At 43.7% G+C, this 143,314-nt stretch overlaps 3 protein-coding genes across 5 annotated transcripts; 1 reads left to right on the top strand and 2 right to left on the bottom strand.

Moving 5' to 3' along the window:
* Positions 1–19,180: 19,180 nt before the first annotated feature.
* On the top strand, positions 19,181–81,383 carry ZNRF2 (zinc and ring finger 2). Its single transcript, XM_075418920.1, has 5 exons — positions 19,181–19,836; positions 53,309–53,404; positions 73,431–73,536; positions 74,308–74,385; positions 75,571–81,383. Exons 1-4 carry the CDS (start codon positions 19,371–19,373, stop codon positions 74,363–74,365), a joined length of 726 nt encoding a protein of 241 aa, XP_075275035.1. The 5' UTR covers positions 19,181–19,370; the 3' UTR covers positions 74,366–74,385; positions 75,571–81,383.
* A 6,224-nt stretch (positions 81,384–87,607) lies between these two features.
* On the bottom strand, positions 87,608–118,642 carry NOD1 (nucleotide binding oligomerization domain containing 1). Of its 3 annotated transcripts, XM_075418917.1 has the most exons (12): positions 118,602–118,642; positions 110,754–111,092; positions 108,692–108,866; positions 105,628–107,431; positions 103,516–103,599; positions 102,379–102,462; positions 100,789–100,872; positions 98,660–98,743; positions 96,448–96,531; positions 95,747–95,830; positions 90,766–90,849; positions 87,608–89,329 (listed from the first exon to the last, which is right to left on the bottom strand). In XM_075418917.1, exons 2-12 carry the CDS (start codon positions 110,967–110,969, stop codon positions 89,257–89,259), a joined length of 2,856 nt encoding a protein of 951 aa, XP_075275032.1. In that variant the 5' UTR covers positions 110,970–111,092; positions 118,602–118,642; the 3' UTR covers positions 87,608–89,256. The 3 variants fall into 3 exon arrangements, with proteins under 3 accessions (XP_075275032.1, XP_075275033.1, XP_075275034.1); XM_075418918.1 differs by lacking the exon at positions 102,379–102,462; XM_075418919.1 differs by lacking the exon at positions 98,660–98,743.
* Positions 118,643–119,379: 737 nt separating this feature from the next.
* GGCT (gamma-glutamylcyclotransferase) lies at positions 119,380–128,904 on the bottom strand. Its single transcript, XM_075418921.1, has 4 exons — positions 128,735–128,904; positions 126,136–126,281; positions 122,850–122,985; positions 119,380–120,822 (listed from the first exon to the last, which is right to left on the bottom strand). The coding sequence occupies exons 1-4, from the start codon at positions 128,870–128,872 to the stop codon at positions 120,673–120,675; spliced, it is 570 nt and encodes a 189-aa protein (XP_075275036.1). The 5' UTR covers positions 128,873–128,904; the 3' UTR covers positions 119,380–120,672.
* Between the last annotated feature and the right edge of the window lie 14,410 nt (positions 128,905–143,314).

A 143,314-nucleotide genomic window follows, 5' to 3' on the forward strand; every position in this document is an offset into this window, starting at 1 on the left:
TGACAAAATATGCCTGAGACCTCTACTAAAATGAAAGTATGATGCATAGCAAACAGCTTGGAGAAAGAGTAGCAATCAATGCATTGAAGACAAGAAATTGAAGACAGGGCTGTAAATTTAAGCATACCTAATGACACAACACTTCTGAAGCAAGTTTGACAGAACTCTTGTGCTTTTGTGGATACAGCAAAGTCATGCCTGAGATTTTCAAAACCCCCACTGAAGCTGCAGTTCAGCGTCTAAGCTGACCTAGGCTGCTGTTACCTCTGGACTACCTGCTCTCCCTCACACTGGAAAAAACATACCTAATCCTGCATTGAGTTGGTTTGGAGAGCTAAACTGGAAGAAAATGCTTCCCCCTCACCCCCCCCCCCCCCCCAAATGAGTTGCTAGTTTCTTTCCCTCAGCTGGCTCACTGTATGATCAGACAAATGTTAGTGAAGAGAAGAATGGAGAATGCTTCTAACGAAAGCTGGAGGGCAACTCCACCTTAGATGCGACTAAACTGCTGTGGAATTGCAGCTTTAAGCACACAACCCCACTCCCAATCATGCATGTGTGCGTATGTGGATGTTTTGAAAGACCTACACATTCACTTTACTGCAGTTGCATATGTGCACTTCGATATAAGATTCTTGAAACACTGGATCTCCTTGCTTCAGGAGTTAACCACATGGAACCACCATACTCTTTGGCATTTAATCTTCCTTTAAAGAGCAAAAAATGCTCCTATCCATCATGGTTGTTCAGGAAATCTTCCTAGTAGGACCCAGCTGTGCAGTGTTTCCTTTCCCAAGTCTGAAAATAGTCCGAAACAATACAGATGAGAGAGGTAAACACTGCCTGAACTGCTTGTTTCCATTCAGGCTTTGACTCAAAACCTTATTGACATAATTATAAATGTCAACATTTGATACATAATACATTAATACATTTTAGCAGATGGACAGGAATGGAAATGAAGCCAAGATGCAGCTGAGGCTGGGTTTGGAATTGCTGGAAGGAGGAGGACGAAGAAAGGAGAGATGCCAAGAAGGAAGTAGAGCAGAAACAGAGAAAGGAAGATGGGAAGCAAGGGAAGAGAAATCACTCCTACTGAGTTCTGCTGAATAAAGCACTAACAGAGCGAAAGAACAATAAACAGTGCACTACCTTCTGCAGCAAAAGATGACTCTGTGAAGCTCCCTCTGAGATGAGCAGGAGTTGTGCCGTGGACAGAAGGCAATATGCTCACCTATATTCATACCATAGCCCATGCTCCATACCCAGGCATGGAGTTTGGTCTGCTCCGCAGGATGAATAGGATACCCCCTCAGTCAGAGACAGCTTAACTAAAACAGCCTGTTAACCACCTATTTTAGATTAACAAGAGTAACCCACTGCCTAAAACCAATAGCTATATCAATGCTACAAATTGCAGCAAACTTCCAAAAGGGTTTTGTCATAGCTAAAAATTATGATCATTCTAAATTAAACAGATATGGGATGCTACAATTCATCACTCAGGCTGTAAGGAAATTGATTTTTTTTAAAAAGCTCATTGCTATGCAGCAGAAACACAAGCAATAGGGGTGGACAGTCTGCAAAACAGTCCTTCGAATCTGCCGATGATAACTATACTTTTAGGGCCTAATAAAAAGATGTCAGAGGACAAGATGAGAAAAAATATGCACAGAAAGGTAAAACTTAAGATTTTACACTCTGGGGACCAGGTTACCAAGAATTATTATCATTAGCCTTGAATCAAATGAGCACAGAATGTGATTTTCAGAAATCCCTGCACATTTTCTAAAAAGGAGCTTCTATGAATCTTGTCCTTTCTTCTTCTTCCTATGTTGTTTATGTGCTGAGTATTCACACTTCTTTTCTTAGAAACACAGTTAATTTCTCCTGAAGTCTCTGCATTTGAAATATAAGTGTATTAATTAACGATATTCACTATTCTCATGCTTTTCTTTCTCAAAATATAAAAGAATGACCACAATTCAATACTGGGAGCAAATTTCCATAGGAAATCAAGGGACTTTTTTCTATTTCAGATCCTTGGTACCTCCTTTTTCATAGAGTGGATTGGCTTGTCTGCTTTTGGTCTCAGAATTGCTTATCTAGCCTTCAGCGAGTGCTATGCACAAGCAGAAGTCTGACAAACTTGATTTATGTTAAGAAATAATTTTTCTGTTGTCATAGAAACCACTGCAAGATGATCCAGGCATGAGTATAAAGTAACAACGATAAGCGGGCTGCTGGTTTCACCAGTGAAATTCCCCACGTTGTTGATGTCCCACCAGTAATTTCCTTGCCCCCTAGGGCAAAAAGGGCAAAAAGATGGTATCTGGAAGGATGGTGGAAAGGAAAAATTTGCCTAGAGCATGGCGCCAGTGCCAGAAGGCAGTCCAGAAGAGGCTGTGCAGCCAGTACAGCTTCTCCTGCAAGGCTGCAGCACGGGGAGCAAACTAAATGTTTCTTTCAAATAGGGAGCGAAACCGGACTAGAAATCTCCCAAGCCTGGTATAGGGACCTCCATGCCACGCTGGAGAGAGATGGAAGAATTGGCTTCTCTTATGCCAGCAGCTTCCATCAGCAGGAATGAATCACACCCACATTTTAATGTTTGCACAGCTCTTGCCGCTGCGCTATGTGTGAACAATTTCTGCTTCAGTAAAAGGAAGCATCCACCTAGACAGTAACAAGTATAAGGGAGCAGAAGAATCAATGAACACTGATCATCATGACATGTTCATGGAGAAGCGACTTCACCCACGCCAGCACTGCCTGCCCACGAGCTCCCTGTCGCAGCGTAGGCGATTACACTCTGCCTGATATAAATGATCGTTCAATGCCATTTTTATGCAATGAGAGCACAGGAAAATATACTGTGTACTACAACACTTGCACTCTACTCAGTCTCCACGATCAGTCATTGACATTTTAGGGATGTTTATCCCCAAGATTTACAAGGGCAATGAACATTGCTAGCACTTGCCACTACAGCTGTCAGACTGACTTGACATTCTTTCCCAAGGGAAATCTGTTTCTACATCTGCTGCTGTTGGTTCAGCTTACAACAAGCTTTCAGCTAAAGGGCTGTGGATCTGCGGCCTTGCAAAAAGGCAAAAGGGCAAAAGTGATACCGCAAAAAAGTCAGAAAACCTGTAACATTTTGTGCAGGCTTGAAGTTCTTCTAAGCAGGGAGTGGAAAAGCTAGAGGATTCCGGTCTGGAACCATCCTCTGCTGCAATCAGTACTGGGAACAGTCCGAAAAGAGGACATGGATAGATTACAGCTTCTTGTTGCCTCTAATGCTGATTAGTTGCAATATGTCAATAATTAAAAGAGAGTTTAGTGAACAAATATTGCCTCTTTTTCTGCTGGTGCACTGTCCAGACAGTTTTATTTCATACCTATTTTTTATCATTTGAACATAATTGCCAGACAATCTCTCAATGTCTGTTCTGATCTGAAGCTTACTGGTGTTAATTTTGCAAGTGTAAGAAGCAGAGGCAGGTCTTGCATCGCTTCTGATTCCTGATAAGGTGAAAGCAGCCTTTAGCACTGGGTGTGCCATGGATCGTGGAAAGTGAACTCCAAAAAGATATTTTCCAATATTCTCTGTAAAATGCATTCTTGCAGGCTTTCCATGAACCTTCCTCTTTGTTAATGAAGAAAAAGAAATGCAGAATACAAGAGGCAGGAGGACAGATGAAGTAAACCTGCCCAATGATTTAAGTAGATATTAGTGGACATTTTTGACAGTGTTCACTGGAGTCTAGCTACGAGAAACTGAACAGAAAGCCTGGTTATTTGTTTCTTTTCTCCAAATACACAAAGGTGCAAGGAGGATGGTAAATGAAAACAGAACTTAATTATTGTCATGATTATTGTTGCTAGATTATAAGAAAGTGTCTATCTGCCACTTCTTCCCTGTGTGCACATGTACACATCTCTTTTTATATTCACTGCCTGTCCACAGCTTGTCTTATACATGCATCTCGTTATGTCTCATTATCACATTTCATTCCCATGCTCTTTATAGTGTAAAACAAGGTGTGTATTTGGTTATGAAAATGCTGGAGAGAGTGAAGGCGTTTTTGCATGGGAGATGCTGTATTACCATGTCAATCATTGCTCCTTCTCTTTCTTAGCCTTTGCAGATTAATCCTGGGTGAGCCTCAGCTGGGATGCTGCTGGCACTGGGGAAACTGAGATTTAGACAGCAAATTCTCAGCCCAGGTCCACTGGCAAGTGATTCACACACTGCTAACAAACTTGCACTGAGGGGCCCAAAGCTTTCCTCACACCATGCTGAAAATCTGGTTTAGAGCTAAGCATAATTTATGGCTTACTGGGGGAAGATTGTCTTTCCCAGTTGAACTCTTTCACTCTGGGCTTACATATATTCCCCCCTACCCTTTTTTACTTTTTTTCCAGAGGAAGGGCTGTTGTCTGTTAACCAACTTAGCTACTGCAAAAGAGTAGGGAAAGGAGACTGCAGGCTTCTTCTCCAGCATTTTAGTACCCACTGATGCTGGCAGTCATGCATTCTACATTCTACATGTCCTGCAGGCACCTGCTGCAGTTTGTCGCCCGTGAGTGTGAGTGCTGAAGAGCTTTCTGCTGTTGTACCCTGCTGCTGAGATGGTTCTCGCTTTCTGTTTCGAGGCGAGCTGTGAGTTCTGACCGATGTTCAGCAGGAGATACCACTAAACATTGGAACTCGAAGGCTGCCAGGGTCTCTTGGAGGAAAGTTTCTTTCCTTGGAGGCAGCGGCGCTTGCGGAGGGCCTATAGTGGGAAAGACCTAGGCGCCTTCCCCACAAGAGAAGAGTAAGAATGGGTGGAAGCAGAGGAATTGCAAAAGCAGCATGGCAGCATGCCTGCTCAGAAACAGTATAAGCAAACACATTCAGCTGGAATAGCGATGGCTGCTCAGCTGGAATAGCGATGGCTGCTGAGCACCGGTCGTTGCTGTGACCTGAGCTGTAGGCATCGTCTGTTGAACCACATAACCCACCCTTCCAAATAGGCAGCAATCCCTGAAAACCAGCGCTCAGAGAGCACTGCCTTGACTGCTGCGTCCTGGGGCAGCTGCTGTCTTGGTTTCGGCTGCCGCCAGCAACAAAAGCGCCACGCGGCCGCCCCTCCCCCCGCTGGGGTGCGGAGGAGAATGAAAAGAAAGAGGCAGAAACCGGTGGGTCGGGATAAGGGCAGTTTAACAGAACAGCAAACAGAGGGAACAGGAACAACAACGATACAGATACGGAGAAAACACGACAAAAACAGACCCGCTCTCTCGGACCACACCGGCGCCGCATGCTCCCGAGCCACGAGTGAGTTCCCGCCGCGCCGCCCCCCCCACCGGAACCCAGCTTGATGTCCCATGGTATGGAATACCTGGCTCTGTTTGGCCAGGTGGGGTCAGCCCCCACCCCCCAGCTGTGCCCCTTCCTGGAGTCCGGTGAAAATTAACCCTGTCCTGGCCAAACCCAGGACAGTTGCAGATCCAGCACATCCACCAGCTGTTGGTAGAGGCTCTGTTGCGGAGAGGTGGCCCAGAAGAAAGGCTGCAGCATTAGGAGCAGAGTCGCAGCAGCAGGCAGGTCTGTGGGAGGGAAGGGCTGTTGCATTTGCTGGGATATGAATATAAACCGTGCTGCTGCCAAATCAAACGGTTCCCCTTGTTTGTTTCCTTTTCTTACACATAACCAGTGACTTAAAGACAGAAAAAGAGAATAGTATGCCCTCCTTTATATTGCAGAGCGTCACCCTTCTCCCTGCTGTTTGGCACCTTGCCCACTGGCAGCAGGCACTTTCAGATGCAGATTTCTCCCTCAGTAGGTATGGCGGGGCTCTTTGTCCTCAGCTTCCCCTACCTTCGCTAGCTAACAGCTCTGCTGCTGGGGGCCTTGCTCAGCTATCAGAGGGAGCAGGACCAGGTAAGGAGCAGAGCAGAAGAGGCCCCCTGAATACTGGTTCATTACCATACAAACGGAGGAACACTCCAGCTATGCAGAGAGCGTTATCTTCATAAAGCATGCGCAAGTACCACACAAAAGAATGATTACACAGAGCTTATGCACCAGTTAAAATCCATCCTGGACAGGCTGGATAACACGTATCCATATATGCTAAAATGGATTCGCTTAGGATCTGCAAACGGTTTATAGATGTCTCCTGAGATAGGGGCATTGCCTGCGGCGTGGTGGACATATCTGCGCAGTAATGTGTCGGCAAGCCGTGACAAGAAGACAGATTAGGACAGGCAACTCGAGATGATCCCCCATTTGCCTGTGTCGGTGTGGCTCGAAGGCCAGCTGTCGCTGAGGATTCGCTCGGGGTCTTAGCTGGGTGCTGTGCCCACATCCCTGATGTGTCCATGAATATGGACTGGCTCATCTGAGCGTTTCTTTTGCACTGCGCTAGGCTGGGTTATAACCCTAAATCCTTGTGCTGTTGACAGTCACGCCGGCAAGCTGGGGGGGACACACAGTTTGCAGGAAAACCATTTTGATAACTCTAAGTCTAGTTATGGCCTGTGGTCCATGGGAAACAAATGACAGAGCAGCTTGGATTAGTATAACGCTGGAGGTTAGGGGATATACCCACAGCAGCTCTGAAATCAAACACAAATGACGACCAAAGTGGTTGTACAGTTCTTCCACCTCCGTTCGCTCATTCTCCACTCCCTGAGGAAGGGGGACAAGGATGGAGGTGGGTGATGGCACTTGAATGCAGCCCTGCAGCACAGCTGCGTGTGCTCTCGCTGGGTCTGCTGCTCGCTTGAGTTAAACCTACAGCAGAGACAGATCCTAAAGGGCTAAACCTGAGCAACTGGGCCTAACAAAACTCGGTTAACCAATGCCAACTTTTCTTGCCACCATGGAAATGTTTTCTGGAAGCACTATATAATAGCCACACAGCATGCTGGATTCACCACCATATAATTACACCTTCCAAAAGAATATGTTGTAGCCCTCTAAACACCTGAACAGGTAGGTGACAAATACTTTGATGAGAAGTACTCTGGAAGGACTTCAAAAGCAGTGCCTGCTGTGGAGAAGAAGAGGAACTAATCACCCTTTCTAGATCCTCTTTGATCTGTGTGTGGGGGAAAATCTCCACGTTTCTTTGCAAATCAGCATAAGGCACTACAGTCTACAGAAACCTCCTTTCTGCCCATTCAGGTTCTCACTTTTCAGACACATCCATTTGCTGGTATATAAAATACATGTAAGCCTCCCAATAACAACTATGGTTTCAGACATTTATTAACCAGTAGAACTGGGAGACTGGCATATCCCAGGTCTGGAAGAGGAGGATGGGGAAGAGATCTCATGAGCTCTGTGAGAACCAAAATTTGGAATAAAATTCAGGATTTTTTGCAAAATTTGACCAATTGACCTGCCCATTGGATATGTGCCAGGCTGTAGCCTCATTAAGACATTCCAGATTAATCACTCGCCTCTTAGAAAGGCATCTTAGCGAGATTTTTCTGCAAAGACTATTGACGTGGTTCCAGTTATGTTGGAGTCCAGTAAATACAATGGCAGGATTTTTAGCATGTGTGTTACAGAAAGAGGTGAAAAGATATGTCAGGCTAGTTTAACCACAGTTTCAGCACCAGTCTGGCTAAATATTTCTAAATCAATCTAGTTCTGCTACCTGCATGACCAAACCAAGCACAGAAAGGCCTTAAGAACTGAAATGGTAAAACCCCAAGGAACAGCAGTTTATAATAAAAACAACAGGGCTGATAATTAAACTTCTACCAATAGTCTGAGTTGGCAGTCAGCTTAGTTAGCAAACAGTAATAGAGAGACAGTCCAAATTCTTTACTGTCTGTGGGACTGATCAGCTTTGACAATGTCTCACCCTACCTCTCTAAAATGGGGTGAAAGGCCCTATTCCGGCAACAGGCAAAGCTGTTTCCATCTGGCATATTCCTCCTTTCTCGTGAGTTTCCCCCTACTGATTACTGAGGAGATGTTATATGCAAACCTCCCCACCCCATTTGCCTCTGGAGTCCCAGCTCATTCTTGTCTCATTACTTCAGTTTTGATGCCCACAAGACATTTTAAGAAGAATTAATTTCCTACCTCAGAAAGCCCTAATCTGTACCGCCCAGTGATGTTAACGAAAACCAGTAGGTGCTGTAGCATCTGATTCCTGGAGTTTTGTGATTAATTGTGACAGCAGCATTAACAGTAAATACATTTCTTTGATGTCAGCTGCTGATTGACAAAATAGTTATCTGTTTTCTTCCAGTATAGGTCACATCTATAAATGCCCAGCTGAATTCAAAAGTGGCTCCTCTAGCCACTACAACCTCTACAAGATAAAGTATCCCTGTGACTCATTTTGTAAGATATATCCTGCTATATGTGAATTTACAGAGTATTTTTGCAGAATATTTATTGCATGTTCTGTTCTTCATGGCTCTGCTTAGCAGGCTAGTGTTAGTGGCACCTTTTTTTTGTGACTGGCTTTTGCATAACTCGGATACCGTGACTTCTGTAAAAGTTCTGTATTTCCAAAGCTCTTCTTATCATGGGGATCTAGTATAAAATCTATTGACTTTCTGTGCTTATTAATGTCCTTTTACTTACTGTTTGAGCTTCTTGCAATTTGTAACATGTTTTATCCTGACAAAATGACAAAGAAGCAGAGAGTAGAAAGGGAGGACCCGAATCAACAAGAGACAAAGTGACTTATAAGTTGCCCATTTAATGAAGCCAGATAGCTGAAAAACAAGTATAATTTTTCTCCTGACCTTCGCTGCTCCTCTCTACGCATTGTACCCTCTTTCCAGTTTCTTCCACTGGGAAAGAATTTTTCTTGTAAATAATTTTGGATTTAACGATACATTTTTAATAGTTTTTAGCATCCTTATTGAGATTTACTTTTTCTCTTCCCCTTGCAAAATGCCCTTCATAAAAATGGAAGTGCATGAAGATTTCTCTTTCAGTCTCCAACAGAGACATGAACCAAAGACCTGGTCTGAGTGCTATTGGTAGAGGCAGATCACATCAGGTGAGTTACAGCTGATGAAAACTGCATTGACATTTTGTCAGACAGAGCAAACTATCAGATCATCAAATGCAATTTTAAATGAAGTATGAAGTCTGAAAGGATTCTGGAAAAAACTGTTTTCAGACAAAGGTGAAGAGAATTACTGAAAATACAAGGAGGGAGCTGCAAAAAAAAGGCTCTTCAGTTTCTTTAGTTCAAGGGGTTTTATGTATTTGTAAATTTTCTAAGGCATTTTTTTCCTCCACTGTCATTGTCTAAAACACTGCACTCCATAACTGTCATCGTGCATTTGCATTTTTCTTTGTCGCTGAGAACAGCCAGCTTGAATCAGAAGCTGTTCGTAGCCAGATTCTGATGTCTCAGGATATTAACTGGGATGTGGCAACAGATTAAAGCAGGGCTGCTCCACCTCCTCCCCTGGCCTCGCAAAGGAGGTGGCTGGCGGGCCACGCAGCATCTCCTGAATGGCCACTGTTCCCGACCGACATAATTTTTGCTTTACTCTAACACATCAAGCTGTCCATATCCCTCCGCCAGCTCCGGGCAAGGATGCCAGCCTCCAAGATAAGGGCAGCGTGATGGGGCAAGGTTGGTAGTCGTGTCAGCCACCCCAGCTTAGTCCGCTGCTGCGTGGGTCTGTGCACTGCCAAAACTCTTGGCATTCCTGTCTCACGGGTAGCAACCGTCTGTAAAACCTGTCTACAGTAGCACTGGCTGCTTTACAAAAGCTATCCCCTCACCCCGACTTGAGGATCTGTGAAAGCTCTGAGTCGCTGAGTCACTAAAAGGCCCCGTAGAGACTCTCCGACTCGAGCTGTGATCCCGCAGCCCTTGCTGATGAGTAGCCCTGACTCACACCGTTGGCATGAACAGGAGTCTTCCCTTCACCAAACCGCACTTCCAAACACAAGGCAAACGGGCCGGTGGGGAATTTAATACCAAGCGCAGAACGCTAAATTATTGCCATTCAACCTAGATTACTGCTCCACAAAATATATTTGAAATATCATTAAAATGGATCATGTTCTGCGCAAAGCAAGTCAGTGCTCTTAGTTGGGATTACATCCATTATTGCCTGGTACCGTGCTGAAAAAAAACATTGATTGCAATACACACTGCTATGTTCATAAAGGCTTAGGAACTAATGTCAGCTGAATATATTCGTACTAGGTGTTCAATCAGTGCACCAAATATGCTCCGCAAACCAGTCACCATTACAATGTCAGTGGCACCTTCTTCAGTGATTTGCTACCACCAGACTGCAGGTCCTTTGGGTCCTCTTGAAAGTTGAAAAGGAAAGGCTGGACAACAACAGGATATGATGACACTGATGCTGAAGTGATTTAGTTCAATATTATTACCTTACATGTGGAAATTTTTTCCCATGTTTTCAAATTTCTTCAGGAATTTTCCTACATTCCTTCATTCTTTTTCTTGTCTTTCATTTTATTTTCCTTCTCCTTCGCTCTTTCTTTTAGCTTCTCCTTCTACTTTTTCTTTTTCTTGTTTTTCTATTCTACGCTAGTCTGTTCCACATTTTGGGTTTTTACTATTCTGTTACTTTTTATTTCAAGGAAATTTTAGAGACGTGATACAGTTTTGCATGCTTTTGCTCCTAATAATAATTATGGGCCAAATTTTTCACCCCATAAATCTGGGTGGATAAATTTAGTGTAATTCCACCGATATTAATGGAATTTAAACTGACACTAGACTCTAACCCCACCTTTTAATGATTGATTTGCATGGTCTCAGCTGTGAGACAATTTGTCTTAAGCCCCCATTAAATCAGAAAATGAGTGAGTATGCCAATCATTCTAGCTTATCTAGTGAGAGATGCCACATGCTTTCTCCTTCTCTAGCCTTATTTTTTGACAGCTACTTATGCTACTTATTGTCTAATTGGGCCTGCCAATCCTCCCTGTACATCCCAATCTGTCCAGCCCAGAGACAAGGGTCTGAAACATTTTAAAAATCTTCGTACGGTTGTTGATTACAAGAGCTGGGGAAGAAAAAATACAGCTTAGATGTGACAACATGCTTACATCTATAGGGTTCTTTTTCAGAAAAACAAAGAATTGCAAAAATTAAAACAAGAAATTACATCTGAGTGCTTGAGCTTTCTGACTAGAGGGTGAAAACTGCATTTTCATCTGAGGCTTTCACACTCACAAGGGGGTAAGGGCAAAATCCTGCCATTTGCTGCTTGCTGTGCTGTGTAAGAGGAGGAGGTAAGAGCTGTTCCCAGGTAGCACCAAATGGTAGGAGATACAGCTTGCTGGTGTGCCTCCTTGCACAGCGTAGTGTTTCTGGAGGCAGAGGGTGTCCTCACATGTAGCAATGGCTGGTAGGTTAGGACAGGCTTTGCCTCCATGCAGAGAAACGAGAAGCCCCCTGTGCTGGGTCCTGCTCTGAAATCCTGCTTGACAACACCAGGATTCCCTCTGTGGACAATACATCTGCCAGCCTCTGCTTAACCTTACGGCTGGGACTTGCTGAACGGCGCGCCAGCATTTGGACTACAGTTTCTCAGTGGGGCTGGCAGAGCTCTGACATCCGCTGGGACCTGATCCAAAGCTCCTGGGATTCATTGGGAAAAAAGAAGTCCATTGATCTTGGTGGCTTTGGGTCTGTTCTTTTCCTCTTCTCCTTTGATGATTTATACAACACACTGACATGCATATCTCACTTCTGAAGCACACAGAGCACATGGTTTTAATCTCGCCATTTCCCTGGTGACATGGAAGGAAGTGTGCTGGCAGCTAATGCACCGAAAAACACTCATTATTCTGTACATTATTATTACTTTTTACTTCCCCACGGAAGGCAGAAATTACAATGAAAAATCACAGATATTTTGTTTTACAGTCTTTGCTTGCCCTTAAAGACACAGTAAAAGATTAGAAACTGCAAATTTTGGTGTGTGTGGGAAAAGAGATGAGAACATTTTTTATCGAAATGGGAGGTGAGGGAACATTAACAACTAAAAGCCACTGCTAAACAAATGGCTCCTTTCCCTAGCAAAAGCTTAAAGAGGGAATCTTCCCAATGTACCAGGGGATTTTCTTCTCAGATTGGAAGGTGAGAACATTTCCTCCTTGTGAGGTCTTTGTCTGTAAAATCACGATTACTGGGCCATTGGCAGCAGTGCTCTACTAGTTATGCTGCTCCAGACCAAGTCCTACAGTAACGGTGGCTACAAACCAAACTTAAAATAAGTCACAACTCAAGATTCCTCGTGTCCTGAAGTGCAATTTTCAGGGGCAGCCAGGGGTTGCTACGCTGTCTGGCTATCAGACCTAGAGCCCCAGGCAGTTCTCCAAGGGATGGCCCCACAGCACCCAAGTTCATGGAGCCAGCGCACCTCCTGCCCACTGGAGAGATCCACAAATTGCCACTTGCTTTCGTAAAGCAGTAGGGATGCTTTGCTGTATTTTTAGGTTTTTCCATTCCATTCCAGTCCAACACCTTTTTCTGTCTTTGTTTCCTCACTGGCTAGTGCAATTTATTCAGCACTAGATGTCAGTGTGGACTTGCAATACCAGGTTGCTCTGTATTTTCCCTTTAACAAGAGGGGAAGAATTGCCATCCAGAATGAATCCAATTCTCTCCAGCCTCCTGATGTGTTTCCTACAAAAGAGGTCTTTTCTTTACTGTTTGAACTCCACGTGGAAAGCATAGAACTTCATTCTGTCCTTGATTGTGATTAATATGGCTGTAAAAGGGCCCTGTCCATTTTGTGATTGTATCAAACCTAAGTTAAAGAGGAGCTACCGTGACATTGGAGGAAAAGCTTTGTTTAGAAAATAGTAGAGAAAAAGAAACTGTTCTGAATTATCTTGTCAAGTCGTGACCCTGCTAGGTAGTGTTGCACAGGTGCCCCACAGGGATGGTTAATCCTGCAACTAACAGGACTCATTTGAATGAGAACCTACTGACGAGACTGAGTCTTTGCATTCCTATTGTCTAGAAAGACATTGCATCATCTACAAATGTTTTGCTACAGCAGACTGTTACAAGGACTGTTCTGACTTGAACTTGATTTATTATTTTCCTGGCATCTTCTGAATACTGAACTGAAACCAGCCTGGGGCAGAGCAACCAGCCAGGAAGTGTATGCTGGCTTTCTGAAGTGGTGAGGGGACTCGTTTCTGTTACTCTTTGGAAGTCATTTTTTTTCTTTAAGAACTGTAAACCTCCCAGTCTAAACTGTGAGTGGTCCCTGTGCTGTTATGGGAGGGCTCAGGAAGTTCCACAAAGCACCCCGACTCCCCTCATTTTGCAAGCAGCAATCTAGACCAAGACTCTGCTCCTCCTGCTCCTGGAGAAGTACGAAATGGGGAAGGGCAGAGCGAGGAGAGGAGGAAGCGGCTTCACAATTCCGATTTCTCATCTCTTACTTTCATGGGTTCCAGCTTCTGTCAAGTGGATCTGAGCCAACACGACAGACGGAGCCTTTTACACCACCTTCGTGCTTGGTTTACACCAGGCGTGATGCACAGAAGCCGAGGCAGAAAATGCTTCTGGCAGAGAACATGAAGCGGAGCTCTCTGACATTCCTCCCGACTCGGTACAGCAGTCGCTGCCATCTAGGCCTTCAGAAAAATCCAGTTATGTGCTTTTGTATTCTTCACTATGCACTACTTCATAAAGTATTACCCCGATACATACACTAGTACACCTTGCTTTTATTATACTTTAAGGTTCTAACTGTCCCTTTGACTTCTGTTGCACAAAGTCGCTGCAACGCATACGTGACTGCCCAAGCAGCCGTGCTTAAAAGCCCTATGAGTAACCACCCAGTGTGTTTTTGTTTCTCATTATTAGGCTTAGCAGCAGCAGACTGTAAGTAGGAGGCTACAGAATATTAAAAGAATAGTGCTTAGAAGTCTCAATCGAAAATATTAGCAAATACTGTGTAAAAATAAGGACAAAGGTATTTTTTCTCCTGGATTCTGAGAAATTAAGGTAATACTTGGCAGATAACACAGAATTTGAGAAAATACAAATTGTACGTGGTAAATGTAATGTCACATGGCTCTACCACCTATTGTCATTCATACATATGTCACTTTGTTATTCTTTCTATAATACTGTTTTCCATTTACTCACCTCTTTTTATAGACGTCTAGCATTCAAGCAATTAGTCCTGCTAATGAAAGATGTATGCTGTAAAACAGCTTGTCTGCAACCAGCTGCTGAAAACTCATTTCCCTGTGTAATATTCACTGTGTCAAGACTTGAAGTGCCTTCTTTATTAACTCTCACGAATTGTTCAGATAAGGCTCTCTGTAAAGCCAGCTGCCTCTCCAGGTGCAGAAGGGTTTTGTGGTCTCGCACCTTACACTGCAAGGCAAAACAATGTAATTCAGGAATCTACCTTGAAATACTATCATTATTTCCCTCTGCAAAAGTAAAGGGATCTGAGGCGATCAACAGACACCCCCAGCTCCAGAGTCCACATTCAGCTGGCATTGCTGGGTGCTGACACACGAGAGATGAAAACAAGAGAGAGTAAACATACTTCCCATCTGTTAGTTTGTCCTCCGCCCGCTCTTCTTAGAAATCACAGAAACAGAAAAATTATCTGGATGGGACCTTTACATGTCAACTCATCCACCCTGGACTCCCATATCCACAGATCTGTGTGTCACACCTTGCCCGGATAAACACGTATTGATGCCACTTCATTTATGAATTGGTGCATACTCCTTTAGCGTTGATATGGGCATGGTCTAAGCAACTATTTGTCTCCCGTTATTCCTTGAGCATACAATAAAAATGGTCTGTGTGGTAGCTTCTGAGGAAAGATAGCCTTGGGGGGGCTATATCTTCATGAATGGTCAAGAAGCTACAACAGAGCACAATTCGTGCAAAGCTGATAACAAAAAAACCACCAACAAGTAAAGCTAACACAGCTTGTTGGAGAACCAGTAACAACACTGGCCTGATTACGCATGAAAATGGCAAATTCATATGACTGGCATTTGGTATTGCGTCTGGTTACCTACAAAGGTACTCAGCGGCTATGATAATTCAACTGTGAATGTAGAACAGCTTAGAAATTATTATGGTGAATACTCTTTCCTGTTAAAGTTGTTAGACTGAAGTATATTTCTTACAGTACTACTTTATAGCATGTGGTGATGGAGTGCACAGCACAAATTGCCATTTCTTCAAGTAAGTTATTTCCCAGTATTTCTTCCTGTACAAAATGGTCAATCAATAAGTCCAGTCAAAATGTCAATTTATTTTTAAGACTGTAATCTTTTCTATGAACGTCGTTTTTCTCTGCAGGTAACTCCAGTGTACAAAATACAGCATACTGTATACATTGCGACAGAAACTTCGGAAAAGCATAAACTTCACATAAAAGATAGACAGTTGTAAACAGAATTTTTATAAAGCAAGGATAAACTTTCTTATCCTTCTAAGCATCACCACAGATCTCCAGAATAATTTTAGGACCCAAACCTGAAGCTTTACAAGATGCCTATTTTTTTCATTCCATGAAGACTGATCATAACATGTTGCAGGTCTGTTTCTCATACATCTGTGTAAGCATATGCATAAATCTTCATAGGATTAAAGTCAATATCTACAAAGAACTACTCAATGTAAATAAAAATCTAAGATCCTGGATAATAAGGTATCCTACATCTCTCGAAATACCAGTTACCAGCTGGAGATACACCGATACCAAAATACACCCGAAAAGATGCCTACAACGGGTTTATGTATAATTTGTGGTCACACTGACAGGGATAATATGGGACCTATTTCCCTTAGCTTACAGATGCGAACATAAAACAGTCTCGTCTGCTGGATGGCTTACTCTAGCTGCAGATGTAAGGCACGTGTATTTTACGCATCTTATTTTAGAGGGATAAAATAGTTCTGCTTTGCTTTCTCTATGAGCAACTGAACACTTCAGAAGTCTCCATTTTCAGTACCTGCGAAGAAGCGGTGTGCAGCGCCATGTATTTTAAACAGCTGAAATATACAGTAACATGAAAACTGCACTGATCTCTTTCAACCACAATGTGCACCTCTAGCTTGGTATCTAATCAGAAAATCTAGTTACCTAAACCATATTAGGAGCCCACACTAGCTATTACAGAATTAAGCTGTACGTTATGAGCGTGAGTCGTCGTTTTGTAAACCTTTCTCCTTTAGAACTCAGCACCTGACCAGCTCTGAACAGAACGTCAGCCTCTGGCTGGCTTTATTAGTCCAGAGTCAGATGCTTTGGTTAGAAATGCAACCTCGCTTGAAACCTGGTTTCATCGTTCCTGTAAAAGCCACCAAAGAGGGGGGGCAAGAGGGGAGAGGGAGGATGATCCATCTGCATAGCTCACCGTTGGGCAAAATTCAGATGACTGTTGCATTCTCCAGCATACATTTTCCAAAATGTGCAATATTCTGAATTTACAGCTGATTTTGTATGCTTAGAGCACACTTGCCACCTGCTATTTTCAAGGAAACTGGTCGAGAAACAAGTTCATTATTTTCACTTGCTGATAGACAAGGTAGTGTAACCAGAACTGGAGGTATGCAGCTTATAACAAAGAACAGCGAGTGTATTTGCTTGTCTAAACCAGGTTTTTTTCCACTATCGTGGACAAGGAACAGGGTTAGTTCCTATTTCATGCTTATTTAAGTGCGAATAAGATTCCTTAGATATGTTTCTACAGGAATAATAACTGCATTCAGCCATATATGCCTACAGAAATCAATTTTTATGTATATAACTATCTGCTTTCCACTGAGTCCTTGAGGTCTGTGGAAATATGGTCAGCAGCAAGATGTCCTACTTTCACTTTGCACTGTTTCCTCTTGTCGCTTGTTGTTTTCTATGCTGCGTAGGAAATTGTAATTTTTATGCAAACTACTGCTGGAGTGTATTAATGAACAAATAGGTGGAGGTTACAAGTGTCAGGTACTTGCCTCTAGAAGACTTAATGGCTAGTAGACAGTTATTTATTAGAAGAAATGTTAGCTTGAATACCTAACTGTACTATTGGCTATATTGAGAAAATTTCCATATGTAGAAAAATTTCTATTCAACCGTTTTTTAAGAGGGACCAGGAAGGATGGAGGGGAACAAGCTGGCTTAGAAGCATGTCACGCTGCTTTTCTGAACTGAAGATGCAGTTATTCTTTGAGGTGTGTGTCTAGTTTAGACTCACAAGACTTGATAACAAGAGAGCTGCAAATATTTGCCCTAGATGCAAAACAAAAACTGAAGCCCCGCCAAAACAGAAAAATCACATTGCTCTGGGAACAGCCACACTTTCTGAGAAGGGAACACAAGCTGTACTGTTGTTGTGACTTCTTTTCTGCAAAATATTCTATACTCTTAAAGGTTATTTTCTGATTGTAAGACTGAGTAACTGTCTGGATGTCTTGAGGGCTTTTTTTCCCCCCATAGAACTTCTCATTTAATCCTAAATTGAATAAAAGGTTACTCACAGTCAAATACAATCTGTATTTAATACTTGCTCAACTCTTAGAACGACTGTAAAGAAATTACAGAAAGTACTGTGGTGCTGTGTAGCAATGTACTATTTTCAAAATGCTGTTTATTCTAGCAGCTGACCAGCTCTGCTAGTGCTCAGTAGTGGAAATTTTAAAAAGTCCATAAAACTCTGAGCATGCCGTCCTCTAAACCTGCTCCAATAGGGCTGAGCATGCCACAGGCGTTCTGTGAGCAGCAGAAATTATGAGTCATGTCTGCAACATCCTTTGCCCATGTGGATTCTTGGAATCTGGCAAGATAGGAATTCCTACGGTAGCTTGCCCTTCTGTGGGAACATCAATAGGATCTCCATCTTCTGTGTAGTTATTTTCTACACTGTTGGTGCCTCTTGAGAGATTTGGCTGAAGCTGGCCAAGGGTTTCAAAAGTAACCGGTGGTAGAGCAGACAGCATATTCACACTGCTTTTCTTTCTGGAGGAAACTGAACTGGAGAGTGCTTGTGCCTGATCTACCTTGGGGTATCTACTACGGGCAGCAGAGACGGCAGCTTATAACTCACAGGTGGGGATGGCATAGCTTGGGACGGCAGATTATCGACCCCAGCTGTCTGCCCGGCTCCCAGCACACAAAAGACCAGGCTGTTCGTGAGACAGCTGTGGAATCACCGCCCCTTGCTGAAACCGGCAACGGTTTATCGCAGCGTGTCCTGCGTGGGGTTCAGATTGTTCACGGAGTGCCTCAGCCACCCGGCAAGGCGGTGTGGGAACGAAGAGTCGGGGCCGGCAACCTCCTCCGCCATCCCCAGCTATGGCACCTCTGCTTGCAGACCGCACTGCGAGCGACCGCGTGTGGCTGTGACACAGATGGTGGGAGGGGGGGGAAAGGGAGGCCTTTGCGCCTCTTTGCACCCGAGAGTGAGCATCAAAGATACCGTATGTGTAGTGCACGTGTTACATTTGTACACTACACGTAGCCATGTAGTACATTTGTATGTTACATGTAGCCACGTAGTAACATACACGTAACAATCACATGTACATGTAATATGTGTAGTACAAAACGCTGCATAAAACTTTGTGTATTAGTTAAGATTAAGATTGCATTAGTTAAGAGAACCGGGAGAGGCAGCAAACCGCCCGGGCTGGACGCCCCCGACCCGAGGAAGCTCCCTCCCTGCCGAGGCGGGCGAGCGGCCCCTGCGCCAGCCGCCCCGCCGAACCCAGGCTCGGGGAGCGCAGGGCCGGGCCCTCCGCCCCTCGGCCGGTGCGCGGCCCGGCCGGGCAGGAGCGGCCCTCGCCCGCCGGAGCCCCGCCTCGGGGACTCTCCCTGCCCGCCCCAGCGCGGCACCTGGTGCTGCCCCGCACCTTGCGCGAGGAGAGGGGCGGGGGACGAGAGGCGGTGGCTCCCGCCGCAACCGCTCCGCGCCCGGCCCGCTGGCGCCGCCCCCATGATGGCGACGCGGCGGAGGAGCGGCCGCGCCGGGGTGCCCGCCCCCTCCCGCCCCCCTCGGCAGGGGCACGGCGCGCCGCGGGCGGGCGAGCGGCCTGGGCGGCGCTGCTGCCGCCGTTGCCCCCCGCAGGGCTGAGCGGCGGAGGATGGCGGCGGGCGCGGCGGCGGCGGGCGCGGCGGCGGGGCCGGGCGGCCGCGCCGTGCCGAGCAGCTCGTGGTGGCGCCGCAGACCCGCGAGCAGCGGCCGCGCCGGGGCCGCCAGCTGAGCCGGATCGCGGCGGGGCGGCTCTCCCCTCTCGACACCGACCCACCCAGCGACCCGCTCCCCTCTCCCCCCGCGACCCGCGCCTCGGATCGCCCCCGCCGGGGCCGGACTCCCGCCACCCCCCGGGCGCCGCGGGGAAGGCGGCGGGACCATGGGCGCGAAGCAGAGCAGCCCCACCGCCGCCAATGGCCGCGCCCGGGCGTACTCGGGCGGGGATCTGCCTTCCTCCAGCGGCGGCGGCGGCGCTAACGGGACCGGCGGGCGCCCGGCGGGCGCGGGCGGGCGGTTCGCGCACCTGGCGGCGGCGCCTCCCGGCGCTCCCGGCGGCGCGGCGGCGGCTGGAGGAGGAGCGGCGGCGGCGGCGGGGGGTGCCGGCGCGGGGTCGGCACCCAGGAGCAGATCCCTAGGGGGGGCCGCGGCCTCCGGGGCCCGGGCCGCGCAGTCCGCCTTCAACATCCCCCACAGCAGCGGGCCCTACGGCTCGCAGGACTCGGTCAGCAGCACCCCGGAGGAGGGCGGCCGGGAGCGGACCGCGGGGGGCGGCGGCGGCTCCTCCGGCGGGCCCCGGCTGGTGATCGGCTCGCTGCCCGCCCACCTCTCGCCGCACCTGTTCGGAGGTAAGGGCCGGCTGCTGCGGGGTCGGGCTGGGGGGGGGTTAGGGGGGTTCCTTCCCGGCTCCCCGCCCGGAGGGGCACCGGGCTTTGCGGCCAGCGTCTCCCGCTGTTCGTAAGGAGAGATGGGGGGGGCTAAAACCGAGAGGAGCCCCTCGGGGGAGAGGTCGGGGCGGCGGGGAGGGAGCGGAGCCTCTCCCGCCGGCGGCTCCGGACTCTTAATAGCTGCAATCAGCGCCTGTGTAAATACACTTACATAATTAGAGTTTAATTGGATCATGCGCCTCCGCCGTTCCTTCTAAAATCGGACCAGACCCCTCCTTAGGCACTGATTAATACGGGGCCGGTGCTCCTTCCTCTCGCTGAGTTGTGGGTTCAGAAAGCCGAGTCAGAGAAGCAGGAGTTAGAGCAAGTTTCTGTGTTTATCCCCCCCGCCCGAAGAGCGGAGCGGGGCCGGGCGGGAGAAGCCCCGTTAACCGGGGCGCCCAGGCCCCGCGGGCAGCCAGCCGCCGCGGCTGCTCCTCCTCCCGCCCTGCTGGGGCGAGCGGGGCCGGTGCGGGGCTTGCCTTGGCCCGGACGTTCCAAACCTGCCGGTGAGCTGCTTTCGGGGCTGCTGGCAGCGCTGCTCATTCTAAAGGTCGGTGTTGGTGCAAGCGAAACGTGAAGGTGCGAGGTGACTGCTTTAGTGGATTCGTTCTCTTGATAATCTAACATACACGTATTGTAACCTGTCTAAATACCAACCTCCCCGAGAGCTTTCCTTTGGCAAAGAGACTAACGTAACGCTCCTACGTTTCTGCATTCTAGTCAGTCCCTCAGTGAATGCCGTTTGTAGCAGTCTGGGTTTGCTGCTTCTCTGCGGCGCGACCCGTGCCCAGCCGAGGCAGGGCTCTCTCCAGCCCCAGCCTCCTGTCGCGGGGCCCGCCGCCTGGGTGCTGCCAGCGTCCTGACCCCAAGGTGCCGGAGCTGTTTCTTCCCAGATCTGAAACCGCCTTCTCCCAGCGCAGTGGTTGAACATTAACGGAAAGCTGTCAAACCCTATTACAATAAAGGAATATTTGCCCTCGGGAAAGAAAACAGAGCTATGCTGGTAGCACCACGCTGCTCAGTGGGAGCGCTTTCTTGCGAGGTTGCTCGTTACACCGTCACGGTAGCTTGTGGGGGTAGGAGGGTGCATGCGTCGCTTTCAGTGATGCGAGGGTGCCCGACCACGGAGCGTGGCGCGGCTCGTGCTGAGCGCAAGGGAGACACTAAAACGTCCGTCCAGTTGTTGCTCAAAGGTAAAAACTTTTTTGGTCATTGTCTTGCAACCTGCCGTGCTGCCAGGAGGGAGTGGATTAAATGTAAATGCAGTGGTGAGGATCAATAACCTAGGAAACTGTTTATTCACTTGCAGGAAGGTCTGCTCAGAATAACCCTGAATTTGATCGTGCTTTTCTATGGCACGTAATAACCTGTTAATTGCTGTACTACACCGTACTTTGTCTTTTGCGAATCTCTGAAATTGGCCTATTGAAGAGGATACAGGCTGAAAAGATAGAAAGCTTGTTGCTTTTCCCAGTGCAGGAAAAGCACCAGGAGGGGTACGTTCTCTTCATCTACTGACTAATAAAGAAGGGATGCCGTATGTTAGGAGTTTGAGTTGCACATTTCAAAATATGCTGTCCTTATGTGGTCACAAGGTGGTCGTGAATCTACTTGCTGCTTCTGCTCTAGAAATCTTAGTATTTCTTACCGGGATGAATACCTGTTTAATCATAATACTGCAACATCTGTGAAGAAGGCCTCATCTGAAACATTATCCTTTTTTGCAATTTAAATATTCAGTGATATCAGTGACACGTTACTCCACATCACATTGAATGTTGGCATCCTTATTTAGTTGCATGCTTTGTGTTTCCTTGACTCCTTATAGTAACTAGACGCTTGGAACAAGTAGACCCACTGGAGATCATACACTGGTAGCATCAGCATGGTGAAAAATAACTTGAAGCATTGTTTTTGTCCTGATGGTAACTAGCTCAGGCTTGTCTAGGTGTGGTATCTGGCATTTGTCTTCTGTATCATAGGCCTGCTTGAAGTCCCCTCCCTTGTTTTGTAACTTGCAAATTAGCCAAATTGTTTCTTTTGATCTTGAAAACTGCTGAAATGAATTTTGAGGATTAGCATAGCATTTCTGTAAAAATTAAAATATAAAAGAACAACAAGAACAACTTCCATAAGTTGAACTGAATCTCCAACTATCTATTTTTTTAGGCATACTGCTTGGCTTCATCAATCAGTGACACGTGGGTGTTGCATTTGTTAAATCACTGTAATCAATTTGCCATTAGTGAATTACACTCTATTGTCACTTTTACTGAGCAGCTTTTCATGCTGGAGTAATGTATAAATATTAACTCTCTAATGTAACATACTTAAATCCATACTACACTTGCTAATGCGCCATTTGAATGAGAATATAAAAAGTATTATATTATCATATTGGAAGTGTGATCAGTTAGCTTCTATATTTCTTTAATAGGAACGGTGGTAACATCAGCCTTTCTTAACTCTGAGGGTCTGGTGTTCCTGTCTGACCTCAGGCTCCTTTATGATCAAAGTAGAACAGAGTAAATATTGCTATATAACCTTATGTCTCATCTCAGGGAGAGTTCAGTTCACGGAGTAGTTGGGGCCTTGGTCTCACAAAAAAAAATGCATACGTGTGTAACTTTGTTCCTCTCCAAGAGGAGGCTTGCAGCATTAAGCAGAGCGAGACCCGAATTCCGTAAGACCTTATGGCACTCCCAGATGCAGAAGCCAAACCTGCACGTGACATTGAAGTGCTTTCTTGCAACACGGTGCCAAGTTCCAGCTTCCTTTGAGGCGATAACACTCACCGGGAATTTCGACTGGTGGTTTCCCACTTTGTTCCTCAGTGAACGGGACTTCCCCTCGCTCCCAGCCCCAAAGTAAATATTCTTACCTTCTGTTAAGAACATCGTGTAGAAGAGCTGGCCCCGAGATCCACAGTTAAGTTTTTCCACTGTGTTTTTAGGCAGTAAGTGTTCCTGCTTAGGCTGCTGGCACTGGAGCAAAGCTACTGCTGTAGTTACAATATAGCTTGTTTCCCTCAATGATGCTTGCAGCAATTGGTTCAGCTAAAACTGGAGGGTCTTTCAGGATTTTCTTTGCTTTGGGTGACTGCTGATGTGTTACTTCTGTTACCAAAAATGTTGACAGCTCCTCAGAACCTACTTCATGTTTGCGATCCTCTTTCTGGGTGGTCACAACAGGCAGAATTCTTGGTGAAAACACCTAGTGGAAGTATCCTTCTGGTGTTCAGATTTAAATCTCTGCTTGGGAATTTTGTTATAAGACAACAATAAAGCCTTTAAATATTTTTTTTTTTTTGTATATAAAAGTCTCTTAGGGAAGAATATGTAAAAATTCAGCTGAAGATAGCAGAAATGTTACATATTAAGTCTTCTAAATTTCCACATCAGTTCTTCGTTCAAGTTGATTGAGCAGACACCGTACAAGTATTATACAAAATCTCAGGTTGTGTTGTATACAGTCATATACAATTTTGTGTGACGTATATACAGACAGGCTTTTAAATATATAGTGTTGTCAGATACGACTGTTGACAGCTTTCAGGCCTATGTTAAGACTTGGCGTAATAATTTGGAGACGAAGTTGCGTGTGTTCAACTTTACTAGGAGAAGGAAGCTTGTTACATTCTTCTCAAGGCAAATAAAGATCAGGCTTTTTTATGAAGTACTTTACAGTGCAGGATTTATCACCAGCTACTGAACGTACATAACACAGTATGGCTAGAACCTTACATGTATGTTATAGTAGCATTTGTTTGCAATAATAGCTGGTAGAAGTAATGAATGAGTTCTTCATTCTATAGAAGAAAGTTCACAAAAGCCTCAGGTTATAACCTGAATTGCTTGTTGGGTTGTGGGAAGCAGGTATCGGTAGAAGAATGATGTGAAGTCTTAGAAAAGAAGTTTTTTAGATGTCTCTCAAATTGCATAGAGAGCTGCGTCTTGTTTTGTTTTCCATCTGATCTGTGTAGTTATATGGTATATTTGAATATGTTCTTGAAGTTCTCTTCATCTTTCTCACAGCTTTTTTTGAGCGGGTTATGACTGTCTTTTGGTCACTTCCTTGTCCTTCTCTCCCAGCATCACACAAGTACTATTGCTTTGAGAAATTGTGAAACTCCTAAACACTTCAGACTGCAATGCTGCTCCTGTTTTGCCAGCCAAAGTTGCAGCTCTGAGGTCTTTGCCCCACTGAGTTGGGAGCAGTGTTGGGAAGCATGCTTTGCAGTGAGACTGCTGGGGTGTCCTCTGTGCGCGAGTCAGGCTAGAAGCAGTGAAACTTGCTGTTGCGGTTTCAGCCTTTATGCCTTGGTACCACCTGACATACCTTCTCTTCCTGGCAGGTGGACTTTTGTTTTGACATTTGAGGAAGGTCAGTGAATCTTGGATACAATATATATTCCTCTAAATTGCTTCCTAACCATTCAGAATGAGGAAAGAGTGTAAGGATTTAGTCTAATAAAGGCTATAACTTTTCCATACAAATTCTGCCTTTTTGTAGAGGTATGATAACACTGCTATTTGCTGTTGTGAATACAAAAAGAAATGTGCATTTTCAGATAGTTTTGGTGCTGCAGAACAGTGAAAGGTAAGAGGCTGTCTCTGCTTTGGTGTTTTGATTTGTTTCTGTTCACTTGACCGCACCAGTGAAACACAATCATATCCATGTTTGCCCACTTTGGAAAAATGAGAGCAATAACAATGAGAGGCTGGCTGAACTCCGCTGATTGTAGAAGGAGATTAAAATGGAGACAGTCTGAAAGCTGAGAGAAACACAAACACGTGCGTACGCGTAATTTCACAACAACCACAGACTGGGGGGGGGGAGATGGAGGTGTGCCTCCTTTTCAGCTGCACCAGTGAGCTGACTCCGAAGCGAGAGAGGAGAGTCCCTTTTGCAGTCTCTGAAGATATGGGAGGTTTTAGAAATGTATTGGCATTCCGTTAACCAAAATACAGATTGAAAAATCCGGCATGCTGGGAAAGAAGTCCAAGGAGAAGTCTATTGATAAGGAGTTTCGAAAGAGCCGTTCTGACAGATGGGTCTGAGGCTCCAATCCCTTTTCAGGGTCTCGCTGTCCCTGTGTTTAATGGGCTCTACTGTTGTCCTGCTGGCATACAACGGGCAGAGTATAGCTCCTGGCTTCCAGCAGAGGTGTAAACTCTCCTAAGAAGGGGACAGGAAAAAGTAGCAGAAAGTCCACCACCTACTCCAGCTCAGGAGACTGCTTTTAGTCTCAAATGCTACGTGTTTGGACAAATGTGCTAAAATAAGTGATAGTGCTAATGGAGCCCCTGGGAGCTGTGTTTCGTTCCCTTCAGGTGGAGACAGGTCTCTGTGATGATGGGAGGCTTGGGGCACTGGAGTAAAGACTGGGGTGAATGACAGGATCTTTGAAGGACTGCTTTTTCTTATTCTCCCGCCTGGTAAACAAAAGGGATTAGGAGAAGCCAAATAATACAAATGGCAGCACTGCGCTTAGGGGAGAAATGTATACAGTTAGAGGTCTGGAGAAAAGGAAACAACCTAACTGTAATGGCATAGATAAATATTTCTTTTGGTTATCAAGACAGTGATAATACCTGATTGAGCCTTTGCAGTGCCAGTTCAAACAAAAGCCTTCCTCTTCAATGTCTTCTGAATACTTATCCAACCCTGATATCCTGACAGTGTGCCTCTCCTCATGTTCTCTCACGTAATTTCAGACTAGTCTCCAACAACCTCCAGAGTAATTTCTTTGTCTTACAAAGAAAGCCTTTTGTCACTGCTAGAAATTCAAAACTATTTTTAAAACACGTTGCTTACCCATCTGTTTGGGTAAACTCTCCTCTCCTGTTCTTGCCAGCTGCCCATGGAACACTTCATCATGTAAATGTTCTTGATTTGCTGTCTTAGCCCTGCAGGAAACTTTTTAAGTTTTGAATAATGTTATGAAGATTTTTGGGTAGGTTTTCCCTGCTATTTGCAGATGCAGGAACCAAATTTGTATTATTTTCAAGACCCTTCTGCAGTGTGTCTACCGCTCATTAATGGTTTAACTAGTTCCGGGAGAAACGTATGGTCATTTCAACAGATTGTGTTCACTTACTGTGGTAATGGAACATGTTCTTGCAGGTGTTCAGGCATGAAAAGAAACAGTGAGAAACCTTTGAGTGCTCTGAGTTTCTAATTTGGAATATCTTTAAAGACATGCATCTTATCAATCAAAAGAAAACAATTTGTGTAAAAACCTGTTACCTGAGTAAAACCAGAACAGCACTTCTTAAGATCCAGGAAAGTGTTTTTGCCATCTACTCTCTAGTTAGATATTTCCTAAAGAAGTTCCTATGTTCCCAAGGCCACCTTTCCATTGTAAATGGCCATTGTGACTTTCGTACGGATGTCTTGGTGTGCATCCAGAGCTCTTTGGCATCTGTTGTTTGGCAGGCTTCAAATTCCTGATGCCTGCAAAAATGGGAGGGTGAGCCATAGAAAGAATGAGGCTGGTTCTCGCTTTCACTCAGAACATGCTTCTGTTTTCTGCGTGGAAATTACATAGTATTGACCTGGAGAGATCAGGAGGCATGCAGGAAAATCTCGTAGGGCTCAGGATGTCTGCCTGCCTGCCAAGCAGCATACGAAGAGTTGGGTGGGATTTGACTCCGTTACTCTTCATCAACTTTAGGAACTGACCTACCTGGGTGCTTTCTTCTTCTGTGTCTGCTCTGTCTGAAAATCAGACCACCACAGCCTGTGAATAGTCCCCAAAGGGTGGGTGTGTGCTGCATACCATTGTGGATATTTTTAGTAGATTCTGTTTGCTGACTGACTTAGTGTGCTATAAATACAGAGGTCTCATCTGGCATGCACTTTGCATGTCTTCTAGTAACTTATAATAAATTCACCTGAGAATAATGGCAAGAGAAAAATGAGCTGTTACAATTCATTTGGCTTTCTATATGAAGTGTCATTTATATAAAGCAATTATTTAGCAACATTTTAACTATAAACGGCTTTTAAAACCAGTGCTGTTCCAAAACACTTCCTAGTTGGGCTACCATAAGAAGACACTATGTCAGATTGATTTATACTGCAATTTCATTACAGTTTTAAAAATTGAAGGTGGAGTTTCTAGGTATGAGAGGTTAGTTGAGCATCTGGAGTATTACCAATACTAGACAATTATGTTCTTTGTTATATCAGTACTCACATGTTGTCTGAATAGGCATAAAGGCTATTCTGTGGGGAAAAGGAAGCTTTAGTTATGATTCTCCCAGAAAATTTTTTTTCATAAAGTATAGTTGTATATACATTTGCTTGAGCTGAAATATAGTTAAGACACTTACCACATTTTAAAAATTATTAGGACTCAATGCAAAAAGGGGAGGGGCCCATGTCTTATTAAAATACAGATGCATCTGAGTATTGAATTTGACACCGAATTGAAGGATGGGTTCTTGCTGAATTGTGCTGAGCGTAATCTAAATGCAGTTCTTCTGTACTGCTATAATAAAAACTGTCATGGTGTACTCTAACAGATGTGGCCTTCATGAAGGAAATTTAAAACTGGTGAAGTTTTCCATGTGCCGCAAAAGAAAGGTCTGCTTAGAAGTGCTTTCTGCGGATTGCCTGAACACACAGACAGTATTTTGAGAATCTTAAAATTTATTTTGTAATGAAATCTGGACCAGTCTGGTGATAGTCTTTCAGAAAACTTACAAAATAGACTGTCTCACTGCCAAGAACCCTAAGACAGTTCCATGAAAATCATGTCGCTGTTGAATCCTGACTTCCTGTAGCTATCAGGAGTTTTATTTCTTGTGGACTGAAGAACATCACTTCTCCTTGGTTCTTGAGCATGAATAGGGATTGAAGTTCCAGCATGGGGAATAATCTTGCCTGTCATGAGAAAATGCTGTGGCCCTACGAAACAGAACAGAGCATCATCAATTAAACAAATTTCAGAGAGGTAGTGGTGGATGATCTCCAGAATATGAAGAACAGCGACAATAGTAAAATGCAGTTCTCCATGGTCATTTAACTGCTTTCACCATGAGGCAGTCCTCTTTCTTATCATTGTCTTTGCTGCATCAGCAAGGAGGACTAGAGTAGCTTAAAGCAAGGATGAATGAAGTAGCTAAAGATGGCAGGCTTGAGGATTTGCTGTCCATTTTCTTGGGTGTTTTGCTGTGCTTGGAGAAGAATGAGTTTAAAATCGCACAGCTACATTCTGAATATTGGAAGATTTATTATGCTTGTGCAGCACATAGCTTAGGGTTCCTATAGTCTCTTAAACTGGATAATCATGATTCCTCTTCAGAGGTGATTTTGATGAAGCGTCCTGAAAGTCAGTGTTACTTAGTTCAGGTGTGAAGTGCCCAAATACAGGGTTACCTATGCAACTTTCTTCTAGACCTTTTTAATTTTTCAGTGGTGTGATTTTTCAACCTTAGTGGTCAATTAGGGTTGGTTTGAGTGTTTTGGCTGGGTTTTTTTTCCCCCTTATCCATGTGGGTATAGTTGTTAGAGGTAGTCAGATCAATGTGGACAGATTGGAAATAGTACTGAATATATGACAAGCGGATTGTTTGTTTGAGTTCAGAACAAAACAAACCCCACTTTTTGTTAAAGCTGTATGAATCTATTAACAAATCACAATTGCAAAATAATAAAACATAATTATAAAACTAATTTCATATTTTTAAAGTGCTGCGTAAAGTACCTGCTCCGCCCGTGCCCTAGAGCCAAAAGGCTGTTACTGGCTGAAGAGAAGTGATCTGCTAGAACAGCACGTGAATGAAAACAGCATGAAATTCACAGATGTAAAAGGACTGCATGCTATCAAAGAAACACCCTTTGAATATCTAATTCAGTTGTGCTGACATTTGGATACTAGATGACAAGTGTACAGGCATTGCCACACTTCTGAAGGGCAGAATTGTATTACTCCTCAGTTAGCTTTAATTGTATGTTTGCTTCAGCTCAGCCTTGGATTAGTTTATATCTGAATGTCTCATGTCTGTGAATTTGTGTGTTTTTGTAAATGATAACGTTTTGAAAGACAGATGATACTGGGTTTCTTTGTAACCATGGAAGTGAAAAAACAAAGTGTTTAAAAGACTTTTGAAGTAAAATACAGTACTGAAGTAGCTTCCAGTTTGGAGGAAATACAGATTCCATTGCTAGCATAATGAACTGTGTGCTCAAATAAACTTCGGTTTTCACGCTCTTGGTAAGGCCAAGATCCAGTGACAGCATACAGCTTAGGGAGTCGAGGAAATGTTCCTTGCAAATGTGGGACTAGTGCTGCTGCAAACAAAGAAATAAGCAGGCTAATGTAAATAATGTGTTTTATGTCGTGCGAGTGTGGGGAATGATGTGTTCAGCCCAGGTTATTCTCCTTTGTGTCTCCACCGTGCCTGTTGTAAAGCACACAGTTGCATTTATTTGACGAAATCAAACGGAAATGATGAACACGTTTGGAGCTGGAGGGCAAGAGTGGGCTGGGCTGGTAGATATGACTTCCCTCTACACGTGTGCAGGCAATCAACCTTTTAAATGTATATTGCTTTAAAGCTTTATTCAGAACAAATGTTCGAAAGAGTTTTAGGCTCGGATGATGTAATTTCTTGACGTTGAACAGTTTAATATGTTGGGGAAATCTGCTGATTTGTGAAAAGTGGGCTAGAACTAAGCTTTATGAAGACCACGTGGGCTGACAGCAGTGTTGAGATTGATCCTATCCACACAGAAAAGGCAAGCCTAAGTTGTCATGGAACGTAAGGTTGTGAAGTGGTTGTCAAAACTATTCCAGTTTTTAAGTTCTGGCCAGTAGTGATGCTTGCTTAGGGATTGGCTGGCTGTAATCTCTTTGGTCAAGGTGATTTTGACCACTGGCTAAATAATTTTGTTTAAAACTTGTAAAGTATTTGACTTTATTAAGTGAGAGAGCAAAAAATATCCAGTAGTGCTGCTGCAGTCCTTGCTTTTAGCAGTGCTAGAAAAGTCAGTAGGAATTAATTTCTGTAAATTTTCCTACAGACTTTTCAACTCTTGAAAAAAATTATACTCTGAACAGTCTTTATCAATGCTAAGTATGGCTTGCCTTGTATTTGTCACAACAGACTTGGCAGTCTTTCTCTGCAAAGTACTTGCTGATGTATGGCTGTGGCCTGATTTTTAATAGTGGGTTAATGATATCGACCTCCATTTTAGCTGAATTTTAACTTACTGATGAAAACACTGGCATACAGATTTTATGTTTTATTTTGGTATTTTATTGATGAAAAACATGTACTTAGCAGCAAAGCTAGAAGTAGCCAAAATCATCCAAAAATGAAGTGGATCCCTGTTGAAGTGTACTGGAGAATTGGTTCCTGTACTTTCCTATCCACAGGTTCTTCCTTCCATCTCTGCCATTCCACTAATAGCTCATTAGTTAACTAATGAAAATGGCAGGTGTAGGGTGTATTGTGGTATTGAATGAGGGTGTAGCATGTTATTGAGTGTTGTTGGCTTTTTGAGTCTGAAAAGCTATACAGCCGTGTTGTTGGTTTGGTGGTGCGTGTGGATGGCTATCTGTGCTGAGAAACGGGGTGCTGGGCTAGTGTAGCCACGCTGCCTTTTAATAGTGGAAATTACTCTAGTTACAGCTCTGATACAATGAGCAGAGAATGGGAGACATGAAGGTATTCTGGTCTAGATGAGGTGATATCAGTTTGGGGATTATTCTGGTTTTCCCCTGGCTTTGCTCAAAAAATACCATAGCTTGCAGGGTAAGTGTACAAAAGTGATTTTGTCAAGATGAGGAAGGCTCTTAAATGCTTGTAAATAGTCAAATGTCTCTACTTCTGTTTAGCTGTAATATTTGTAAAATGTTCTGCATTTTTACACAGTGCTGCAAAATACTGATTATAAGATGCACCTCTAGGGACTCTTATTTTTCTGTGTTTTCTCATTGTGGATTTGGACTATTTCTGGGCTGTTTAACACCTGTGTCTGTGGCAGCCTGTTCTTAATTGTAAAATGTTGTTAGCTGTAGCATGAAAGCATTCTTTAAAATATGTTTAAAAACAAATGTTTGTATTCAACATGTGGCTGGCCTGACACTGTCCACACAGATGCAGAATTAAAACGAGTGAAAAACAGAAGCACCCCAGGAAATTTTAATCTTAAAGGAAATCCTCTGAAAAGGATGCCAGACTTGTAGGCAAGAGAGAGGAGGGGGATAAGTCTGTATGGAATGGTGGTGTTTGTGGCATTACTCTTAGAGGGAATCGGGATGCACAGATATGTGTGCTGATAGAGTTGTTTTCCAGTTTCTTAAACTGTGATCCTGTGACGCACTAGAACTGTGTGTGTATAGTTTATGGAGAGCATCTCCTTTTTTCTTCCTTTTCTCTGCCCTCTTGCTGTATTCTATGCGATGAGTCATCTTACTTGCAACACCTGTATGAGTAACTGAAGGTGCTATTGGAAACAAAAATAAATCTGCAGAAATACTGTTTTAGCTGGATTTTTAAATTATTTCTGTTTTTGAACAACATCAGTGTCTTAGTTTAGGACTTTTTTCCCAAGAAAGACATAATTTGGGGTATTATATTTAATTTGGATCTTAATTGAGCTATCCTAGTTTTATCTAGCAATAGTTATATCTGTAGTGTTAATGGAGGAGTAATGCTGAAGAGAAACACACTGAAATAGATAATTAGTTCTATATGAAAAAGAAGAGAGGCCATTTTGATGAAATTTTTTGGTTTTTTCTGACTTGCATTTCCCCAGATTTGAAAATCATGATGTAACTTTTTTCATAAGCAGAATTTTGAAGTGCATGCAAGTTAAAACTGATTAAACTTGCTTCCTCAAAGATCTAACTGGGTAAATGTGCTGTACATATAGCACAAGGTGTTAAAGCCTGGTACTTAAATGTCAACGTACTGAATTCTAATCCTATCAGTTTTCTGTTTCTATCTTACCCATTTGTAAATTTACAGAATTACACACTTGTAATTCAATTTCAGACATCAAACTTCACAATGAAATCGGAAAGAAAGAAAAGCTTCAAGTCAGTACCTTGTTTTTCTTGCATTTTCCCTACTGTAGTTTCTCTCTGACATATTTAGTCTTGTGCTCTTTCTGGCAGTGATGATAAATGTACTAGGTACAATGTTTTGAAGCTCCTGGTACAGCTAAAACACTACAAGGACAGCTTTACTCACAGAATCACAGAATAGTAGGGGTTGGAAGGGACCTCTGTGGGTCATCTAGTCCAACCCCCCCGCCGAAGCAGGGTCACCTACAGTAGGCTGCACAGGACCTTGTCCAGGTGGGTCTTGAATATCTCCAGAGAAGGAGACTCCACAACCTCCCTGGGCAGCCTGTTCCAGTGCTCCGTCACCCTCAGAGAGAAGAAGTTCCTCCTCATGTTCAGACGGAACTTCCTGTGCCTCAGTTTGTGCCCATTGCCCCTTGTCCTGTCACTGGGCACCACTGAAAAGAGCTTGGCCCCATCCTCCTGACACCCACCCTTCAGATATTTGTAGGCATTTATAAGGTCCCCTCTCAGCCTTCTCTTCTTCAGGCTGAACAAGCCCAGTTCCCTCAACCTCTCCTCGTAGTGGAGATGCTCCAGTCCCCTCACCATCCTTGTAGCCCTCCGCTGGACTCTCTGCAGTAGCTCTTCATCCTTCTTGAACTGGGGAGCCCAGAACTGGACACAGTACTCCAGATGAGGCCTCACCAGGGCAGTGTAGAGGGGAAGGAGAACCTCCCTCGTCCTGCTGGCCACACTCTTCTTGATGCACCCCAGGATCCCATTGGCTTTCTTGGCAGCCAGGGCACACTGCTGGCTCATGGTCAACCTGTCGTCCACCAGGACGCCCAGGTCCCTCTCTGCAGAGCTGCTCTCCAGCAGGTCCACCCCAAGCCTGTACTGGTGCATGGGGTTGTTCCTCCCCAGGTGCAGGACCCTGCATTTGGCTTTGTTGAACCTCATCAGGTTCCTCTCTGCCCAGCTTTCCAGCCTATCCAGGTCACGCTGAATGGCAGCACAGCCTTCTGGTGTATCTACCACACCTCCCAGTTTGGTGTCATCAGCAAACTTGCTGAGGGTACATTCTAACTCTTCATCCAGGTCGTTGATGAAGAAGTTAAACAAGACTGGGCCCAGTACTGACCCCTGGGGGACACCACTTGTTACCAGCCTCCAACTAGACTCAGCGCCGCTGATGACAACCCTCTGAGTTCTGCCATTCAGCCAGTTCTCTATCCACTTCACCGACCACTCATCCAGCCCACACTTCCTGAGCTTCCCTAGGAGGATATCATGGGAGACTGTGTTGAAAGCCTTGCTGAAGTCAAGGTAGACAACATCCACGGCTCTCCCTTCGTCTACCCAGCCAGTCATGTCATCGTAGAAAGCTATTAGATTGGTCAGGCATGATTTCCCCTTGGTGAATCCATGCTGACTACTCCTGATAACCTTCTTTTCTTCCACTTGCTTGATGATGGCCTCCAGGATAAGCTGCTCCATCACCTTTCCCGGGATGGAGGTGAGGCTGACCGGCCTGTAGTTCCCTGGGTCCTCCTTCTTGCCCTTTTTGAAGATTGGAGTGACATTGGCCTTTCTCCAGTCCTCGGGCACCTCTCCTGTCCTCCAGGACCTCTCAAAGATGATGGAGAGTGGCTCAGCAATGACATCCGCCAGCTCCCTCAGAACTCGTGGGTGCATTCCATCGGGGCCCATGGATTTGTGGACATCCAGATCACTTAAGCGATCCCTCACACAGTCCTCCTTGACCAAGGGAAAGTCGTGAGTCTCACACATGCAAAACTTTTGGTGTACTCACAAATCTGCCTTGAAGAGCATAATCTCATTTGTCAGGAACTGTCGTATAAAACTGACAAGGATTCCTTCCTCTGAAGAAAAGGAGCTCTTTCTGTAATCTCACTATTCACATCTTTAAATTGTTAAGGAATTTCTGCAGAGAGCTATAAACCTATCTGCAAGCTAATTTTAAGGGTGCTTTCCTAACACTGAAAGTCAATGAATGGTATGACAGTGGAGCCCTGTACCTGAGGATTAGGAATATCACTGCAAGTACTTGTCCACAGAGGGGTAAGTATAGAGGAAAGATACTTTTTCAGCTATTACCGTCAGTTATTGTTATGCAGTACTTAAACATTGCATTTTCCTTTTTCACACAGTGTGTTGGAAAACAATGGGCCTTGCTCTCTACATTATAAATTAATTTTCATGATTGTTTTTAGGTTAGTAGGCATACAATATATTTTCCCCAAAAACTTTACATAAAAGGGGTTACAAGAACAGATTTAATTCTAATGAGTGATGTGCGGGTCAAAGTCTCTTTGTTGATGATCATAGCACTCGAAGGGACCTTGAGGTTAACAGTTCCTTCCTCACACTGGGATGTGGGATCAGCTGGATTTAGCCCATTCCGAGCAGATGATGTTTATCTATTCTTTCTTAATTTCTTAATGGAAAACCATCTATTTCCTTGGGTATTTTATTTTGACAACTAATTTTACCATTGGAAAACTTCCTAATAAGCAAATTACTATTTCACAACTGATTCCCAGTTTTTAGTGCAGAAATTTGCAGTTGATGCATTTTTATTAATGGGCAGTTCTTTCTTCATTACAAGCATGAAGGGCTCTTCTTCCTTTTTAATTGTACTTCAGTCTTTCTAGCTATCAGATACAATTTCAACAATGTATATAGCTTTGAAATGTAACTGAAAGGGCATTTATTGCACTGTTAACCTTTAGTAGCTCTCAATTTTTATATCTGCTAACTTTGAATTAGGCCTGTAGAAAGCTCTTACTCGCTAGATGTGTCTGACAAAAAAGGACCAGGGTGGCAATGTAGCAGTCAACATTTGACAATAACGTAACTGTCTTAAGTTGCTGTTTCTGTCAGTGACTGTCTGCCTGGCCAGGTTCAGGAGGATAGATTAGTAACAGTATTTGTTAACAACAGACTTAGGTAGAGAGTTATCTGGTATTACTATTTGTGTTGGTTAGTAAACTTGGAGCTGCTTCTTCCTGTATAAACAAGAAAGCCAGCTGCAATTATTCTTCCAAACTCAAAGCATCTGATAGCGCTGCGAAAAATCTTTCCAAAGTGCAGGCAGAAGTAGAATTGTTGCTGCGTATACAAATTGGCACTAGTGCTGTAGAAATAGAGGGGAATTTCAGTGGTTTTACATTTATGTGTACCTCATTATCCCTTACACAAACTGAAATTAGTATCTTTGCATCTTTAAGTTGTGAATCTTGCCGAAAGACCAAGAGTAAAAACTGTTAAAAGGGCTTGACTCTGGGCTGGCTGCAGAAGGCAGACCTCATGTATTAATGTATCTATCTGTGTCACTGTTGTGGTATTTGGCTAACTGCACTTAATAACAGGATTAACAAAAGACTGATAATCAAGAATGAGTTGTTCATGGTTGAATGCACGCTCTGTAGAAGCCAAAGAGAGGGAAACCCCAAAGCCCAGGCGAGCCCCTCCCGGGCTGGAGGCCTGTTCAGCACCCGCGGCCTGGACAGCGCAGGCGAAGCCGCAGCCCCCCAGGTGCCCCCGGGGCCGCCGGCCGTCGCCGGGGGTAAGAGCAGGGACCTTTCGGGGATGGTGCGTTTCGTGCTGGCCCAAAGCTCTCTGGCTGGGCTACTGGACCCTGTTTAAAAGACCAAGAGTTTGTGGCAGACTCTGGTTTGCCCCAGCTCCCTGTGGTACAGAAAGCAGCTGTGACAGCCTTGAGGGTAGACCGGATAGCCTTCGCTTGGAAGGCTGTTTGTAACTCTAAGTCTGACCTGTGTACCTACAGTTCCTATGTGTTGGGTTTTTATTTGCTATTTTTAATCTTATTTGGGTTTTGGAAGTTCAGTCTTCATCTATTTGTTTGCTTTTATCCTAGAAAATAGGTTTCTTGTCGCAGCTTTCCCAAACATTGTTAAGCTAGCTTCCTTGTTCTTAGTTTCGTCTCTGTTGTTTGTTTTTCACGTGGCTTAACGACTTTCTGGAGCTATTTCTCATTTTCTGCTAACAGTTTTGTTAGTCTTGTAGTTTCAACTGGACTTCCCTGCTTGGTTCCCTCCAGTAAGTGGAAGTAGAAAAAGCAGGTTATCCAGATCCTTTCTGTTATCACACTGTCTGTTCAGTTTTCTTTGACGCTGTGTGTGACACAACTTTTTTTAAATGATATGGTTAGAATACTTGACCTTAAATGTTTAAAAACCTGGAGAAACTTCTGATATGTTTTGAATTAGTATTAGAGAGATGCCTTGAGCAGTAGGAGGCTCACTGAAAGATTAACCTTTTGAAAGAACATTAGTTTTTCTTGACAAGAGGTTAAAATCTAGAAGGTGGTATTCTGAAATATTTACTTTTGAAAAGGGATAGTTTTGCATCCAGTAATGCTGAGGTAACAAGATAAGATCCATCTTTTGTGTGGAGGGAAAAGAACAAAACATGTAAATATTTAATTTCACTTAATGGCTTTCAAAGCCGAGATGGAAAACACAGTAATACTTTGATTCATGTGTGAAAACAGGGCTTGTAAATACTTCAGTGACCTTTTCCCTTTCTTTTTATGACCCTGCTGCAGAGAGCTATGTGGTTGGAATGGTTTTTTTGCCTATTGTTAAGTGCAGTTTATTTAAGATAGTATGTGCTTTTTTTCCTACTTACTGTTATCTTACAAATGTCTTGCAGGATTTTCCTTAGGGGTGGGAATCCTAAGTAAATATTATTACCTTTTTATGCTGAAGACCTTTCAGTATAATACCTACCATTACACTAGCTTCTGTAAGAACAGTGGCAGCTTTATTCAGTTTACTACTAAACAAATAAAAAAGGAAGCCATGAGCATTTCTCATGCTCCCTCCCTACTGGAAGAAATCAAGTGAATTTCAGCATGAAAAGAAAATGGTTTTGTTGTTTCAGTTGTTAGAATACATGCATTTCAACTTCTAAATGAAAAATGGAAATGCTATCATTAAACAAAATTAGTATTATAGTTTCCTCAATGTTCTGGAAAGGCTGTGTTTCCAACTGTCCCTAACTTATGGGTAACTTTGCTTTGTTTAGGTTGGACCTCTGCCATGTATCTGGGAACTGTGGCAAGCTGTTGGGTATTTCTGGGGTTGTATTCCACTTTTTAATATTTTGGTTTTTTCCCTCCCTTTAAACTTGCTTTATTGGAGAGATGATATATAATATGATTTTATTTATAAGTCAAAGGTTTTTTATTGAAGTGACATTCTAGAAGTTATTTACCTGGTATTCTGATTTCTTAGGTTTGCTATAAGAATGGTTTGTTCCCTGAGTAGTTACAGAAACATACGGAGATTGGATAGTGAATAAAACACTTCATATTTGCTTGGATGGGGGGACACGGTTGGGGCTGGAACCCACCATGTACATTTACATTTAAATTAATTTAAAACCTACTTTAGCAGATTAGCCAATGCAAGACAAAAGCTAGTAGTTTTTTAAGAGGTTTTTTTCCTTGCATCACTTTCAATTTATTTCTGTAAAACTGTTCTTGAGGGAATAGGAATTGATAATAAGAGTTGTCATAACTGGTACTTTAGAAGATGTTCCTGTCCACAAGCAATTTATAAAAGCTGCAAGCTGTTTGTCTATTTAAAAAAAAAAAGCTTTGTAGCTGTCCATGTCAATATATTTGAGATCAGAATTTTTGTCTAAATTTGTTTTAAAGACTCAGATTTGTGTATATGTGTTCTTGCCAGAATATTAAGAGACTGGAAGACTGTATTGTCTTTTTAGAACTTTGAATTTATTCCAGAAACCTTGCTGTCGTATTTTACTGGAAGGTACTACCCTCAACTTAGCGAGATACCAGACTAGGTCAAGAGCGACAATGACATGCTGCAGAATTTATAATCCAGCCTATGTTGTACGTCGAGTAACATGCTGAATTGACATAAATGCATCTCAAACATTCATTTTTATTTTTTTTTAAGAGCCTAGATGAACTTTTTTTCCCTTTGAAATGTTGTCGCTGTATGGTTCTAGAGTAGCAAGGTGACAGTGTAACAAGATTAGTGTGTCTGAAGATTCAGTGCAGCTTGTGTGAGTTTTGTTGCAGGTAGATACCTGGTGAATGAGTTGAAATTTTTCTTGTTCTTTCTGGAAGTCATTACGTGGATGTTAAGTGCTGTGAACTCCATTTCTTAACTAAGAGCTTAATTTTCAATGTTGTTTTGAATGTTTGATGTCATTAAAAATTGTCCTACCTACGTAACAGTGAAGAAGGGCAGTTTTCAGGTTTGTGTTGACTTCTACCCGAAAACATATTCTCGTGTGTAAAATATTTATGTTCCCATGTGTATGACACAACCCTTCCAACTGCATCTACTTTTTTTCCTTTTAGGCCAGCTTCTGGACAGTTTTGATAGGGTTTTAGCTAAGGACTGGTTTTACACCAAGGGCAGAATTTCATTCTGCCCTACTGTGTTCTGTGGAAAGTACCAGAGAGACAGCACGTCAGGCTAAAGTCTTCTGTTCACAGAACAAGTTCAGCATTCATTCATTTTTCAGCCCTAGAGCTGGAGGATCTCCCTGAAAGATTAGACAGCTGTTAGTCTTCTGTAGCCTGCCTGCTGCCCTGGGGAGATGTCTTCCAAACCAGAAACTGCTGCTGTAGATTATAGGATTGATAGAATGAATGGTACAGTGTCTACGGAGTGCTGGAAAGCAAAGGCAGAAATTTAGATATGCATTCTCATTGCACAAAGCCAGGAATTGTATTGAGTATTGCTGCTTCTCAAGGAAAACCCAATAGAAGTAGGTTTCTCTTATTGGCACATCTCCCAGTTTACTGATTTCTGATTTCGTACAATAGCTGTAAGGGAGGGGTATGGCAAGACCTCCGCTAGGCAGAGGAGGAGCGTGCTTTTGAGGTGACTGATAGGAATGTCAGGCTTCCTTTGGGAGCTTTTATTAGGTGTTCCTGAAAATGGTAGTTAAAGGCAAACTTTAAACAATTACTTGATAAAACATCAAAGCCTAGAGGCAGAGGCTGTCCTGTACATGCCTGTGGCTTACTTCTCAGTAGTCTTAATATGGAAAGCGTGTACTGTGGAAGAACTGGAACAAGTCTGTCTTATCACCAGAGCTGATGTCTTATGTCTGGCTTAATCTCACTAATTTGTTGGTGGCCACACTGAAATTTGTCACAGTTGCTGTTACTGCACTCACCTGTGTGCAATGGACTTGCCTTCTGAGGGCTTCTCCTAGAACGGAGTGGTTTTAAGCTGGTGTCCATGTGGGAAACAGCTACTTTGACCTCTCCGAAAATCCAGCATAAGAAAGCCTTCTAGAAAATTGGTAACAAGCCTTATGTGCGAGAGAGTTATCCCTCAAGAGCATCATGGAGATTTTTATTTTATGAGACTTTGAAAGTACATCTTCTGTCTACCGAAACAGAAGTGTTTTCGAGGGATGAGTGCTGCTCTTGGATAAAGGAGGAGATTGAATTTGAAACAGAAAAATGCCCATAAATGATGTTAATTCTATGCAGGTCTTAAAACGGGTCAGTGAAAAGTTACAATGTGACACTTCAGTACCCAAATACTTAGCAGTATAAAATCTTTCTTGCTCGGAGAATGGTTTGTTTAACCAAAAGTGCCTTTCAAGATCTATTGTTTCTTTCACAGAAGATTTTTGGAAGTTCTAAGTTATTTTTAACGTATAATTAAAGACTACAATGGGAAAACAGATACAAATCTGTCTCTAATAATTTTGGCATTGGCTTAGTAGTAGTAGTAGTGCTGAGTAGTCTTACCTCAGGACTTTAGATGTCTAAAGTGATGGAAGATTCATAAATTATTTTTTAATAAGTGCCTTAAACTTTAAAAAAGTGAGAATCGGAAACGAATTAAATCCTAGTTGTTTGAGAATGCCTAGGTTTGGGGTTGTTTAATATGCATTGTGGAAGTTCTTTTTCCTTTAAATAAGTTGTTTGCTGCTGAGGTATGTATAAAGTACACATTTGGGGTGATTTCTTCATTAGCTTCTCTGTTGTTCTAGAAGTCCACAGTTTTTTGGTGTGTTTTTTTTTGTTTGAGTTATATCATGGAATGGTTTACTTAAGTTCACCTTACTGGTCTCTGCCTTCTAGCTGCTGTTTTGATCCTATCAGTCTCTGAATTGTCTTACACACTGCTGGCAGGCGGGCTAATACAGCAAGGTGCAGTAGGCTGCTCGAGTGTCCCACTGGGGAAGCTGTGAGTCCTGCTCGCATGGGCTGGTTCCCACGAGCTGACACGCACACGCAGGAACGGGGAGTGAGAGCAGGGGAGAGCGTGCTGCCAAGAGACAGCGGAGGACGGTGAAGGGATGAACACGTGAATGAGCCGAGAGGCTCAAAATCTGACATCCTTTATGCTGCCTTCAAGAACTGTTCGAAAGAACTTTCTTCTTCTTTCAAAAGCAGATTTTTTGTTTGTCTTTTTTTAGCATTTTATTCTTTATATTTTAACTGTTTAGTCACTGGTTTTAGGGATCTGTGGTAGAGCCTTGCTAACTCATTTAGTAAGGCTCTGGTTAAGAAGGCAGCGCTACATGGAAAGGCAGAGCAAATTCATGTCATGATTTACTTTTTCTGTGACTCTTGTCTCAGTGTCATTGTGGGCAAATAGGCATTTTTATATAAGGTGACACCTAGAGACTTATGAGAAGTGTTGACTTCCTGTGTAAACTAGGGCAAGTTTCTGACTGCCTTTCTTAAGTATAGATAAGGAAGATATTGCTCGCATTGTAACCATCGCTTTTTCTTGTCTATTTTAGAGTGAGCTTTTTGGAGGCGGGACTAATATAGGCAAACAAACATGTTTGCAGCACTTGGCACACTATGATCTTGATCTTATAAGGGCATTCCTGAAATAGGAATAATAACTATGATTGCTCTTTAGTCAGTTGTTTAAAAAACAAACAAAAAACATAACAAAAAACCTCCTCAAAAACCCAAACAAAACCCAACACCCCTTTCTTATTCAAATATAATTTATTAGCATGTTGCAGTTTCATGCTGTCTCGCTATTGAAACAAACTCAAGACAGTGTCTCCTTTTTTATGTATAATGCTTACGTGTGTCAATTGACAAATCATGATTTTTGTTTGAAGAGTGAAGAACAAAACAGGCTTCTTAAATAGTTGTAGTTCGTTTTACCTTCAGTAGCACTATGCATGAGTAAAGCAATGAAAGCATCTACTTCTTTAAGTAAATGCTGTAATTGGGTAAGTAACAGCATTTGAGTTACTCTCTCATTTTTCAAACCGCTGAAAAGTCAAAATATCTGTCATTTTAACTAACTTGTTCCAACTGCACATCCCTGTTAAAACTTATTTACAGCCTATGCTCTGTGTGTGTATGCATGCATATGTGCATCTTATTAGCATGATCTGGTTAATGTAAACAAGATGTTTCTCTTCAAAGCCTAGATGTTTTAAATAGGTTACTAATCAAATTTCTCAACAATTTGACTGCTGGACCAATGCAGCAGTTGTAAACGGAGAAAAATAGAAAATACTTAGTAGCATTCTATACAAAGGTCATTTAAAATGTGAGTAATACACAAAATATTTCTTAACAGTTTGTTCAGACAGTGGCATCTTAACCAGGAAAAAGCAAGAATTACATTGCTGACTTAGCTGCTGTGGTAGGAATGATGTGGCACATGATTTGAAAGTTTGGTTGGTTTGCTATTTATGGATGTTCTGTAAGGTTTTGCAGCATATAGTATGGGTGCTATGTACTCTCGTTTAGCAGAGATCAAAGACTGTACATAGAGATGAACCTGTCCTGATTGATAGGTTTAAAGCATGTAAGTCAATAACTTGATTTTCTTCAGCTTTTCCTGCCAATAGTTAAGAAAACTTGGTAGGGAGGTTTATTTCTTTCTGGGTTCAGTTCTAGCTTTTTATGAATCAATTATGCATCTTATTCACCATTCCTCTTATTAGGCTTTTTGCATGCTTTCTTCACTATGGTACATCCCCAAATGTTATTAAAAGATTCTGTCTTATGAAGAGGAGCTTTTGCAAAACTAGTCATTATAATACGTAAATGCTTATCACTCAAACTTAAGAAACTGCTCTCACATTTTATCAGAATTTGTACAGAATTCATGTTAAACACTTAAATTCTGTTAATAATGAAGGATTTAGTGATCCAGTTCCAACGTACACCTTTCTGAAATCATGCGTTTTGTAAAGCTTGATCTTCTCCCCATTTCGTAAGATTCTCTCTGGCTTGTTATGAACCTGCATCCTAGTTTCTGCAGTAGTCCATACACTAAGGTAAATATTTTCCAAGTTGGAAGAATAGAGGGGTCAATGCAGAGTGAACTTCTTTTAGTTGAATTTTCCATTTAAAAACAGAAGGCTGCTTTATGATAAGCAGAGATGTAAGTGCTTTTAAAATTTACTCCTTAAACAAAATTCCTTCGTGCTGAGGATGAACGGTATTTTTCAGCCTGGGCTCTTCTACTGAGCTCAGTCCTTATTCAGAAGCCGTACCTTTACTCTGGGAAAAAGCCCAAACCCAAATAAATAAACAAACACTTACTCTACCCTCACCAATTTCAAGTGAATGAAAGTAAATTAGTCTATAGGTTAGATGTTTCCCTGCAGAATGAATAAATTGGTGCCCTCTGTGGAGGACTGTTATTTTGAGAGTTAAAGAGGGAAAATATAGAGTGTAATAATGCAGGAAAGCCTGCTTTTGTGCTAAAGTAGTAAAAATTCTTGTATATGTGATTAAAAAATGAGATGAAAGGCACAAGAAAGCATGTATGCTTTGAAACAATTGTCCCTGACTTTCTTGAAACTGTACTTATACTGTTATACTGAATGATAAATGTAATTATAACTACTTTTGATATATAATTTAATGTTGCTGTCAAAAAATGAAACATTATTATGTTTAGAATTACTATTTAAACTCTAGAGAACATCCCATGTAATAATTTAACTTATTTACATATATTCTTCCCAGTTGTAATCTTTAATATTTTGTACTCTGACTTTTTTTGTCATTGATTGGTTTTCCCCTTTTTTTCTTTGTCACTGCTACCTCTATTTCTGCAGGAACAAGTAGGTTATTGGTAAGTATTTCAACTAAATCAGACTTTACAAAGTTTTGCCTTAGTGAGGACTTCTTTTTTTACCCTCACTTACTTCGGTAAAAACTTTGTAGACCACAGACCAATTGTCTGTAAATGCTGTGCTTTTCAGGTCTCCATTATCGCCTTGTTTGTGTAGTAGAGTAATAGTTTTCAGGTTCTCCGAGAGACTTTGTCTTCTGCATGCTTTCAAGCAGCATCGCTATCTGCGCTGTCTTCTAAGATGCTGCCTTCTCCTAGGGCTTGCTCCTTTGTTACTGTCTGCTGCATTTCAGTGCAGTGTTTACTTTGTCTCTCCCATTTCTTTTTTTCATAAGACTTCGTATGCGTTTTCGCCAGTATGCTCAGAAGACTTCTCTGCAGCCGACAAGATGCTCTGGTTCACATGTTCGGTTTAGTCATCCTTGTCAACCATTATTCAGCCATTTTCACATCGTACCTCTTCCCTTTTGGCTATCATTAAAAATACTCTGAGCATGGTGTAGCCATCCTCTCCTCTCTTGTTATCATGCTTCATGTAATTTTAATCAGATTTGTTGCATAGTACAGTGCAAGTTTTCAAGATATTGATGTCTGTCCATTTTAAAAAAATAGGACTTCATTCTTTCTTCTGATCTTTGAGCAGCTCTTCCTATACTTCCCTTTAAATTATGTGATTTCTAATGGAAACTTTTTCTTTAATCATAGTAGATTTTTGAAAGTAGTGAATTTAGTCACAGTGCGAAGAAGGGGAGGGGGCTGTAGGCAAACTGGTTCCCTGTATGTAAAAATATGTAGTTGTCTTGCCAAGTTACTCAGTTACTCCGGAAGAGCTTACTTCTGGCAGTAGAATGCTGTTATCCTGTCTGTCTTCACCAGATTTCATTGTGAAGTGGTGAGCAGAAAGACAGTTTTCAGGTGTTTGAGGAAAATACTGCTCCAGGCAATGAGAGAAAATTGAAGGGGTAGGAAAATTAAGGAAAAAAGAAAAAAAAAAAACCTTATAGGTTGAGAAGAGATGGGGAATGAGAGAGAAGAATTCTTCCTCCTTTAACTATAATAGTTAAGAAGAAAATCCCCATGGGAATATGTAGTATCTCCAAAGTAGGAGTTTTAAGGCATTTAATCTGCATAAAGTTTTCAGACCTCCGAGCCGACTTACAGTGAGTTATTTGTCATCATCTAGTAATGCGAAAACTAAGCTTGTTTGACAGGTTAGTCGTGTCTGCCATGTGTAAATAAAACACATTTGTGCCCTAAACCTTTGACCAGGCTTCTGGCTATTTCCATCCTGAATAAGGTAGTTGATTTGGCCCCAAAATATGTCCAGCCTGGCTTAACTGCCAATTTTGTTATCCTCCACACATCTCCACAAGATTTCTCCAAAGTGGTGAGAGTGCTGCTTTGGAAAGGGTGATGGGCTAGTTTCTTCCCATACTACTGGTGTTACTCTGCCAGTACGGTTAGGTGGGGACCTTGCTTTATGTCTGGCCACCGGAGATCTGATGATGAGTAGAGGTGAGAGGTAGGAAAAGTTTCTTTCCTTTGCTGCCCTTGATTCAGAGTTTGGAAGGAAGTCATCACACCTGTATGGAAGAGAGAGAGCACATTCCTTTGGGTTCTCTCCCCTGCCCTCCTCCCTTGGGAAAGATGCTATGAAAATTAATAATATTCTTATAGGGAAAGCGTTGTGGATATGCAGTGGTTTTGGTCCCTAATCTAAAGTATATTTCTCAAACATAGTAAGCCAAAATCTAAAATCATTTGGGTTTAGGGTGTATGTGGAGCCTTTCTTACATGGAAACCAAGGTTTGGTGTTACCTTTAAATTTACCAAATGCAACTCCCAACAGAAGTTTATGTTTACACTTGTCTGTCTCTCTTCAACTGCTTCTCTTCCATTGAGAAACTTATGGTATGGATCTGTGCTAGGGGGTGTGATGTGTCTGAAATGCAGTTAATAAATTAGTAAGTTAAAGAGTGAATTAATAGCTTACCAAGTCACTTTAAAAACTGTTTTTGTTACTATGCTTGTTAGCTTGAAAGCACATAAACTCTTTAGAAGTTTGGGTGAAGGAGACTTGAGCAGTCTCTCATCTACCTTGTCCCTATGTATGATGGGGTGGGGGGGGTAACACCCACCTACAAACAGAGGTGGAGCTAAGAAAGTCTCTCCTCCTCCCTTTGGCTATTTGCATCGGTCTAAAATACCACTCTTGAAAAGCTGTTCCTCTAAAAACAGTTGTTCTCATTTTTGTGTTGAGAGGTGAAATCAGTCTTTCCACCAGTCTTTCCCACCTGCAATTTCATCTTTTGGTTTGCAAGATATTTTAGCATGGGGCTTTTTTTCTCTCTTTTAATGGTTGTATGTATTGTTCTTCAGTTTCTAAAAATGTGCAGCTGTCAATTATAATCATCATCACATGTTTCTTTTACTTTGGTATTAGACACCTGAAGTTGTGCAGTTGATAAAGGCTTTATTTATGACTAAGAAAATGTGCCTGGTTCAGTTTCTCTTCTTCATTCTGTACTGCCTTATTTTTCAGTGATTGCTGCTGAAGATCTCACTTTCCCAGTTACCAAGATGAAGGGAGCTAAAGAAGTTCTGTAGTAAGATTCTGTCTTTCATAAGTTTCTGCTGAGGAGATGAAATATTAGCCAAACATATCTTCTCTAATTATTCCACGGGCTCCTTAACTAAAAAAAGTTTCAGGTTTGTTTTTATTGCCTACTTTATATATCCCTCCCTTTTCCACTGAGTGCTGTGGGAGCTTCAAATCAGAACATGCAGGAGAAAATCCCTTGTTTCTCTCAAGGAATTTACAAGTGTGTGTGTGTCAGTTTTATGGCATGAATTGGGGAAGAAAACCCCTCTAGATTATGGGTGCAAAATCAAGAAGTGCTGAGAAGAAGAAATTATTTCATAGAATCATAGAATGCTTTGGGTTGGAAGGGACCTTTAGAGGTCATCTAGCCCAACCCTCCTGCAGTGAGTTGGGACATGTTCAACTAGACCAGGTTGCTCAGAGCCCCGTCCAACTTGACATTGAATGTTTCCAGGGATGGAGGATTTGTGCTTGTTTGTGCTTATCCATTCTAAAACAGATGGAGTTTAGAATGTTTGTATTGTGTTCCCTATTTCTATATGATTTTCAGTTCTCTCCAAAATTGAGGGAAATGCTTAATTTCTTTTCATCTCCAGAAGTCATTCCAGATGGTGCTGTGTTCTCCCAGCTTACGCTGTTGACAGAATAAGGAAGGATGGAAACTAGAGAATTATATGTATCTTTTCACTGAGACACTTTCTCCCTTAATGAAAAACTTCTGTACATAAAATGGCAAACTTTCTCTGAGAAGCCACTTGTATTGGGAGCTACAGCATCTAGAAATTCTCCTGTAGAGGGTTCCTTGGCAATTGGTAATGCTCTTTTTTAGTTTTACCTTCTAACTTCAAGACATTTTTAAAATGTCAGTTCTCTGTTCTTGAATTTAGTGTGAAATAATCTTCATATTCTCCTTGATGGTAAGGGTAGAGTTGCCTGTTAAGATGTTAGCTGTGTTAAAGCAATATCCTTTCATGTACAAAGCTTCATGGGTTTGAGCTTAAGGAACTACTCATTATGTCTTTCCATTTCAGCTTTTTGAGGAGACGAGGAGAGAGAATTTTGTGGCCACGTAACTCTGATAGACCATGTAGTCTTTACTAGAGCTTTTTATTTATTTATTTTTAAGCTCTATGCATTAGTTTACAGAAGGAGGGGGTAACAGGAGTTTGACTTGACCAGGACTGCTGTTACTTCACTGAGATCCTGTACAGTCTCACTTCATAGTCCTCTGTACGGTTGAACATAAAAGGAAGTACTGGAAGAAGCAGAGGCATTATACTTTGACTTTAATAAAACGTTTACGCTGTTCTGCTTTATATTCTCCTTAGCAAACTTAGAGAATATGGTCTAGGTAAAAAAGTAAGTGGATGCTGAAATAGTTGGGGGAAAACATCCTGTAGCTGTTCTGGGAGAGCAATTCAAATCGAGTGTCACAGCGATCTGCTTTGGGTCTTTTTTAGAGGGTGGGCACTTTATAAAAGGAAATATAATGCCAAACTTGTAAGATCTGAAAGCACTACGGAGGGCAAAGTTGGAGTTCATTGTTGTTTTTAATGTGTTAGAAAAAGTGTTCAAAATTGAGTAAAAAAACGTGAGAATTACTAAATGTGGGGAGAAAGAAAACATACCTCTACAAAATGGGACCTGGCCAGTAACAGTTCTGCTGAAGATTTAGGGATTGTTATGGCTCATGAGAGGAATAAGCCAATTATCTGTTGGTTTGTTTAAAATGTACACGGATGTACCTATATACACACCCATGAAGGTGTCTATGTATAGATAGATCTATATATAGATATTCAACACCTGTTGTAACAGAACAACGTGGTAGGTACTATTAATTTCTGCTTAGGACTTGTGAAGTCTGAGCCTGAAAGCCCTGCCCAGTTCTTGGCAATGCAATATGGTAAGGCTGGCGAGAGTTCATAAGTCAGCAATAGGAATGAAAGGTTTCGGCATCAGGGCCTATGAGGAAAGATTAAAGTAACTTGGTTTTTTTTAGGCTAGAGGAAAAAGGCGAAGGGCACACGTTTTCCAGTGTGAATGTGCTGGGTTTTTTTATACTGAGGACACTCACTGACTGTTTTCCCTGTCTACTGAACACTGAAGAACTGTTCAACTTTTTTTGCAAGTGAAGGCTGCCAGATTAGAGGTAAGGGAAGATTTTTCTAACTCTCTAGGAATAGCTGATCAGCATTGTAGCTTGTTTAGGATGTCTGTAAAACCTTTCACTATTTGATTTTTAAGGGCAGATTAAGTCCTCTAAGTATGTTTAACCCAGTTTCACAGTATGGAGTAGACTTTGTGACCTTTTGAGGTCTTACCTAACACGTTTCTCTGATTATGTGAGGCCTTTTCTGTTTATTGGGGGGAGGGAATTATTTGTGTTGTTTTGTTTTAGCATCATGCAGGCTTTATTTGTGTGACAGTAATCTTGCATACCAGCCTGCATACCACCATCTTTACTGGATGCTGTGCTTCCAGATTGTCTGTACTTCTTTTTCTAAGTACCGAAGAACAAGTGCAAGTATGTAAGTAACATTTGTCAGGTGTTTTATTGTCAAATACATTTTAGAAAATTATGCATATATGAGGATTTCTCTTTTCCTATGACTTCTTAAAATGTAAATTGAGATGGATTTGTCCATCATATTTGGAAACACAAGGATACAAAAACTTAAAATACTAATAAGTTGCATACTTATTTTTAAAAGAACAGCTGATCTCATTATACTTTAGTCTGGTTTTGGCAGTGTTCTAGTTGAGATGTTTTCTGCTGAAAGGTTACTCTGGTCATGCTGAGGCAGTCTTTTGTGCTGGTGCAGGTTTTATTTGTGGTTATTTCTTGCTACAGCTGTTTAATATTGACCAAAAGGATCATCCATTCTTCTGTGCAAGCCTAACACCGCTTTAATGTGTTTCCTTCTTTAATGTGTTTCCTTTATGTGTGGTTCTGTGACACTCTGCACTGTATTGTCTGGAAGCTCTTAGCTCTTTCTTGTTCCCACCACAAAGCAGATATTCCAGGATGAGTGCCAACATGATTTTACAAAAGTTGTAGAGGTCCAGGAGTTTGTTATTTGTTGGAGGGTTTTTGTTTGCTTCACCATGCACTGAACTGCAAGTTAAGCAGTCAGTTTGCAAAGCGAGGCAAACACAGTAAGGCATCAATGAGAGGTTGAGATTGGTACGGACAGAGTGAGTGGCCACCCATCGCCCTGTCCCTGTGGATAGTTTCCAAGCCTGCTGGAGGTGAAAGTTATGAGTTCAGTAGATGGATGTGAGAGAAGATGGGATTTCTTGGCTAACTGGAGATTCATTTGAAAAGATGGTGGAGTCTAAAGAAAGTGATACATTTGAGAGAGAATGAGAGAGAGAATTCGCCTCTAAATATTGAAGTCCTGCTGCTTACGCATGTTTAGTTATTTCAAACTTTCTGTGCCATCTTGGGATTTTCTAGCAGCTTTACTGCAACTTTCTGTTCTGTCTCTTTTCTTGTAATTGTACTTTCTTCCAGGACTGTGGTTTTGTTTTGAGTAATGTGTTACTTTCGATATTGTACTCAGGGTTATGAAACTAGACGATGGGAGCTTGTAAGAATTTGTCTCCCTGCCTCTTAAGCATGCACTTGGACCAGTCAGCTAGAGGCATGTGCTTGCTCAGTTTTGGTGCTCAGTTCTTTCCTGCTGTACAGAAAAGAGTGTGGGGTGAGAAGTGGTTCTGCCCCTCACTTGGGCTGGATCACAGGCAGTGTCCTCTCTACTGTGGGAGAAGGAAGGACAGCTTTGCAGTGACATGCTGACAAACAGTGATGATCCTAATACAAAGGTGAGAGTTTCTCATCCTGGATGAGCATAAGGGATGCTGTGAAACCAACACCTTCGTAAGAGCTGGATTTTTACCTAGAACGGCGTGTTATAGGATTATAGAATAGTTTGGGTTGGAAGGGGCCTTTAAAGGTCATCTAGTCCAACCCCCCTGCAATGAGCAGGGACATCTTCAACTAGATCAGAGCCCTGTCCAACCTGACCTTGAATGTTTCCAGGAGTGGGGCTTCTACCACTTCACGTGCAACCTGTTCCAGTGTTTCACCACCCTTATCGTTATCTCTTGCACTCTCATTGTAAAGAGAGTGAGAAAGTTAACTGAGCTTTATAGTTTTTAGAGGATACTTTACGTGATGCCACCTCATCTGATGACTGCTTCCACTTTGTTGTCCAAAAGTCTGTGAATGCATTGTTTATCTGCAAACCTCAGTAAAACAAGTCATGTAGAGTGTAAGTTATTTTTGAACCTGTTGCTGATTGTTAACTTGAAGAAAGTTTCACATGACTTTTGTCTGAGGAGTTCCTTGAGACTGGTGGTAAAAACAAACATGGGCTATAAATGTTGTTAGCCTGCTGGGCACTGGTACAATAGAGCCTTTGTTCTTATGGAGTACTTAATTGTAAACTGGGTCGTGAAACTATTGCCTTCTGATTTGAGGAAAGGTGGGAAAATACCAGCTTATTTTAAGGACCTTTAACTGGCCTGTGGACAGTGTTGATTGTTCACTTATTCGTATTTTTCAAATACAGTTAAAAATAAAAGTACATGTTCTGTCTACAGTCAAAAAAATTTGTTCTTTGGAGTTACTAAAGGAGTTGGAAATGATAATTTCCTTCACACAAAACCTACACTGTACATCTCTTGGGGAAGATAGCTAAATCCAGGAAATGGTTATTGCAGGAAAGCGTTGTGAAGGAACGAGAAATGGGATTTTGCTTGTGTTTGAAGAAAGTTTCAGCAGGTGTTGCAAGCTCAAGGCATTTTTTTGGCTGTAATGCTAGTCTCTGGCGTGCAGCTGATGCTGGTCACTGGAAAAACATCTTTTCCACAAAAATACGTTTACCACTGGCTGCTATTTTGGTCCATAATGCTTAGGTAAGGGTAGTGTCCTCTGGTACTTAGGTTCTTTAGTGTACTTTTCTGAGTAGAGCTATAGCAGACAGATAACCCAGACTTGCTGTGTCAGGAGGATATTTGTAGTTGCGTAACTATTATCTTCAGATACCCCTTGACACTGGACAAGCCACAAGATACTGTATTGTTAAAATGTGGATTTACTATATTGCTAAAATATGGACTGTTTGCTAGGTTTAGGAGCAGGCATACGGTAGTATAACCACATTCAGCTGAATACTCTAGGTGCATAACCAGAAAGATTTTTCACAGCTATATGTCTTCTAGCATGGTTTTAAGTAAAAGCGTTATTACTATTATTAACCCAAGCTCTGCCTACTGTTTTGTTTGGATTTCAGTATTCCCTCTAAGCGTTCCTGGCATATGTAACTTCTTAATAACACTGTTAACTCTAGCAGTGGTTCTAAAGACCTATTGATGTTTTTCCCTGCCCCATGTCACTCCCAATTAGATGTGCTGATGACCCTGGGGAATAATCTAGAAGGGTTCTGTTCAGAAAGCAGAGGGAACATGTTAATGACTGTCCTGGTGCTTAACTAGCCATGAACATAAATGTCAGCTTGCTGTAATGCATACACTCCCTTCTGGCTCATCAGGACTCAGTCTGCAGTGTATAAGGAAATTACATGCTTTTTCATGTCAAAGTATGTTGTCGATTATGCCTTACAGAGGCATATAAATGAGAATAATGCATGGGTCTTAGTAGGTTTGGACTAGACTTAGGAGTAATCAGCTGCATTAGGCTGATAAAGGTTGAGAGAAGATTTACCCTGGTCAGTTTTTGAAGAAAATGAACAAAACAGTTATGGGGTGTTTGGAGCACTGAGATACTAGTTTTGATTTTAGTCATGTTGAGATGCAGCTGGGGTGAAGGAGACTACACAGTGGCTGGAGGGTCACTTAACAAAGCTTTCTACAAACACAACAAGCTTTCAACTTCCGTTTTTTCCAAAAGATGTGTTTGGCTGTTTTATGCTTGTTAACATGTGGTTTAACTGTTGTTTGTGAAGATGTGAATGGGGGGAGGAGGATTAAAAATAAGGAGGGAAGAGCAATCACAGAATCACAGAATAGTACGGGTTGGAAGGGACCTCTGTGGGTCATCTAGTCCAACCCTCCTGCCAAAGCAGGGTCACCTACAGCAAGCTGCACAGGACCTTGTCCAGGCGGGTCTTGAATATCTCCAGAGAAGGAGACTCCACAACCTCCCTGGGCAGCCTGTTCCAGTGCTGTCATATTTAAACTAACATGTAAGATTAACACCAGAAGAAATAGATATGAACTGCTTATGACTAAAATGGGAAGAATCAGAACTGTACTTAATCTCAGGAAGTGGTTTCCAGTGCATGTTCAGCTGCTGCGAGTTCCTCATGGGTGTTACCGGTTGTCTGCTCTGACTTGCTTCCTAGTAGCTGCACTAAAAATATAAAAACCATTGTCTTCATAAATGAGGTGCATTATTTCTATCAAGTGCTAGTGCTTCAGGTTAGTTGCCTGATCTACGTCTGGGTCATAATTAACAGTAAAGATCAAAATTCTCAGGTGTCAGTAACTTGAAAGTGCAGCATCAAGTCACCTGTCATCATTGACTGACTCGGTTCATTGTGGACTCCCAAGATTAGATGTACAACAGGAAGGGGTGACAAACTAACACGTGGGAGCAGGCTCATATGTGGATGTTGTTGGAAGGTGCAGTGGCCATTTATACATGCCTGCACCATTACTTTCCAACAGCATCAAAGAAGTTGCTCCTTTGCATTGAGCATGGATGTAGATAGTTTTGCCATATGTTGTCCTGTAGGTATACTCCTGCACAGCTGTTACACATTGAGATCCCTGTTGGTGGCTTTTTGTCTCTCACTTACATGTTAATTATTCAGCAGAGCAAAATCAGTCATACTTTTCTCACACTCTTCTGTGGACCGTAAAACTTGTCCAACCAATCTTGTCCTTTGACTGGAAGACTGCTGTCTTTGGTAATGACATGAGTTAAAGTGTTAAGCAGTCTTGTCATGGACTATTATACAGTTGCATCACAATCCAGACTGTCTGAATTATTCTTTACCCCATATTGCCTCAGGCTGTGACCTCAAAAGCTAAGCAAGGTCATGCTTGGCTAGGATGAGGGAAGTCAAACAAATTCACTACTACAGGAAATATTAGTGATTCAGTAGGTGAGACGACACCACTGAGTTATTGTTTTCCCTGTGCCCCAGACTGGTAAAAGATGCTGCAGCTTCTGTGATGAGGCCTAAAACTGAGATCCTTTGTTAAACTTTCAGTGCTATTCCTGGTAAAAATGAAGATGTTAATTCAGGGTTCTTACCCAAGTTCAGATTTTAATGGCTACGTTCTCTACACATTTCTGATTTCTGTTTTAGTAGAATCATATTATCCTCTTGCTCGGTCTTAAACTGTTCTTAGGGTTGTTGGGAAAGTTTGTGTTCCAGAGGTGCTGACATGTTTGCAACTGGCAACAGATCAATTTACAGAAACAATGGTCCATTTTGAGAGCTTTTGAAATCACGGGAATTATATTCATGTAAGAAATGTCACGTCAAAACTGAAAAGCTGCCAGATTTTTTTTTTTTCTTTTAATGTGTGCAAAATAGTTTTTTGGCTTGAATATACGTATTTGCAATGTGGTTGAGTGTACTCACACTTACATATTTTTATTTTCCATAGGATTCAAGTGCCCTGTATGTTCAAAATTTGTATCTTCTGACGAAATGGATTTACATCTTGTGATGTGTTTGACAAAACCAAGGATAACCTACAATGGTAAGAAAGAAGTAAGCTGGTAATTATTTATTCATTTTAAACACTAGAGTGATAATAATTCTTTATTTAATGAGATACTCTGGTAACAAGTTCGGTGGATTCAGAAATGATGCATATTTTTTGCTTGCAGTTTATTTTTTCAAATTAATTCCTAAGAACTTTGTCTTTTTTTGTACTGCATGTCAATATAATTTACGCTGTTGGCTTGTTCTGCAAATATGAAATTATTCTTCTTTAGGTGTATTTATTCTGTTTTATGACCACAAGATCAGATATCGGTCAGTATGTGTTTAGTGTCCACTTGAGAGATGTGTAGCTTAAATGTGCTCTCATCTAATGACCTCAAGTAGTGAGGTAGGTCAATCAAGTCTCCTTCTGTGGACATTATTAAGGACTGTTACTTGACACACTATGCATTTGCATGTTATTCAAGAAAATTACCCTTTCTTGAAGGAGCCAAAGAACTTTCTCCTTCTTCAGCTGATTGTGTATGTGATACATATCCTACCAGTCCTTATGAAGTATGTTTTTATTATTTTAATGAAACTTGCCAGTGTCAAATGAATCACCTGTGGTAGCTCTGTTTTTTCGCTACTACTAAGCTCTCCTTCTAGGCAACCTTTGATGCAACACAAGCAGGATGTGGCATCAAACTTTTCTATCACCGTGGCTTAGGCTGACACTCAGTTCTGTGGCAAGCACACAAAAAGTTTTCAGAAAACTATGAATTGGAAAATCTTACTGAAATCTTAGTGCCTACTTTGGCAGAGCTGCCCTACTATCAGGAAATCTTACAGTGCCTCCTGAATGAGCTTATTGCTCACCACTCACCAGATGTGGAATATGTCAGAGCAGAATGTGATTAGAAAGAAATTGTAGAGAAGAGTGAGTCGGACTCTTTTTGGAGGTGCACAGCAAAAAGTTGAGAGTTGGTGGTCACAAGTTACATTAGGGAAAAGTCTGGTTCAATGTAAGGTGGAAGTGCCACATAATGAGGGTGGTCAAATACAGTGGCAGGCACCTGAAGAGGCTGTGCAGCCTCCATTCTTGGAGATCATAAGAAATTGACTGAACAAGGCCCTGAGCAACTTAGTGTAACTTGGTCCTTCCTTGAGTGAGGGGCTGGACAGAAGACCTCCAGAGGTCCCCTCCAACATCAGTTATTTATTGCATAAATAACCGGTAGTGTTATGGGCCCTTTGACCCTCCTGGCACCTTGCAGTTATGGTATCCTACACTGGATTTTTTTATTGGAGCAGGTCTTGGAGGATGGTTGGGCCCACTTTATTCTTAGTCTGGATAACAATAATGCTGGCCCGTAGTTGCAAAAATAATATGAAATTATGTACTCGAAGTTGTGAAATCCATCTCAAAGCACAGCACTCGGGAAAAGTAAGTATTTTTTTTTCTCCTGGTGCTACCATGCATATATTTAAGAAGGGTCACGTCATCTGATAGAGGAGGCTTTGTTTCTGGTTGTTTTGCCTTTTTTAATTTAGGACTGAGCATTTTCTGAGATAGGTTGATAGAAATCCATGTGCTGTGGGATGTTGAACATTAGGGAGAAGCAGGATAGTCGCCCCAGTCGGGAGGGCACAATGCACTTGGGATCAGTCCGAGTGGAGCAGGAGGAGGCAGGCTGGCAGAGAGCAAGCTCTGGCAGTCATCCAGCTGATGGGGTGTGCACAAGTTAGGAGCTGACTGACTGAAATACTTTGCGGCTGCTGCTTCCTTACACGTGCACAGGAGCGCATTCAGGTGACTGACTCTTTTTTTCAAAGATACAGCAATTACAGAAGGTAACCTCTCAGTATCGTTTGTGATGTTCATCTGTATCACAACGGTGCCATATTCAGGCTCCTTTCCTTCCCCCCCCGGCCCTGCGCTGTTTTCTCAGCTGGCACGCTGGTGGTTGGAGCTCCTTTAGGCCATCTTGTTACCTTGGCGCAGTCTGTTAAGTCAAAAAACTTCCATATAAATGAGCAGAAGTGAAACGTGTCGGTGGCACCGAAGCCTCCCTCTGGATTATCTGCAACGTGACAAAAGCAGCTGTGGACAATGCAATACGAGTTATTACCAGCAACATGTCATTTCTCAGTTTAGGAGTGTGTCTGCTGTATAGGGAGCCTCGGAAACTCATTCTAGGAAATGGTTAGATAAGCTTGAAAGGAGAAAACTACTAAATTATGTAGATTGGTTTGAGAGAGACACTTACTTAGAAGTATGGTCTCATTCTCATAAACACTTAATGGTAAGTGTGCACTGATCCTTGTAGCGCCAGTTGATTAGCTCCCGGAGTCGTGGACTAAATCTTAAATTATAGCGTATAGCTGGTTATTTAAATTACTGCAGCACAAAGAAATTGAGGATATGGCTTCAGAGTTGTGTAGCGCTCAGTTGTTAGTTTGTGATATGGTTGTGATCGCTTTAATGAGGCTAATGAAAGAGAATCAACTACCAGATTGGTAACTTAATGCTGCCATAGTCTCGGGCCCAGAATTGCATATGAATGTCTACATGCATGCTCTTTTCCCTGGTATATTTTGCTGTTTGCCATGATGAGGGAATCTGATGGATCTGCCTTTTTGTGATTAGCCATTTGAAGGGCATCTCAAGTTTTGCTTGAGAGAAGTGCTGCTCTCTGCTTTTGATACCTTCTTCCAAAATGGAAGGCATCTCTTTACGCTTTACTTTCTCGTTGTTACCTTGGCTTTATGCCATGCATGTTCAAATAGAGCCATGTAGGCATCATTGGCTTGTGTTGGTCACAGGTAGGTTTCCCAGTCCTGTTACCACTAGCAGGAAAAATACCTTCTCACTGCCTTTTTTTTTCCCTCACCTTCTTTTCTCTCTGAATTTTGTGGTGCAGGTAGTTGAAGGGAGCCTTAGACTTTGCAGGTGGTGAGATGTTTAAAAATTGAGCAGCTGGATTGAACTGTGTTTATATCTAGTTCTGTTCTAGATGTGTTTCCTCATAATACTGTAAATGTATTAGTTGTTCTTTCTAAGAAACAACAGGGAGCAAATTGTACGTATTTTACCATTCTGAGAGGACAAACCTTCTTTCTTCTTAAATGTGAGTCTGAGGCATACAGTCTTTCCCAGAAAAATGTTATAACACTATTTAGTTGTGATTTGAAGTTCAAGAAAATTAATGAGTCCTCCCAGCCAACCTCTAATTGCTTTCTGAGCTACCTTTGTGCATTGCATTTGGCAGTGGGAAGGGTCAGTGAACTGCAAACTCTGGCAGCTGTCTGATTTACACGTGTTTTCTGAAAGAGAGTGGTCACAAATTTTTCCCTGTTCTATGCTGGAAGTTGTGCTGATTTTCATATAAATAAATCAGTACATTTTATTAGCCTTATTCTTTCAAAATCATGTGACTTGCCTGCAACAGAGATCTCATTGCTTACTTGATTTGGCATGTAAAAAGAGCTCTTTTCTTTTTTCTGTGGAACTTTGTTCGAAGTAAACTACTTGTGGTGCTCATGCATGAACCAATATCTAGGCATTTTGATGCAAAAGCTGGTTAAATGGATGGAATTGTGCAAAAACATTGTGGTATTTAGTATTGCTGTCTTAAATAGTCTTGCCTTTTTTTAGCAATTAGTAACTCTCTTCAGACTGTTACTTGCTTAGTTGCTGAGAAGCCAGAGTAGGTCCCATGCACTGGTTAGCCACGGGTTGCTAAAAGCCAGTTTTATGAAGTGGGTTACTTGCTAGTTGACAGATTTGTTTGAAAACCACTGCTAAAATATTATATAGCCATATCTATTCCTTTGAGCTTCTCCAGAGTGTTAAACGAGGCCACTTGCACCGTCTCGTTCAAGTTTGCCACGGTGAGTGAGGCAGGGAGCCTGCGCAGGGACTACCCTGCGCAAGGCGTTGCTTTACAAGGTAGCCCTGGGTCTTGGTCGGGCAGGGGCATCGGCTTGGGTAGCACTCGGCGCTTTGCAAGCAACTTGCCTTTAACTCCTTGCTGATGATTAGCCCTATCTGGTGAAGTTCAGGATTTGAGTGTAATTATTCTTCATTCTATGGTGTTACAGTGTTTGTGCTTTTTTTTTTCCACTGGAAGTTGTCTCATAAAAATTGAGGAGACGCAGGAGAGCCTTGTGTCCTTCGGGGCAGTAGTTTTAGATGCTTTGCAACAAATGCAACCAACTCCTCTTGAAGAAACCTTGTGCTTGTTTCTGAAGTAATTCTGGTTTTCATTTTCAAATTCCTTTTGTTTGTTTCTCGGAACACTTTGTAAGACTTTATTGTTGTTATTATTATTAAAGGGCCTCTCTGAGAGCAGGGACTAGCAGCCTGGCGCCTGGCCCGGTAGGGAAGCCAGTGACCTGGAGAGCTGGGGAGAGCCACTCGGCTCACGAGACTGGTTGGTTGGCTCAGCGAGCCGGCTCGGCCTCTTTCAAAAGTTTTGATTGAATTAGCACATTCCTGTGGAATATTTTGCGTTTCATCAAGTCAGCACTTTGTGCTGGAACACTGTTCTGCTGGAAGCTTTCGAAGCGGGTCTCCTTAAAGCCGCTTGCTCAGGGGTGCTGCTGCTTTGACATCGGTGCTGCTCTCACTCCGACCGCTCTGCACTTAATTCAGATACGGGAATGGGTCTGATTGTTGGCCAACATATTTACTGAGGTTCATTTTAAGGGGAAAAGCTATTGCTAGTGTAATTTCAAAGAGGCAGAATGTTTGAGATATCCAATGTGTGAGCTGCTGGAGTTTTTTCTTTACTCAATAGAACCAGTTCGCAATTATTCTTTTTAAATTACAAGAAGTGAATTTTTGAGCCCTATTACAGCAAAAAAGAGCAAGGGATGAAACATCACAGATAGCAGGGATTACATGTGTGGTTTTGTATTTATAGTTTATTCAGCTTTGTTTTGAATGGAGGGATTAGTATGTGGAAAGACTATTATAGGCAGAATATTGAAAATTAAGATAGATATAACACAAGGAAATGCATGAAACTCGATGTCCTCTTCTTGTCCAGCAACGTACTTTGTCTTCTGGGGTGTTTGAATCCAATGCCATGCACTGCTAGCCAAATACTCCTGTGCCAGCTAACCGAATTCAGAGTGACTTGGGCCACAGCAGCGCAAATGATCTAGATTAGCAAGGGCACAAAGCAGGGTTTTGTGACAAGGATATAAATATGATGTGCATTCTACATCAGTTTGAGGTACAGGGTTAAATTTTGTCTTGTGAGGAAAGAGAAATGCTGGTACTGCCACATGCTGAGACCTGCATGTAAGCGAGTGTCAGAAGCCTGAACTGGAATCTGTATGAGCAATAATCCTGCTAGAGGAGTTGTCAACATCTAAATGACAGCTATAACATCTGCATTTTGATCAAAAGTAGAGACTTTAAGATTGGCGTGAGTCACCTAAAGGACTAAACAAAAATGTTTTTGAAACGTTGTTTTTGAATGGGACTGACCTAATTTTTTCTGACATGCGTTATAAGCTTCGTTGATTGGTGGCTGCTTCAACATCTTTGGGGCTACTTCTGCCAGACCTTACTCAGTTTATATCGCTCAGTAGAAGGGAAGAAAAATAGTGCAGCTTGACCTAACATTTGGACCACCAAGATACATTATTCTGGTAGTTCCATCACCTGCAGAGACTTGATTTCCTCAGTCACATTCTATGCACAAAACAAGGGGAGAGTGTTTTACTCACAGGGGCTGAAGCTGTCAGCTGTTTTGACTGATGCGCTCAAAACTTCAGTCTGGAATGGAGAGAATCACTAACTTCAAGTTCATTTCTCTGCCAGGGTTTCTGCGATCATACCCTAGACGACCTTGCAAAAGGGCATCTTGCCAGTCTGCCTGGAAAAGCTTAAGCCTTCCTCCTTGTCCTCATCCTTTAATAGGACTAGACTTTCAGTAAAGCAGTGCAAAATAATACTAAGGCACATCAGTTCTTTCATTCCATTTTAGCTGAGGTATAAACTTCTCCATAGGATTTCTCAATTTTTCCATTTTTGGAGTTTAACAAGATTCCTCACTAGCTTCTTGCTCTGCCCTAGATGGTTCTGTGCTCTGTCCTCAGGGGTGCTGGGGAGGGAGAAGAACATACTTCATAAGGTAGTTTAACAGGACATAAACAGACACTTAGCATGTGCTTGCAGTTAAAATAGTGACATTTACTCTTGTTTTGATCTTGTCAGAGTACGTAGGAGGTTCATTCAGTTTCCCTGATACTTTAAAACAGTTTTATTCGGTATTTCTTGAAAATGATTAAAACTGTTGAATGTCTGTTGAACTTTGAGATTTTGCTTAACATGGTGACAGCAGAACATTACTACAGTAAATAAAATTTTAATCTCAGACACAGCTGTTATTCTGTGAATGGGGATAATATCAGCTCAGGCTTTTCATAACTTGTCTTGCAAATTGTTGTTACAATCTTAAGGAGGGAAATCATGTTTGAAGAACACAATTTTTGGTTTGTACTTCTTCCCTTCGGGAATTGTTGGTAACAATTGAACAAGGAGGAGACTTTCACTGGTGTTCGCCAGTGTAGGCCGTGGGTAGCTACTTGTCCAAACCTGATGCCAAGAGGAACGGTGGCAAACTTTGGCTATTCCTCCCTTTTGTTCAGTAAAGCTGTATTTCCTTCCAACCATCTGAAGTCTCTCCTTCAACAATTTTTGGTACCTCACGGAAGAGCATCGCTACAAAAACAGCCTGTTACAGTGTGGGTTTGTTGAGGGGGAGGCTGTTCATTTAAAGAATAATGCTGACAAATGTCACTAGATAAAACTATGCTCAAGTTCAATATGTACCTACCTCCTGAAAGGGGGTAGGACCTGCTCCGGTGACCCCATTTCAGCCTCAGTCAGTGGGTGAATTGGGTCAGTCCGTGGTAGCGTGGAGCTGCAGCACTTTCAGAGGCTGCAGTCTCTTATCTTTCCTCCACACCCACAAACTGTCAACCCTTTGCCGCGGAGTCAGGAAAGTAAGCTATGTGTTTCTAATGGTGTGGCTGTGGAGAAAGCTCCTGAAACGGGAACATAGTGTAACTGAGAGGGAAGTGCTTCAAATGTCTCAAACAGTGGTTCCCAGAACTGCAGACTGCCCCATTTGTCTTGGTAAAATATAATCTCGGAGGTTTAGTGGTGGTGGTTGAGGGATCAACATTGCTTATTATTTTACTCTTCATGTAAGAGAAAGAGAGGCATGGATTTGTAAAGAAGCTATCACAACTCACTTTCATGGTGCTGGTTGGGGATGCTCAATAGATTATGCTACATTTTCTTGCTGTAATGAAGTAAAGTGGACATGCTTGCATCCTGCTAAGGAGGACACGCCGCAGAGATCCCATCCATTCGTATCTTGAACTTTTCTCTGATCTGTTGTGAACAGGACTGACTCTTTTAATGAACCTTTGGGGAGAAGGGTGTTTGGTGGATGATTCTCTGCATACTTTCCCTTGAGCCCAGGCCTAAATCTGCTAGACTGAACTTCCTGTGATGGAGCCATCACAAATCACTCCTGGCCAAAATAGCTGCAGTGTCACCTCATACTTACTTCTGTTCCTGAGAGTGGGATGACAATTTTTTTATTTTCTCAGTACGTTGGTGTCACCTTTATATAAATGCGTGTATGTACCACGGGAATATTTTACATGCAGCACTGGATAAATACAGTAAAGCTTTTGACAGCTATAGAACAAGCCTGCTTGTTTCTGAAAGAAATAGAGAAAATAGGATCATTCATGTGCTGAATAGCTTGAGTTGTTTCTTTTCCTTATAAGCTACTCCTAGCCTCAGAGACGGCTGTTGTCTTGCTTTGGTACTGACAGTGCTGCTAAAGTCAAATGACAGTTCTTGTCCTAGAAAATCGCAGCCCCACCTGTGAACCAGTGCCACAAAGAACATCTGCGGGTGCCGTGAGGAGCGATTCAGAGCAGGTTGGGTGAGGACCTGATGCGTTGCGCTCTGTCGTTGTGTTTCCCTTGCGTCACGGCAGCGCAGTGCTGCGTGCGGTAGAGAGCCTGGGGACAACGGCATCGGTCAAGCGCTGGCTGTGCTGCGACTCGGCCGCACGTGACGTGGGCAGACGGGAGCTACCTTCCGTGTCTGACGCTTAATCAGTCTTGAGCCTTGAGAGGTCATCCGGAGGATGCCATAAATCGTGTCTGCAACTGCTGCAGTCTTGTGACTGCTGGGAATTTGGCTTCAGGGGAAATAACGTTCCTAGTTTTGTGTGGTAATTCTGCAGGCTTTAATGCTGATACCTCTAAAACCCTGAGATTTTACTCATTTGTTAGCAGCAAACTGACTTTGTTGTTGTTGTTGTTGCTGTCGTAGTTCTGTGGAAACAAACCCCTTGAAAATACAGAGCTTTTCCTAATCTTAGAGAATAGGTTTCATTGGCTGGATTTTGAAACAAAACTACTTGAATTCTTCAGGTTTTTGAAAATAAATGCCAAACTACATCTGACTGAGATTGAGTGATCTGTGCAGGAATTTTGTGGTGTTTCATTCCCTAAATTCCTCATTGTTTTGCAGGAACTAGAACAGATTATTCACAGAGCAGGGTTTTTTTCTAAAGAAATATCAAAGAATAAGAGGCACTCCTCCTTGCTTAGAAACTGCCCCAAGGGCAGTATTGCCTGAAACGTCATTTGTAATTTCATTTTTTTCTTCAGATTAAGGTCTTGCTTTAAAACCTGCTAGCCCTTGATTACTTAAATAGCCTCGTGCTTCTCTGTTGCAGACTGAACGCTTCAATGACTAAAGAAGTTGGCCCAGCTTTTGCAGGGGGTTTCAGTGGTAGAACAAGCCTAACGCTTCAGAAACAAGCTGGGTGAAAACAGTTCATGTGGTAGAGTACTTTCACTTCTAAACTGGGGATTATCATCACTGCTTACACAGTAGAAAAGATTACCAGTTTTTAGTATTTTTAACAAAATCCAGTGATTGTAGAACAGGCTGTAAACTGCCTGTTGACAGGAATTGCATTAATTATATACTGACACAGGTACAAAATAATCAACTTGCCTCTCGCGTCCTCCCTGGAGGAACCTCCTTGTTCTCTGGAGTCTGCGGAACTTTTGTCTCACATGGCTACAGATTTGTTCAGCTGCAGAAATAACCCAAAGTTCTAACACACAGCTGAAGCACAAAACACTTTGCTATTGCTAGGTTCAGTGCTGAACTATATTAACGCTTATGAAACCTTTTTAAAGGTCCCTCATGAAAACCTGAGATAAATTCTATTTTAACTCTGCACTAATAGCTGTCTAATTTAAAACCGTATCAATTTTTCTTCATTTTGGCCGTATTCCTCATCCTCTCCTTTCTTGTGCAAAGTCTCTTTAGATAGTCTTCGTGTATAACATTAGGTATTGGATAGCTCTCATGTAGCTAAGCAATAATGTAGTATTTGTTTATAATTTTTAGCCCATAAATACTGTTTATTTGTTTGGAATGAAGAGATGGGGGGGAGGAATTTTTTGGTTAATGCTTTTATCTTTTTCTCTCCCCAGTTCCAAGGAAGTCTATTTCAGTCTATGGCTTTGTTAGCTGAAATGCCTTGTTGTCATAATGGTGTCCAATAGTTTTCCTAGCCTGTAGAGTTAAAAAACGAGGAGAAAAATAAAACTTTAATATGGTTGTTGAAATATACAGATTATGTGCCTAAAGATTTGAACAAATACTGGAGAATTGTCTTTGGGGACTTCTTTTTTTAAACGTCTTCCCCATGTTAATCTTTTTGTGAATGCTCAGAATTGCTGAATACTATTGAAATTATGTGTGTGTCTTTTATTTAACTTAATTGCTAGGATCTAGAAATTGATGCTATTTGCTTTAAAATATAAAGGAAGGTTTATTGGTAGAATTTTGGTTTTGTTTTTTTTCCTCTTGAAATTAAAGACCCATATACTTGGTATCTTACTGGGATAGTAAAAATCTGCAGGTACCTGCCAGCACCAGAAATACTGTATGTCTGTGCTTGCTGGAATAAATTATCATACTGGATTATGGGTTAATGTAGAGCAGAAAAATTGAGATAACTTTGAAAACTCTGACTCAATATTTGATGTTATCAGAACTTTTTGCATTCAGACATGTTTTGCATTCCATCTGTATCGCAAGGCTAACTGTATTTAAAATAGAAATAGCCTGTAAAAAGCAGTCTGTCTGCTGTGAACAGAGAAGAGAGGCAATTAAAAATTACGCAGTGATTTATATCCCTGTCCTGTGTATGCACGTTGACATGAGACATTCAGTTTTAACTTGGAGAAGGCTGGTCTCAAGCCTGCTGGGAAGAGCACCCTGTAGGCCTAGCACCTGGCACTGGGCTGAATAAGCCAGACTTTATGCACACTGAGTTCTGGCACCAGTGTTTTCATTGTGTGTCGCTCAGTAATGCGTCGGATCTTCCCTAAGAATAGCGTCTTAGTCAGACACACCTGTTTTTCTCCCCTCCTCCTGTTTTGAGCTTGGGCTCAGTTTCATCTTTCACGCCATCTTCCTTAGTGCTACCTATGCATTCGTTTTGCATCAGATCAAACCAAACTCCTCTGCAAGCTTGCAAATGAATGAGTCAGTTATTTGGCCAATGTTAAAAGACTGGAAAAAACACTTGGCAAAACTCACTGTGCTCAGGGCACCTGCGGGAAGCCTGGAATAGGAACGTGAAAAAGGACAAAGTGAACAAAACACTGAATCAAATTCAGCTTCAAAACAAGCCACCATTAAAGTAAGCCACGTTGCTCAGAGTAACAGGATAGCTCACTGCATCTGAGCTGCTTCTCTTCATTCCCTCGGTGCCCCTGCTCTTCAGGGACACTATTGCCCTACCCTTTCCTTCCATGAAGGCTTCTAATGTTTCACCTACCTTGTGTTAGATAAGAGTTCTGGTAGATTCCATTAGGCCAGCATGTCCCCATCACACTCTCAATTCATTGCAGACCCCTACTAGAATGAAACTTCGTAATTGACAATCGCTACAAAGCAATTTCTCTGGCTTCTGACCATAATTTCAGTGATGGTGGAAGGTTGAAGCCTTGCCATTTGGAAAAACTGTGTTCTGCAATCTTTTCGGTCTCCTTTCGTATTGGGGGTAAAATAAGCTTAGTCACTTGCTGCCAAAGCAAGAGGGATTTCCTAACCTTAGTGGGGATCCTTCTGTACAGTCACATCAACATCCTGCTAGAAGAAGCTTCTGTAGATAAATACTCTTGGGCTTTTATGCCTGATTGGTTGTGGTGGGGTTTTTTTGTTTGGTTTGGTGTTTTTGTTTAGGTTTTTTTATCTCTGGTAAAGAAGTCATCTGCTACACAAGGCAAGCTGGACTTCAGACCTCTCTCATTCTTCTTGAGTGTGCCCCTCTTAGTGACAAGACTTAATTTCTGCCCATTGCTTAAGGGGAAGCCGTATAGTTCAGCCACCTTTGGACAGGATCTGTGGATTGCAATCCCACGTTCTAGGTCTAGATTGATTTCATTTTATTTTTTTCATCTATCATAGCAGTTCCTTAGTGTTGGTACAGATTGGCAGGTACATATAAGTAACCCTTAAATATTTTGCTTTGTTTTACTCCTCAAAGATAGGAAGCATTGTTTAGCAAAGTATAAAAATGGTAAAAATTTGCATGCATGGATCCTGCACTGGTACTCTTTCTTGCCTGCTTCTGTACGTTTCCTTCATCCCAGCGATCTCCAGCTCCCTGTAAGAAACAGTCCCCTCTAACTGAAGCAGGCTTTGTCAGCAATACATGCTGGTTGCCCCTGGCCATTTACTCAACCACTCCTCCTTTTGTAGCATATTTGTGGTGTAAGATCCTCTTTGATGGTAAACTCAGGCTTGAGAAGTGTAAATCCTCCTTGCCCGATGGAGCCAAGGAAGAGGTGTTCCCCAAGCGGTAGTTCCTTGCACTGGTTCCTAAGGAGTCTTATTTTGCTGCTGTTTGGTTTCTTGTGAGTTTACCCGTTTACATGCTACTTCTGATTTAACTCCTGACGTTCAGAATTAATACCCGATAACCTGAGAGGTCGTGTAACACTGACTAAAAACCAAACAAGCACCCGAAAGGCAGCTTCCTTCTTCCATGCGCTGCAGTAAGCAGCTGTTGCGTCAGACAGTATGTGCTGGGGTTCACCATTCATGGCGGGGTTTCACGGTTGGCCACTAGTTTGGTGCTGCTGTGTTCAAGGCTTTTTCAGCCCGTTGCCTCCTTATGAGACAATGTTTAGAAGTATTTTCATCTTCCAGGAAACAGCATTTCTGACGGGGGGGGTGGGGGAAGCCTTGGGACAAAAACAGCATGCCAGGGAAGACTACTCAAGAACAAGTTACTCCTTGGGTGATTCAAAACACAAATATACATCAGTTCAGTTGGAATGCAGACTTAGTACAGGATGAGTAAGGCTGTCACAAAGTCTCTTTACATCATGTTCTGGAGGACAAGACTGTTTATTTGTGGTTTGTTTGTGAACAGGTGCAGCTCTTTGGCCCGTATCTAGACTAAAATTTGACAGTTTAAGGACGTGGTACTTACAAATGTGGTGAAAGGAACTTATCTTTAGAAGGCACTGCAACAGGAGAAAGTTGTTTAGCTATCTTGAGATGATTTAACATTCAAGGGCATCTCAATCTGCAAGCCGACTGATTAAACAGAAGTTGGAAAGACTGTAGCTTAAGCCGAAGTTTCAGAGTCAGTCAGATAATTGTATCAAGAGCAAATCTTGAATCACTGTGGAAACGCACAGTCACTCTGGCAATAAATTTCAAGACAGGAGCACAAGACGTTTCACGTCCAATTGGGTTGATAAAATTTATCTTGTTTGAGTATCGGTTTCACACCAACACGTTCTACCAGAACTATAAATACGGACTGAGAAAGTTGGTATGCTGATCACGGCAGCATAGGAGTGGCTGTGGATGTTGTTGCTCAGAAGCGAGAAGCTTTATTTCTCAGGCCACTTGGCCTTTTTTCAAAGCCTGGCTTTTCACTGGGAGCCCTGGGATGCAAACTTGACTTTGTCCATGAGCAAGAGATCTTCACTGGACATTGTATGAAAGATGTGTGATTTAAACTTAGGATTTAAAATTTTTTACTGTAGCTTATATTGACACCATGTATCTTAAAGTTGCAGATAGATTTCCATTGTGGCCACTGAAGCAAACAGCTTTACTGAAGAACTGTTTCCCTCAGTGCACAGATCCCTCTCCCCTCTATGTTAATTAGTTTACCTAATTAGAATTATATCCAGGTAGCTAGGGCTATACAGGCTTTATACTCATCCTGCTCCCTAAAATGTATTCCTGTTGCTACTATTTCAGTTTTTATCGTTTTCTAACAAAAAGTATTTTTTTTTCCTCTACCACACACCTGATCGTTATCTGCCTGAACAGGAAGCACCTAGCTACTTCTCAGAATCAGCTTCTGAAAGCTGAGAATGTCCCACAAAAATCTAAATCCGGTTCTTCAAACGTTGGGTTAGCTGAGAAACAACGAAACTTCTGCAGCCACCTCCCTCTAGCTCAGCGTGGTGTTGCGATGCGAGTATTGCCACTTCGGCCTTAGGCTGCAAATATTTTTCCTGTGCGACTTTCACTTTGTTTTGTGTACTTCCCCTCCCCCCCCCCTTTACCTTTGTGTTTCCTGAGGGGGGAGCAGCAAAGACTGTAGGCAATGTTTGTGCAGGAAGTCGTTCATGATGGGTATCTCCTTGTCTACAGATATCTCAGCCTTGGACTGACACTGAGCAAGGTGAGGGGGAAGAGGAAAACAAGGAGAACGCTTGGACTTGGAGTAGGAAATTATAACAGGCTGCTGTGTTGCTAGGGGTGAAGAGTGAGATGCCAAACACCTTCTCCGCCCCCCAGTTCATCAAACACTTAGCCAGTATTTGAGGAAGTGTCATGTTTGTTGTAGCTGGTTAGTTTGCTTTAGAGAGGTTATGGTTATTTGTATTGTGGTGGAGAAGGTGTTTTTAGATTGCTTAAGTTCTTGGTATTACCATGCAAGTTGTACAATGGGGTCTGGGGTTATTGTGCCTGTCGAAAGCGCACAAAATGCCGCAACATCATCTTGTTTGATTAGCATATGGGTATTAGTTTTTTCAACAGTACAAAAGAGAATTTGGGTTGAAGTTACTCAGGAGAGCTGAATTCTGAATTTCCACATGCTCAGCTTTCTGGTATTGTGAATCCTGAGAACCACTTCTCTGCGGTTCAAGTGAAAACACTAGATGTTAAAAATCTTCCCTCTTGTGTCTGATCTAGAGGAGGCTGCTTGTATTAGAGCAATAAGAAATGTTTCTAGTCAGGAACCCGCATCCTCGCCCAGGACAGTGCAAGTTTAGCTTCTGGCTGTGAAGGCGCAGTCTTCATAAGTGAGCCAAGCTAACGGCATTAGCTCTGCCCTGCTCAGTCTGCGGGCAGACCCTGTGGCTTGGAGAGCTCCGAGTGGCAAAAGCAGCATCTTCTGCAGCGACGACTGAATCCTTCTCCTGTTGTTGAGGACTCTGAGCACTAAAGAATCAGCTTTCCTTCCGAGTGTCTTTCTGCCTCAATTTTTGAGCAGCAGTGGAGGGCTGACCTGGTCATGCAAGAATGATCCCTAGCTGAAGCATGCCGAGTCAAGGATGCTCCTCTTGTGGCAGCCAGCAAACTGAAAGCCAAGTAGAATGCCAAAGAAACTGCTTGCTCTCCCGCTGCGTAGGATGGACTAGGAGAGAAAGCTTCTGCTTGCGGCCAGTACCGGGTTGCAAAGACAGTTACTGAGCTACATGAGAGAAGCGTACCCTGCGTAATGGTCCCTTTTCCTTCCATTCCAGTGCCTACTTCTCCCAGGGATATTATCATCAGAGAAGAAGGCTGTCCATATCATTTGTGTCAGATAGTGGCAAATCATGTTAATCTCGTCCTCCTTTCTCCAATGGCTGCATTACAACAGTAAATGAAATGACATGATGGGGAGTAGGAGGAGTGGTAGAAAAAGTAGATCTAGAGAGAATGATATTTTGGGGAAAATGGGTGTGGAGGAAAGGATTGTGGGAAATAGCTGGAAAGGAATGGAGAGGGAGGAGAACAGATACGGCAGAAGCTGGAAAGACTTAGTAAATCGAGTCAGTAACATTTAAGGAGTATGTTAATCACATACACACATACTTGCTGGCTACCCAATAGTTACTGGCTACCCAATAGTTACCTGTGGAATATGCAGGTCCTTCTGGTCTACTTGGCTTTGTGACAGCGTAAGGAAAAACTTTGGATCATCCCAGAACGTGGTATCAGTGTAAGTGTGGAACAAATTCTGCAATGTGGATGAGTTCATACTATATGTGTTAAGAAATATGTTGGCTTCTAGATGTCTAGAGCTTGAAGTACTCCATTTAAAAATGAGCAAAGACAGTCTGTAGTACTTAACTGAGAGCGCTTTTAGTAATCAGCAACAAATGCTAACAAGTGTGTAACAGATATATGGTAATATGTACTATTTAATGACGTTTCATCAATATTTTTTCTAAGGAAGTTTCATCAATATTTTTTCATCTCTTGTGGCTCTTGTTTTACCAATTTTAGTGCTGATAAGATACTGTTTGGAGGGTGTGTTCCGATTAAGTTTCAGTCATGTTGCTGAAAGTGTGCACTGTTGTGGAGTCCTTCACTGTTAATCTAGCTGTGGTGGCAGCTTCCACAGACATTTAAGCTTTTACGTTTTAGAAAAAATACAGATATTTTGAAAAATTGTCATACTAGATTGCATCAAAGGTCTTTCTAACTTGGTGTTCTATTTCCAGTGAATGCCTAGAGAGAAATAAAATACTGCAGCTAAAAGGTGATGTCTCCCCAGATACTGTGTCCATCTCCATGATTTGTGACTTGGGGTTTCCTGAGCCTAGGGCTATATCTATCTGTGTTTTAAAAATAAATACAAAAAGCAGCAGCACAGATTTGAAAGACTTAATAAGGCATGTATTGCATGTGCTTCTGCAGTCCTCAGCTTAAAGACAGACCATTTCATCACAGGCATTGCCTATAATTTTAACCGTGGCTGAGTTGGTGGCTTTGGTAGTTATTGGATATATTTTTCAGAAGTTGTAGAAAAAGTTTTTAATTGGTAAAGTATGTGCAAAATTGCCAGGATGATTGTATTTTAATTCCGTACTACCTGTTTTGCTATAAATGCAGGAGTGCAGTAGGATTTATTTTTTTAGTAAAGTTAAAAGCAGAAATTTAGAAGGAAAATCTGCTGACCACCAGAAGTTAGAACAGTAGTATTATTAACCAGGGACAGAGGAGAAAGCAGAACTTGAGCAGACACAGGAGGGAAATGCTAGGCTTTTTTGCCAGATTACATCTTTGACACCAGTCTTTGGCTAGTGAGTACTTGTTCAGATAGCTGGGAAGGTGGAGGAGTGTTTACCTCCAATTTGGTGCAAGGCAGATGGATGTTGGGGGTGTGGGGAGTGTTTGTGTACGTACCCACGTGTGGGCGAAATGGAAAAATGTGGCCTCTGCTTATTTCCTCTTCCCACTTCCATTTAGGTAATAGCACTCATGTAAATGTTTTAATCATAACATTGATGAAATCTCAAACTGTTCTTTTTTTTTTTTAAAGAGACAAGAGAAAAAGAAAAATCCGTATCTGCTGAATCACTCCACTGCAGGAAAATACGAAAACAAAAAAATTGTTCAGACTGCAGTGGTTCTGTGCAGCATGATTTACACACTTTTCTGTAACAGATATGTTCAAAAGTCAGTGTTAAATGGCCCCTAAACTGACTTCCATCTGGTATAAGCCAGTGTTGGTACAGGAGAGTGCTGTACAGGACAAATTCTGACCGGATCCAGGATTAACAGGTTTTTTCACTCCTTTTACTTTATCTGGGATTGATGATCTGAATCACCTAAAATGGCCGAAAGGGAGTCAGAACCAAAGTGTCATAGGTCCACGAAGGAGTTGGTTTTGCTGTCGTCACTCTCCGTGTGTAATCAATTGTGAGCATAATTACACGGGTTTGGAGTCTGTTAACGCGCAGCCAAGTTGCACGTGGGCATTTATAGCAGTTGGGTGTTTTGTACTAATTCCTTCAGTACTCAGGCTTTCCTCTGGCGCAAGAGCCTGGTAGGATTCGTAAGGTTAACACGAGAAGTAGGGAATGCCGACTCCTCGTTATTTCGAAGAGCAGCATTGAAACCTGTTAAGGAAATCTCTTCTGCAGGGGTTCTGAGGCCCTGTCCGTGCCGGCCGTCACCAGCGGTCGCAGCAGCTGCCTCTGGCACGATTCAGCAAAGCCCGGTGTGTCTCATCCCGGTGGGGAAGCCTGGGGTGAAGCCAGGGAGGGCGGCAAGCTGTTTGCGGCCGGGCTGGTGTTGGCAAGAAGGAAGCTAATGGCGTTTGGGGAGGGCACAGGAGTGCTGGAGGGAAGAGAAATGAGCCTCAGACACTTACGCCAGGGCTGGTGGGAGATGCAAATGTTTAACCTGGCACCTTGCCCTAATGCTAGCCCAAAGGTGCAGACCCTCGTTCAATCGCCCGGCGGGGGTTCCCACCCAAGCACTGTTCAGTCTGGGGAGCGCACGATGAGCCAGACACGTACGCTAGTGATGTGAAGGCAGTTCACGGGAATGTTTTCTTTTATAAATTGTGTTTTTATTGGACAGCTTTTTAGTTTTTGTCATCAGCGCTTGACTAAATGCTTCCCCGTTGAGAGTGCTGAGGGCGGGAGGCTGGAGTTTAATTCACTGGAGGTATCTTGGTGGCATTTTGTTTTGGGTAGCAGCTGCTGATCTGATAAGGTGACTCCGTGAAAAAAATTACTTTTATTAAGTATGCTCTGTGTATATGATACGTGCTTGAATTATTAATGGTGCTTCTTCCTGCAACGTAACTGTGGGAAGAGAGTGGATCTGCTCACAGGACTTTTCGCAAGGTACTTGTGTAAAGGGGCGGTTTGGGAGAGTGGTGCCTGAGAGCCTCAGGCGAAGATTAATATCTCTGTAGCAGGACAATGCTGTCTGGGGAGTCTTTGCCTCCTGGTGTCAGATACTAAAGTATCTTTTTAATAAAATAAAACAAAACAAAAAAACCCCAACAACAACAACAAAAAACAAAACCCAAGACACACCACCTCAAGGAAGTATTTATCCTTAGCACCCTCTTCTGGGCAAGTTCTTAGTGTCAGGATTTTGTATCAACAGAGAAGAGTTCTTAAGATCTTTTGTATTGTTTTAAATTGCTTTCTCTCTATAGGTACCTCTAATGCTCTTGGAATTTTATCCGCTAGAACAACAGAAATAGTTTCTTAACATTATTGGTAGGCACTGTATTACCATGTGTAAAATACATGGGTTTTTTTCTTCATTGTGAGAGGTGTATATTGTTTATTATTTTGTTTTGAGTATTTTTCTTTATAGCAGATGACCTCATGTTAGATGCTCTTGACATATCCTCACAAAGATGCCACACACATGGCATGATAAGGTATTTTTAGCATAACCGATGAATGTTGCAGAGACTGAAACAAGCACCGTTTTAGAAACCCAAGCACCTGCAAGACAGCTTGCTGTCATTCCAAGGGGAACAGCATAGACCTAATTTCATTTCACTTTTTGCTGCAGTGATAGCTTTTTAGCTGTGTGCTTGTCATTTTCAGTGTGTTTGGAATGCCATAGTGATGAGTACTGGAGCCACTGGAGAGCAGAGCTTAGAGCCAGTGGTTTCTCAGTGACACCTGGGAATTGTGCTCTCCATAAACAGTCCTTTTAGGCTCCTTTTGGTTAAGAAGGGGAAGCTTTTCCCCAGAAGCTGCAGAGATTTGAACAGGTGGGCTTTACTTTGCCAAGTGTGTGCCTTTCTGATCCTCCAGAGATTGCCAGCTGGGCTCCGACGTGATCCCTGTTGGGAGTGCTCCGTGCACTGTGTGAGTTCGTGTCTGACTGGGACTTTGAACCTGCTTCTGGCAAACGGGGCCTTACATGATCTCTTGGTTTGCTTTGTGCTAAGGCTGAATTCTGCATCCCACGTTCTAGCTAAGAGAAGTGTCCAAGAGAGAAGGTTTTTATTAAAAATGATATATTTTCCCAGAAACTTCTGTATGAAAGCCAACTCCTGTGCATTCCTAGGAACTTACTTTCTTCCCATTCATTATGGGACTTGGTAATGCTGCAAAAAATTCACTATTTCCAGAAATTTAGGGTCATTGGAGCCATACAGCACTGATCCTTCCCTGATGGAAAACTCCCACTCTTATTGCTAACAGTTGTGTACTTTACATTGAGGAAAATGTGGATGGGATGTGGTAGAACATGCTGGCATGGCGAGAAGAGGAGGTTGAAGGTATGCAATGTGAGTACCAGAAAGGCTGGTAAAAGAAAGCCAGATGTATAGAAGAGAGAGGAGTAGGAGAGAGTAGAAAAAGCGAATGGTAGGCTAAGCGTTTAGAAGTGAAGAACACCTTTACCTAGTTAATTCCCTGCAGTTATTTCCCTGCAGTTTCCTGTTACGTTCCGGCTTGAACTTAACCCCCGGAGTGAAAGGCTGGGGAAGAGGAGACAGTTAGGAACACCCTCCCCCCCCAGCATGAATACTCAAAGCCCCAGAGCCAGAAGAACCTGATGTCTCCAAGGCTGAGCTCTTGGGGTCGGCAGCAGAGCATGGCTGCAGGGTTTGGAGTGCAGGTCTCCGAGGTCAGATCTGAGCAGCCCACGCAGTGAGGTATGGATCTGCCGGGAGAGTATGAACTGCAGAGGGATACTGGCTGTGGATGATGGCTACCTACCGTCTCCGTATGGGTGTCTTCCTACAGCACTTCATTTTGAGCTGTGGCTGTGTTTAGGCAAGACACTGAATCATAACTGTATCTGAGCTGTTCAGACATCTCCCATTGGGAGCCTCTGGTCAGCTGGTGTAAGTGTGGCCGATCGTCACCTTGGCAGGGCTTGCTGCAGGACAAGAAGTATCTTCTGTAGCTGGCCTTGGTGTTCTGAATAAAGAATGTTTTGCTTGCAGTGGTCTGCTTTTCAACCGTTTAACTCTGTCCTCTTTCTGCAGAGGATGTGCTGAGTAAAGATGCTGGGGAGTGTGCAATATGCCTGGAAGAGCTGCAGCAAGGAGATACTATAGCACGGCTGCCTTGCCTCTGCATATATCATAAAGGGCAAGTATTCCTCGGGATGTATATAGAATTCCGGAAGGTCACATTTATTGGGTAACTCCTCTAAGGGGTGCTTAAAGGAGCACCAAAACTCACTTGCTTTTTACATTTAGAAAGCCAAACAAACAACAAAGAAACAACAGCAGCAACCTTGAAGATATTTTTGAAATGACATCTTTCTGTGTCTCCAAAAAATGTATTTAAAGTCAGTTTTCCCTGCTGTAGTCTTCTCATGTCTGCATGAAAAGTCCACAGGAAAAATAAGGCAGAATCACCTGTGTGGCAAAGGAGTGCACGTCACGGCTAGGGAGCTTGGGCTGTGTGTACCGAAGTTTTGTCAAATGCTAGTAGGCTTGGGGAGGAGAGGGCCGAACACTTTTTAAACGTGTTTCGTATTTGTTTTCACAAGTGTCTGTCCCTCCAGGAAGTAAAATGTCGATGAATGATACAAGCAAGATGATGGTGTTAGTAGCGAAGTAACCTGTGTATAAAAGCTGGATAGTAACTTGTAAAATTCTTCCTTAGAAAATTCGAACACTTAGGAAACTTATTCAACAGCATTTAATATCCAAATATGACCGTGATTTGGTGTTTTCAAATTTTCCAATGATGTGTATTTATACGTATGCTTCTTTATATATATATATATATATAAAATATAAAATTCTACTAGTCATTGAAATTATGAGAAACCAATTTATATTTGTATCTTACTGTGAAATGTTACTGAGATATTAATGTTGATTGTTTTCATTTTTGTCTTACACCCAACAGCTGCATAGATGAATGGTTTGAAGTAAATAGATCTTGCCCTGAGCATCCATCAGATTAAGACAAGATTCGTGGTTTTAGGTAATATTTCTTTTTAGCTGCGTACATTTCAACAATAAATATCTTGCTTATTGAAAATAACTCTTTATGCTATTTTTTTAATTTGTGAATTTGCTACTGTGTCTCAGAACTGCAATGTTAATTAGTAAGTATTGACATATATTGCAATATGTAAAAGGTTTCTGCATCCTTATATGGCATGGTCTGAAATGATGTATTCCAGTTTTAGTACTGGAAAGTGGCAAGTCAGTGCCAGTAAAGCTGAGTATTTTTTCCATGGAAATGAAAAAAAATTAAAATAATGCAATTGTGTAATTTTGGATTGTTCCATGAGTACTGGCATTTATTTCTGACGGAAAGCTTTTGGAATCCCATGAAAAAGTTGAAACTGGGTATTTTGAAAAACACTTTCATGTTAATGCATTCCAGAATGTTTAAAATAGATGAAGAAATAAAAATGTTAACATGTTTCTATCCATCCCATCACACAGAGGTTCGCGTTTTTCCAGCTTATGTTTTGTGTTAATGATTTCAGATCTGCAGTCAGTGTCAAAGGTTTAAAGGACAGGTTTATTCTTATAGTTGACTAGTTTGAAAACTTTATTGTGCATTAAATTAGTGCCCCTAAGCATTACAGAACACACCAACAATCATCATCATTCTTAGAGAAATGTAGATATCTGAAATTCTGGCTGGTAGGTGATGGTTTGGTTTTGTTGTTCTGATGGAAATTTAAAAAAAAACCAAACAAACCACATAACTGAAGGCTTCATCATTGGCGTTTATTTGTTCGTTTCATCTTGCTTCGTGAGTCTGCGTTGCAGGTCATGTTGCAGTGCTGTGGTGGTTGCAGGGGTGGCAGAGAAAACCTGAGGGAAGGTATCCTGCTACAAGGATAATTGTTTTAACCTCAGGGCAGCGCTACCCAATATTAATAAACAAACGCGTTTCCTGTCTTGCCCCCAACAACTGAATTGTGGCAGAAGCCCGCGTGCTGCTTATGGACATGTTTGGCTCTCTACATGCTCCCGGGCGATTAACCTCACATCAAATCCAGTTTGCTTTTTTTTCACAGCAGAGGTGGCGATAACTGGGGGCTTAGGGAAAAAGGGAAGGAAGACACGGTGGTTGCTCTCATGCTGTTTGTGCGTGTTACGTACTGAAATAGCTGAAACAGTGCTAATTCTGTCTTCTGCTTTTTCACAGCTGCTTCCGCTGATCAGAAAACATAGGAGGTGTGAGGTTCCCTTGCTGAGCACAGCGTGCCTGGCTGGAGACTTCTGGTCCTTTGTGGCTGAAAAAGGCGAAGATGGACAGTGACATGGAAAAAGCGCCGCAGCCGCCAGTTACTCGCCAGTCGCGCTCGGTGTACCGAACACTCGCGCAAAGGACACACAGGGATTTTGAAAATGCTGCACATTCTGTCACAATCGACTCCCCGCAGACTTTACTGACGCTATTTTGTATCGAAGGCCAAAGTTCCCAATTTCAGCCTAACTTGTGGTTCTGTGAAGAAGCGGGTTATTGGATATGTTTCCCGCTGCCTCGGGTGGAAGCGGAGACGTTCGATACGTGCTATCTGAGACCCTTGCAGGAAGAAGGCCCCGGTTTTGAGAGAAGGCCACCTTCTCGTTGGCTGAAGAAGAGTAAATGGCAAACTAAATATAATCTAACAGAGTGACCTTAATTTGCTGAATTCACACCCTGTTTTACGTTCCTCACTTTTTTCCAAGAGCAGAAAACATAAACTTCTCTGCATAGGAATACTATATTTCAAAATTTTGTAACTAAACCTTTGTCACAATGCAGTCCAAAGAGTAAAACTGAGACAGGTAACTAATTTATATTGATCAAGCTATAGGGATTGTTGGAATCTGCACATTGTATTGCTATTTAAGTAACTAAAATTTCTCTTTTACTGCTTGTGAGTAAAAACAACAAGAAAAAAAATGCAGCAAAGCAAAATCTTACAGCTATGCAACTTTTTTTTTAAATAGGAAAAAGAAGAAGAATTACCAATTTTAAGTGCTGCCAGTTAAGGTAATTTGTTTAACGGGTATTTTTTTAAAAATGTTTCAGGTAATTATTTTATTGTACTACTCTCATCTCCAGGCTGCCTCCTGAGGTGTAAATAAATAACTGCAAATGTGGGCACAGCAAGAGGGTTTTTCACAGGCGTGGGTGAGATAACATAGAGGTGGGATTTGCGTTTAATTTTTCAAACACTTAGGCACAAGTTTTTGCTTCCTTGTTTGAATGTCTTTTTTGATGGCAGGACCTGTAGTACTTTGCATCTAAATCTTTGGTCTCTTCATGTGGAGACCAGCATTTGACAGTGTGGTTTGTTTTTTAGATGCACCTGCATTTGTTTAATTTATTATTGTTTTACTGTATTATATCGGTATACCCAGGGCTCCACAAAACACAGCATGTCTCTGGGAGGGGTACACCAAGTAAAACTGTGGAGAAGTATTAGTTCCCATGAGGTATCACAGTTCAAAAAAAAAAGGCAGGGGCAAAGAAAAGACAGTAAACTGGAACAGATGTCAGGGCTTAGAAGCATACTTTTTGTATCAAGAATTAATCGTAGTAGTTTCTGAATTTCACAGCACAGGGAAGAGTTTATGAATATTTATTAGCGACAGCATTTTTGGTGGATTTCAATAGTTAAATTGCACAACACTTCAAACACTTCTCTTGTACATACATAGTTCTGCTTTTCTTGTTTAAGTACATATTTCTCTCTGTTGCTACTGTGATTCATATCAAAAAGGGCAAAGGGCAGGAGCAACTGCTGCTATCTGGAGAACAAGTGCAGTGCATGTTATTGAACTCTCCTATCTTGCTTGCAGAGCAGTTCTTGCCTGGATAACATTTCCTCCTGAATGTTGCTCTGTAAAATGCCTTTGTTATGCTGCAAATCTAAAGGAGTCCAAACCAGATAATTATCGTAATCACCGGTGCAGTTTCTACATTTTGGGGCTTGCGTCACTGGTCCATCTGAGCCTGTAACTATGGGGCCCTGTCGTATTCTCTTTTTGGGTGGGAGCAGAATCATTTTGTCACATTTTCAGTTCTGTAGTGACATCGAATGTACAGTCGTTCCCTGTACAGATCCCTTTTTAGCCGAGAATATTTGTGTTGCCTTGTATGATCTTGGGGAGGGGGGGTGTGAGGAATTACAGCGCCTGTAATACTCAAATAGTGGTGTTGCCTGCAGGCCCACTATTCCAATGTTCTAAATTCCTGCTGTCTTCTGAAAGTTAAACTCTTGCATTTGCATTGATTTAATGTTTGCTGTTGGCTTCACACCTACAGAAACTCACCTGTAGTAGCGTAAAGGGAGTAGGTAAGTGTTTTGGCGTCCTGTGCTCTGAGGTGATAGATAGCCTTTGGCTTGGGGACTAAGTAGGTAAATATTAAAAACATAAATCTGTTTACAACTTAAGCTCAGTTTTGGTAGTTCATGTTTCTAGTTCATTTACTGTTTTTTTTTGAAAACCTTCATTTTCTGTGTTCAGATGCAAGCAGCTGGTTTAAAGACCCAGCAGTTATCACTGCTGTCCCACGTTTAGGACCAGTGTTTAGGACCAGATTGCATGCCACTAGCAATCGCTCTGATGCATGGTTTTGCAGGCAAGAGTCTGCTGCTGCTTCCGTCAGCACAGTAGAGCAGCAATGCCTTGGATTATTTGAGGAACTGATACGAGGTCAGCCTTAGATCCTAGTTTGGCATTCTTGGTATCCATAAATCTCTTCTGAAAGGCTACGGGAGGTTTTCTTGTATCAAACCCTGTAACGTAGACTAAGCCGAGAATGACCGTGGGAGCACGAGAGTGATCCTTGGGTTTGAAAACGCCTCTGGAAGCTCACCTCCGTAAGCTTGCTGTCACCAGCGGTTGGTCAGCTGGCGACGACCACGCTGTAGACATAGCTCTAGTCATAGGGAATACCTTCGTTTCAAAAACGTGCTCACAGTGGTCCTGAGTCATTGTGCTTCGGAAGGGGAAAATAAACACCAACCAGGTCCTGTGTGTCCCGATCAAGGAATACCACGCTTGTCCACAAGAAGCAATAACTTAAATTACGGTGCGATATGCTTCTTTGCCTGTAAATATATTGAGATTGCCAATTCTTTGCTGTTTCAGAGTATTTTCTGTCATCTGGCATATATCTTCCCTAAGTATGTAAGGGTGTGAAATAATTCCCATACTCAGGTCTGCCATAAACATGCTGCTTGCCAGAAGGGGAAGAGTAGACTCAACACTGTCTTGAAATGTGAGATTTTTCTGAACTTGTAACATACCGATGTATCTTGAGTAGCAACTTGTGTTTTGAAGTTCAGTGGAGGTGGCTACGCGTTGGATTGTATATAACCCTACTCCATACGATACCGAGAGAGCTGTGCAACTGTCAGCACAGGCACCCGTTGTCCTGTCTCTTACGAAGCAGTGTATCTATAACAACACTTTCCTCTTGAAGGAGGGAGCTCATTTTCTTTCAACGCGTACATTCAACGATGAGTTCAGTGGGACGTAAAAGCAAAAATATGAAGCACACTGCAAATTTGTGGTATTTTATTTTTGGGAAGAGTAAAGTGTAAAACAGCTGGTCTTATTTGTAATCAATTTAACTTTCATATTCAAGGGTAAGTGTACTACAGTATTTTGAAATTGAAAACGTGTAGGTAATGTACAAAGATGTGGGTGGATACCTGTGACCTTTATTTTCCCCCCTACTCCATCCCGTTATGATCTGAAAGGGGCTTTATGACTTAATCTCGAGATTTATACATTTATCCTAGTTCTTAATGCTAGGAGCACTGGCTTTTTAATTAAGTCTTTGCTGACAGGCTGAAGAGCTGGTAAAACTGACTCCCAGAAGACTAAAATCTCAGTAAATATGGGAAAGATAATTTTTATTCAGAAACATGGATCTTCGCTGGTTTTAATTGGATAAAGTGTAACACGTAAGATGTGCTTATGGACATGCTGTTAGTGTGCTGCCTTTTCCAGGTGAGGGCTTCAGAAACTTGCTCCATTTCTTCTGCGTTCCACCAAGAGCAGGGAACGTGGCACTTGAATGTTGCTGCTATCAGTGCGTAAACAGCAACAAAGCATACACTTGTTTTGATGCAGGCCGTGATCTCTCTGAGTTTCTGTGAATTTTAGCTGCTTTCCCATACTGAAAGAGAGTATTTGTGCACAAATTTGGTATTGCTGTTTTGTACCTAATAATTTTGCTATAGGGTTGGGAGTTGCTTGCCAAGAGACTACCGCACACCTGGGAACGCAGAAGTGCTACTGTGGATCTTCCAGCTCACCTTTGCCAGTGGAGGATTGTCCCATTTTTTGATGAGTGCTATATTTTATGACTCACTTTCCACCCTTCCAAGCTTAAAAGTCATTTTGGTATCAATTTCTTCTCCTTTTCCCAGCTGAAGACGGGGTACAGTTGAGGCCACATCCCCTCAATCTTTGGACAGGCTTTCTATTGGCAGCAGCAGAAGTAACGTAAGAGGGTGTAGCTGGAAGAGGAGGGCTCATTAGGGCCAAAAGCGTGTTTTCCTGCAGCAGTGCCGTCAGCTTGTACCGCTTCTTGTCGTTCAGAATAACTCTGTGTGAGAAATTCACAACAGAACGGCGTCCACTTTTCGTTTCCTAATGTAAAACTTCTGTGATGTTTCTCCATATCAATTAACCTGCTTCTAAAATCAGGCTGAAGATGTTTTAGCCTGTTGGGGGGGGGGGGGGAACCCAACCCAGCCCTTACTCTCCAGTTGCACTTGGTTATCTTACTGCGCAGTTCGGCTGGCCTCCCAAGCCGCTGCATCGTGTTCTGTAAAGTCATTTTTCACTTGAGTACGTCAGAGCTGATGATGGGATAAGCTGTAAAATGACCTCGCAGTGGGGCGTTATTCGTTGCTGAAGGCTTGCTCAGGTAAACCGCCGCAGGAATATCCTGCACCTGGAACAGGCTGGACTTGATTCTGTCTTTGATCTAGTAAGTTGCCAGGGTACGAGAAGTAGAAGGCAGCAAGCCCGCTAGCTGATCTCCCCGGCAGCTTTTAATCTACGGCTGTTTGTTTGAGAGACTTTTGCCCTTGGGTGTGCTTTGGCAAAGATTTTGCAACGATAAGTAGGATTTGCTCGATTCTGGCAAAGTTTCAAGTGTAAGAAACCTGACGTTGCAAGAACATAATCTGTTGCTGAATCCTGTTCCTCTGGTTTTCCCTCAAATCTGTCCCTTTTACTGCTAATTTGTTATGTTTAATAGTAAACACTTCTCAGCATGACTGGTCACAAGCTCTCAAGGTGTGAAATGCTAACAGAAAGAGACATCAAAGCGCGATTCTGGGCTCTTCCTATACTTGTTAAGATGAAGCTGAGGTATTCGTTATCATATGGTCAAGAATTCGCTCCTAGCTGATATTGCCAAAGCACTGTAACTTTCAAGGAAGAAGGGAGGTGGCTGAGCCGTAGAGGGGATGTTTTAATCAACTGCTTCATTTTAAAACCTGCAGCATCGCACTGGACGAGTGGCGATCCGGCATTAACCTTATCACTTGATTGCAAATCTCATTCTGGCTCTTCCTACCCTCTGGCAGGTACCTGCAGGTAGGGAGCAGAGTGTATGTTCCCCTTTTTTATATGCCTCTTCCCACAGAGCTAACCCTGTCCACAACAAGTTAGAGGGAACTCTGTGCTAGCTTCTGAAATGCCACCCGTACGTGCAGTGGTAATGGACAAGTTGTCTTCCTTCATTACCGGGAGCAGAAATTGGAATATAATTTGCAATGTCTAATGTAAAACATGTTTGTATTTTTTTTTTTAATTGAGCAGTATGATTGCAAGTTGACTTAAGTTGTTCTAAGGTACTCTTTTCAGTGGTTTGCCAGTACGTAATCATGAATGAAAATATTTTTTTATTGATTTTTAGGTTGTATGTTTAACATTCCATTCATGTAAAATATGTACAAATATATGTAATAAATCTTTTGAAGCACAGTTTTCTTCACACTTCCGGGTGTTTATTTTTTTTTTTAAAGCATTAGTGAAAGAGGCATCGCTGTGGGGCAGAGCTGCCCTATGTCTGTGCTGCAGACCAAGCTGAAGCAAAGGAAGGAAAAGCGATGTGTGGTGTATAGTCACAGCTGGGAAAGCAGCGTGGTATCTCGCCTGTCTGCGGTCCTGCAGGGCGGAGCGCAGACCCTCTGGGCCAGCCTCTGGCCCCTCTCAGAGCCCCTTTGCAAAACGGCTTTTATCCATCCAGCCAGGGACGGTCTTGGCAGAGCTGCTGCTGCTGTTTTGCCAGGGTGACTGGTGGCTGGAGACAAGGTGTTTCTGGTCGATGTGTCCTCTGGTGATCTCCAGCAGACAGGATGGTCTTTGGAGGTTAGCACAAATAGAGCTGCCAGGTCTGGAGGTGGGGAACTTGTGGGTGGTTTAAAAAGAAAAAAGAGGGGGGGAAGGAGGTGGCAAACAGCCCTTTCTCATCAATTACAGACTGGGAAGCTCCATCAAAGCATCAAGCTGGCTTCATATGCTGCTTGTTCCTTTAGTTTCCTCTACCCAAATACCACTCTAGCTTCCTCTCAAACACTTCATGGTTTTCTTTTTAAAACTGACTCCCTGCCAGTGTACCCGGGGCTGGGCAGTGCGTGGATCTCCTTGTCCCCGGTGGTCACCAACGCTCTCTCCTCTGTCCCTGAACAGCTGGGAGGAGGCTGCTACAACAGGCTCCCCCAGAGACACATTGCTGGAGAAGGAATTTCTGCCCGGAGCCACCGAGGGTGTTAAATTGTTCTCCAGCTGAGCTCCCTGGTAAGGGCACAGCGCTGCACAGCCGACTGTCCTCCCACAGCTAACGAACGCAGCTAACGAACGCATCGGATTGCCTCCAGTGCTGCCTGCCGCAGGCAGCTGTGGGCGTGAGAGACCTGACCATGTTGTTACTCTGCATCTTCCCACCTGCCCCGGCAGCAGCTGAGGATCCACAGCCCTTGTGCTAAAAGTGAGATGAGGACGGGGGCACAGATGAGCCACGTGCCACTGAGGACACTGTCCTGGTTTTGACTGGGAAGGGGTTAATTTTCCTCCCAGTAGCTGCTGTGTTTTGGATTTAGTACCAGAAGAATGCTGATAAGGCTCATGGTTTAGTTGTTGCTAAGAAATCAAGGACTTTCTTCAGCTTCTCATGCTCAGCTGATGAGCAGGTGTGCCGGAGCTGGGAGGGGGCAGAGCCAGGCAGCCAGCCCAAGCTGGCAAGAGGAAATATTCCATGCCATGGGCATCACATGCAGTTTATAAATGGGGGTTGGCTGGGGGGCAGGAATCTTTCTCTTTTCCATGAGTTCAAATCCTCTCTTGTCCAGAAGTTGGAACTTTTCCATGTGTTCGGTTTTTTTCAGGAGTTTCGCGAAGTCTGTGAAATCCACAAGTTCCGAGTTCCGCAGTCGCTGCTTGGGGACTGACTGCAAATCAGTCATCAGGTGGTAGGAATGTTCTATTGTGTGCAGCTTGTTTTACGTATTCATTACTAGTAGTAGTATTTGCTTTGTTGTCTTATTAAACTGTCTGTATCTCAACCCACGAGTTTCCCCTTTTGTCCATTTCTCCTCCCCATCCCGCTGGGGGGAAGGGGAGGGGTGAGCGAGCGGCTGTCTGGTGCTGATTTGCCGGCTGCCGGGTTAAACCATAGCAGACACGCAGGTTTTGGATGGTGTAAGACTGGGGGGGAGAGAGGGTGATTTTACACCCCTTCCCCTACCATAGCTGGGAGTGGAGCGGCAGGTGCTCTGAGCAAAACCGAAGTGTGTTTCACCAAGGTTACGTGCAGTGCAGTGGGGGAAATGAAAGGAGTTCATTCTCCAGGCAAGAAACACCTCTTCTTATGTAGGTGTGCTGCATCTCAGCCCAACAGGGTGCTGCCCCCCGCCAGGGGGGCTGTCGGCAGGCTGGCAGTAGCTGCTGCGGGAATGTGATGCAAGGGTTTATGGCGTAGGTCCCTCCGAGGCTGGGCATCTGTCCTTGCTCGCTCTGCTTTTGACTGAAGCCTTCTGGCGTGGCCAGGGGTGGCTGAACCTGTTGTTAAAGCATGGTGACAGTTATGACCCTCACAATTCTCCCTGGGGGAGATGATAGTTTTAATGCATGAATTATTCCGGTCTGCACCAAGAGACAGTTGGATGTAATTACTAAGGAACGTGTTCATATCTCTTGCTAGTATAACTCCCCCCACCTCCCCCAGTCGCCTTCTGGGAAGCCTGAATTCCTTCACTGTTGGTAATTCATTCCTGTGTTTTTCTCCTCGGTCTTGAGCTGTATTATGGAAGCAGTTGATAACTAGGTAGAGCTGCATTTGGCTTTGCATCAGGAAAATCTGCTGACAATGATTCCAGTCCAGTAGGTACAGGATTTCATGTGTGGAATTTAAATCTGTGGCATCTGCTGGTATCCTGTCCTGCCCTCGTACCTACGGCTGGGACGTGGGACATCCTCTGCAGCCTCTGCCCCAAGCTGCTTGCCCCAGGGGGTGAACGGGGCAGCAGCACTGGCCCTGGGCCATTCCCGGGGGCTGTCGGGGCGAGACGGTGGTGCTGCCCGTGTGTGCGCCTGGCCCCAGTACCACACGCTGTTGCTTGGTACAGCCAGTGGTCCATGTCTGCTTCTGGATGCAGCATTGCTCTTAGCAGGAAGGGGAGCAAAACACGCAGCCCGTGACAAAGAGAGCAGGGAGGGGAAAGTCCCCTGCAGCAGCCGGAGCTAGACAGGAGTGATTTCTCCCCTGGCTTTCGAGTGCCCTGTACTGGAAGGTCTCATGCTCCTTCCGAGGCTCCAAGACCAGACCAATGTCCACGTCTGGAGGGCTCAGGCTGGAGCACGCTGGTCCCGGTGAACGTCCCCTATCGTATTTGTTTAGCTGAGGAGGTGCCCAGCTCCTTCCTGCCCTGCCGGGAGAGGGATACCCATGTCCAAAAAGCCAAACAAGGCTGTAGAGGACACCGCTTGCGAGGTGCTGCGCAGCTCGTGCCCGCTGTCTCCTCGCCAGCCTCTCCTCGACAACAAGGAGCCTTAGCGAAAACCAAGTGAGACGGCGTTTTCCAGCCCTCGTTTAATAAAGCATCTGTTTTCTGAGGGGGATGAGATCAGGGATGCGTGGGGGCAGGGAGGAGGGTTTGACATAAATAAATAATTGTGTAAAGCCCATCCTCAGCTGACGCAAGATGACTCACTCCGCGTAAAGGCAAGAGCGTAGAGCAGGCAGATATTAAAAGCACGGGGACGGGTCCTCAGCTGAGCTCGGTGGAGACTGCAGGTGCTTGGTGCCTCTCCGGATTTGGGCCGTTATCTTTTGAGTCGTATTTCGTGTCGAGCTCCTGCCCTGCTTTCCATTTTCACCTTGGTTACAGATTTCTTTGTTTGAACACGCATTTAAATTTTAACAAAGCCTTCCCTCCCCTCCTTCCACTCCCAGCTGTCTCTTTAAACCAGCTTCAAACAGAAGGAAAAGGAAAACCCAAAGCCTCTGTCCGAGCCGGGACAGGCTTTGTCACCTAGGAGAGGGACCACCATGGGGCCGTCCCCCCGTGCTGTGGTGGGGTGTCCTCACCTGCTCCCTGGCTCAGGGGACCCAGGTGACTTCTAAAGCGAGCAGCTTTTCTCTTCACAAGTCACTCAGGCCAGGATTAACAGCTGCTAAATTTGGGATTAAAGAGTCTGACAGGTAACGGGAGCATGAAAACTTGACAGCTTCATTTACTCCAGCCCATGAAGTCTAAGTCTCCTGGCTCACGAGGCTTTAGCAGCCAATTAAGTTGCTGACTCTGGTGTATAGGGTGAATCCCCAGACGCGAGCGGTTGGGAATAATTTAGCTGTTTGCAAAGGGTTTGCTGTAGCTGGAGCTCCGGCTCTCTTCCCCGCAAGAGCGAAGGAGACGCTTCCACACCAGGGCTGGTTTGCTCTGGGTGCAGTGGTTGTGGAAGTGGTCCATGGGCTGTGCCACCAGCAGCCACCTCGTGGGCCAGGGGCTGGGATGGGGCGAGCGCGGCACCGTTCTCAGCAAGGAACGGTGCTCACATCTGGGCTCGTCTGTGTTGCACAGCGTGGTCACAGTGGGGCTGGGGCAGGGGCCCGGCCAGCGGGAGGGCTGGGTGTCCAAACTTGCCTTAGCAGCTCTGCTTGACAGAGAAAACATGGTGGCAGTTACCAGCAGGACAGCTGGAGCAAGGGAAAAACCTGTCTCCTCTCCTGTGTCTCGTACCAACCTTTGCATCTTCCATTTCCATATTTCTCTTTCACTGGAGATATTCAAAACCCACCTGGATGAGGTCCTGTGCAGCCTGCTGTAGGTGGCCCTGCTTTGGCCGGGGGGGTTGGACTAGATGATCCACAGAGGTCCCTTCCAACCCCTACCATTCTGTGATTCTGTGAACAGAAACCATCTCCTGTGAGTGAATTCGGAGTCCTGGACCGCAGCAGGCAGCTCCTGACCTGGACTCCATTTTCATCTAGTGCGATCCCACTATTTTGTTTCTACCTATTAAACCAACAGTCAGGTCTTCTGTGCGCAGCTGCAGCTTTTCACTGCTAAGATTATTTGTCCCATCAGTCTGCAAACCGAGCGGCCTCACCTTCCTCGTGGCACACCCGTCCGTCGCTGCCCTTGGCCTGGCTCCGACACCTTCTCTCCCGAGTGTGGCCGTCTATCCCCTGCAAACCGAGGTAAGCGAGCGGAGCGAAGCTACTGGGAAGCCAGCGTGGGTCTCTTGCTGCCCTTCGGCGTCAGCGCTGCTCCCACGGCACGGGGCGGAGGGGCTGGGACCCTGCGCTGGCTGTGGTTGAAGAGCAAGGGGTGCCTGGCCTCACAGCACCCTGCGAGTCTCGAGCGGGAGGTGCGGATCTGACACCCGGTTAGCGGCAGCTCCCCTTTCTCCTCTGCAGCCAGAATTAGTCAGGGTGTCACCGTCCCGTCTCGATCCAGCCAAGTGTCTGCTTGACAGGGCTTCAGCAAAGCCAAAGCACCCGCAGCAGCCTGTTCTTCAAAAAGCTGTTCATTATCACAGTGGACAAGTGGAAAAAACATCACGCTGTGTACAGAGAAGGTCTTAGCAAATTACAAACAAGTCTTAAAAAAGTTACGGTTGTCTCCGAATTCGAGTAAACAAGGCTCTCGCTGCCAGCTGCAAACGTGCTGCTCTGATGCGCTCCACAAACAGTCCAGTAAGACCACGGAGAACGAACTGCAGCCTGAAACACTGTGCCAACAAACGAGGACACTCCGGCTGCTCCCAGAGCAGCAACCCGTTTCCCCAGCACCAGAATCCCAAAGCTGCGACGTGCGGCGTGAAGCAGACCCTCTGCCCCGGGCGACTTGGGAGCAGGATGCTGCGAAACCCCTTGGTTTTGTCAAAGCCAGACCGAGCTGCGCTCAGACCTTCAGCCCAGCCCAAACAAGCGCTTGCAGCCCAGATTCACCTCTGAAACGGAAGGCTACAACTGGCACAGTCACTGGCACCGTAACCGGTGCCAAGATCTGTCCTGCGTGGAGCTGGGTTTGATCCTGCCGCCGCTTACTCCAAGGTCGTGTTTAGCTGCTGCAGCCCCGCAGACGCTCCTGTCCCCCCAAAACACTGCCCTGGATGTCTGGCTTGGAACAGCTGGGCACATAACAGGATTTGCAACAGGGTTGAGGTTACCACGCTACAAATAGCTCCAATGTCTGCTCTATACCAAAAAACGGGCAGAAGTGTCTGCATTGGAAAGCTTGGAGGCAGCTGTCAGGGACACTTTGTCCTGCTTCAGTCTATCAGTGAAATGAGGACAGGAGCTGGAGTTTTTAACTGTATTTTCTACCTGGTAAATGAGTAAACAATTCAGTGATTAGAGCAAACTGGGAGCACACTTCCCTCTGGTGAAGGCCCTTCCTGCACCACCATCTCCTCCCCTCCACGAGGGCAGGCTGGCAAAACAGGAATGACATTTTGACAAGGTGCACAGGTGTCTTCTCTGTTAAAGTCACTGAGAAGTCTTTAAAGGCCTTCCTTTAGCAGATGTTTTTGCAATTGAAATCCAGCTCAGCTGTAACTGTGTGCCCTTCTGCCTCAGTAAACAAATGGCTCAGGTGCAGAAATCACTCCAGTTAGCTGACTTTTCTCTGTCATGGTCTAAAAGCCTCACTTGCCTCCCTGTGAAAAATCAGTGTCAATACCATGGACCGGGAGGAAAAGCCACTGAAAAATAATGAATACTAATTTATTTTTATTCCCTTTTTTTTTTTAACTGCAGATTTTGTGAAAAGCTTTGAGTATTTTAAAATGTGTTAGGGAGTTAAAGGGAGTAGACAGAACTGGGGACTGGGAAAAGTCTGCTATCAGGTGGGAAACAGGGAAACTGACCTACAAAGCCTTTTTTTGTGTTTTGCTTTATGGGGCAGATTTGGGAGATTGGAAGGTGAGGTTTCATTGGTCTGGCATTTTAACTGGAGATTCTTCTTCTAGCCTACCCAGGTTTTGTGGGTTAGTCAGCAACTGGACAATTGTTTCTCAGAGTTTGGGGGGAGGTGGTGGTAACATAGGAGAAGGAAGGAAAATGGATCATGCTTTTCCATTGTAGATTCCTTGTACGCACTGTGGGGAAGAATTTACCTTTATAAAGCATGCCTAATTTGCACACACAGCAAAACAACCAAATACCCCCACCCCTTTGCAAACTGGTTTCTTTTAAGGGTGTCTAAAGTTACACTCCCTAAACACTAATTATTTTGGGGGGAATAGTGTTTTCTTGCTGGTCCTTATTATTGCTACCTGCCCCTTGCCTTGCACGTTCTGTGCCTTGCTCTAATTCAAGCACAGAATAAAAGCTTTCAAAGCAAATCTCAATCCTTCTCTGTGCTTACATGTTGCTGGGAGGAGGGATTTCTACTTGACGCCAACTGATTTTTCAGTCGTCCTTTCTCCCCACTGAAGCTAGGCAACTTGATATTGGTGTATTGCCACCAGCACAGTGTTTGGCCAGCAGCCAAGGCAATGAACAGCCTGCTAATTAATATTTCACGTTTTTCTCAAGACCCCCTTCCCAGAACAAACACTGTGAAAACAGGAGGCAGCAATTTCTATGCAGCCCTCGGGAAATTTTAAGCAAAAGCATTTTACTGCCAGTTTTATGCTTTTACAGTGATGGCAGTAAGGACTTCTGGTTGTATAAAAGAAAATGTATTGGCTTCAATACGGGAAAAAAAGATTATTTAAAGTAATCTCAGCCTGATGTATCCATTTCTCAAAAAAAAAAAAAAAGGCAGTGTCTACAATGCTGGCTGTAGCCTGTGGAGAAATAAGGGCCTAATTTCTAGGCAGGAGAAAGGTAGGCATGTTGAAAACATTGGTACCATGCCACTATTATAGAGGGATTATGTTTCCAGTAAAGTTATGTATGTTTATTTTCAATTATGAGGCAGATAATATTGTGAGTTTGTGGAGTTTGAGCATCTTGCACCCTTTCTTGCATACGTATATACATGTGTGTGTATATTTACGTATATAAATAAGTTAGAGATTATTTACATCAGTGTACAGAATACATCTCAACACAGTTACCAAGATGCATACACCTGCTGGTGGATTTGGTCTGTTAACACTTTGCATTTCCTCTTCAAAGCACCATACAGACATTAATTACTTACCCAGGCAACTTCCCACTCACCAAAAGGATTAAGAATAACAGGCAGGGTAAGGGATGGCGCTGAGGGAGCGCAGCATGTTCATAAAAAGGCAGCTAATCATGCATCTCTCTTCTGCCACGGGCACAGCAGATTTATGCCTTTATAAACTCTGCAGTCCTAGTGTAGGAGTAACCTTTGTAACACGAAGTTTCTCAAAATGGGAAAGTCCTCATTCAAAAGCAAATGATCCGTTCTTCATTTTCAAAAGCTTTGGCCTCTTCTTGGCTGATCAGGTTCCCGTTTAAACTGGAGGGGAAAAATAAAAGCGATGTGAAAGTAAGGCAGTGACTGTTGCCCATCTTCTATTTTTCCAAGGTTTTGGAGTGGAGATCACAGCTTTGTGATGCCCTGTGAGCTGCACGCTTCTCAAGGGCACACAGCTGGGAACTGGCCTCGGACAGGCAGCGCTGCTGTTCCCACTGCACCTATGAGGAGCAACGCTGCTCCTTCAGAAACAAAAAAATGAACTAACAAACATCTAAACTTCCCTGAACTTAAAATCTGTGTTGGATACGCAGCTGTCTGCCTTTCAGCAAGCAGCATATAGCTGACAAAGGTTCTTACCGCGCACTGGGCTAGTTTAAAGACATTTCTATAGTCCTCAGCATTTTGTGTCTTCCATGACAACATGGGAAGAAAACTCTGTTCAGTACTCAGGCATTATTAGTGTGAAATGACTTAGGGCAAAATTTTCAAGTCTGGCTACATAATCTACACTGATATTTACACCCCTGAAAATGAGCAGTCAGGTAAGTGCAGCTTTCAGAAATGTTGAAATCCATGAAACCATTTAGACTTAAGAAATTATTTGAGTTAATTAACACTTCTGAAAACACAGGCAAGAATCAAAAGACAGACATTGGTCTGAAGATTCAGAATGATTCGAGTGGAAATTGATGCCTCTTCTGTAGACGAAAGCCGACAGTGGCCTTTGAAAAAAGCATCTCTTCCACATCTCCAGGGAACTCACTAGTCAGATAGTGAGTCATCGTCTTTCTAAACAAGAATTCAGTGTCCTTTCACTAAAACAAATATCTATATTTAAAAATAAATTTCATGTTCAATAATAAAGCAGCGGTGCTAAAACCAGCACAGTTCTATTGACTCCTGAGCTCCCTGAGGTGAGGGAAGGAATGTGGTATTTGGCTTTGTGCCTTACACTGTACACGTGTGACTATGTGATGCCTGCTGAATCTAAAACAAGCAACTCTTACAAAAAGTTAATCTTCTTGTAGCCTAGCACTTTCAGGGTGTTTGGAGCACCGCCCTAAGAAAATCCAAGCACAAATTCTGTGAACAAAATTAGTAATGCTAATTAAATGTAACCATCTCCTGCTTGTTGGGATTTAGCTCCTGAAAAGCATGAACACATTCAGAAGTTTAAAAATAAATCAGGACAAGCAAAATTTGGTCTATAAATTTAGACCCCAATTCTGCCAACGCACATGTTCTGTGAATCAGTGGCACAGACGGATGTGAACTAACAAAACTGCTTGACATTCGTAACACACAGGGAAGTGTTCCAATGACAGAGGCTTTTTACCTATGTGAAACCCACAGCTGGAATGACAACCTCTGCCTCACATAAACTTGCTCTGATTTTTTTAGGCTGGAAAGCAGTAATGCTAGAAGTGTTTTAAAGGGAAGTTTACAAAGTAAGCCTTTGAGGAAGGGATCTTTACCAGACTTCTTTAATAGCCGTGTTCTCCTGGAGAGCTTCGCTGAGGTACTTCACCCCTTTGGCTGTAATTTGATTCTGGATAAGCCTAAAAAGAAAGCACTTCATGTCAATCTAACCTGCAAACTAATTTACAGCGCATGCACAACCTATTCTCAGCTTGACGTCAAGGAGCAAAGCTGTCTGTCTGCCACAAGACGATGGTTGTGATCTCTGTGAGGATGGTACGCAGTATTGGTCAAGTACCCCACGTGCACTTTCAGAAACAGAGCCCAGAGTATTAGTCTCTTCCTTTTAATCTTGCATGTGGTTGCATTTTGGAGATACCAAGCTTAATTACATAGCTGACAAATTCTGCCAATAACTGTTTACTACTGGTATGGGATTGTGATATTCAGACTCTTTGAGACAGACTAAGCTCTTAGCTTGGTTTTCTTATTAAGAACACTGTGAGACATTTTTAAGTGATTGTTGGGGTTGATGTAGCTTGAGAGTTAGCGTGACTAGGCCTCTTAAGCAAAACAGTTCGCATAACTGAACAGGCCCCTGGAAAGAGCAGCTAAGAATAACAATTGACAAAGTTCTGATAGTGCACATGATGTGGGTTAGCAAAAACAAGATGTGTTCAAGGACGTGGAGGCGGCCTGTTGCTATTAGCGTTAGTGCATAGTTACCAATCATAAGGGAATGTGGGGTATGTGAACAGCGCGTGATTTATGTCTGTAGCCTATCCGAATAAGCATCATCGTGTGTGCAGATATGAAAAATGTATATAACCACGCAAGCAGAGCAATAAATTGAATCGACTGTTCATTGCATCAGTGTGTGAGAGTTGTTCCTGTCCCTGCATGGATGCTGAAACTCGGCATTGTGGTGACCCCGATGTGATACCGCAGCCAAAGAAGGCAGGGGACTGCCAGCCGGCGAGGTAAGCCGGGTTGCCCGAGAGAGGCAGGAGCAGATCCGCGGCACACCGGGGGGGCGTGAATATTGGCAGTATGGGTTCCACTGTGTCAGTGTTGGAAAAGGCGGCGCAGAAAAGCCTGCCGGAATTGGTGGATCGAGCCAACGTGAAGTTAACTGAAGGAAAGATATCGGGACTATTATTGTGGTACCACCGACGAAAGCTGATAGCAACGACAGGTCGGTTGTTTGACTTGGATGTGTGGCAGAGAATCGGGGACTCTGTGCTGGTCTGAAACAAAGAGGAGCGATTATTAGCCCCTGTTTTTCAAGCTGTCAAAAGCATGATCAGCTGAAAGGAACGAAAGCTCAGTTGAAAGATTTTACAGAGAATTTTGAAAGAACAAAGTCTTGCAGTTTAAAATCCTTGAGGAAATCATTACTTGCAAATCAGTGCATACAGCTTTAAATTCTCTAAAACTCGCAGAAACTATCTTAGAAGCGGCTGCTACTCCTCCACCGTTATCTCCAAAGCAAGGACAGAGCTGCAGTCTTTTGAAATATTTAACGCCACATAGGATGAAATTCCTAACCCAACACGATAAATGCGGGAGGTAAATCTGCCAGAACCTGACGATCCTTTAAATCCAGAGAAATGGGAAGTGGGGTGCAAAATCTGGCACCCCGAAAGTGTACAACAGGGTCCCTCTACAGCAATTGGCGTACCCGACCTGAGATCAAAGCAGGGTGAATTCCAGCATAAAACCGCGCAGTCGCTCCGATACAGCACAGCCCGCAGCGCCAGCGACCACCACACCAGACAGGTCAGTGAACCTCACACCTGGTGGGGCACACGCAACCCCCCCCCCCCCCGCCCGGGCAATCAGCGGCGTGGCGTGGCCCGGACCCCCTCCCGGACCCCCACCCCCCACCCCCCATCCCAGCACACCGGCCCGGCCCGGCCAGCCCAGAAGCGGCGCGGCAAGAACCATCTTCCTGACATTCAAGGACTTGGTTGGAAATAGTGTGTATAATTCAATTAGTGCAGTAGAATTCCTTGTATCCTTATCGCTGCAAACTGTTCTAGCTGATTATGATATTAATGTATGCTAATGAGTTCTCGAGAGTGCCTGCTTTCTGGGGCTCCGGAGTTAAGTTTTGGAGAGTGAATTATTTTGCTGCTTTCTGGTAATAGATTTTGGGTACCCAGGTAGGGCCCTGCTTTTGAACATCAATGGTCCGAGGGATTGCAGGACCTCCAGCCGGCACCGAGGGATTCTCGGGGAGAACCTCTGATCCCTGGACCAAAAACTTCTGAGCACGGACCATTAATAAGACAAAGGCATTCTTCCAGTATTGTTTCTCGTTGCCTGCCTGTTAGTCGTAGTGAAACCTTCACAGCACTGGGCTATATCCCTGGGGGGAAATGAGAGTGCCCTTCCTAAAACAGAATTGAAAAGAGAGTACTCTTCCTGAAACTGAGGCTTGGGAATTTGTCTGTTAAATGTTGAATGTTATTGTAAATCCTTGTCTGTTCATAAGTCTTTGCATTGCAAAAAACCAAAAAAACCCCCCCATAAGTCTTTGCAATATTTGGATTTAAGTTGAAAACTTGGTGTGCTTGTGCGTGTGCAGTCGTGACTATAAATGTGTGATTTTATGTGTTTGTATTTCTGTGTTCTGATGGATTTATTTGGTTTCTGTGATCTAACGGATTTGTCTGGACTAAGTAACTGCCTTTGTGTCTTTGGTTTGGTGAGTTCTGCAGGTATTGTATATAGTTAATAAGTTATACCCTTAGATACATTGATTTTAGCCTAGGTGATTAATATGAATACAGGTTATGGTATGCGCTTCACATCTATATATCTTTTTATTAGCATTTGTGTTCTTCTGTTTGTTTTGAGTGTTGCACTGTAGCGGGGCTGTTACTGGACCATAAAGCCAATAGTGATGCTTAGGTGTGTCAATGTAGCACTTGCTTTAAATTCATTAAATAAAAAAGTGGGAGATGTAGAGGAAGCAGCGATTATATTGGTTCCGTGTATAATATGCATAACACAAAAGTCACTAGAGACAACTGTAAAAAAAAAATTTTGTGATGCAGCTAACACCAATTGAGTAAATGTATTTAAGGCAATGATAAGATAGCTTAGCTTTTTTTGAAAAGAAAAAGGGGGAGATGTTGGGGTTGATGTAGCTTGAGAGTTAGCATGACTAGGCCTCTTAAGCAAAACAGCATAACTGAACAGGCTGCTGGAAAGGACAGCTAAGAATAACAATTGACAAAGTTCTGATAGTGCACATGATGTGGGTTAGCAAAAACAAGATGTGTTCAAGGACGTGGAGGTGGCCTGTTGCTATTGGCGTTAGTGCATAGTTACCAATCATAAGGGAATGTGGGGTGCGTGAACAGCGCGTGATTTATGTCTGTAGCCTATCCGAATAAGCATGATTGCGTGTGCAGATATGAAAAATGTATATAACCACGCAAGCAGAGCAATAAATCGAATCGACTGTGCATTGCATCAATGTATGAGAGTCATTCCTGTCCCTGCACGGATGCTGAAACTCGGCAAGTGATGTACAGAAAATTCTGAGCACAGAACCCTGTGTTGGCCTACTGTTTTAGCAGTTATGATCTAGAGGTTGCTAAATCATCCTGCCTTTTTTATCAGACCAGCAAGATTTTTGAAAAATTAGCCTTTGAATTTGACTCTGGTATGAGCAGGTGCAAGTCCCAGTGAAGCCACCTTAGCAGCTATGAAGTATGTCTCACCTGAGCGGAGGGAGGGAGGGAGGGAGGGAGGAAGGGAGGGAGGGACGGAGGGAGGGAGGGAGGAAGGAAGGAAGGAAGGAAGGAAGGAAGGAAGGAAGGAAGGAAGGAGGCATTCCCATTAAAGGACTTTCTGCACTTGGTAAATGAGTCAAAATGCACAGGGATCCAGGAGGTTCTTTCAGCTACTGGAAAAACACTTTAATTCTGCCTCACATTTAACTACCTACATAGGTCACTGCCTTTTGGAGGTATCCACTGGTATACCCAACAAAGCAGGATATAAATCTGTCTATTGGCAGAAGCCCTCAGACAGTATTGAGCTGTGGTAAAGTCATGTATCTAGATTGCTATGCCTGCTTTGGATGGGGAAAGTTTAATCATGAATTCAAACCAAACTGCTCAGTGAAGCATATCTGCAGCTGTGCGCAAAGCAGTCAAGCCCTCCCGCCTGCCCCTATTTTCAGGGTGATGGACATCAGAGCTTCTACTGCTTTCAAAAGAAGCTACAAGTACGTGGCACCTCTGACAACCGGCATGCTTCCTAAGGGGTGGGAACTAGGATTAATACAGGTAATGCTAAAGTGTAGTTAGCAAAGTCTTTGTAAAGCTTGTAAAGGGACTTCCATTTATTATGTTCTCTTGATCACTTGGAATGAATGGACGGCTAATCTGTTTCACAGCCCACATCTGCCCAACCCCATTCATGGACAAAGTCTTGTGAAACTCTGGATTAGAACAGCCAATGCTGTGTTTCTTAGAAGTTTAACAAGCCTCTTTGTGATTGCTAGAAATAATCCCTGGTTTCCTGGGGATTTGAGTCTTATAGATGAGTGTCTTGCATGCGTGAAAGTGCTAGCCCTAGGAGAAAACACCAGGCAAATGGGACACGTACTTAAGTGTCTGTCATGTAAGCTCTTGGCTGAAGAGTAAGGGTTGTGCTTGCTGCTTTCACAGTATGATGATAAATACTAAGAATCATAATAAGGTGGTTCTATTCTAGCTGTCTGCTTTTTTTTTTTTTTTAACTTTTGTGCTTGAGGCCAGTACTGCTCCCCTAAGGCGACATGAAATCAATTAGTAGTTCGAAAGTTACCAGGACACACAAACAGCTTAACTTTTCCCTGTAAGCAGGTCCAAAATGCTAGACGGTAGCTTTATTAACTTTCCATTAGAACTGTCTACAACAAGTCAGCTGCATCCAGACCATGCACAGAAAGCTTACTGTGACCTACATAGACTTGGAAGGTGAAGTTTTAATGCAGTGACTGCCAAAGAGCCTGTGCCTCTGTGGAATGTAACTCACCATAAATGCACCAGTTTCTTGTTGACCTTCAGCATCTCTGCAAAACTCATTGCTGCCTCATCATCCAGTTCATTTTTAGTCAACCTAAGTGGGAGAGAAAACATTCACTTAGGATGTTATCATTATTTTTTGGCCCCCTGTTTTTCCAGCTTGTCTGTGACAGCTTTAGACAGGCAAAGGGGGATGTGCTGTTCCTGCCCTGAGCAATTTCTAAAGGCTGGACACAAAGAGATACTGAAGTGAAGTTCTGGAGGCAAAAGAGACAAGAGCATCAGATCTTTATGTCTCAGAGCAATGTTCTAATGACACTTTCTCATATTTTAGTGTCCAAAAGGTAGGTGAGGTGTAGTGGAAAAAGGTAGAGAGGTAGAGACAACACTGAAGAGGTGCAAAAACTGAGGATGAAGAACTTGACTTCAGATGGTGGATGTCAGAGAAGATGGGGAAAGCAAAATGGAGGGAGCAGAGTGAAGCATGACATTGGGACATTGGAATGTGTCCTAAAGGGCACATGCTGCTGATTCATTACTCATGTTCACATTCTTCCAAAGGGATATATCTTATAGCTTGCTGGTAGTGAAAGCACAGGGGATGAGGGGAGGGAGAGAAGCAGGAGGCGATGGGATTGGAGGAAATAAAATCAGGCTGCAGCTTTCTCTGGAGAAAGAAGAGGACAACAAACAGACCACAATGTCAATTACCAGAATATTTTCACGGAGTTGTTGTGTTGCATAGCTTCAGCAATACTTTTGCCTCCCTCTGTCGTGATGCCATTGAATGCGAGACTGTGAAGTAAAGATATGCAGGTGTAAGAAACAGCCAGCATCCCTTGACCCCACTGCCAAATACTAACAACCAGCCTGGACGATCTGTCTCCCAGTTGTACAGTTCAGCATTTGGGTGTTTCAAAGGTTCATGTACTTCGCAAACCAGTAAGTCCTTATGACTTTTACAAGCGAGAACAGTTCACAGGCTGCAGCCTGAGTGCAGCTCTCTTGTACAGACCATGAGGTTCGCTGTCAGTGAGTTGTACTCTTGGGACTGACAGCAGGGTTACACCCAGTGATCTTGAAAGTCAAAGCTTTTAACAAGGACAAAGAGTTGTACTTAGTAGTACCCAGGTTTTTACATTCATTTGTCATCCCAAGTCCCTGTACAAACTGAGCACTTCGTCCTTTACGTCCTTCAGACGCCTGAATATCTCATTCTTCTTCCAAACACAACACCTTTTGTTGTGTATGGAGAGATGAGCTTGTAAATGCATGCTTTCCATTACAAACCACAAACGTTTCTTAGTCTGCCCTTCATTCTTTGAACAGACATTGGCAAAATCATCCAGTTCAAGTTATGCTCCAGGCTTTGAGAGTTCAAAAAGCATTTCCCACCCAAAAGCCAGGCCAGACCCTGAACACAGTGTGAGGTCTCTAAAAAAAGGTATAAAGAGGGATCAAGTGGGACAATGGCACAAATATGTGTTAGTACAAGTCCCTGCTAGCTTCAGCTGAAACTGGATATTCTTAGTGCATCATGACTGGGCCTAAAAATGGCGAATATGCTAAAACAAACTGATGTAGCAGGGACTATCTTCCCTTAATTTTGCATAAAGCTACCACTGGTGCTAACTACGAATTCAAATCATGAAGCAAGATTAACCAGTAGAAGATAAGAAACGAACCCAAGTGCAAGTACACCGCAGAGTAGAAGATTCACCCTGCACAGGTGCCAGCAAAACCTAGCTCTAGCCAGCACAGTTACTTCTCTTTATTTTTGCAAACACATTCATCAGCATATTTGTTCCTGTCTGAGAATCCCTCAGCTCTGATTCAGGTTCAGAATGTTTTCTTTCAAGTCTGATGCGTCTGGATGGATTCTGCAATTATGGGAAGATGGCTATTTCAGATAGCTTTTAAGTTTAAATATATCTAGGTCACTGCACCTGTTTAGCTTTTAATTTTTTAAGCCCAGTTATCTGCTCGCAGAAAGGAGGACAAGGCACCAGCTCTGAAATACCTGGATCTCAAGTGGCAGCACTAAGCTCTCTGGAGATCCCCAAATTCCCCAAGTACAGCATTTCTAAAGAACCTAGTGCCATATGCCACCTTGTGGGGAAACCAAGGAGCCTTCTCTGCTCCCTCACCGTGGAGGCCACTGGAACTGGGAGACAAATCCAAAGGACCACCATGAACCCAGTGCTCCAGTTGTCTGGAGGGTCTCCAAAACAGCAGCTGCTGCCACAGTAAGCATCTTTAAATCCCTAGCCAGCATTTGAAAGTCTGGCAGGGGATGGGCTGTTTTACACTGCTGGCTTTTCCCCATGCTGTTCTACCAACTTCACCCTTGCTAGGGCTTCCAGAAGGCTAGTTTCAGATGAACCACTGAACCCCAGTGAGAACTACATCTCATTAGCACTGAACGCGTGGTGTCATAGCTCCACTGGAGTATAGGATGAGCCTGAATTTAAGGATGTTCCAGTCCCTACCCAGTTTATCACCTAAAAATTACTCTGGTAAAAGCTGCTGTACCTTTGCAACAGAAACTGTTAACACTGAGCTCACTGGGTGCCTGCTTCTGCGACAGCTGGTGTGGCCTTCTGCTAACGCTCCCAGATCAAAATGGCACCCACTGACCACGTGCTTTCAGAAATGCCAGTAACTCTGTGCAGCATGAGGGGAGGAGGTGCAGACAGAGGAAAGAATGCCAGCCCTGCAATATTTTTCACTTGCTTAATGGTTGCACAGGGCTTTTTGATTCAGTCTGGCCTCTTGCTTGCACCAGGAGCCTGTTGGTTACACAGCAAAGGATGCAATACCAGATGGTGTTCCAAGCTAACACTTGGTGGGAAGAGTCATTGCTTCAAAGCACGATGGAAAAGCCAGCAGTACGCCCAGCTGCCTGGCTCCACTGATGTTTTACCTCACGTTTGTTAACCTAGGGTGGTTCCTCAGGGCCTCTGCAAATGCCTTTGCTCCTTCGTCTCCAACTTGATTACCCCACATCCTGGTGAAGAGAGGAAACCAGGAGATATCAGGTGTGCTGCCCCACTGCCCCTTGGCATTACATTCTCCCTTTTTCTCTTCCCTCCCCTCCCTCCCAGATTACTTCACAGTCTTTCAGGCTTGTGAGAAACCTGGCAGGTACCCTCCCCGCTGAGCCAGCTGTGTTCCACTCCCTGCACACCACACCACCAGCCTCTGCTGACTCACCAGTACCCTAAGGCCGCAGCTCTTGGAGACAGCGTGCTGCAGCAGGATTACTTTTGGCATCACCTTGCCGCACTGGGCAAACCCTCCACAGCCCTCTACCCTCATGGGGTAAAGGAGTCTTGTGGTCCCGCACAATGAGCTGCTGTCAGAAACACACAAAGTCCTAAATCCTGTTATTTTCCTGCTCAGCATTTCCTCCCCATGCCCCTGCTGCAGTTTTTCCTGTTACCTGCTGGGCACAGACTGGACTTTATACAGTGCAAAGTACAGGTCTTGGGAAAGGCTCCCCAGATGCCCAATTGCACCAGGACCCACATGCAAATGGGTGACTTTCTGAAGTGAACTGCTCTACAAGCTCCCTCTCTCCTTCAGAACAGCCTGGCAAAATGGTTACAATTCCTTCAGCGTTATATCCCAGCAGTATCTCCTCTCTCTCCAGCTGCCAAAAGAAAGATCAAACTCTCACACGGACAGTATGACCCTGGGCTTTTCCACACATTTGTAAGGAACAGTATTTCCAATGACAAAACAACCCTCAGTAACACAAACGGTTAAGAGAAGGTAATGCGGTAAAAGCTACAGAGATTTGATCAAAGCAGAGATTTGATCAAAGTTTAATAGCGGTTTCTGGTCAAATCTTCTCTATGCAGACCAACCACTTTGAAAATTCACCCTATACTGTGGCGCTTGAAAAGTGCCTCTGCTGAGGCATAACGTTTTTTTACAAGGATCATGGCTTGATGACTCAGAGCCACACCCAGCTTGATGGGTAATTAGTTGGCAGCTCTTTTAAAATCAATTGAGCTTTATGGTATCTAAACACATCCACTTCCAGTAAGTTCCCTAGAATTTCCCTGTCCTTCAGTCCCAATGCAGTTTGTTATGTAAATGCTGAATGTATCTGTTTGTTTAAACATTTCTGTCCAAGCTATCCTAAATCCATTTGGAGTGATTTTTTTTCTCCACAGGAAAAAAAACAGGAGTTCTTCACTGAAATTACAGCAAGTACAGCACAGCAAACCCAGCTATATGACAATGGAAGTGAGCATGCTGTTGACTATACTCGTGAAATGTTGTGGAACAACAAAATTAAAGGCCAAAAATCTGATTGTTCAAATTTGATTTTCATATTTCAGTGTTATTGTGATATTCACAATGGCCAAACAGAGGTTTTCATTCCAAGTGTTTGAGTACTAGACTCTGAGAAAAATGTTCTCCTGTAGGGTGGAAAGAGAAACTGTGATTTGCTGGCAGGGTGGAGCGGTGGAAATCAAACCCTCAAGTCTAGCACCTCTCCTGAGAAAGAGGACAGGGATTAAGGGTTTATAGTACACTCAGACCTCTCTCCAATAATAGCAGACTCTCCAGTTTGGGACAGAGTAGAGAGAAGGATGGTGCAAATACCTTCTCATTCTCCCAGCTCGCAACTTTATCAGGACTTGATGCAGAAGGTTTAACAATTATACCAATGACACTCAATAACTAGGTACACTGCCAACAGTCATAAAACCACCCAAACTTTTAAAAATCACCACATATCTCTAGAACAGCTGTATTGCTGTAAGGAAAGTGGATGTCTTTACATACTGTCTTCTTGTTAGTTTGTCTCTCCCTTAAGGTTCTGTCAGAACAGTGAAAAAAAACCCAAAACAAACATTGTGTGAACTGGAGAACAATAAAGCAGCCTCCTGTTCCCTCTGAGCAGAAAGTATGGCTGTGCTGCCGTGGGGAGGAATAGCTGAAGGAAAGAAGGTAAGAATGAAAGAAGGAATCCTAAGGGATTTACAGATGCCTTGACAAGACCAAGCCCTGAGCTCTGCTCCTCAGCACTGAACTTACCCAATTTCAAACATTGTCTTGCTCTTCTGGATGGCCTGGGCAAGGCACTTCCCTCCTTCGCTTGTTATTTTGTTTGCTCCTATTCTGCACAAAATACATGAATTGATGAGGTACGTCACTTACAACAGTACAGCTACTAGAACACCAGCTCAGAAAGCAACACAAGTATTTAAGGCTAATTAACTCTGGAGGCTAGCTACAGTTATTAAAGATTAACCTAGAGTAAAAAAAAATGCTGTAGACATTTGACCTTTGATTAAAAGACATCATTTTATGTTGTCTTTTACATATTTTGCATGCCAGCCCTCTGAATTAGAAGTATTACTGTAGGGTCTTGGGTTTGGCACTCAGTATGCCAGAAATGAGCTTTAGGAACTGATCCTCAAGACAAGGGCCCCTGCGTAGTTTTTAACATAGTTCACAATATCAGCAGTTGCTACAGAGTACATGAATCACATGCAGCATGTTTCACGGTGTCACAGGGAACAGAATATTTCTTGGTTGTGTGGCTCCAGAGGAAACTGCAGCTGTTAAGCACAGACTGTAATAATTTCAAGTCTTTCTGTTCTGAACATAGGCTGTAGGTAGTAACATAGGTCCATGCAGCATTGAGTGTCTCTGGCTGGTACTCAGCAGAAGACCTTTTCTTTTTTTAGCCTATGTGGGGCTATCAAATGGCTGGAGTTCAAGGAAGAGATAAGTCTCGACTGCATATACATTGATGTAAAGAACAAACCAGAACACCCTCAACCCACTACACTTACATAAAGTAAAACTGGCTTGTTTGACTGACTTTAGGCACATGAATATGCAGTCTATCTCAAAATAATCTCTGGGGTTACTACACAGCCTGAAAGTAAGCATCTCCCAACAGGCTTTTTTGTGAAAGTTGGATTAAATAAGCAAAAGCACTGTGTCAACGCAGTGAGAGAACCAGAGTGTTCTTTGGTTTCAAAACACTGTGAATATTTCAAGTGAGAAGGACACAGCTAGTGTGGGGTTTCAGAGCAAGCTAGTGGTAGAACAAGGACTAGAACCCAGGAGTCCCTGGTTGCTATGGTCATACCAGCAGCTGGTGTTGCTGTAGTTACCTGTATTTTCTGCTACGGTCACAATTCAACCATCGGTTAATGATCTACCTTTATGTCAAACCAGTGTTGCGCATGGCCAGACACTCATATGGGGAAGTTCCAGGAATTAACCGGAAAACCTCACCAAGTGAATTTGGGGAGTTCCAGAGCTGAGGTATGACACCAGCACAACCTGACTCCAATGGCCCGCATAAGACGAGATATAAAGAAGCTTGGTACTAAACCCAAGTAAATTTGCCTATTGCGAGGGGCAGCAAGGTTCATGCACCACTTAAGCCTTACTCACTCCTTTTGCTTACTATTATATTCCAGTAAAGACTAAGGATTCGAGAGTTTCACCTGCTGCCATTCACTGCTAGATGACTGTAAAAGAATACACAACTGCAGCCTAAGTTAAATTTTATTTGAAACATAATTTTTGTCTTCCTCCTGCACCCCGGTTTCAAGTTGCTTTACTTCAGTTAGGATACTGTAGAAAGGAAAAAATAATCCAACATACTTAACATATTCAAGGCTTGAACACTCTTCAATTAGTTTTGCAACATATTTGGCTCCAACATCAGTGATCTGATTGTTGTAGAGGCTTAAAGAAAAATCACATTGGTAAAAATAGGTTATTCCTGCTGTTGCTTTAATATTTACAACCTGAATGCTTTATAATGCACTCATAGCATCTATCTTTTTTGTATGGCTTTGTACACATTCACAGCTGCTTGTACTTCTATTTTGATATAATTCATATTGTGAAGGGCTAGATATAAAATAAAAGGAGACCAGACTATAAATCATGGGAAAATATTTATATGAGTTTTTTAATAAATGGTCTCCCCAAGCAAACAAAGCTTCCCTTTATTCCTGTGGTAGTACAGAAATAATATTGCCAGAAGAGAAAACACCAGAAGAATGTATTTTTGGTCTTTTAAAAGTCATAAAATCCCTTTGCAAATATTACTGAAGATCAGATACCTGAGCAGAGGTACTTACACTAGGGCACTGGAGGCAGGAGGCAATTCTTGGTATTCATGTTCACTTCTCAAAAAGTCATTTTTATGTAGCTACTTAACCAAGAGCAGAAAGTCAAAGCTAACGTGCCTTCCAACTTCAACTTCATTAAGAACAAAGTAAGGTCTTACAGAAATTGGTACCATGAACATGACACTTGAAACTGTATGTTTCTGGTGCTAGTCTCTACCAAGCTGTGTCTGCTTTACAGAGCTGAAGTAAATCAGCTTACAGCAGAGAAAACAGGAGGCTCTAACTATAAAGTGCACACCCTCTTGCTCACACTCTCTCCCCCCTCCACAGCTGACAGCAGGCTTTAGGTGTAAAACTAGCATGCCTGCACAGTTCACTAGCCTGAAAGTGGTCTGCACCACGTTACAGAAGGGCTTGATGTTAGTGGATGGCCATCCTGTGAGGCAGTGCGATGAAAGAGAAAGCTGTGGTCCTTTTCCCAGTGAACTGTTACAGGAGAGCAGCTGAATCATTTCTGACACAAAATGCTGCTTTGCTCATGTTCAGTAAATGAGGAGGTAACTGTTGTTTCCACCCTACCTCTGCTGTTTCAGTACTGTCAGCATTGCGGTTTTCTTTTCTAGTATCAGTATCTAGTGTTTTGCTCCCAATTGGTACATACCCCAAGAAAGTCACAATTTGGTACTTGGAGAGTTCTTCATACAAGATCCTTACTCCGTGATCCGTGATCTGATTTACACTGAGCCTGGAATGAAGGGAAAGAAAAGAAAGTTTGAATCAATACAGGTTACAAACGTTCATCACTCATAAGTTAATGAATAACTGGAGGTCTATGCATTTTCCTCTGATACTTTAACAGGTCTTTATGCCACATATTAAAAACCATTAAGGTAAATGTGAGCTCAGTTTCATATGACTCACTTCAAAACCAAAGGAAAACAAAAAGCCCCAAGTCTCTAAGGTAACGCTCTGGAAGCTGTCCACAGAACTGGAAATAAAGTGTAGTAGTCAGAAACCAAACACCTCATCCTCCTCCCGCACTTACTGTGGTTGAGGAAGAAATTCTGCTTGACACCCTAGCAAAAGCAAGTTTTCCAAACTGCTCTTCTTGCAGTCTTCTGTCTGAGTACCTACTGAAAGTCAGGTGTCTTGAAAGTCACAACCCATTCAGGCTTCACCAAATAAAGGTTATGAAAAGCCATGGCCAGGAAACAGAACTGCAGTCCCATGGGTGTGGTAGATATTTCTATTTTTATTGTCCCAGCTAGACACAAAACAAATCAACATCAGTCATTCACAGAATAAAAATACTTCTTTTCACAGTTGTTTTGGAGGGCTTTTTTGTTTGTTGGTTGGGTTTGTTTTAAACTTCTCAAGCTTTTTCACCTTGCCTAAATGGACAGGTTCCTGTGAAGCATTCCAACTCTGATGAATCACCTTTTCTGGGTAAAACTGTCCCCATGATAACATTTTGACCAGCTTCAGTTTCTACACAAACTCTGAAGCTGAGCATTCCCTGCTGAGAGTCCTGTATCACCAACAGCCTCTCTGGATCTTGCTAGTTAGTAACTTTGTCACTTCAGAATGCACTAGCACACAGAAGAAATCAGAGCCAATTTCTACAGATCAGAACAGTCTGCTGCTTTGAAACAGATGGTTAAACTGTTAGAAACAACATTTTCTGACCTGTAGACATGGGTGATTAGAAATCAAAGTCCTAACATCAGAAGAGCCATAAAGACAAAAAGGCAACCTAACAGACTGGTTTGGTGCTGGGGATGGTGTTAAAATCACACTGTCTATGGCATGATCATACGACTGGGACAAAGAATGAAAGTCTGTCCTCTTCTTCTTTGTTTCGTCTTACATACTTATGCATTTCCCCCCACCAAGTTTCCTTATTGCTTTCTCTTGGGAGGTCAGTTGATTTGCAACTAACTGGAAGAAAGAAGTGTCACTCGCTTTGATTTAATCCTAGAGGAAAACAAGGCAGAGCACAGCCAACCAGAAGGAATAAATCCAGTTACAAAAAAGAATTCTCATGAGGCTGCAGGAGCATTAAAAAAATATATATATTTGAAGTTCCTGGTTTTCTGCACCTAAATGTTTGGACAAATAAGGGCACAACCTCACAGGACCAGCGGTGGAACAATCCGGCCTGTGATGTTAGAGGTGGAGTTAGTTCTCCCTGATCACATCAGGCCATGTCCTCCCTCCACATCACCTCAGGGAAACACCACATCTAAAGACTTCAGCTACATCCTTTCAGGGAGTACTACATGCTAGCTTTTGTTCTGTGAAAGCCAGACATCTTGGCAAGATGTAAAAACAAGAAATTCAGAGCTTTTGATCAAGGATTATTGTGAATAGTAGATCCCCTCTTATCCTGTATGACCAAAGGCAGAGATAGGCTCAGGCAATCTTCAGATAATGGAGGAAGCACTTCTGTTTTCTTTCTTTTCCCTTTAGCACTTTTTCCCATAAAAATCCTCTTTCAAGACAAAACAGTCTGAGATGGAGCTAACTAAACCTACAGGTTTAAACAGTCCTTGCTTCTAAAGACTTCTTAAAACCCTTTCCATCTGGGTTTCCAAATTCACAGCTTGTCCCTGCTCCTGTGACTGGCTGAACAAAGATTTCAGAAGATCTGAAACTAATTTCCAGCAGCTGTAAGAATCCTTGTCTTTCTCCACTTTCAAGATCAATTCCTCCAGCCCAGCAGTCTGTATCAGAAACCAAGGATAAGCAAGGATCTGCTTGCACAGACTCCTACCTGATCACTGCAAGCTTGCTGAAACAAGGTAGCAGCTGTTTTACTCCATAGTCATTGATGTTGTTGTTGTCCAAATCCAGACCCAGGCGCTTCTGAAAGTGATGCATAACAAAGGAAATAGCACCGCAGTCAGCAGAGTAGGCATTGCAGTATGTGAGCTTGATGTAATTGGCATGCATGCATTTGGCAGCCAGCTTGCCCACTTTCTCGCTCTGAGTCTCGTAAAGGCACCTCAGCATCCAAACAAAGTTGGGCTGGACCTGGATCTGATTGTAGTTTGGAAGCCTGGACCGAGTGAGGCCTTTCAGGTGGGATTTCATGCTCTTCCCAAGGTATGCAATGAGCGTCTTTCTCTTTCTCTTAATGACTGCAGGCAAAACTAAATGTCTGAAGAGCTTCTGTTTGGATCTAGAAAGCAGGCCACAAAGGAAGAGGTTGGTAAAATGAAAGTGTTCATTATTTCGGAAAGGATCCTCCCCTGCTAGTTGTTTCTTCAGCCAAGGAATACGAAGGCAAGTAGGCTGGGCAGCCTCAGTGGAAGAACATTCATTGAAAAACTGAAGTAACTCCTTGGCACCCACTTTCTCTTCAATAACCAGGAACAAAGCTGTGAAAAAAGACTGAAGGGTTAAGTGCAAGAACTCGTAAGTGGACTGATGGTCACAGCCACTGCAACCTTTAACTGTCCTGAGAAAGCCCAACTGCAAATCTTCTTCAGAGATGTTCGCTGATGAGACCTCCTCCTGCTCGAAGATAAAGAAAGCGTTCTCCATCCCTTTGTATGCCATTTTACCCAAAGCTAGAAGAGTTTCCTTCCTTGATTTAAACATCTCTGCTTGGCTCCTGGTGTTGTTCTTCAGCAAACTTGTTTTCAGAGATCGGTTCAGATGGACTTCAATCATGAGCAAAAATACATCTGTCAACGTAACAGAACAGTCTGGAAGCTCATGGCTGTCAAACATGGAATGGAAGTGTTCATAGCATTTAAAGATAATCCAGCAAAATAAAGGCACTGAACACAAAGTGCAGAGATTGGGGTTAGCTTCCAACTGGTTCAATACCAGTGTTCTTTGCCCCTCATCTTTGAAAAACATGGCAGTGTATTCCTTAAGGTTTTTGCTGGAGAAGCCACGGAGCAACACTTTCTTTCTAATGATGTTTCTCTGGATCTCAGTTCCTGTCCTTGCTGTAAGAACTTTCTTGGATCCCTTAAGAAGCTTTCCTCTGAGAAGGCTGACCAGCAGCACCAGGGGGTGGATAGGTTCATTGGGTGAACACATCTCAGGAACATTACTGATATCAAAGTCTGAATAAATCTCATCAAAGCCATCAAATGTGAAAAGAACTGTATGAGGGAACTGCAAGATGTGATGGAACACCTCTGTGGGGTCTTGGTCTGGGTAGCAATTATATTTGAAGAGTAGGTCTTTCAAACATATGGCTTCATCTTCCTTAAAGCAACTAAACATCCTACATCGGAAACGGAAGAAAAATTTGGCCCCTATGTCCAGTTCTTTTCTGGCCCAAAGGCTTTGTATCTTTTGCAGCAAGATGGATTTTCCAATTCCTGCATCACCAAAGACATAAATAGTCTCTCCATCTTCATTAATTAGCCCAACTGCATCATCAAAAAGGGCTTCCAATTGACACACTTCCCCTAAACTCTCATTGGTAAAACTGACCAGCTCCATAATACTGTTAGAGTAGATTTCTTCAAGCAGCATCTCTTCCCTCTGAGCGTATGACATAACAAACTTGGAGTCCCGTCCCAGTTCATATCTGAGTTTCTGGCAATACCTGCTAACTAAAAAAAAGACAGTGAACTATTATTAAAAAAACCTACTATTAACAAGCTTATGTATATGATGACCCACCTCTTTGGAAACTGAGAGAGGGTAATAAACTAAAAAAAAAAAAAAAAATCTCTTATGTAAAATCGGTTCTTTGGCAGATTACTTCTATTTATTTGTGCTGCCATCATCACTCTCCTGGGAAATTCAGGTGCTAATGAAAAGAGGTAACGTGTGAGCCACCATTTCCTGAAAGCCAGCACTGACACTGCATTGTTTTAAGGGGCTGCTATCTTTCAGCTAAGACTCAAAGCCAAGGCCCTGACTTTTTGTTAAAGACTGTTTTATTCTCTGCAAAGGCAGGGGTTGGTGGTCACTGATTAGCTTTCGCATATGCCTTTTCACTATGTTTATATTCTACCTGCAATTTCTATCAGGTAGGTGGGTATTCTTTCCTAACTTGTTTGGTAATTTTTACTATTGCAAAGCGAAGGCATGCGTGTTAGAAACTGGGCACCAGGCACCTCAAAAGACTTTTTTAAGGTGACAAAAAGAAAGAGTCTCAGTCATGGTGCAACGTTGGTTTGTGGTTTTATTGCAACAGAAACTTTGCTTCAGATGAGGGCAAAGTAATTCTTGTATTTATATAGTATGAAAAAATCTCCCAAGAGAAAAACATTTATTTCTGCAGTACTTTAAATCTGACTTTTGCTGTAACTCATCATTTAGGAACATAGAACAATTCAGGTTGGAAGCGACTTCAGAAGGTCTCTAGTCCAACCTCCTTCTCAGAACAGAGTCATTTATGAGATCAGATGAGGTTACTCAGGGCTTTATCGAGTTGGATCTTGAAGACCTCCACGTATGGAGACTGCACAGCCTGTCTGGGCAGCCTGCCTCATTGCTTGACTGTCCTCATCATGAAGTGTCAGCTATTCCATTGTCAAAGCATCACAATGTTGCTAAGAAATTGTAGCAGAAGCCTAGAAAATACTACAGCTGGCACAAGGTGGTTATGCCGTTATGCCACATATCCACAAACAAATGCAGAAAGGGCTTGATGTTAGCAAAACAGGATGCAATATATCAACACGACTGTTGCATTATACAGCATGCCTTTTAATTATCTGGCTACCACTGGTAGCAAGCACAGCACATGCACATTTATTTTTCCTGGCTGTGCCTGCCTAGACTCTTACTCTCACTTCATCTAGTTAGAGCTTCCTACATTAAAGGGTAGTTCTAAGGAAAGGGATATAGATGCATGACCTTACCTGGATCTGTATTTACCACAGGTTTACTACAAATACTTTCTGAAGGCTTGTAACCTATTTCATCCAGCCAAGGCTGAAGTTCATAGTAAGCGTCAGTGACTTTCTGCAGGACACGGATGAAATATTCTGAGATTTCTTCTCCCTTGCTCTGAACCAAGTCTAGAATTTTGCGAACCTGAAAAAACACCACGTGAAAGATCATTGATGAATATCATTTTATCACAGTTACACTTGTAGACTGCTTTAGGATCCTTTTTGGAATGGAACAGGGCACCAAAATCACAACTGGTGCTTCAAAAACTTGAATTCAAAATCTAGCTCTGAATTTGAACCACCACAAAACAGACTTCCTATCTGTATTTGGATGTTGCAAGCAAGTTGGCTCTGCAAGTTAATGTCTTAACTTGTAGCTAAATACTACGCTAACCAGAAACAAAATGGATAAATACCGCTCTTCACCAAGGAACCCAAAGGATTTCCTCAGCCTCACTAGTTAGTATATTTTAAATCCCATGCTGATTAAAATAAAAAATAAAGGGTTGGTTTCTCAGTGCCCTAAATTCACCCTCTGCTTTGCAAATATTCCAGTCACATTTCGATTTACCTCAGGATCCAACCAGATCCAGAGCAGGGTAGGCAGAATCTCTCTCTGGATTTCAAAGCAGATCCAAAACCCCCCAACTCTCCCTTTTAACGCAGCAACTCAGTTTTGCAGGCTCTCTCTGTACGATGGGCTTGTTGTCTGCAACTGTTACGAAAACTAATGGCTACCAGGCAGTGGCTGGAGCAGTTCAAGACTGAGTGTCACCTCTAAAGGCAAGGCAGAATCTGATCTCTGTGCAACCAGTACAGGGCAACCCCAGCATAAAACTGTCCGCGAGACAGAGCAATCATTTGGAGGCCCATTTTGGGAGTCCGAATCCTCTTCTTGCTGGAAATGAATGAAGAATTCTGTTTTAAACAAAGGTTTCTAGAGACCGTGGTCTCTTGTGAGCTTAAAGCAGAGTGAGGTACATACAGCACAGCAAAAGCATGGTATTTTTTTCACAATTTGTATACTCTAAAAAGCAATTTTATGCCTTCCAGAGAAGCTCCCACAGAGTCCACTTCACTTATTATTGTGGCCTGCTCTCCGTCTCTGCTTAGACATGCATGGCCTCCCCCTCGGCTTTGTTACAACAATCATGTATATTATGCTGAACAATAAGAAATGTAGATGATCATACAGTGTGCATTTATTCAGCTTTGACTCTAATCACAGAGTGACCATTGCGTTACCATTTCAACTTGCCAGCAAGAATTGCTATTTCCTGAAAACCTGCACTGTTAGTGAAGTCCAAGGTCTCCGAATTCTCTGTTGTTTGCCTGCCTCTAACTGTGACACTATTCTGAAGCTGCATGACTGCTTGGTCAGGGAATAGAGCGGGAGTTTGTTTTAAGTCACGATGCAAAGAGCAACTATGTACATGTGATAATTTTCTCCTGTCATAAGACCAGGAAATAATTTTTGCTACTGATGTCCAAAGATCAAACAAAACCCCAAATGTGTTGTTCCATACAAACATTTACAACGTACGTAGGTCTTTAAAGAGAAGGGAAGGTGTGCATGTGGAAAACACACAATCATTAACCTCTTATATAATATTCCATTTCTGTCTCTCCTCCTCTAAAGCAGGATGATCTGTCCCACAGGATCCTGAAGCAGATTTTCCTTGCAACACTCTGCACGGTAACGCAGGCTTGTGTGTAGCAAGCTGCACTCTAACAGCCACGTGGTCACCTCCTTATCCGCGGACAAAGCTGCAGCTGAGGGGGACAGAACAGCAATTATCACCCTGCTTGCTCTTACAGCTGCCAACAGGCATTACAAGCAGGGCCAGCCGTGCTGGAAAGAGACATGCTGGAGACATTTGTCCAGAAGGAATGGGATGGGGAAACTCCAAAATAACAAAGATTAGAAAAGACACTCACTAGATGTAAAATTGGTAGATAAGCCCATAAAAGGCAGTGGAAGAATGAAAGTAACAAAAAGCTTGTTACTTATGTGAAATAAAAAGAATACCTTATCTGCTTGAGTTGGAAACTGGGCAACAATCTCTGCATCTTCAGTGGAGAAGTAGTCATTCTTAATCAAGTTGTCAATCAAACACTGCGTGTTTCGGATTTTACTGACCAGAAGTTCTCTGTATATCTTCAACAAAGCAATGAAGGATGGAGGACTTGCTCCTAGAGGTTTTTCCACATAAATCTCTGAGTTAGCACAGAGCTGGCCTTCCATAGTTGAGATAGGAGGAAGCTGCTTCGCCTAGCATCATCTTTGACAAACTGTTCATCTGCAGTGAGAAGTCAGCTTGGAGTTAACTTCGGGGAAACAGGCAATCTGTCCCTCACATTACCGAGCCTGTAAAAAGCAATTGTACAGAACCTCAGTTTAAACCCTAGCCTGTGCAGATACATCCTTCATTTATCCATCAAAGAATACTCCCAACCTCTGTGTAATATCAAGGCCAACTTTACTAAAAAGATTCTTCCTCCGGTACTTCCATCTATTTGTTCAGGTTTTGGAAAAAAAATACATACAGCAGGCAGTCTCTCTTCTGTATCAGTACTTTACTGTAGCTTGCCTCAAACAGCACCACTGGCATCTGCTTTATTAACTGCCTGTTCTTAGTGCATCATTTAATATTCTTTTTCAGTAGACAAAGCAGGGCATCTGTCCAAACATATCTAGACAAGGAAATAAGTGGAATAAAATTATATTTTATAGCAATTAATTTTGTAGGAGGTATTAATTTATAGTAGCAATTCACTTTGCTTTTTCTTTGTTACAACAGACCCTGCATGAAGCCTTGCCAATATGATAACTGTCCCTGTAAGCAAGGCCTTGTGAGCTCTGAGACAGCTTTAGCTAAACTAGGAGAAAGCATTTAGCTTCAGGGCACCAGGTTTGAGAGGCAGTAGTGAGACTGTGGGAAAACCACTGATCAGATGTTTCTGTTAAGAAAGCCAAGAGTAAAATGATGCGAACAGTGAAAATGCCGCTGTAGATTTCAGAGCTAATACAACACTTAGGGGCACAGAGCACTTCACTCCTCCTAAAGCTATTGGTTCAGACAACGTTTAAAACAGGAAAAATATCATTGCATTGGTTTAATTTGGTTAATCTTATCAAATTCAGGTGAGTAACCATAGAAGTTAAAACTACATTTTTTCAGAATAAGAAAAATAACAGTGTTACAGAAAGGACTGAAATAAATCTTTGTAAATATACAAGATCCCATCTCCAGTGATTCACAAAAAATCTGGACCTTTCCTTGAGCACGAATTGCACAGAATAACTGAATTCACATACCCTTTCCCCATATGATGAACTAGGCCTGGAAGAGGGCATCACAATTCATATTCATTACTGAGTTGGGCATCCAACCCACCTCCTTCTTCATAAAGGGAAGAGACGGCGCACAATGCAGCTTGTAATGAAGATATCAATTTAAAGCCTGTGCAAACACTTAGCCTTCAATGCCTGACCTTAGCCCCTGTATGTACACCTAGAGACACAACGTGATCATTAACTCAGACAACTATGGGCTCAGGAAACGCTCTCATTGTTGTAGTGATGCTGTTTAGAAACCGCACTCTCTAGCATGAACACTTTCTTCTTGTCTACAAATATATCTACCGTGTGTGGCCTTGTTCTCTATAGCAGCTCTCGACAGCTCTTTTTAGGTGGCCATTTATTCCCATTTTTCTTTACAAGGCATAAAGCAGTAGCAATCAGGATCAGACTGCTCTCTATGGTATTACTAAAGGGTTTTTTTTTGAATTGCAGTTAATATACCATTTAACAGGCTTGAAGCTATATTGTAATTACACTTCAACAGTAAGTTCACGTAGGTACTATTTAGGCACGAAGCTTGCACATATGATTCCCCATTCCAAAAACCAGGTGTTTTTGCAAGATCACAACTGAATCACCTCCCCATAGACAATGAGAATTTGCATGATCAACACAAATTATTGGCACCCTCCAGTAACAGGTAAAATGTACTGTTGCTTCAGCAGGTCAAGGGATATTTGGAAGAATGTTGTTACATTTGGATTACAGTCATATTAATAAAAACAAAACACAAAGCCTTTCTTGAACAACTCTGTAAAGGTGCCAGCTTTGCTGCTACAAAATTCTCACAACTACCCAAGATGTTTACAGTGCTGGCAAGCTTTCCAAACGCTCCCCAGCACTCCCCTGACAAGTTATAACTGAGCCCTGCCAGCTCACAGATGCTTCTAGGTGACCTGCTACTGGAACAAACTCATTTCTGTGGGTTTTTCGTACTCCAGAATGCTGCAATCTGCATCAGTGTAGCTTCTCCTACTTAAATCTGGAGACAGACACATTTTATACTACTGCATTTTAGTGATACTGCCTATCTACACTTAAAACCACAGGGAAAACCACCTCAGCTCCACTGATTTCAGAAGACCAACAGGTCCTAACTTACGGTTGCTGACCTGCACAGATGCAGGTAGCTGCATTAGGAGTCGAGCCCTCCAAAGGCTGAGACCAGGCAAATCCGCAGCACAACTGTTTCGGATCACAGCCAGCTCCAAAACTGCAAAACTCTTTCAGCCAAAGGGAATGTAACCAAGTGATCTGACTTTCTTACCACATGAGTAAGTGACTGCATCTACTCAGACAAATCAACCTTTCATTACACCATTCACATGACCCACCAGATGAAGTGGCCGATTTCTGAGTCACTCAGCTTCCTAGAACCCACACTGGCACATCTCTGTTCAAGAAAGCTCATTCCATAAATGAACTCTATCACGAAGACCAAACAATGTTGAAAACATCATTTACTCTAAAGCTTTTGCAAGCTTTTAGTTAAAGACAGAGAGTCACCTTAAAACACTTGCAACAGAAATATTAACCCTTTTCTCTCAAGATACTGCATCTACCCAATGTCCCTGCTTGCTTTGGTTATTCTAGGACCACACGATCCTAATGAATTTTCTTTCTTCCAACTTTGTGAGAAGAACTGAGACAAACATCCAGGAAGCCACAATAATGCAAAGTGCTGTCATGCGTACAAAACAAATTGAAGTATTTTCTTCACTCTTTCAGATCCACCTACAAAGAGGATAAGAAAAGAAAGGAAACACAGCAAAATGACAAGAACATGGAAAATACGAATCGATCAGAAGGTCTCAAAGATGCCTGCCCTGCATCTAAGTCCAAGTCAGTACAGAACCTGGTTGCTACTGGAAGGGTGTGTATACGTGTGCTGCAGAAGAGAGTATGTTCCCTTTTGCACAGGGTGATCTGCAAGAGAGTGGAGAAACAAGACAGCAACAAAAAAGAATATAAATTGAGGCTAAGCATCAGGAGAGAAAAGGGCAAAGTGCAAAAATGCCGAGTAGGGAAGTTGGAGCTGGCAATATGAATTCTTTGCAGGATGACGTTCTCAGTGATATTTCCAGTGGCGATATTAACTTTAAGTCAAAAACCCCACAGCACCCGGTACTGGAGAAAACAGTAATTTTCACCAGTCTCTTTTAATAATAAAAAAATTGAAATTTCCACCACCCATAGACTAAGAAAATGTCACATCAGATGAGCAGCTGAACACCTTAAACAGTGCTGGAACAGAAAGACTTCCTGCTGCATGTAATTAAGAGCAAGGCAGGTATGTGCATGTTTGTACCAAGTTTATCAGCTATATGAAGAAACTTCAGGTCCTATTCAGACTAAAGTAAATACAAAAACTTTCTACAGTAGCAGCTGTAGGTGCAACAGCACCTGAAAGTCCTGATCAGCATCAGAAACATGCTTGTTCCCTTGGAGAAATACACCGCCCGTAAGATACTGACATACATGATTCTGTTTTGCTAGGGAGGTTTTTTTGTTGGTTTGTTGTGGTTTTGTTTTGTTTGGGTTTTTCTTTAAACACAAGGCCAATGTGTTGACATCATGAGGTGTCCAACTTGCCTGCAAGTCCATCACCTCTCTTTCTCGAATGGGTCCCAGCTTCCCTAGTGCTTTAACATGAGCCTTTTCAGTGAGGGATCACAAGGTTACAAAGTACTAAGTCTCTTGTTACAAGGATCTGTTAGTTTGACAATGCTAGGTTACACAGCAGGTATGTTTAAAGGCAAATGCTTATGCAGCTTATAAACATGCGTTGAAAGCATTTCATTGCTAGAGTGCATATAGTGTTCTTTGCCTTATCTTGGGCACTCCAGATGCTGGACTCAATTCCAATGCAATTCTAGTGACTGATGTGGCATCAGCATGGGGAGACAACGGGAGAGATGCTTATGGGGAAAAGCTTTCTATCTGGGAACAGAATGGACGTCTTGTTACTGAGCGGAAAACAAAAAGAAAAGAGGCTGCCAGTGACTGAGGAAACCCAGCTAGCCATTTTGAGGGCAGCAGCTTCGGTCAAGTGAAAAAGACAGAAAACAGACTACCAGGAATTCAAAAGAACCAGAGAGCAGAGCGCTCAGCCATCAATTGTAAAGGCAAAGAAGAGACAGGACCTTGGCCAAATGAAGTGTCAATGGGGACTGAAGGCATGTGAGAAGCAACAGCAAGTCTGGCAAGAGATGCATATCATAAGCCTGCATAACTGAGAATAACAAAGAGGAAGCAAGACGGGGATCAGTCCAGGGATAACGAGGGAAATGAAAAAGGGAAATTAAATTTGTCATAGTAAGAGGTACGGTAAAAGTATCAGTGCTTACAGCAAGATATTGTATAATCCATGCCAGTAAACTGCAGCAGTGCCAATGGCCTCTGCAAGAAGGCACTGGCACTTTTATCTAGTGGTTCATCTGACTTCCCTCTATTCTCAGCATTGTGCAAGCATATACACATTTTTATCTTCCCTGGACCTGCCCTTCTCACATCCTCTTTTCACTAAGATCTCCTTGCTCTTCTTCTAACAAAATTGCTATGCCTGTTCAACTTCCAGTGCTGCAAGTCCTCTGGAAGCGAAGAATACACTGGTTTATGACAACAAGGTCTTACACAATGTAAATGCTGTAGATAAAGGGGCCGAAGGATCTTAAAGAATAGCTAAAAAACATTTCCACTTTGGAGTCAGCTAGGGAATTCACTCCTCATTGGGCCGGCTGCTCCCAAGGAGACTGTGTAGGATGAAGCAATAAAGGCAATACAAGGAGCAAATTAATGAACACCTGTCCCTTAAAGCAGCTAATCTAACACCAAACTAGAATATTACTGAAGAGCCGAAGACTCAGTCAATAATACTTTCTCTGTAGTCTTGCTACTGTGACAAAAACTGTTCCTCTAAATCGCCTGTGAAAAAAAGTCCTATGCCACATACCCAGCTATCAGCAGGAATATCTTCAGGATTTTCACAGCACCTAGTAGCCAGCTCTGGCAGGACAACAGTGAAGCACAAACACAAACCTCAGTGCCAGCCCAGGGCTAGTGGAGTCCCTGTTGGCACAGCCAACATTGTCTGTAGTAATCAAAATGCAATTACTCTTTGAGAGGTGGCTGTATGAAAACAGTACCCCATTTCACACGGAAATCTGTGCCCTTTGTGTTTCCAAGTCAGATTTGTTTTTTTGATTTAAAAAAATAAAATTTAAAAAAAAAAATTTTGATTTTACAGTGCCAGCCACCCCACTGCAGAGCCATCACAGCAAGAGGAGAGCTGGAGACTTTGCCATGCTTTTTCATTAATAATGGTAATCTAGACTCAGCCAGGCCGGTCCTAACTGAACTTTTTGATATCATTGGGAAAAACAGAAAAGAGACTGATTTTCTACATCTTATTTCATGTGTGCCACAGCAGTCAGGCTTTGACTAGAACAAGTGAGTAAGAACGTATTTCCCCGCAGCAGCTGTCACTTTTAAAAGAACTTCAACTCTTTTACATAGTTCAAGAACAGTAAAAAATATGTAGAGATTTGAAGCAAATGGGCACATATACTACACAAAAAGTCTGCATGTTTTGATGAGAAGCGATGCAATGTATTCCCCAGAAGCACTAAAAAATAGCCTTTTATTTTTATAGCACAAATTGTGCATTGGTAGAGCTTGTAGAGTCCCTATACTGATCTTAAATGATATTCTGTATTTATAAGTTAAAACACACTCACCATACCCCAGAGTTTACAATCTCTGCGTAACTATCCTCATTGATGCTATGTACGTCAATAAATACCCTGGGAGCCATATGTTAGCATCACATGAGCGTAAATCCATCACAACTCATGTGATTTTGCGTTGCTCTGGGGTCACCGAGATCAGCATCTTCCAGTGCTTTTTCCCCTCTCTCTCTCTCCTTTGACTGTAGCATAAGCTTTTCTAGCCATCCCCAGTTGTTTGAAGAGCAACAGATACAAAAGACCACAGAAGCAACTATTTCTGCCTCCACCTGGTAATCTGACAAGCTTTTGTTTAACAGGCCCAGGCTTTTACAGAAATATTCATATCCCTCACTGGTTTTGCTGTGATGCCGTGAAAAGCCAGAACTGAAGACCCAATAGTCAGCAGACTATTAAGCAGGTATTCTTTATTGCGGCGTCGGGCACACGGGGGATCTCTCCTCCAAACGTGTGCACCGAAAGGACACACTTACTAGGTATTTATGCTATGTTAACGTACATATTCATTACATTTGCAAGAAGTGCTTATCATAGTTTTACCAAGAACTCATTAGTATATGGTAATGTCCTTCGCATATGTTTGTTTGGCGTGTCTCGGTGATCGGCGGGGTCTTCAGATTATCCTGCAGCCTCCTTATCTCTGTAGTTAGCATACCTGTTCTCCCAAGGCCCAGCCGACCAAAGGGATGATTCAGAAGTCCCTTATCTTACAGCTGCCCCAATTCTTCACAAAGAACCAAGACTTGCTTTGGTTGTGCAATGATCCTGACCACCTGAAGTGGTAACATCCCTACATGTGACATTTGTTACATTCACAGTTATCAGCTGCTACATTTCCAAACGGCTTACTTTCTTTGAAAGAGAACTTTATAGACAATGTTTGGATGAAGTAACAAGGCCCCATCAAAAAGATTTTACGTGGCTTCCTGATAACTCCTTTCTGGTGGGAAAAATTCAGTAAATAAGAAGGAACCATTAGTAAAAAGCAAAGATATTTTCTTCCATCAGAGGAATCTTGGGGATTTTTTTTTAAGAGATGGTGGAGGAGGGGAACGATTTACTGGTGTATTTTCAAAAAAATGGAACTGCTTTTCTACTATTCTTCACTATTTTCACATTCAGCCTGCAGTGAATTCTACAATTAAAGTGGCAACTGATGGAATCGCGCACTCACAGCCCTCCTAATCCTATCTCCCAAGCCTTCCTCCAGTCATTAACAGCAAACCTAACTAGCCACAGTCCCCTCCACCCGCCCAACCCCACCGCCGGGTCCGCCGGCCCAGCAAAGCGGGCTCCCGAGGGGGCACCTTGCCCCAGCGCCGCGGGGAGACAGAGCTGACGGCTGGTGCCAGCGGCAGGCTGGCGAGGGGGGAAGCCCACCGGCCCGCCATGCCGCCGCCTCCCCACAGCCCTCGCCGAGGGGCCGCCTCGCTCTCTGCCTGCCGCACGGCGACCTCCTCCCCGGAGGCGGGTGGGGGGGGTCCTGCTGAAGAAATATGGAAAACTCCCCAAAATTCCAATTCGAGGAAGTTCACCGAGAGGCAGACGCCAGCGGGAGCCGCCGGGGCGCGGCCCTTCCCCTCCGACACGGTAAGGGAGAAACTTGGGTTCCCGCCCTCCGCCGGCGCCAGCCGCTGCGCCGCTGCCCAGCGCCCCCGGTCCCTCACGACATGGCGGCAGCCGCCACACACACACACACGCGGCTGCCAGCGAGGCGAGCAGCGGCCCGGCGACCCTCCTCCGCCCCCGGCCCTTCCCTTGCACTCACCGCGGCGGCGACGGGACGGCGGCGAGGGGAGGAGCGGGGCGGCCCGCGGGCGCTCCCGCCCCACGCACGGTCCGTCTGCCCCGGCGGGAAGCGGCTCCTCCCCGCGCGGGCATGGCCGCAGGGCTCTTCTTCAGCAACACCGCTCTTCCAGCCCCGCGCCGGCGTGGTGGAAGGCCTCCTCTCCTGAGAGAGGTGCCGGGCGTCCCGCCGCAGGGGAGGAGGAGGGTGAGGAGGAGGAGGAGGAGACGGCGGCCTTCCCCCGGCCCTCAGGAGTTCCCACCGTTCTCCTCCACAGAGGCATCGGGTACCTCCCGTCACCTCCCTCCAAGGAGGCTCTCGGGGTATTACTTTCCATTTTCTTCGTGCAAGAGTAAAAATACCCATTTAAAAGTGCGAAAGCCCCAGGGAGCCCGGTAAGAGTAAACTGAAGTCAGCGGTGCTGGAGTCGAGAAGCGTGTTCGCGCGCAGTTTTGCCCTCCCTACCAAAGGAGGGCAACAAGCGTTAAAAATGAAAACAGCCCATGGAAGTTCCAGTTACCTTTCCACATCGCTGGCTTTCGCTTACATAAGCAACGCTGATATTTCTTGAAGCATGCACCGAACAGACAGGAGGGAGGTTTGGTAATCACAGTTTTATTTACTCAGAGTGGACAGTGCTAATGCAGAAAGTACCGTGTGTTACCGCAGACACCGCGCCCAGCTCGGGAAATGGCATGATGACATCAGGACAGCACCTATACATCCCTGGCAGAAGTTTACAGAAAAACTTTACACAGAGAAGACACGGTAAGTCTGCTGCTTGGTCATTTGTTTATCTAAGCAGTCACACAGTGACACCAATTACATCTGTACATCAAGAGAAAAAAAAAATACACCGTACAGAAGATAAGCCAAAGTTCAGTGGTTTGACATCTTCCAGGCTGTCAATGTTTCCTCGTCCCACACAGACTAACTACAGGGGTTGCCAAGCACCATAAAGATAAGTACTCTAAACCTTACAAAGAACGTCCAGTTTTGCAGATTGTCAAAGCTGTGCAGAAAAAAAAACCACAACCACACACACAAAAAAACTCACAAAAAACCAAAAACACAGGCCAAGTCTGTTCATCCGGGGTTTAACAGACAAACAAAACCATGAAACAAATGCGCAAATGCGCGAGCACTCACAGGAGACTTCCTGATTTCACTGGACATGGGACCAAGGCCTAGATAAGCAACAAGCCAGTCAAAAAGGTAATTTAAAAAAAACCTTGGAATTATCTAAAAAACCCCCAATTCTTTAAAAATCTGTTGGTTATAAAACCAGTTCACCTATGATGATTACTAGGTGTAGAAATGAGGCGGCCATTATGCTTTGAATGAGATCTTTCACTGAATGGTGTCTTAAGGCCTGCGTTGCCTTTTGGACTAACACTTAAAAACATGGAGATAGTCACAAAAAAAATACTACTTTTCTTTCTTTGTTAACTGTATAAATGGAAACATGAACTCCATAGCTTCAGACAGGCTGGGCTTTAAACCATTAAGAGTAGCAGCAGAGGAAAAATTTTAGTCTTGATTTAGAGTTTTGACTCTACTTTGCATTTAACAAATCTTTGAAATTCTCAATAATCGTGTATACAAAATTTAAAAACAAAGGGCCTGATCCTGCAGCCCTTATTCCTCAGAAGGCTACAGATGCCAATACCCATCAAGATGGCTTTTTCTTTTAAAAAGGTCAGTAAACAGGGCACGAAGCACAAATTTGCACGCAGTACTGCATGACAATTACAGAAAGATAATTTCTAAATCTGCAAAAACTTCAGCATGTACTCAAGCTATACATACAAAGTGAAGAAGTTACCGATATCAGTGTCTTTAGACTTTATTTATTTATTATGTCTAATATATATTATTTATATATAATATATAATATATATATAATTATTATATATTTATTTATTATGTCTAATAGCTCACTGTAGATGCACAGCAAACTCATCTTTTCTTGATAAATAAAGAAACCGCTGATCAGCACGGCAAGGACAGGTATCTAAATCAAGGTGAATGGCCAAGCAAGTGCAGAGGTACTCTACGCAGAAATTGTTTTCTTTGCTTTAATAGCAGCTTCAATCTCTTCCATGATTGGCACTGGCCCTGCATAGTTATTAGTTTCAATAGCTTCTAATTTCTTCTGATAGTCAGCTGGCAAGCCATTCTGTTTTGCACCCATGCAGATAACCTGTAATCAAAAGAGGAAGAAGAAGAAAAAAAAAGCCTTCAATAACAGTGTTAGGAAGGACAGACCCCTCTAAACATTTACTCGTATGGGAAGAACCACTTAAGGTAACAGAGAATTAATCCCAAATAATGCTATTTGTACCTAAAGATAGCCAAAGGCTTCTGGAAAACCACTGAAGACCTTAACAGTGTCAACAAAGTTACTCTGAAAAGGCTTGCAACTGCCAAGGCATCTGCCCAAGATTCTGAAATGTTACCAACGTGCACAAGATGTACAATTAAGCTGTTGTTCCGTTGTTCCATCCTTTCTTCCGGTGAAGATGAGAACTACTTTTTGTGCCTTTAGCCAGCCTTAGTATCACATCTGAGTGAGAAGCAGCGTGTATTACTGAAGATATTTTTTGAAACTAAGCTGTTCACATCCAAAGCACAACAGTGAGTACCTAGACAGGTTATAGGAGTAACAGGAACAGATACTTAGCTTAATGAAAAAGCATGGATTCCTTAGACTTCGTTACCCCAGCTTTGCTTATACATACAAAATAAACTGAAGTATTGGTGCAAGAGTAAGGAAGTGACAGCGAGAGGAAAAGACGAGGCTGCAAGAGCCAAGGCTTGAAAGAGACACCAGCAAGCTCCCATACAGAAATGAATAGATAAACATGCAGATTTTAAAAGCTGACACTGTTGTAAAGATTCTTTCATAAATTCAACAGCCAGGAAATTCAAGCATGAGGTGTCTAGAAAGGATGAACTTTGCCACAAAAAGTACACAACAGTAGATGGATGTAGATCACTGTGTGCCGATGCAGTCACCTGTACTAACTTTTTAGCCCTCCTCCCTGGTTAACTGAAACAAATAAAAGCTGGGGGCAGGGGGGGCGAACTAACAGCTGACCCTGAGAACAGCAGGAGGGAATGTTTAACTAAAGTTGCCAATATTGGAGGTTTGCTCTTACAGCATACTAGTGAGAGCTGACACACAGCAGCAGACTATGTATTAACTCCTCGAAAAGTCCTAAAGGAAGCGGGAAGACAGGGAGGAGGTTTGTGAAGTAGCAGAGCCTGCTTTCTAAGCAAGCTTTCTCTTCAGAAGTCCTGCAGCAGCTGGCCTTAGCTATGCTTCTGGAAGCTGATCCATGGGAGTGAGTTCCTCAGTTAAGAGAAGGCGGCACACTTGGTATTTAACAAGCTCAAGCCCTGTTTCTTTGCTTTCGGTAGAAAAAGTCAATGTGTCACAGCAATGCCTATCTGCAATTGCTAATAACTGCACAATTCCAGACATGCAGTCATGCCACCCGAGCCTAGGCCCGCATCAGATCTCACAAGCTAAGCAGGTCAGGCCTGCTGCGTGACTGGATCATGTGTCTCTATAGAGTCAGGGTGTTGCAGAGCAGTGTTGACACACTCCTGCCTCACCAGCCATCAAGTGGGAACCCTGCAGTGCTCTGCAATGTGGCTGGAAGTCCTGTGATACACTGATGATGCATCTGCTAAAATGAGGCAGGTGGACCCCTCTATTAAATGATAGTAAGATATTTCATAAGACAATAGGGATAATCTTTGTCCTTGAGACCACAAGCCAGGCGCTGTATTCTCCCCACAGCAGCTTCCCTTTGTCCTTTTAGTGGAGTACATTAATTTTTCAGGTAGAGAATTGCTGCATATATGTAAACAAAGTCCTTCAGAAATCCTTGTGTCAGTCCTAACTAATTCACGAGTTAAGTAGAGGCTTCATTCAGGCATAGCTAAGCCAAAAAAGTAAAACTGATTTAGTACGCCTTTAAGAGCGAGCAATCTAGCTTGGACTTGATGATCTTAGAGGTCTTTTCCAACCTTAATGATTCAATCCTCTGTGAGCATCATCACACTATTACATTGCACAAGGATTAAGTTTTACCTTTGCATTAGAGTTACTCATGCCTTCCATCCACTGTAAATAAAGTACTTCTTAAATAGGACAGAAGTATATGTGGCATTATGTATTTCTGTGCATTCTCTCCAAAATTAGAGTGATGCGACACCTACCTTTTTATACTGAGGAGAAGGAGGACCACAGACATAGTCCTTCATCTGGTAGCTTCGACAGGTCAGTACCTTTCCTGCTTGAGTGTGGACGTTAACTTCTATTGGGACATAAATGCCATCTTCAACTCCCTCTTGCCTGTAAAGGACATACATTCCTTTCACGCCAAGTAACCTGATGCATCTTTCAAACAAACTGTGCAATTAAACATATGCATTTCTTACAACAGAATTCAAGGCAGGACACTGGTCTGTGCTGTTTACAGACTTCAAGAAAAACAAATAAAGCAAAACATATTCCAGTACTTTCTGTGCAAAGTTGTTTCATATCCAAAAATAAGCTTCTAAGGAAGCAGCAGCACTCATTTTTATCATTTCAGCTCTGTAAGAAAGATGACTAGTGGTTAACTTGCAAAGTTAGAGAGAGAATACCCCTTATGAATTAATTCCTGTGCAAGTCTGGTAATCTGCAAAAGAAGCACAACCAAAATCATCAGAATTAATGAGCCAAGCACATATAATTCGTTACCTTCCGCTCAGATAATGAAACAATTGCAAATTTTTATCGTGCGCCATGTGTTACATTTGAATAAGGGGAAACTCGCGGAACTCTTGCAATGCACATTCCAATGAATAATCCAAGACGCCCTTTGATTTGCGCAAGACATGTACAGCAACAATGAGCTAAATCAGGATGAAAACCATTTTGTTATTTTTTTGTTAGCAAAATCATGCTGCCTTGGGAAAACAAAACCAAACTCAAAAACAAGGCTACTTGTTGTCTTTAACCATTAATGTTTAGCCACCAGTAAAAGCCTGAGGAAACGGTAAGAAATAAAGGAGAAGCTTAAGCAATACAAGACAGACTTTAGAGCACAATTAACTGTAGATGTGCTTTAGATGTGAGTGGTAACATGAGTTTTAACACTGCTCACCAAAATCTCATTTTGAGAACTTATCTTTCAAAGACTTACCACCATTTCAAGTTATTTAACATACACAACACGGGCTGTGTTATGTGAGTAACTGGGTTAAGTGCAAGTAGAGACTGGAAGCTAACTGCAGATTCAAGGCCCACAGACTGCAAAATAAGTCACGTGAGTGTGTGACAGCAAGAAAAATGTTACAGTTAAGTAACACCCATTGCTACAATATAGGAGGAAAAGTCATGATTTCGTCTGTAACTTACAGATTTGTGAAGTACAGAAGACAAAAAAAACCAAAATCTGCCCATGAGACAGCACCAAAAAGCATTTGAAGCCAAAACGTTCAGCCATCTAAGAAAGAGATTCCTCGCCCATATTTGTTTTCTATCTATTACGTTTTTTTACTAGTATTTCAACTAATGACATGCAGCATCAATTATACATTCCCAAGGCACAGACTTCTTGACTTCTTTACCTAGATTACGGGAAAAAAAGGTGGAAGGGGGGGGCAAATAGCATTTTTTTTTTTTTCTTGCTACATGGAATTTCCAGGAAGTAACTTAACTGAGAACTTACAAATATATCTGCTTGTGGACAGCCAAAGCATCCCAAGACCTTCAGCAGCAACACATGCAAGTTCATTTGAGTCGGTTAGGAGCAATCCTTAGAAGAACACTATCGACTGTCACTATAAAAGCCAAGAACACACCCTTTTTCCTTCCATTTCCAGTCCACCTTCATGGCATCAGTGAGGCAGCTTGGGAAAAAGCAATCTTTAATGCTAGTGTCCACCCTGCAGTTTTTGGTGATGTTATAGCATTCCAGTCTCTAGCATCTTAGCCAGCATTAAAGTTTATCCCCTGTCAAACAAATGACAGGGATCTGCAATTTTACAGTATGTAAACAATACTTCTGAAAGTCACAAGACAAAATACTGTCCCCATAGCGGGGAAAACACAGTGCTGCTATCAAAGCGGATGCTGTCAGACAGCATACTTGTGAAGTTTATGCTTTAGGAAAGCATGGTAAATCAGGATATTTCAGTAAAGGTCAACAGAAAGAGGGGCAGCAAGTACGTGCTAGCATAAGCAACAGAGGGGGAACTCAGGAGATCATAAAGCAGGGACCTGTGAAGCTCTCCCCTACCAGAAGCACACCAGCTGGATGCCCTCCTGCTTGGGACTAACTCCCGACCAGGAGTGGAGAGCGCCCATTCCCACAACATGCTGACAGAACTTGGGCAACAGTTTCTGTTGTGTTTCAGGTTCGCTGTAGGCCATGACAAGCAAGTTGGAACTTCAAGTTTCATGGCCAAGCTTATGAGGACAAGTCTACACAGCACAGTGCAGCCATACCAAAACTGCAATAGTACCAGAGGCAGAACTGCACTAATGTAATGCTTTCAACAGGTTTCATATGCCCTGCTTCCTCAGCCTCACTAAGCCCAGGTTTCTACGGGAATAAACCGACAGTGATGAACTGCTGACCAAGCAATCCTTGTGTACCAGAAGCACCATGCTGTGCAGGTGCACCCCAAGTGCTGCAATAAGCACGTGACACCAGCCAAAGTTTTGGATATGAAGTTCTAAGTCCTGCCTCGGACCCTGCAGGAAGTTCTGCTACTCCTCGATCTGTTTACCCAGGTGGTCCTCCAGCCTTCAGCCTGGGTACGGGTTGGGAATGACTTGCTCAGGTTGCCTTAAACTTGTCTTAAGTCTTAATTATCAGGCACAGGCAGAGCATCCTCTGCCATGTGCTGTAGTGGTGCGGGCAGCCTCTCAAAGGGAGAAACAAAACCACCCCAGCTCCCTACTTGGATCTACCTCAAGTTCACAAAAGTCTGAATCCTTAGAAAAGAAGACATGCAAAATAACCCCCTCAAAAGGTCCCTTTGCCGGTATTAAACATCCCCTTCTCTTCCGCAAAGTCTTGGCCTCAACCCTTCCTTTTCCACTACAACTGGAGTCTACAGATGTAGAGACAGGAATTGATGTCAGTCTCAAAGGAAACTCCCTAGAGCAATGGGAAAAACATCATGGGACAGAGTTTAGAGTAATTTAAGGCACAGGACACTGTGAGGACAGGGGTTAAAAAAAAGGAGCCTGACCAATACATCCGCTCCAAACCAAGGTCCACGCCTTATTAAAATTCCCCTGAGCAGCTTTAGCTTGAAAACAAAGCCATTTTAATCACAAATGTGTTAGAAGTCAATACATGTAGTATGAAGTGAAATTCACATATTAAAATCCAAAGCATCCTCTCAGTTGCAACACCAAAGCTTCCACACAGCTCTTTATCAAAAATTTACTACTTTTAAATTGCTCTCTAAAATAGTAGAGGACAGCAAAAGTTAAGTCACCTACTTATCCAGTGAACTTAAATTGCTAGCGTTCATTTTCCACACTATTCCCCACACTTCGTCTCCAGGGCTCTGAGCAATGGTAGCTGTACCTCCATGCCAGACAGAACTTGTCCTGCCTTGATGATGTCCAAACTCGAGCTTAAAATCCTGCAAATGAGACCAATGCAGAGAATCAATTTCCACTTAAGATCAGGGCCGTTGGCTATTCTTGACATGAAAGGGGCAGCTAAAGCCGAGTCTACAAGTAGTCAGTGGAGCCACAGGAGGAGGAAGGGACAGGTGGGATCTGATCCTGCTCCATCTTACAAGGGGCTGAAGTCAGCCTCTTCCACCTCCCCCTGAGAAACAGCAGCCTTGGGACACAGGGAAGAGAGGTCTGGCAGAGAGCCCTATCGGTAAAAGTCTTGGTCTGCAGAGATGTGGATCAACATCTGAACCTCTTAGTAAGCTGGCCTAAACATTAGCTAACAATTCCTAGCAGTGAGAAGAAAGTGGAGGTAGCCCTTTTTCAAGCGTAGCACACATACCCAATTCTGCAGTAAACACAGCAGTGCTGAAGAAACGTCAGCTTGACTTTTGTCCAAGTTGGCAGTGACAGGATCGCTGATGTGCTGCCCTCTGGACAATCTGAAGGGCCCTCAGCTGAGATGCGATATGAAGGAGGGAACTGACTAGTGCCTTCTTCTTGTTCCTCAAAAGACATTCCTACCTGGTGCCCATTCCTTTGCAGCTTTTGGTGCTGTTATAAAACTTCAATGCTACCATGCCGGGTACAGGAAAACAACAAGGATGAAAATGCCTACAAGATGGTGAGCTTTGGATTTTTTCCTAATGCACTAACAGAACTGCCCAATTATAAAATACCATCCTGTGTACTTTCCTGTGTTCTGTGCCATCTCATCGCTCAGCTGGAACATTCTTGGGTATTTTTATGTCAAGGCGTGCGCCTCTTTGAGTGAGCTTATTCAGGTTTTTGCAGGTTGAAACATTCTTTTAAATTAAAACCAAATCTCTCTTTTTCTTATAAGTAATATCAAATATTACTTTATGTGTAAAAGAGAATGACAGGTTCTTGCATTTTTACAGTGTAATTTCCCATCTGTCTCCATACACTCAGTCTCCTCTCCTACTTGTTAGCTGATTTGTGGATCCTTCCCCTACCGGTAGAGAAGAGAAAGAAAAAAAAAACCAAGCAAACCAAACAACTTTACGGAAGACCGCCTGCTTAACCACAACAACAAAATCTGGCAAAGGCAAAAAGGATTAAAAACAACAACAGAAAATAAACCTCAAACCTATACTACTCCAGAGGTTTGCTAATTTCTCATGATCACCCTCTTTACACGATAAAACAGATTAGATTTGAAATACATGTGTCTGCATATTGAAATTCACCTTCTGAGATACATTACCTCCTTGGAATACATCCTAACAAATATGGAGAAAAGGCTGCAGAAGTTGAGCAGCTGGAGGCTTACCCACAGAAGAACAGCACTGGTCAGCGTGTAAGCAATAATCAGTAGCCTGGCAAAGCCATACTGTTTGTTTACTCCATCAACAGAGTCATCTTCCTTCCCCACAAGATATCTCCCATTCAACTGATTTCACTAGAAAAAAGTTTACTTAAGACACACCAGTCGTCAACCATTCGACAAGCTGCTGCAAAACAGCTTTGCAGCGTTCGGGTCACTGGACGATGGTGTGAGGAGCACTCTGGACTATACCCTGCAGACAGCGAAGCCCAAGTAATTTGCACACAAGAGTCCAGTCAAGTTGCAGACTGAAGTTATAGATGTGGACAAGTGCTTGCGGGGCAGCCCCAAGGAAATATTCCCGCAGAGCCAAGCACGCTCACAGCAGTCCAGTAAAAAGAAAAAAAATAAACAACAAAAAAAAAACCCAACAACAAAAAAACCCCCAAACAACCCAGCACCCAATTTTATTTTATTCCTCCAGTTATAGTTTCTTGGACGTGACCTGCAGTGAACACCTGCAAGGAGGTGTACAGAACAGTCGGATGTCACCCAAGCAGGGCGAGAGGCCGCACAGGAACGGCACGGTTAGCTCCGGTTCTGGAAGCAGGAACCCCTGTGTTACGCCACGCAGCCAACTGCAGCAGGCACTGCAGGGAAGAGGGAACAAACATGACAGATGCCTTCCTGGGCCAAGAGCGTGGTCTCTGGCCGTTCTTCTGAGCACCACTGCAGTACCCTCCAACCCCCGTGCGCCTCCTCGCTTCCCCGGCCTGAGCCAAGGGAGCGAAGCCGCCCGGCGTGGGCAGGGAGCGCAGCGATGGCTCCAAGGCCGGCTCCAGGCGGCAGCGCCCGGCCGCCAGCTGCGGCACAGCTAACCCGCAGCGCCGCAAGAGACACCTACCCCGCCGCCCGAGCACCCGCCTGAAACCCGGGAGAGCTGCAGCACTGGGCTTCCTTGTAGCCAACCGTAAGCACACAGCGCTGCTGCCTTCCTTCCTTCCTGCTCCCCCCCAGGGCCTGATCCCGCTCCCGGCACGCTCAGCGCCTCGCTCGACGGACGCAGGCCTCAGTGGCCCCTCACGGCGGGCAGCGCCGGTTCCCCCTCCCCCCCCGCCCCGCACGCACCTGCAGCCGCGCGATCGCGCAGAGCGCCGCCGAGGGGTTGCCCAGCAGCAGCCGCTCCCGCAGCAGGTTGCTGCCGTACGCGTAGTACAGGAAGCAGCCGCCGCCGCCTCCCGGCTCCGTCCCGCCGCCCGGCTCCATCGGCCCCGCCGGCCCGCCACCGGCCACTGGCCCCCCGCCGCCCGGCTCCCGCGCCCCCCGCCCGCCGCCGGCTGCCTGGGCGGGGCCTCCGCGCGGAGCCGCCCGCCCATTGGCCAGCCGCCTGCGCGCCCCGCCCCCCTGAGCGAGCTCCGCCGTCACGTGAGGATTAATATTTGAGGGCGGGAGGGCGCCCTGGTGCGCGTCCGTCAGAGGGGGCGGAGTTGACCGAGCGGGACAGCCTCGGCCGTGCTCCTTGCGGCAGCGCGTCCCCGGTCTGTCCCCGGTCTGTCCCCGGTCTGTCCCCGGTCTGTCCCCGGTCTGTCCCCGGTCTGTCCCCGTTCGCCGTGGAAACGCAGACTGCGCGGGGAGAAGGCAGTCTCTCGCTCCCCTCCCAGCAGGTCCCGGGCCGCTGGCTCGTTTCCACCGGAGGTGACAGGAGGCAGGAGCTGTCGCAGCTTACCGGGTTCCTGCCGCGCTGCCTGAAAACGGGCAGAAGTGGCTGTGCGGCGGCGGGGATCCCGCGGGAGAGGCTTCCAGGGGGCCCCCGGCTTTTGACTGCAGCTGACGGCGTCGTGTGCCCCGAAACCGGCCAGCCCCGGGGACCGAGCCTGCCGGGGCGCAGGTTTTCCGGGCAGGGTGTGTGGTGAGCTGCCCGCTGGCGTTTGCCGTGCGCTCTTCCTTGGGAGCCGAGCTTGAGGTTTCATTTGAAACAGAAAAAAGTCTTACGTAGGAATTGGAATGAAGCATGTAACAATTGTTACTTTTTCATCTCAAAACGATCTTCTTGTAAAAAAAAAAAATCCCCAATCAGCCTTTCGTAACACTTTTTACATGACTGAGACTTTGGACATTCTGCAGAAAAAAATGCTGTTTTTTCCCAACAACAATAATTTTTCGCTCAACAACAATAATTTTGATGATTTTTCATTCAAAAAGCATGTATATTTTGAACAAGGAAGAACTCTTAAACTTGTGTCCTTTTTCATGCTATTCAAAGGGAGACTGAAGTGTTAACGCAGTCAGATGACTGACAAATGGCATCACAGAGTCCCCCATCTCATGGCTGGGTTTGCGCATGTGAAAGCCTGCGCTAGCAAATTGCAGTTAAGCTTACGGGATAAGAATTAATTTAAAACGCTGCCACTTGCAATTCAAAGTGTTTAATCACTCAGAAAGGAATTTTCAAATTAAAATGTCTTGGGCTTTCCATTTTTTAAGTCTGTACTGAATACCGAGCCTGTTCTGTGACTGAGGAGCAGTAGCCACTATTTCCAGGAGCGTGGTTTTGGTGTGCGTGGTGTAAGTTGGTTTTACCTATTCTAGATACAGCATAATGCCAATTCAAATGCTGCTCAAGTGAAACCTAGATTTACGGTGTTTAGATTAATTTTTAATTGAACTGAGTCAATCAGTTTGCACTTCTGAAGCCTGTTTCTTCCCCAGCACCGCCCAAGGCGGTTTAGAAACAGCACATTGAGCCTCCCGGCTGTTCCCGAGGGTGACAGACGTGAGAACGGAGTTGGAAGAGCCGGCGCTGACGGTGTGGGTCAGCGTCACAGTAAGCTTTGGCTTTAAACTCTCTGGAAAATGTAAACCTATGCTCCCAACAGCTTTTATTGAGCCCTTTTTTATTAAAGCCTTTATGAAAAATGTAATTGATAGAGCACCCAAATGTGTGCTGCGTGCTCTGAGCCAGTGGGCAGCGAGATGGCCAGCGTCCACTGTGGAGCACCAAGCAGCTCGTAGAGATGTGCCCTCCTGAGTCTGCAGAGCATGCCAAGCACACGTTAAAGAAGGAATGTTAACTCTGAAACCTACTGTCAGAAAAACCAGGTTTTCATTGCTAATCCAAAGACGCAAAGGCCAGTGTTCACGCTCATTAGGAATCAGCCTCCAAATTGCCTGCAGCTTCTCACCATAGCATGGTGAGGTGGCCCAGCTTAGATTGCTCTTTGTTTTCATACTCTCAGGCCTGAGATGGAAGAAAAAATGCTTCTGCCATGAGCCATAAAAGGGGCAGAAAGCCTGGGGCAGGCCTGCATGAGACCATGCTGCAGGTAATGACCCTTGGACGGGCCCCAGCCTGGGTCTCCCCGATGCCAGCAGCAGCGTGGCCAGTCGGATGGTGAGGCAGCATGGAAGGGAAGTGAATCTGGTCTGGAGGGAAAGCTCTGCAAGCCTTTCCGCTGAGGTATGTCCAAATCCTGGCTAAATGGCTGTATGTGCGTAGGGAAATACTTAGGCACTGTGGGCAGACCTTGCTTTGAAACCCAATTTCTAGTTGAAAAAAGAGGGTGGAGGGTGGGAGGACCCATCCTGTAGTGATTTGAGTAGAAACCTGCAGGGCTTTGGTGGTGTTACTAGATTTCACGTGCCTGCTGGTTCACAACCTTTGCAGGTGACAGTTGACTCTCCTGGAGAGGAAGGTGTTGAATGAAACCCTGTTTTTTTTGAAGTTAAATCCGTTCTGAAGTCGCAGGCTATTTCCAGAGCTGCTGACATGAGACCTGTGTTAACCTGTTTGAAGCCCCAAACAATTTGGAAGCATTGTTCCCCCTTGGATGCAACTACAAAGCCTGCGCAGAGTAAGCAGTCAGGACTATGCCTCCTGTTCGGGAGCTTCCCAAACATGAGGAAAAGCTCTGGATATCCACAGCATTTTGTGCATTGTCCATGGAGGAGATCAACAGGGTTATTTATGCAGAGAAAACAGGAATTTGTTTCCATCAGGTTTTTATCCGTAGATGTAATATATTCCTGAGCCTATCCTACTTTGGTTTTTAGGGAAAAAATAAGGACATTAGGAAAAAAAAGATGTAGTGGGAGAAGTTAAACCTGCTGAAATGTCTGCCAGTCACTCAGTGTGCCTCCCAGTCCCTCCCTCTTCACTGCATGGTTGTCACAGCATGAGCTTTAATTAATACCGAAGAAAAAAAGAGAACTTGGAGGAATAATAAGGGCAACTGATGCAAATGAACCACGTGTGCAGGCCTCCCCACAGCTTTTCCCTCCTCCTCGAGGAGCCGTATTAGGATGTGCTCTGCAATTAGTATTTCATTGAAATGATACCTTTTTTTGCTGCAAGATGGTTATCGCTGGTGCTAGCTCCTTAATACAGTCCGCGAGGTCTGGGGGTCTGCAGAGATTTCATGTTAATGCAAATTAATGCAAATTATTTTACAATGTCTCATGGTGTTGCAATACTTGTTCCTTCCCTACAAAACAGGGACCACGATGTCCTGCAGAAACGCAGCCTGCTTCCCTGCCTTGCCTGACAGAATAGCCACTGGCCCACGGGGCTTTTAACCCCGCTGACCAGGAGGAATATCGTCCATCATTCGTTTTGCAGTTCTGTTTTTACATGTTTCTGCAAAGAGCATGTGTAGTCATTTAGGAGGGATGAGCTATTAAAGCGGCTGTGTCTGTGCATGTAAACACTTGCCTTTTTTTTGGCTCTGGCCAATGCCAAAGTGATGTTTGGGCCCTTCCTGAGGCAGCCCCAAGCTCTCCCTGGCTGCTGCCCACTCAGCATGGTCCTGAGATGTCAGTGTGGGGTGTGCGCTGTTCGGGGCAGAGGAGGTAGCAAAGAGAAAGGAGAGCCATGTGAATCCTTGCTCTAGATCTGATACTGGAGAGAGGAGGGTGTGTACCTATGTCTTGCTTTTGCTCATACCTTCTGGAGCCCAGGTCTGTACACAGACTGCGACAGGCTTCTTGCCACCTGAGCTCCTTCTGACTCTTGGAGGGGCAAAACGTATGGGATCTACTGGGGGAAAAAAAAGCTAAAACAATGACGTGCATGAAATTTGGACATACGGAAAGTGGGAGGGAGCTTTTACAAACAGATCCTGGTGCATGCAGCTGCTCTTAGTGACTTTGGCTTGTGAGGGCCTCTGCTCTGCTCGCAGACCTACAGGTGCATGCGGGTGTGAGACTTCAGCAATTGGTGTGAAAATCTTGCCAAATATTACATCAGTGTTCAGAGGAAGAATGCTGGGTTGTACTGCACAAGTTGTAGCTGGGGCCCAGTTCTGTATCTTGTATATGAGTGTACAATGGAAACAGCTTAATGTTGAATTTCTGCTCATCTTTGTGTAAGTAAATTCAAAATCTGGCTTCTTTCCTATGACCTAGTGTATTACTTCTCTCACTGTGAAGCTCTTCTGAATGATAACAATTTTCTAATGGTACAAAGCAAACGGTTACAGGAGATTTTGTCAAAATAGTTTCCCTTGTTACTGAAATCTCTTAGTTTGCTGTGTCAAGAGAATTTTATCAGTGTGACGTTTCTGTGGTCTGTTGTCTCAGGGTGCATTAGCGTCTCCCACTGCAGAAGTGATTGCTTCTTTCAGAGGACCAGTTTGCATTGCCATCCTCCTCTGGTGGGGACTTGTGTCTCATCGAGCACCAAGCAGGTTGTCTCTCCAGGCTGGCGAGTACCTGAGAATTTTTTTTTCCCCATGAACGCTATGAGTATTGAATGTAGACTGGCAGATGAAAAGGTTGTATCCTGCTGTCTTTAGGCAGCCCTGCTATTTCGTGACCATTTACAATTTATTTGTGATTTTTAAATTACATTGAATATTCATTATTATTTACAGCTTAATGTTAATTTGCTTTCTTCACGTCCTTTTACTTTGTATAGGCTGGGAACACTTTTGTTTTCTTGCTCCGTTTGTTCTCTTTCAGCACAGGAAAACTATCAAATAAATTCAGTTCTGGATGGTATTTTGCCAGTCCTGTATTAACCCCGTGCCTTTACATTTGAACCCTGCAGTGTATTTCACATCACACGAAGTAGGTTGGTACGTCGTCTTTTGCACTCCCGTGTCTGTAAGCATCTGTGTGCTGCTAACCCGCAGCCTGCAGCAGGCATCGCGTAGCTCCAGCCGCTGTGCAGGAACGTGCCTCGTGGCCACATGCTCTCCCAGAAGCAGCACCATTGCCCTTCTGCTCTGAGGGCAGCTTTGGCCTGGCAGATGTTGGGTTGGAGAAAGGCAGTAGCGTTTCCCTGTTTGCACGTGCAGTGCTAGCGCTGTGGCAGAAGCATGTGACATGGATGGCAAAACGCCCTGGTTGTACCGCTCCTCCTAGTTCTGCACAGACCTTGCAAAATGTGCTCCAAGTCCCCACTGAGTGATTCTGGGCAGAAATGTTTTAGCAATTACTGGTAAATTTAATTCAGTCCTTCCATTAGGCTGGTGGCCTGTGTGGATGTTTTTGTTGTGAAATAGAAGTGGCACTTTTATTTCACTTTTTTTGAACTCATTTCAGCATGACATAAGCTAAACCAGAAAAAGCCTTCTGTGTCAGAAAAAGAGGTTGACCTTCAGCATTGCATTGGTGTGACAACAGCAGTTTGAGCTCACACTGTGGCTTACCATTGCTCTGCTCTTCTGTGTAAGCAGATCTTTGAACCAGTGGCAAGACCTGCTCCAGCTCAGCTGCATGGGACTTGACAGTGGTTGGGGGGTTGGCAGTGTTCTCCCCACTCCGACCATATGATTGCAAACCAGGAGGCGAAGAGAGCAGCCTGAGGGCAAGCTCTGCATCTCTGGAGAAGATGGGGCAAGAATATTAATGTTCCTTTGCCATCTGCGGACAGATCTCAAGGAGGAACGAGAAAGAATGAAGCCTTTGTCCCTCAAAGCTGTTTTTCTTGCTGTCTTGCACTCCTACGTTGTTGTCTTTGAATGACCATATTCTTAGTGTTTGTTCCCAGCGACAGAGCGCTCTGCCTACGATCTCTCTCCCCTCATTTACCTCTTTCTTCCACAGCCTCTGCCATTGTATCAGGGATGCAATCCTTGGAGCAGGACAGGAGAAGGAACTTGCCAGAGGGAAGAGCACTAGTACTTCCTTGCTTTCTTCACCAGATGTACCTTCCAGGATACATCAGAGATGCATCACATACTATCCCATTTCTGTTACCTCAGGGGTCTCTCGATAAAAAAGCCAGAGAAGCCATCCACAGGCTGTACCTGCAGATCCCAGTCTTCATTAAAATTGATTGTGGTGCTCACATGAAGTCACCCTTTCTTTGGTTTCTGCCTGCGTTGGTGCGTGCACCCTCTCTGAGTGCAGTTCTGGTGCCCAGGAAGGTGAGCCTGGAGTGTAGAAAAGCCAACCCCAGTAGCTTTTGCTCTGTGGCAGTTGCTGTATTATTCCTTCATCTTTGCTCTCATCGTTTTGTTGCAGAACAACAGCTATGGAGAGCTGGATTTTGTTTCATGTAGTCCCAGCCTTTGTAGTCTGTTTTCTTAAGGAAGCGCAGCTCGTGCTGTCACACCGTGTGCCTGCGCCGCTGTGTGTGCATCCTTCACTGCCCATCCTAGTGACTGTTGAACACATCGGGCAACTCCTACCAAACATGCACAGAGATACCGATCTCTGAGACTTTATGTTCCTGTAGATTTTAGGAAAGGGAGAAGCTGGGCAAAAAGAATAGTCTTGCACAGGGAAAGGCAGTGGTTTGAGTACAGCTGCTCTTTGGCAGTAAAGTCCCCACCCAGGAGAGACACAGTGGCCCAGCTGCAGGAAAACTTCCAGCAGGAGTTTGTTTATCAGAAGTAAGGGGACAGACAGGCCCTCAGTCTCTGATCTCTAATGAAGCGCTCACGCTCCAGCCATGCAAAAGTCACTCAGCAGCAAGAGCTGAATCCAGTGAAAACAGGCTGAGGTTCAGTGCTTTGTGTGGGCTTGTTTTTCTGTTCCTCTCACAGACAGAGCCTTCCTGCACCAGAAATTCAGCTTGCCAGACAAGTCAGTGATGTGCGGAGCCCCCCTGGCAGAAGTTCTGCCTCAGAGCACATCTATTATTCACAGGGTTTGCAGAGTGCAGGGAGTTACAGAAGTCATGTCCTGCCCAGGCAGCGAATGTCTCGGAGACAGGCAGAAGGAGAATAACAACATTTTCTTCCAAGGCACATGTGGCCCTAAGCATCTCTAGGGATGCACATTCGGTAGCTGATTGGAAACAGGCTTATTTTATCTCTGCCTGCATGGGAAGCTCTGGATTTTTTTTTTTTTTAAGCAGTCAGGGAAAAAATAATACATGTTTTCAGCAAGCTAGGACAGGTCCTCATTCCTTCCTTCCCACTCACAGGAGCATAATGATGTGGGTAGGCAGGCTGGTGCAGCGGGCGTGCCGCAACGATGGATTGTGAATTGGGGCGTCGAAAAATAGCGAGTTACAGGAGTAACTGCAGCCAGCAGTTGTCACTGATCTAGTTAATCAGGACTGCTTTATACGAAGTGGTCCCCCGTCATTTCCACTGTACCGAGCATTCAAAAAGATAATAGTAAAAAATCGGTTTGTGGCCAGTGCGAGGGGGATGTGACCACCAGGTGCCACTCTCGCTCCACGGGGAATGCAGGGTGGCCGTGAGGCCGGGCATAGTTTGCAGGAAAAGTGAAAACAGGCAGCCATCACTCATTTCGTCCATCTTTGGATTTCCCTGCAGGCTATAGCTGGGCCAGCAGCCTCTCCTCACCCTCCACTAAGGGGAACGCTGGAAAATCCCCGACTGGAAAACGGTGGATACTGCTTGCACCAGTCTAAGCTTCAGTTTGCCAGCAGTATTTTTGCCCAGGGAGGGAGGGATGTAGACAGAAAGCTGCTGCTTGGGAGTGCTGTGGCATCTTTCACCATCTCTTCATTCTGCTGTATATGGGAAAAGTTGGTTCTTCCTCCAGCTCGTGTCCCCTCTGGGAAGGATGAACACACTATAGTGTTATTTAGCACTGAACAAAGATTTTTGTAGTTGCTTTAAGCGTGGATAGTTCCCCCTTCAGTTTTGGTCATGGAATTGAAGCCTAAGGTTTCCACAATGTAGCCTCCCTGGTTTTGCTCATCTTCTGGGTGCAGTTTTTCTGTGTCCTAGGGAACAGAGTCCTGGCATTTCCTGGTCCCCATGTTGACTTCTGAATGAAATCAGTCCCTTCTGGAGCCACAGCCACTGCCAGACTCTCTGGGGCCCCAAGTACACTTTGATTTTCATGGAGAGAAGCAGGCTTTCCTAACTGCTTACCACCACAACAGTTGCCCTGGAGGCTGACTGGCATTACCAGTGGCCCCAGCTCATTTTTCAAGATGAAGCGGGTGGGATGGCACAATTTGCACTTCCACTCTTGGTTTTCTGATCTTGATGATCGGGGCTGACGTTTGAGTGCAGCGGGGTTTAGGAAGCAATAGACTGCTAGATCTCTTAGGTTCAGGTGGGCACCACGTGTACTTCTCACGTGATCCTAAATCACATCAATAAGCTCCATTTTTCCTATACTTTTGCTTGCTTTGCTCTCCCATTCCACAGCCTTCCATTCTGCCCTGCCCTTAAATGGCTCATCAGACTTGTTTTTTGATGTAGCCTAGAACATCTTGCTTAAGTTCTCTTACCGGATCTCTTTCCGTTTGAGTTCCCCACGGACTAAACAAAGCTGACATTGCCAGCCTCTGCTTCAGTTGAAGGCCTTTCTTGTCTACTGGTTTATCCTTTGTACTGTTTACCTTTTCTTTTCCTGGATCATGAATAAAAATGTCAAACACAAGGTCACTGGGGGCTGCTGATTTCCAAACCCTGGAGCCAGTGATGTTTCAAGACCAATTCCATTGTGTGATTATGTTTCACTTACTGGATTTTCTCAGAGAAATCATTTGCAACAGAACAGCAGGGTCCAGCTTCCTGTAACCCTCTTAAATCAATCCCATCATATCGCAGAAGCCTTATTTTGATATCTTCTGTTGTAATTGTTCAGTTGTTTGCTTGAAGAGGCCTTCCTGGTGTATTTAGTAGCAATCAGGTTTTTCAGCAGATTACCATATTAAAACACAACAGCTAAGAAAAAAAAAAACAAACCAAAGAAACACCCAAACAAATCCAGATTTCCTGGAAAAATGATGAACTGAAAAATGTGTGAAAAATGTCAGCCTTGTATTGATGCTGACCAGCTCTTTGGGGTTCTTCTGGTGGTGAGTGAGGTGCCTCATACAGGGCTGATAGGGATTTACAACGCTGGACAGGGTGGAGAGTGGGGAATGCAACACCCTTAATTGAATGTAGGGTGGTTAACCCCATGGAGACTTTTGCAAGCGTATTTTCATTTTCCTGTTCTGGTGTGCTCCCTGGAGGAAAGAGGATCAGCTGATCTGCAGATCCTCATTTAATCTGCTGTCTTATGTTTTGCATGCATGTCCTGCAGAACATATGCTTCTGCTCAAAGTGGTATTTCCTGGGAATAACGAAGCATAGTCTCAAGAGGTCCAAGTCACTGGCTTAGGTTCCTGCTTCACATCTGACATGAAGCATGGGGGAAAAGCAAATATCTTGTGCCCTTGCAAACAATGTCCAACCACAGGTGTTTGTACAAGGATGAGAAGTTGCCACTACTTCTAAAATAGCTATACTTTCCTGGGTGTGGAGGCAGCTGTTACCTGCACATCTGTGCCAGTGATAAGGACTCTATCCTGGCTCCAGCAGGTTTTGGTTAGTTAGAACATTTCACCCTTCAGTGCACACTTTCTTTTTTCATATCTAGTGTCAAAATCCTTCCACAGCCCAGCCTACTGGCATGTTCTCAGTATAGAGAACAGCAATTTATAGATTTGTCTGCACCTGTGGATGGCCCTACCTGTTCTGCAGAACAAGTTCTTCCTGCAGTGATAAACATATCAGGGAGTTTAAAATGCAAAGCTATTGCTAGAATAATCACAGCGGCCGATCAAAATTTGCACCTTGTTTTTCCCCCCACCCCATTCCCTCCTTTGTTGACAGAAGTGTGCTTGCACAAACAAGAAAGAAGAGATGTCTGATTGTTTTCTGCACCTCTAGTCCAGCTTTCCTCCTTGGAAAGGCTCTTTGCCCATCTCTGAATCAGGAACCAGGTGATCTTCTGTCGCTTCAGCCCTGGATCTCCTGCTCCTTTATAGGCTTCTGCTCCGTGCGCTAACAAGTTGGGTGAGCCAACCCCAGTACGTGCCATCAGCCTGTTGGTTTTTCACACGGCGCAGTCCTTCAGTGTGGTGAAAGAAAGGCAGCAGTGGAAAGAACTGCTAATGGCCCGACTGTCTCAGAGTGGGGGGGAAATGCAGTATGCCATCACTGGAAAGACACAGCCAGGGTGTTCTTTCTAGTTCTCATGTTGTATGAAGGTAATACAGGGTTGTCAAAAGCATCCTTTTTTGTTCAGGCAAAAATCCATCTGGGATCACATCATGGGGGAAAGACTTGTGCCTATAACTCCAGAAAAGACCAGCAGGCACTGTCTGGGGAAAAAAAAAAAAAAAGAAACTGATGTATTTAAATGACCAGCTGTGCATCCAATGATGCCTTGGTCTACCTGGTTGAATGCCTTTCCTAAAGCAGAGCTTTCCCTCAGACTATTCTGAATTAACTGCAGTCATGTCCTTTACTCTCTTGAGGGCTATACCTATTCCTAGAGCTAATTTAAATTAGCTGTCCCAACTAATTAAAGCGTCTTAATTAACGGAAAGTTACTGAGTCTTTATCAGGCACTCCTTGGTGGGGACACAGACTATGATACCAGGGCTGAGCAGAAAAGAAGTGTTTTCTCTTATGCTTTAAATAGCTTGCTAATATGAAAATGTGGTTATAACCAAACTCTCATGCGGATGAGGATGAAGTTGTCTTCCCTTAGCTATAAGCCAAATCTGGATTGTTACTCCATTTCCACTCAAACTCCCACTGAAGGTAGAGTGGTGCTACCTGAGGAAAGGCTGGTTTTGTGTGGGATGGCTCATGGTGGAAGCACAAGCTGGGGTATAAGCAGGGGAGAGTGTGAAAGCAGTATTACTCCCTTCCCTGAGAGAGGAGCAAGAGGGTGACGCACTGGAAGTGGCTGGCATCCTACCCCTCTGTCCTCCCAGCCCTGTGGTCATCCATTGGGTCAAAGATGGCAAGGAGGAGGACGGGGCAAGCCATGGTCCTCCCCTGCTTGGACGCCTGCTCCAGGCATGGGGTGTGAAGGCCAGTGGTGCCACCCCAGTAGTCCCACGTGAGCCCTGCGGTTGCATGGGCCAGGTGATTGAAGCCACTAGCTGCCTTTTACAGCAGGACTTTCGTACCTGGCTCCTTGTGGAAGCAATATTCTTGTCTTGCTGTTTTCAGATTCACCAGCTGAACAGGAGAGTTTTCTTCGGTCCCTGAGCTTCCTTCTCTTTAGGTTTGCTGGGGGTTTCTCTGTTCCTGAACGTCTGGTGCTAGTTGTTTCTCTGATGCCTAGGGACATCCGGCTCCCAGCACAAGTGGGGCTGAGCAACGATGGATGTGAACATCAGAGCCCGCAGGAACTCTTTCTGAGGACCAACAACAAAAAAGAGAAGTATTTTATAAGCATTCACCAGTCTGATGACTATGACAATACACAGTTTTTAGAGGGCACATTAAAACAAGCAAAGTAATTACTGTCTAGTTTAATTAGCTCAGAATTTAATCACTATTGCAATTGAGGAAAAAGACCAGAGTCTGTCTGTTTCTAATTTAAGCAGTACAAAACTTCTCACTGTATGTCCTGGAACACCAAACAGGTGAATCTATGTACCTTTTGTCTCTAAAATGAGTGACCCTACCGTCCTTTTAATTCTCCATTCCACCAGTGATTGCAATAATCCAACAGATGATTTAAAACCGTTCGTACTAAACAAGAGTGATCATGAAGCCCCCTAAGACCTACTTTGTGCGATACTTTCTCCAGCACTCATTTTTTTCTGCTGCCACAGATAAAGAGTTCTTGACTGATTAGGACAGCAGAATCCCATTTCTGTTCCTGCAGTGTTTGCAGGAGAGGGCTCCCATCCATTCTGTTGTAGAGAGGGAGGAGAAATGTTCCTCTTGTGAACACTTTGCTGCGCAAACATCATTCCAGACTAATGATTTTTGGTCCATTAAATCAACAAAGCAGATAATTTCTTCCGTTCGTCTTCAAGACGTTGTGAGCTTCTTTATGCCTGACTCAGACCAGATCCCTCTCTTCTAGTTTGCCTTCATTTTTTTTTCCTATGTTGGCTTTTGCTAGGACTGGAAAATTACCTGCTAGACCTGCTCAGGTGTGTTAGGAAAGAAGAGTGAGGAATTTCTGAATGGCTGAACGCATTGTGTTTTGCAGTATTAGGGAAGAGGCCCTGGAAGGTAGGAGCATAACTGCACTAAGGTTTTCTAGGTCAGGCAAGAGGAGTGCATTGAATGAAGTCCAGGGACATAAGAATATAGGTAAGTTAGAACGCAGATCTGCAGAGTGTAATGGAGGTAGCTAGAGCTGCTCTGAATTAGAAAAAAACACCAGCTGATGAGGGTAACATGTAAAGGTCAGAAAGTTGTATGTAGAAACAGAGTGGACTTTAGCAAAATGTTAAGAAAAAATTAGTATAATGAAGGACGAAATGAAGTCAAGGATGATTTAATCCAAGAGAGCTGTGTAATATGCTTCTTGTTGGTATCTGCTTTTAAGTATTGGCCATGATTCAAGGTGTCTTGACTTACTGGTAAGTATGTGCCACTAATGGGGCTGCAAGAAAGAACTTTATGCAAGACTGCACTCCATGCCATATAGGTCTTCTAGCAAGCTGATTTTTTTCTCTCACAGAAACCTTCATTGTGGTCATGAAGCCATTCATATTACGTCATAAGTGGTTACATATCCAAGCTCTGCCTAATGATGCTTCTGACTCTCACTGTGTATTCTTTTCAAGGCAGTAGGCATAATGGAGGAAGAAAGCCCTCAAGTAATACCACATTGCACAAACTGTACGTGTTGTTCACACTTACACCTTATATCATAAGGTCAAGAGCTTAACTTGCCTTGGGACTGCTCCCTGGCAGGGAAGTCAAAAGAGACTTTCTTCTGAATCACAGTAACTACGGGGTGGCCATTGCTAGCAGCAGGCCACGGGGTTTCTACTAAGGTTACAGCTCAGGCTTCTGAGCCTGTCAGGAATTTGGTGGGACGTGATCAACCCGTTCAGCTCTAACTGCAAAGCATTGCTCAAGAATCAGGAAAGCATCAGGATGCCATTGCACCATCTTCTGCTATATCTTAATGCTGATTCTGCAATGGTGTGGTTTGGCTGTTTGTGATAACACTCTAACAAAACTAAGCAAAAGTTTAACAAAACTAAGTTGTTATAATAACTAACTTGTGGGCCAGTAAGGGAAGAATGAGTGACCAGAAAAAACAAATGTGTAAAAGTAATGCTAAATGGACACCAAACCAAGGAGGAACAGATGCCCCTGCCTGTACACACCTACTGAGCAGACACCTCCCAACGAAAAACTCGGTGACTCACTTCAAACCTTCCCTCTTAAGACTGGCGCCATCAATCTTAGGATCCAGGAGGGCATGGAAAGGGTGAGCATTAACACCAGACAAAGGACTGAATACCAGAAAGTCTGTGCATAACAATTTTAATTAGAGAATTAATAGGAGTCCCTGGTCTGATGCGGCCTTCTGATTACTATCCCCTCTTGGTAATGCAGGTTGGAGGGGATGAGATAGCGGAGAGAAGTCCCAAGGCCATCAAAAGGGACTTCAGGGCACTGGGATGACTGGTTGAGGGATCAGGGGCGCAGGTGGTGTTTTCCTCCATCCCATCAGTGGCAGGGAACAACACTGAAAGGGGCAGGAAAACTCACCTGGTTAACAGGTGGCTCAGGGACTGGTGCCATCGGTCAAATTTTGGCTTCTTTTATCACGGGGAGGTGTACACAGCACCGGGCCTGCTGGAGACAGGTGGAACTCAGCTATCTCAAAGGGGAAAAAGAATTCTTGGCCACGAGCTGGCGGGGCTCATTGAAAGGGCTTTAAACTAGGTTTGAAGGGGGAAGGGGACATCACCCAGCTCACTAGGGATGAGCCTAGGCTTGGCATGCCAGGGTCAGGGGTGAGATTGACAGTCCAGCTCAAGTGTATCTATACCAACGCACGTAGCATGGGCAATAAACAGGAGGAGCTGGAAGCCATTATACAGCAGGACGGCTACGACTTTGTCGCCATCACAGAAACATGGTGGGACAACTCGCATGACTGGCATGCTGTCATGGGTGGCTACAGACTCGTTAGGAAAGACAGGCCAAAGTCAGCTTCCTCTTAGGGAAGCTGAGAAAGTGTGGGCTGGATGAGTGGTCGGTGAAGTGGATTGAGAACTGGCTGAATGGCAGAACTCAGAGGGTTGTCATCAGCGGCGCTGAGTCTGGTTGGAGGCTGGTAACTAGTGGTGTCCCTCAGGGGTCAGTACTGGGCCCAGTCTTGTTTAACTTCTTCATCAACGACCTGGATGAAGAGTTAGAATGTACCCTCGGCAAGTTTGCTGACGACACCACACTGGGAGGTGTGGTAGACACACCGGAAGGCTGTGCTGCCATTCAGCGTGACCTGGATAGGCTGGAAGGTTGGGCAGAGAGGAACCTGATGAGGTTCAACAAAGGCAAATGC

The sequence above is a fragment of the Opisthocomus hoazin genome, chromosome 4 (assembly GCF_030867145.1).
Source record: "Opisthocomus hoazin isolate bOpiHoa1 chromosome 4, bOpiHoa1.hap1, whole genome shotgun sequence".
In the NCBI taxonomy this organism is placed as follows: Eukaryota; Metazoa; Chordata; class Aves; order Opisthocomiformes; family Opisthocomidae; genus Opisthocomus; species Opisthocomus hoazin.

Excerpts from the sequence above, each read along its gene's own strand:
- NOD1 (XM_075418917.1), bottom strand. The coding sequence starts at position 110,969 with ATGGAAGGCCAGCTCTGTGCTAACTCAGAGATTTATGTGGAAAAACCT. Across the intron at positions 95,831-96,447 it reads AACTCCGTGAAAATATTCTG|GTTGACTAAAAATGAACTGG; the intron begins GTAATTGACATT and ends TCTCCCACTTAG. Across the intron at positions 90,850-95,746 it reads AAGAAACTGGTGCATTTATG|GCTTATCCAGAATCAAATTA; the intron begins GTGAGTTACATT and ends CTTTCTTTTTAG.
- ZNRF2 (XM_075418920.1), top strand. The coding sequence starts at position 19,371 with ATGGGCGCGAAGCAGAGCAGCCCCACCGCCGCCAATGGCCGCGCCCGG. Across the intron at positions 19,837-53,308 it reads CTCGCCGCACCTGTTCGGAG|GATTCAAGTGCCCTGTATGT; the intron begins GTAAGGGCCGGC and ends TATTTTCCATAG. Across the intron at positions 73,537-74,307 it reads CTCTGCATATATCATAAAGG|CTGCATAGATGAATGGTTTG; the intron begins GCAAGTATTCCT and ends TACACCCAACAG.
- GGCT (XM_075418921.1), bottom strand. The coding sequence starts at position 128,872 with ATGGAGCCGGGCGGCGGGACGGAGCCGGGAGGCGGCGGCGGCTGCTTC. Across the intron at positions 122,986-126,135 it reads AATTTAAGTTCACTGGATAA|GCAAGAGGGAGTTGAAGATG; the intron begins GTAGGTGACTTA and ends TGTCCTTTACAG. Across the intron at positions 120,823-122,849 it reads CTTCTCCTCAGTATAAAAAG|GTTATCTGCATGGGTGCAAA; the intron begins GTAGGTGTCGCA and ends TTTTGATTACAG.